This window comes from Lacerta agilis, chromosome 14 (genome assembly GCF_009819535.1).
Source record: "Lacerta agilis isolate rLacAgi1 chromosome 14, rLacAgi1.pri, whole genome shotgun sequence".
NCBI lineage: Eukaryota > Metazoa > Chordata > Lepidosauria > Squamata > Lacertidae > Lacerta > Lacerta agilis.
Window position 1 is genome coordinate 10,624,807 of NC_046325.1, and position 144,179 is coordinate 10,768,985.

General features: G+C 41.5%; 9 protein-coding genes and 2 pseudogenes across 9 annotated transcripts; 2 read left to right on the top strand and 9 right to left on the bottom strand.

Moving 5' to 3' along the window:
• Positions 1–2,244: 2,244 nt before the first annotated feature.
• LOC117058209 (vomeronasal type-2 receptor 26-like) lies at positions 2,245–8,751 on the bottom strand. The gene is made up of 6 exons (XM_033169220.1): positions 8,600–8,751; positions 7,195–7,372; positions 5,965–6,819; positions 4,841–5,068; positions 4,004–4,130; positions 2,245–3,146 (listed from the first exon to the last, which is right to left on the bottom strand). Exons 1-6 carry the CDS (start codon positions 8,719–8,721, stop codon positions 2,245–2,247), a joined length of 2,412 nt encoding a protein of 803 aa, XP_033025111.1. The 5' UTR covers positions 8,722–8,751.
• Positions 8,752–12,268: 3,517 nt separating this feature from the next.
• LOC117057397 (vomeronasal type-2 receptor 26-like) lies at positions 12,269–21,464 on the bottom strand. Its single transcript, XM_033168240.1, has 7 exons — positions 21,368–21,464; positions 19,599–19,794; positions 17,431–17,608; positions 16,207–17,061; positions 15,204–15,431; positions 14,393–14,519; positions 12,269–13,170 (listed from the first exon to the last, which is right to left on the bottom strand). The coding sequence occupies exons 1-7, from the start codon at positions 21,462–21,464 to the stop codon at positions 12,269–12,271; spliced, it is 2,583 nt and encodes an 860-aa protein (XP_033024131.1).
• A 2,685-nt stretch (positions 21,465–24,149) lies between these two features.
• Positions 24,150–31,262, bottom strand: LOC117058317 (annotated as a pseudogene).
• A 3,763-nt stretch (positions 31,263–35,025) lies between these two features.
• LOC117057398 (vomeronasal type-2 receptor 26-like) lies at positions 35,026–42,420 on the bottom strand. The gene is made up of 7 exons (XM_033168241.1): positions 42,393–42,420; positions 41,450–41,639; positions 39,914–40,091; positions 38,469–39,323; positions 37,487–37,714; positions 36,929–37,055; positions 35,026–35,927 (listed from the first exon to the last, which is right to left on the bottom strand). Exons 1-7 carry the CDS (start codon positions 42,418–42,420, stop codon positions 35,026–35,028), a joined length of 2,508 nt encoding a protein of 835 aa, XP_033024132.1.
• Positions 42,421–42,474: 54 nt separating this feature from the next.
• On the top strand, positions 42,475–63,812 carry LOC117057399 (vomeronasal type-2 receptor 26-like). The gene is made up of 9 exons (XM_033168242.1): positions 42,475–42,703; positions 48,340–48,396; positions 48,637–48,731; positions 51,923–52,098; positions 53,055–53,346; positions 55,927–56,781; positions 57,878–58,105; positions 59,421–59,547; positions 62,911–63,812. Exons 1-9 carry the CDS (start codon positions 42,475–42,477, stop codon positions 63,810–63,812), a joined length of 2,961 nt encoding a protein of 986 aa, XP_033024133.1.
• Positions 63,813–65,188: 1,376 nt separating this feature from the next.
• On the top strand, positions 65,189–80,678 carry LOC117057400 (vomeronasal type-2 receptor 26-like). The gene is made up of 9 exons (XM_033168243.1): positions 65,189–65,312; positions 66,169–66,457; positions 68,495–68,630; positions 72,252–72,427; positions 73,729–74,020; positions 74,648–75,502; positions 76,670–76,927; positions 78,226–78,352; positions 79,777–80,678. The coding sequence occupies exons 1-9, from the start codon at positions 65,189–65,191 to the stop codon at positions 80,676–80,678; spliced, it is 3,159 nt and encodes a 1,052-aa protein (XP_033024134.1).
• Positions 80,679–84,610: 3,932 nt separating this feature from the next.
• LOC117057269 (vomeronasal type-2 receptor 26-like) lies at positions 84,611–96,103 on the bottom strand. The gene is made up of 6 exons (XM_033168111.1): positions 96,009–96,103; positions 93,279–93,570; positions 90,867–91,712; positions 88,019–88,246; positions 86,235–86,361; positions 84,611–85,512 (listed from the first exon to the last, which is right to left on the bottom strand). Exons 2-6 carry the CDS (start codon positions 93,312–93,314, stop codon positions 84,611–84,613), a joined length of 2,139 nt encoding a protein of 712 aa, XP_033024002.1. The 5' UTR covers positions 93,315–93,570; positions 96,009–96,103.
• Positions 96,104–99,000: 2,897 nt separating this feature from the next.
• Positions 99,001–99,906, bottom strand: LOC117059141 (vomeronasal type-2 receptor 26-like). Its single transcript, XM_033170685.1, has one exon. It carries the CDS (start codon positions 99,895–99,897, stop codon positions 99,001–99,003), a length of 897 nt encoding a protein of 298 aa, XP_033026576.1. The 5' UTR covers positions 99,898–99,906.
• Positions 99,907–111,854: 11,948 nt separating this feature from the next.
• On the bottom strand, positions 111,855–117,285 carry LOC117057401 (vomeronasal type-2 receptor 26-like). The gene is made up of 4 exons (XM_033168245.1): positions 117,088–117,285; positions 115,911–116,138; positions 114,661–114,787; positions 111,855–112,765 (listed from the first exon to the last, which is right to left on the bottom strand). Exons 1-4 carry the CDS (start codon positions 117,283–117,285, stop codon positions 111,855–111,857), a joined length of 1,464 nt encoding a protein of 487 aa, XP_033024136.1.
• A 6,749-nt stretch (positions 117,286–124,034) lies between these two features.
• Positions 124,035–129,026, bottom strand: LOC117057402 (vomeronasal type-2 receptor 26-like). Its single transcript, XM_033168246.1, has 4 exons — positions 128,892–129,026; positions 126,748–126,852; positions 125,662–125,788; positions 124,035–124,936 (listed from the first exon to the last, which is right to left on the bottom strand). The coding sequence occupies exons 1-4, from the start codon at positions 129,024–129,026 to the stop codon at positions 124,035–124,037; spliced, it is 1,269 nt and encodes a 422-aa protein (XP_033024137.1).
• A 4,515-nt stretch (positions 129,027–133,541) lies between these two features.
• On the bottom strand, positions 133,542–142,959 carry LOC117057403 (annotated as a pseudogene).
• Between the last annotated feature and the right edge of the window lie 1,220 nt (positions 142,960–144,179).

Here is a 144,179-nt window from a genome sequence, read left to right on the forward strand (position 1 = left end):
ACACTCACCAAACCCTGGGGTTCAAACAGATTCCTTGAAGGGACAACAAAACAAAACAACAAATACAAGAGGATTGTCGTTGTGCAACCACATATCAACAGACTTCCCAGACTTCATTGGCAATGCAGCAAGAAATGAAACAATTTTGGGAACACAGAGTTTGGGAACACACAGATTAGGGCTGCTTTCTGCCCCACCTTTCCAGAATGAATGCAAGCCTCAAACAGGGACCAACACACACACACACACAGGCACTACAGATACAGACAAACTCACAAAAATCACACTGCACAATCACTGCAAACACAGATCTCATACAACACACACATAGTGAAGGAAAAATCATAAAATTATTACAAGTCATAAATTTTTACACAGCAACAAAAATTCCAATTCCCCATCTCAGCAAGCTCAGGTTCAACCTGGGACAGTCCTTCCACCTAACCAGACTTTTTTCTCATGCACACACTCTCCGCTTCGCTAGGGACACTGAGTTCCTGCGTCTCATTCACCCAATACATCCACTGGAGCGTCCCCATACACCATTCCCATACACAGAGTAAAATCACAGAAAAATTCTTAACCCCCTTCTCTCTCCTCAGAGAGGGCACCCCCCTTCTTTTCCCCCTTCCTGGCGGCCCTCTACGGCTCACGGCCAGGCTCCGGTGGCAACTCTACTTGCACACTACCGGATTTTAGCGGCGGCCCACTACGGCTCACGGCCGCTGCAGGATCGATCGCATCCTGCGCTTCCCCTTCCCTGGGAAGCTGCTCCCCCTGTGGAGCTTACCTGTCCTCTGCAGATCTTACTTCCCTTCCCCCCTGCGGCCGCTTTCTCTTTCTCCCGTCGCCTGCAGTGCAGTTTGGCTCTCCAGCCAGGTGAGCAGGTCCCTTCACACAAACAGGCAGGAAGCGCGCTTGGGGCCAGCAAACGCCAGACCAGGAGAGCCTTTTCGCTGTGCGGCGACGCCTCGGACTCCCTGTTTTCTCAATCCCGGGGAACAGCGAAGGGTTCCCGGCCAATGCACCACGTTATGGAGCCTTATTTGCCCCTACGGGTTCCCATTGTTGCGCCCGGTGAGAAAACATGGAAGCAAAAAAAAAAACCTGAGGCTTCTGGCTTCAGAGAGAGAAAGATTTAATTTCTGCATGCAGAGGTACTTCGGTGTTTAGATAGCCAAGCAAGTACAAAACTAGCCAATTTTCAGACAGTTCTTATAGACAGTTCTCTGGCACTCTTCCCACCCCAGAAAACTTCCTCTTGTCCATATAAGGAACATTTCCTGTTGTACATTTCCTGTTATACATATAAGGCAAAGGACATATAAGGCAAAAGAACATTTAGCCCAGTGTTGGTTCTTGCGCACTTCCAGCAAGGCCATCCTATCTCTTGACCTAGACAACAGTTCCTCTCAATGAAGGACAGCTACAGTACTCTCTGCGTAAGGTCTACTGTTATCTCCAGACACTTAGTAAGGCAAAGCTTGCCAGAGAGAAGTACAATGCAGATCAAAGTTCACAGCTTTACAGAGCAGTTTCATACAGAAAAGCTTAACAGGGGCACTTTTATACTTAATACATTCACTGGACTAACAATACATTCAGGTAAATATATAGGTTAGCTAATTAACCCCTTCCAATAATAGTACAAATCTTGCCTTTGAATTGCACACATAAATGAATGCATTGTCTAAACAAGTAGGATTTCAAAGAATACAAGCTGCTCATTACAATGGAACACATATCTTAATTAATTCAGCTAGATGTCATCAGACATTCTGCTCTGCAGCCAGCTACAGTGGTAGCTTGGTTTATGAACTCAATCTGTTCTGGAAATCCGTTCTTAAACCAAGGCGTGCATTCCCATAGAATGTAATGGAAAATGGATTAATTCGTTCCAGACGATGAAAAACAACCCCTAAAACAGCTATTTAACATGAATTTTACTATCCAACGAGACCATTGATACATGAAATGAAAGCAATAAACAATGTAAAGGTAAAGGGCAAATGGACCCCTGACCATTAGGTCCAGTCATGGACGATTCTGGGGTTGCATCGCTCATCTCGCTTTACTGGCCGAGGGAGCCGGTGTACAACGTCCAGGTCATGGGGCCAGCATGACTAAGCCACTTCTGGTGAACCAGAGCAGCGCAAAGAAACGGCGTTTACCTTCCCGCTGGAGCATTACCTATTCATCTACTTGCATTTTGAAAAAGTAAAAACTAAGAAAAATTAAGTTCCTTCAGTTTGGCCTCTTTATCAGCTGTTCTCTTTTGTTCAAGTCAGGCCTCAGCAGAATAATGTAGCATTTGGGGGAAAAGATGCAGATCAGTAAGCCAGCACCAGAAGTCAAAATGGAGAAGATCTCTACAGCCACCATGTATTTCCCTTTTGTGCTCAGGTAGGTTGGGATAAAGGTCAACCATACACTGCAGAAGACCAACATGCTGAAGGTGATGAACTTGGCTTCGTTGAACGTGTCAGGCAACCTCCTAGCCAGGAAAGCCACCATGAAGCAGATTATGGCCTGGAAGCCCATGAAGCCCAGGACACAGTAGAACATGGTGACTGAACCTTCATTGCACACAAGCACAATCTCTTCAGTCATTGTGTGCATGTCTAGATCTGGGAATGGGGGCGATGTTGCCAGCCACACACAACAAAGACTGGCCTGAATTAGGGAGCAGGAAAGAACAATGGTAATGGCCAATTTATTCCCCACCCATCTCCTGATACTGGACTCTGGCCTGGTAGCCATGAAAGCTAAAATCACAATGGTGGTTTTGGCCAATATGCAAGAAACCGCCGCTGAGAAGATGAGACCAAAAGTAATTTGTCGAAGGAGGCAGGTCACCTTATTAGGCTTGCCAATGAAGAGCAGAGCACAAAGGAATGAGAGCAGGAGGGATATTAGGAGTGCGAAGGTGAGGTCCCTGTTGTTGGCTTTGACTATGGGAGTATGCCAGTACTTAATGAAGACTCTGAGTACCAAAAACGTGATAACAGATAAAAAATGAGCAGAAACAGCAAAACATGTTCCCAAAGGTTCATCATAAGATAAGTAACTTATATGTTTTGGAATGCAGGAATCATGTTGGTCATTTGGATACTGGTCTTCTGGACATTGAAAACACTCATCCATATCTGGAAAGGAAAACATGGTTTTCTTTAAAATAAAACAGCAATATATAGTGTACTGCAGTGTTTAAGCAATAATAGTATAAAGTCTTGAATCAAGGAAGCTCACATAAATCTAAAAGTCATTATTTTTTCTACAATGTAAGTGTTTTCTACAATGTAAGTGTTACATTGAAGGGACTTCCCCCTTGGAGGAAGCTGTTTCATTTGGTGGAAGAAGCATCTTCCTTATACTAAGGAAGTGTCTTTATATTGGGGAACACAGGAAGCTGCCTTATACCAGATTAGACTATTCATCTCTCTGTCTCATAAATCGGGTCCTCCCTTAAAGAGGGCACGTATTGTGATGAGACCTGGAAAACTGACACCCTGTGTTGTGGGTGGGTACAATTGGTAAGCCACAACACCTGATTGGAAGGTCCCTCAATGTTGGTTCAATCTGCCCAATGGGGTGCAGTCTAAATGTACCGAGAGACCTATATATACCCATGCCTGTGTACCAGAGATTCCTCTTTCGGTACATGCATTTGGAACACCAGCCCACCTCTCCCTAATTTTAGGCCTTTTTTGCTTGACCTTGCTATGCCGTCATGTGTCGCCTGTCATTGGGAAAGGGGCATGTCAGGAATTTCCCCCACTTGGCTGATTGGTTGTTGTCATTTGAGTTTTGCATGCTATGTTGCAAATTGTCACAACTTGTAAGGTTGTGGATAGGCACTGGTTCAGGTGATAGGGATGGGGGAATGGTCTCACCAACCCTATGTGAAGGGTATTCCATTGAAGGAATCCAAGGACTTGATAGGGGGGAGTAGTTGGATACTGCCCATTATATTTGAACAAATGCTCTACGTTGCATTTCTTACCACACTGATTTGAAATTTTCCCTTCAGGACATGGGAGGCAACGATAGCAGCAAAATGGCTTCCCTTCCAACTTTATCTTACTATTCCCTGGATGGCAATTGTCATTACACACAGAAAGGGGTTGTGCCTGTCAATAAATAAAAGCAGAAATGTTCTATAACGGCCTGAATTTCCTTTTGGGGAGTTTTATATTTCAGCAGTTTCTTCACAGTTACAAATGGTTTGATCAAATATTTTATTACCGATTTACTTTATTAAAGAAGTTCTGCATTCTGTTTCTCACCATTGCTTATCCCAGGGCAGATAACACTTCTTAATATGAGCCAGAACAGATAAAGACACAATAAATTATTGTTATTATTACTATTAGTTATTTCTTAAATTATGAATTGCTTCTCATGAGGCTTCCTGAAATTATGGAAAGAGATCAAGAACAACTGGATGTATAGCTAATAAAAGTGAGAGTTGTAAAAATAAAATATCAAATTACCAATTCAAATAAATTCAAATCCAATGCTCTCATAACACTATAACTCATGGATACCCAATGGAGTTAAATGTTGAAACACTCAGAACAGATAGAAGAAAGAATTTCTACCTGCATTGCTTAGTTAAACAATGGCACTCATTCGCAGAAGACACAATGATGACTTTAAAAGAAAATTAGAAAAATTAAGGGAGGATAAGACTAGCAGTCATTATTGGCCATGATAGCAGTGCTTTGTCTTCACTGTTAAAGCCAAAGTTAGACCCATGTATTTGTAAACAATTGATTCTGGGGTTTTCCCCGCTGGTTGGAGAAATGATTCTGAGTACAGAAATTTGCACAACACCTACCTTGTTAAATATACTGGGCCATATAATTTTGTCTACAGAAATGGTGAACCCTTTGTCCTTGGCAGCCAAGGGGTCTACTTCTGCAACTTTGACCCTGAGAAAAGACTGGTTTGGGAATGTGACCCAGTTTACAATATCAAACCCAGCAACAACTTGCCCACTTTGATCAAAAGTAATTTGTTCCCCAGCACTGTTGTTAAACGAGGCACTTCTCAGATAGCGGTGGATCTAAGTGCAAGCAAAGAGACACAATCAAGAATGCACAATAATAGGCAAATATAGCAACGGCAGATGACCTTTGGGAAACTATGGTTAGTCATCTTGCATACAGAAATTAAATCTAAGCAGAAAGCAAAATGAATTGGAAGAATGGAAAATACAGCTCTCTTTCACACATCCCTGGCAAATAAGATTATAACTCTGACGATGGTGAGTCGTTTCATAGTTTTCACTGGGAACTGAATGCAGGGGAGCAGTATCAAATTGGCTCAGAAGGGAAACTTTGGCAAAAAAAAAAATAGCATTTAGATATCAACACTCCAGCCTTAAGATGTAGATAGACATTTAATGGCTCTCGGTTGAACATGCATTTCTGATGGATTCCTTTGTAGTAATGCACTCAGGACATTAGTTGCCATGGCTGTAGAGTCAGAAGCATCCACTTCTTCCCATCTATTACTGTTCTTTTGAATTTACATAAATAAAGGTGTGGCTTGCAAATAATGTGTTTGTCATTTCAAACAGTATGCCGAATCTCTTGCTTCTCTTTCCCGCTGCTAACTTCCTTCTCCCCACCCCCATAAATTGTTGAGTTAAGGAACAACAATGAAATGCTATTCCAAACAGATAAAGCTTTTATGAGGTAAGGTTTCTATAACGATGCTGGCTTAGACTGAGTCAGACTACTGTACCATCTTTTTCTGTGTGCTATCGACACAAACCTGCAGCTTCTTCCCAGAATTTCATAAAGGTGATCCTACCATTCTAATCGAGGTTGTCAAAAATTGACCTTGAAATCTCCTATGTGCAAAGCAGATGCTCCATCACTGACCTATGGCACTATCCTGGCTTATTGTGAGATAGATATAATGTCCTATTCTGCATTAAGGCACTCAGAATATTACCTGCCACTGCTGCGGATTCAGAAAATTCTTTCTCCCATCATATGATATTGCTCTGTGCCGAAATTTAGATGAATGCATGGCTTGCAAAGCATGTGCCACAGCATAGACAGCATTGTAGACACTGTAGCTGTGGCCAGTCATGCTCCTTTCAAATACAGAGGTAGGAAGAGTCTCCAACTTCTCTTCTCCAGTACACATTTCCTCATCTGTGTTGTCATTCATGGGGAAAGAACATTCAAATGCCTTTTCCCAAAATACTTTGATAAAACCATCTTCCTTTTCCAAGGTAGGCTTGTTCATCTGAAGATATTCCAAGAATCCTAATACCTCCTTGGAAGGAACTGCAAAGGATAAAGCTCCATGGAAGGCCTCTAAACCCATCGTTCTTTGAAAGGGAACTGATGTGAACTCCATCTGGGCTGTCATAATCCAGACTTTACCTTTACTGTTCATTTTTATGCCCTCATATTCAGCAAACATTGGACTGGCTCTAAGAATTACTGTGAGCTGAATGTCACCATGTGTGATCACAGTGCTGGCACTGCTCCTCAGAATTATTCTGTTTACTCGAGAAAAGCCATTCATTATTTCATCAAATTTACTGGAAAAGGATTCTTTTGGCAGTTGTTCTACAAAATCAAGGCATATACCTCTTTGTGAAAATATGGGGAGCACACTCTGTATGAATTTCTCTCCACTGTCATTACTTATAAAAAGCACCCCAATCCATGTCCACTTAAAATGCAGCAGCAACTGAAGAATCCCCCAGATTTGATGGTCCTCATTTGGGAACATCCGGTTAAAGAAAACAGCTTCAGGGTTGCCAATGGTCATTGGAGCAGAGCCATATACAAGCTAAGAAAGAAAAAGAAAATTGGGAGAGAATAGAGAGGTTTGTGTCTAATATACAATTTCAGTATCACAACTGCACCTGAACACTAAACTAAGATCTAGAAAATGAATCATATCCAACAGCATCTGAAGCCTGGTGGGAACTACCCACTCAAGAAGAATACATATTCATCCATTATAATATCACCACACAAATGAAAAACAAAAAGAGTAGAATTATTTTTCTTGATTACATTCGTTTTGACCTATGAACAGCTGGCAAGGTTATGTCTTTAATCTTCAGTCCTGGTGCTTTCTATCTGCAATCACAAACATTCACGTACAAGAGCATTAAGGAGTAAATTATTTGTAAATCCAAATTTGATAAGCACATCCTACCTGCGGCATCTTGTAGATGCTAAGAATGTGTGCCATGAAATGACAGATGTGAGAATTTGGTCCTGTGATAACAGCTATTGCATTGTCTTGGGCATCACACTTGAAGTTAGGGATAAATCTTCCCTGTGTGGAGAGAAGGTCCATTGAAGCAAGGTAGGTCCAGCTTGCTCTGAAATAGCTATTATAGATGTGCGTGCCCAGGGTAATATTAGGCAACATTTGTGGATTTTCATTGATCTCCTTTACAGCATACACCAAGGCCACGATATGCTGATAGTTTTGGAGAAAGGGCCTGCAATGAGATTGGCATGCTGTGTCAAAGTGCGTCTGCTTCTGAATATGAAATGTGTAGCATTCAATTTCAACATATGCTTGCTAATAACATTGCTTGCATGTGCAGACACAAAGAAACACAAACAAAGATAATATATTTCCAGTGCAGACCATTCATAATCATTCCTGGATTGGAGATTTCATCTTGCTGTAATTTTAGAAAGTGTTATTCATATATACATAATTATTTTTATATACTTGCCTACCTACCTACAAATTTACATATGCTGTATATCACACAATTCATTAAATATAAGGAATGCAGTACACTCTTTAGGCCTCTGTGAAAAAGATTGGGTGAAATGCAAACAAGCGTGAAAATTGCAGTTTTCTGGAACAGGTAATGTTTTAATAATTTTAATTCGCTAGAACCTGTACTTTCTTTGACTTTAAATATTTAATTTTGGTACAAGTGTAGCTTATTGCATCCAGATTTTTCTAAAAGTTTGAGAAGTATTTATAGTGTATTGTGTAACAAAGGACAGCACTCCCGCAGAAAGCAAGAAAACTGTAATTGGTAATGGAATGATGAGCCGTTAGAGTTCCTGTGCTGGGAAGAGGCTTGGGGTAAGGGTAGATGGCTAGCAAGAATTTTTGCTTTTGCTTTTGCTATTGAATTGACTAATATATCAGCTGCTGCTGCTGCTGAACTACTGCTATTCCTACTACTACTACTACTACTACTACTACTACTACTACTACGTCTGGATATAGGGCAGTGTATAAATTGATATAACAACAACAACAACAACAACAACAGAATTCCATTGTTAAATTAAGTACTTCAAACAGCAATAAAACCTGATCAAAGTTTTGCCTTTCTACACCTCACTAATGTATCATTCCAGCCAACCTCCATCAATTATAACATGTGGCATTGAGATCCTGAGCACTACAATAAAATTTCCTGGAAAGAGCTAACAGTAAAAATTGAGATGTAGGCGCATTCAAGAACTCTTTAAAAGGAGATCAACTGTCTTTTTGGCAATCATTTCCCACCCACATAAACCCATGACATCAGATCAGCATGCCTTTGGATATTACGATATGATTGAAAACAGCTACTTCGTACATTAAATCATCAATCAGTTTCTGAGATGGATGTCCTCTGAAATCCATTGGATCAAATGTCATGTAGATCTGAGAAATAATTCCAGCAATGATGAGATCTCCTGAATGATAATACTTGTGCATAATAGAAAGAGGAGTACCAACAGTGCATGTGGCAATAGGAGTGTCACATACCAAATCAGGCAGGAACACAAATACTGAGAGCACAAATAGTACCATATTGAATGAAAATCTACCTTCCACCCACCAATTTGATTCTTCTAACATGATTTCTGAAGTGGCAGGAACAATCACACCATAGTTTGACTTGGAAGCCCTGACAATGAAAAAAAGTCAGGTGGGTGGAAGGCTATAAATCTGTCTCTAGACCCAGCACCAAATGGAGCGAGGAATATTAGCAACATTATTCAGATATCATTGTTTTTCTGTGCTCACAGGATATCTATAGGGACTTAAGAAGAAGTAGAATTAACCATGGCAATTTTGATGATTATGGGCCACATGAGCCAATACAATTCAATTGTCATAGTAGGGGGACACAGCTGACACCAACAACATCCATCCTAGTTTTCATCCTGTTTTTCAAGTATCAATAATACTTTGAGAAACTTTTTATGATGTTGTTTGTACACCAAGTTTGGGCTGGAGAAGAATGAAATAGACCTTTGTGATGGCTGCTCACTCTTCAGCACTGAAGTTCTCTATTGCAGGAAACTTAATCCTCCCCTGAATATCTCTTGTATTTCAACTCAGTGTTTCCTTTCCATTTCTTGCAATCAGGATTCAGAAAATGTGTAGAAAGACTGTGACTATCTGGCACCTTAGGGTTTTTATTTTTTGTTAACTAAAAACCCAAGTGCCATCAAGAAGCATCAGTCTCAGAGGTTAATTTCAAATTTTGTGCTTTACTTTAAAATTCACTAGAAATGCTTGCATTTTCTTGTCATTAAAACTTGCATTTAAGACTAATAACGCACATTATTTCTCCATTATTATTCTTTATTCTTTATTCTTTATTCATTTATTATTATTATTATTATTATTATTATTATTATTATTATTATTATTATTATTAAATTTATTATTTATTATTTATTATTATTATTTTATTATTGGGAAATTCACTTAGAATGTGTACATTACCTTGCCTTTAAAACCTGTCTTCAAGACCAAAAGTGCAGATTATTTCTCCACATTCCCACAATTAGTCTCCTCCAGAATTAACCTGCTTGGTGGGGTGAAGCTTCTGTACTAGCTTCCTGGAAGATGATTTACTAATGCTTGCTAAAAGTGTGGAGGAGGTGGGGCATTCAAAGTAGTGGAAATGAACCAGGAACAAAGGGGGGAAATTCCCAACAAAATGAAGCCAAAAGGAATAGAAATAGACAGTTTTAAAATGCAATTAATGCATTTGAAATATGATATCCTCTTCAAAACAACCAATGTATATCTACATATTTCCAAAGCAAAATTCCTTTCTGATGGCTGCTCACTCTTCAACACAGAAGTTGTCTATTTCAGAAACATAATCCTCCCCTGAATATATCTCTTATTTCCATTCTATGCTTCTTTTCCATGTCTTGGAGTCAGCATTCAGAAAATGGAAGAAGTGGAAGAAGACTGTGACTATCTGGCACCTTAGAGTTTTTTGTTTTGTTTTGTTTTTTGCTTTTTGTTAACTAAAGACCCAAGTGTGATTAAGTTCTGTGCTTTATTTTAAAATTCACTAGAAATGCTTGCATTTTCTTGTCATTAAAACTTGCATTTAAGACTAATAACACACATTTTTTTCTCCACATTCCCACAACTAGTCTCCACCAGAATTAACCTTCTTGGTGGGATGAAGCTTCTATACTAGCGTCAATCATTACCATTAATAAATTTGACATATGGTATTCTGTCCAAAACAAATAATGTATATCTACATATTTTCAAAGCAAAATTCAAACACAGAATGTATCCTGACATATCACAGTACAAAAATGTGTTTCAACCTTGATCTTTCTCTAATATCCACATAAGAACAATATGGTGTTTACAATGAAGAATACAGGAGGAAACCAAGCGTAGCACCACAATAATACAAATCTAGCCTTTGAATTACACACAAAATTGTATGAATGCATTGTCTAATCAAGTGGGATTTCAAATAATACAAGCTGCTCATTACAATGGAACAAGTTTGCTCTGCATCCACATAAAAGTCCAAGGATAGACAGGAATGTTTGAGAGGCAAAGAAAGACAAAAGGGTTGTTGCTTGAGAGTAAAATTTTTCTGAGAGTCTGTTAAGGTGGGGGACTGGTTAAGTCCAGGGAAAGTGAGTAGTGATTTAATCTATATGCAGGTCCCAACTTTTGAACACAGTAAGTTCCCAGGTCATCATTTGTTAGGAGATTGTTTACATAATAAGCCAATGATACCCATTATTCCATATGAGAACATTTCTAATACATGATTTTCCCCTTCCCCACCATGGTTTCTTCTAAAAATGGCAGCAGCCAATTAGTAAATGAGAGACAAAGAAACAACTGGTTTGTCTGTTGTTTTCTGCTCCTGATCTGCCTGATATCCAGCTCTCCCCTCCCCTCCCTCTCTTCATGGTTTCTGCCACCAACCAGCAAAAGACAAACAAGAATGGAAGTGGGCAAAATCTCCTTTGTGGATATCTGAAACTGCAGTGTGTATACCAAGGATTAGGCATAATTATCTCTGTTCAGATAACTGAATTTTCACAAATGGAGCAGGCCAATAATAGGACATTTGTGCACTTTATTTTGCTGCTTTTATCCAGAAGTAATATACTGGTTTTCTGTAACTTTTGCACCGCATATCTTTTTCTTATAATGCCATAGATTTTCCGCCATTACTATGTACTTCCTTCATTTATCTTTGTGGTCTCATCTCATTTCTAACACTCTCATATCTAGAAGGAACTAATTTCACGAGTTGCAGTAAATTCATAAGCAGGGTAGAGGGGGTTGGGATGAGGGGTTCGCTCTGTTTGACCAGATCTTCTCCCTGTTTAGCACAAGACAAAGGGTGGGAAAGTCTTCTCCTGCCAACCCACTTTTCTGATCCTGTTGGTTCTTGCAAGTCACTTGATGTGAATCAGTTATTTCATCCTCTTGGGGTGTGTCAAGCATGCACTCAATTACAGTTTGGGTATGGTATTCTCTGAAGAGCAATGTGCTGCTGCATATTTTTATAAAATGTTCTTGCAGATTGAAAACAGCCCATCCTCTGGAAGAACAGAACCAGAACCATGATTGGAATAGGTCCCTTGAGTTCAGATGTTACCAGTCAATCAACCATTCATTAATTTAACAAAATGTATATACTACATAATCAACTAAAATCTCTATGCTGTTTGTAGAGAATGTAAAATTTGCATTAAAAACTCCACCAAAAAAACAACATTAAAAACCAATTGACATGAAATTTTTCAAGATACGAACAAAAACAGCATTTTAAAAATAAGCATACAACATTAAAATTCCATGTCTTGGTAAGCTTCTGGAAACAAAACATTGTTTACCAGTCACCAAACTAAAGACAGTGAAGACGCCCAAGATGGGTTCATCATCTAAACATGACTTAGTATTTTGCAGATGTTTATGGAGGCAAAGTTTTGAAATGAGCAAAGTAAAGAATAAGAAAAATTAAGTTCCTTCAGTTTGGCCTCTTTATCAGCTGTTCTCTTTTGTTCAAGTCAGGCCTCAGCAGAATAATGTAGCATTTGGGGAAAAAGATGCAGACCAGTAAGCCAGCACCAGAAGTCAAAATGGAGAAGATCTCCACAGCCACCATGTATTTCCCTTTTGTGCTCAGGTAGGTTGGGATAAAGGTCAACCATACACTGCAGAAGACCAACATGCTGAAGGTGATGAACTTGGCTTCATTGAACGTGTCAGGCAACCTCCTAGCCAGGAAAGCCACCATGAAGCAGATTATGGCCTGGAAGCCCATGAAGCCCAGGACACAGTAGAACATGGTGACTGAACCTTCATTGCACACAAGCACAATCTCTTCAGTCATTGTGTGCATGTCTAGATCTGGGAATGGGGGTGATGTTGCCAGCCACACAAAACAAAGACTGGCCTGAATTAGGGAGCAGGAAAGAACAACGGTAATGGCCAATTTATTCCCCACCCATCTCCTGATACTGGACTCTGGCCTGGTAGCCATGAAAGCTAAAATCACAATGGTGGTTTTGGCCAATATGCAAGAAACCGCAACTGAGAATATGAAGCCAAAAGTAATCTGTCGAAGGAGGCAGGTCACTTTATTAGGCTTGCCAATGAAGAGCAGAGCACAAAGGTAAGAGAGCAGGAGGGATATTAGGAGTGCGAAGGTGAGGTCCCTGTTGTTGGCTTTGACTATGGGAGTATGCCAGTACTTAATGAAGACTCTGAGTACCAAAAACGTGATAACAGATAAAGAAGAAGCAGAAACAGCAAAACATAATCCCAAAGGTTCTTCATAAGATAAGTAACTTATATATTTTGGAATGCAGGAATCATGTTGGTCATTTGGATACTGGTCTTCTGGACATTGAAAACACTCATCCATATCTGGAAAGGAAAACATGGTTTTCTTTAAAATAAAAACACTAATACATAGTGCACTGCAGTTTTTAAGCATTGATAGTATAAAGTCATTTTGTGGAAGAAGCATCTTCCTTATTCTAAATTAGTGTCTTTCTATTGGGGGAATCTTCTCATAGGAACAGAGGAAGCTGCCTTATACGAGGTTAGACTATTGATCTCTCTGGCTCATAATTCTCTTTGCAGACTGTCCATGGCTCTCCAGCATTTCAGACAGATTGAATCTAGGACCTTTTGCATGCAGATCAGATGCCCTAACATTGAGTTATGGATGATCTCTTTGCAAAAAACGCAAATCAGCACTGATCCAGGAATGCCCTTCAGTCACCAGTTTGGATATAATTAAATACACCATACTCCTTTGAAATCATATACTATATCATATTATTGTTGTAATAATTATTATGATTTATTTCACTTAAATTTATTGCCAACCCTTCTCCATAATGTTACATATGGCTTACAAAAAATTAAAATATTACATTTTTAAAAGTTTTGAAAGCTTAACAACAACAAAAAACAACTATTAAAAACCCTTACAAAAAGGTACAGTGCCGTCATTTGTTAAATCAACAATCATTATATCCTATGTGTTTTTTATTTAAAAAATTGTTTACGGGTCCTCTCCTTTTGACTCAAGAAAATCACCATTTTATAGTTCTGGAAAAATAAATACAGTAAATGGACAAAAGTCCACCATCTGGAGTAGCAACAGAATTGATGATTCACCGTGGTAGAGAAGAAACTAATTTTCTTCTTTTAAAAATCGTTTCTTCTCCTGTTGGATTCACAAACTGTTTAGGGGTATGCATACCCTTGCATCCCCCCACCCCACCCCAAAAGCACTGGTTACATCATCTTTGAAAGAGTAAAAAAAAAAAAGTGTGGTAACAACTACCGATGTAACCTGACATATACATCAATATTTTGGAACAATTTGAATGGGCAGTATGCAACAAAATAGATACGCCCGTGCAAGGATTTCTCTTCTCTTTGTGTGTTCTTTCCACACCCACCTAAGGTCTGCTTTGGAGGGCAGAGAGAAAAACCAGAGCAGATTTAGAAGCTTACAGGGCTGTTCATGGAGCGACGATGGAGGGGGAAGGTTAAACGTTATTGTCCGAGCACATCTAAGTAGTTGGATACTGTCCATTATATTTGAACAAATGCTTTACATTGCATTTCTTACCACTCTGATTTGAAATCTTCCCTTCAGGACATGGGAGGCAACCATAGCAGCAAAATGGCTTCCCTTCCAACTTTATCTTACTATACCCTGGATGGCAATTGTCATTACACACAGAAAGAGGTTGTGCCTGTCAATAAATAAAAGCAGAAATGTTCCATAACGGCCTGAATTTCCATTTGGGGAGTTTTATATTTCATCAGTTTCTTCACAGTTACAAATGGTTTGACCAAATATTTTATTGCTGATTTACTTTGTTAAAGAAGTTCTGCATCCTGTTTCTCTTAATAAGACCTCTTAATATGCAGCAGAGCAGATAAAAACATGATAAATTATCATTATTTGTTATCTTTTTGATTATGAATTGCTAATCATGAGGCTTCCTGAAACAATCTGCTATACTATAAAAACAATTCAAGAACAACCGGATCTATAATAACAATGAAAAGACTTTTATGAATAAAACAACAAATTCCCAAATAAAATCATTTCAAATCCAATGCTCTCATAACACTGTAACTCAGGGATATTCAATGGAGTTGAACATTTAAACACTCGGGACAGGTAGAAGAAAGAATTTCTACCTGCATTGCTTAGTTAAACAGTGGCACTCGTTCACACAGGACACAATGGTGGTTTAAAAGAGGATTAGACAAATTAATCAAGTATAATGCTTATAGTGACTATGATGGCTGTGCTTTGACTCCACTGTTAAAGCCCATGTATTTCCCCCCCTCCCAAAAAAAGTGATTCTGGTTCTTTCCCCCCTGGTTGAGGAAATGCTACTTAGTACTGAAATGTGCACAAGACCCACCTGGTTAAACATGTTTGGCCAAACAATGACATCTGCAGAAATGGTGAACCCATTGTCCTTGGGAGCCAAGGGGTCTACTTTTCCAACTTTGACCCTGAGAAAGGACTGGTTTGGGAATGTGACCCAGTTTACAATGTCAAACCCAGCGACAACTTGCCCACTTCGATCAAAAGTAACTTGTTCCCCAGCACTGTTGTTAAACGAGGCACTTTTCAGATAATGGTGGATCTAAATGGAAGCAAAGGAACACAATCAAGAATACACAATAATAGGCAGATATACCGACAGCAGATGACCTTGTGGAAATTATGCTTAGTGGTCTCGCCTCCAGAAATCAAATCTAAGGAAAAATTGAAAATAGCATGTAGATGTCTGCATTCTAGCCTTAAGACAAAAAAACAACACAAAAAAACTTTGGTTTTGTAACAGACTTCTGGATCGGATTAAGTTTGAGAACCAAGGTAACACTGTACTGACATTGTGGCTTTGGCCATTCATGCTCATTTCAACAGAGTGCCAATTCTCCAGCTTAACCTTCCCAGTGCTGACTTCGCTATTTTTTACAACAATTGTGGTGTTGGGGAACAACACAGAAATGCTATTCCAAGAAATGAAAGTTTTTGTGAGGAAGCGTTTCTACAATGATACTGCCTTAGACTGAGTCACTGTACCATCTTTCTCTGTGTACTATCAACATGGACTTGCAGCTTGTTGCATGAATTTTATACCAGAGATACTACCATTCTAATTGAAGTTGCCAAGAATTGACCCTATATGCCAGTGATATATGCAAAGCAGATGCTCCATCACTGACCTGGCCTCTTGGTAGATAGATATGTTGTCCGATTCTGCATTAAGACACTCTGAATATTACCAGCCACAGCTGTGGAGTTGGGGAACAACATTGAAAGGCAGATGCTCTATCATTGTGCTATGGCACTTTCCTGGCCCTTGTTAGATAGATATGTTGTCCTATTCTGCATTAAGACACTCAGAATATTACCTGCCACAGCTGCTGATTCAGAGGAAGCCCTCTCCCATCGTATGCCATTTCTCTGTGTCTGACTTTGGATGAATGCATGGCTTGCAAAGCTTGTGCCACAGCATAGACAGCATTGTAGACACTGTAGCTGTGGCCAGTCATGCTCATTTCAAAAACAGAGGAAGGAAGGGTCTCCAACTTCTCTTCTCCAGTACACATTTCCTCATCTGTGGTGTCATCCATGAGGAAAGAACATTCAAATGCCTTTTCCCAAAAGACCTTGATAAAACCATCATCCTTTTCCAAGGTAGGCTTTTTCATCTGAAGATATTCCAGGAATCCTAATACCTCCTTGGAAGGAACTGCAAAGGATAAAGCACCATGGAAGGCCTCTAAGCCCGTCATTCTTTGAAAGGGAACTGATGTGAACTCCATCTGGGCTGTCATAATCCAGACTTTACCTTTACTGTTCATTTTTATGCCGTCATATTCAGCAAGCATTGGACTGGCTCTAAGAATTACCGTGAGCTGAACGTCACCATGTATGATCACAGTGCTGGCACTGCTCCTCAGAATTATTCTGTTTACTCGAGAAAAGCCATTTAGGATTTCATCTAAGTTACTGGAAAAAGATTCTTTTGGCAGTTGTTCTATGAAATCGAAGCATATACCTCTTTGTGAAAACAAGGGAAGAACACTCTGTATAAATTTCTCTCCACTGTCACTACTTATAAAAAGCACCCCAATCCATGTCCACTTAAAATGCAGAAGCAGCTGAAGAATCCCCCAGGTTTGATGGTCCTCATTTGGGAACATCCGGTTGAAGAAAACAGCTTCAGGGTTTCCATTGGTCATTGGAGCAGAGCCATATACAAGCTAAGAACAATAAAGAAAATTGGGAGATAGGACTGTTTTGTTTGAAATACTATTTCAGTTTCACAACTGCACCTGAGCCCTAAATGAATATCTACAAAATTAACCTTATCCAAAAGTGCCTGGAGCATGTTGGGAATTACCCAGTCAAGCGGAAAGAATATTCATCAATTATAATATCCACCCCCCTTCAAATGAAATAATGAAAAAAATATTTACCTTGATTACATTTGATTTGACCTATGAACCGCTTGTAAGGGTGTGTCTTTATTGCCTTCAGTCCTGGTTTTTCTATCTCCAAATAGCATCTTCATAGACAAGAGCATTGGGGATAAATTATTTGTAAAACCATGTTTGATAAGCACATCCTACCTGTGGCATCTTGTAGATGCTAAGAATGTGTGCCATGAAATGACAGATGTGAGAATTTGGTCCTGTGATAACAGCTATTGCATTGTCTTGGGCATCACACTTGAAGTTAGGGATAAATCTTCCCTGTGTGGAGAGAAGGTCCATTGAAGCAAGGTAGGTCCAGCTTGCTTGGAAATAACTATTATACATGTGTGTCCCCAGGGTAATATTAGGCAACACTTGTGGATTTTCATTGATCTCCTTTATAGCATATACCAATGCCAAGATATGCTGATAGTTTTGGAGAAAGGGTCTGCAATGAGATTGGCATGCTGTGTCAAAGTGCATCTGCTTCTGAATATAAAATCTGTAATTTCAATATATGCTTGCTAATAATATTGCTTGTGGCCCTCCACGCAAACAGACAGAGATAATATGTTTGCAGCACAGAGAATTGTGAAGAAGCATTGGTCCTCATTCCTGTATTCGAGATTTCAACTTGTTTGGATTTAGAAACTTCTATGCATATGTACCTATATATTTATATAGTTGCATATCTACATATATAGTTTACATATGCAGTATATCACAGAATTGATTCAATATAAGGAATGCAGTGCACCCAATAGGCCCCTTTTAATAGATTGGGTCAGACGCAAACAAGCCTGAAAATTCCCGTTTACTCTAACAGGTATTGTGGAGGTGACTGCAAGCACAGTCTGTCATCTGAAATGGTCACCGGTTCATGCTGGACATATGGTAAAGGAAATCCACAGAAACTCCAATCATCTGTGGTAAAGGTACTAGATAAACAACTAAATCATACTCAGTAATACATTGACTTTATCGAGGGAGGAGAAGGAACTTGGCGAATGAAGTTAGCAGGTTTAGAATTAATGAATGATAATATCTAGTGCAATAATGAAAGCATAAAATTATACACATAGAGATGGGGTACTAAGTCACTTCTGTAACATCCAGGTAGACTCCCTGCTACTCCTAAAACCACATCAAGGTCCTGGATCTGGTCTTCCCTCCTACTTTGCTTCATATATTATAAGTGTTTAATGTTCATGTGGTGTGACAGGATGTGCAAGACATTTATTACCTTTCTGACATTTTAATGTCTCTGTGTTGATTGTGAACAACTGATTCAGATGGCTTTCTAGCAGAACGATACATATAAATATTTGGATGAGCTTGCTCACAACCTGAATGCCATATAACGTTTCAACCATGAATTTTCAGCAACCAACAGTTTTAATTTCCTGGCTCCTGCATTTTTTCACTTTAACTATTTAAATTTGGCACAAGGCCCTATGGCACCCATATTTGTATAAAAGTTTGAGGTGGATTTATAATATCTTGTGTAACAGAGGTAAAAACGGACCCCTAAAAGTTAAGTCCAGTCAAAAGCGATTATATTGTAGCGGCACTCGTCTCACTTTCAGGCTGATGGAGCCAGTGTTTACTGTCCTGCTACATCAATACCTATTTATCCACTTGTAGTGACATGCTATCGAACTGCTAGGTTGGAAGGAGCTGGGACAGAGCAATGGGAGCTCACCCCATTGTGGGGATTCGAAGCACCCACCTTCTGATTGGGAAGCCCAAGAGGCTCAGTGTTTGAGACCACGGCGCCACCCGCATCCCTATGTAACAAAGGACATCACTCCAGGAAAAAAGCAGGAAAACTGTCATTGGTGAGGGAAAGATGAGCCGCCAGAGTTCCTGTGCCCTCCATATACTGGGAAGAGCCTTGCGGTGAGGGAAGGTGGATGGTAATAATTTCTGCTTTTGCTATCAAATTACCCGAAATGACTATTATATCAGCTGCTGCTGCTGCACTGAGGCTATTCCTACCACTACTACTAATAATTCCACTATTAAATTAAGCACCTCAAACAGCAACATAACCTGATCAAAGTTTTGTCTATCTACACCTCACTAATGTATCATTCCACCCAACCTCCATCAATTATAACATGTGGCATGGAAATCCTGAGCCCTTCAATAAAATTACCTGGAAAGAGCTAACAAAAAAAATTGAGATGCAGCCACATCCAAGAGTAGTCTAAAAGTAGATCGACTGCCATGTTGCCAGTTATTCCCCACCCATATAAAACGAAAGACATCACATCAGCATGCCTGTGGATATTATGATATGATTGAAAACAGCTACTTCGTACATGATATCATCAATCAGTTTCTCAGATGGATGTCCTGTGAAATCCATTTGATCAAATGTCATGTAGATCTGAGAAATAATTCCAGCAATGATGAGATCTCCTGAATGATAATACTTGTGCATAACAGAAAGAGGAATACCAACAGTGCATGTGGCAATAGGAGTGTCAGATCCCAAATAGGGGAGAAACACAAATACTGAAAGCACAAATAGTACCATGTTGAATGGAAATCTATCTTCCAGCCACCAATTTGACTCTTCTAACATGATTACCATAGATTGATTTGGAAGCCCTGACAATGAAAAAAATCAGTTGGGTGGAAGGCTATAAATCTGTCTCTAGACCCAGCTCCAAATGGAGCAACCGATATTAACCACATCATTGAAACTTGTTTTTCCGTGCTCACGGGAAATCTATAGGGACTTAAGAAGAAGTAGAATTAACCATGGCAATTTTGATGATTATGGGCCACATGAGCCAATACAATTCAATTGTCATGGTAGGGGGACACAGCTGATACCAACAACATCCATCCTAGTTTTCATCCTGTTTCTCAAGTATCTATCTATCTATCTATCTATATATATAAATGTTCCCATTGCGTGCGCGTCGGACACCACCTTGCTCTGTAACCGCCAGACTAAATCTCATCAAATTAGGACACAGCGTGCCATGACCATCAAGGAAGGATCTGCCATAATAAAAATTAAAACAAACCACACCTATCATGCCTAAAATATAGAATAAAGGCCAAAAAATGGTGCACACATTACGTGTCACCAGCAACAGAATGGAAGACTTGAACAACAACCAATAGAAAGACTCATCGCAGGGCAGTGTCACAGACTGTGCGCCAACCAAAAAACCTCCTTAACCTCAGTCTGCCATTTTCCCATGTGCAACCACCGGAGGAACCGACCGCAGGGACAGCCCCCTATTAAGCTCCCTAGCCCCAGCCTCTGCCAAAGGCCTTACAGCACTCAGAAAACATCTTTTAAAAAAAACAGTTAAGAGGAAGGCCTAAACTCTCGTTGCCCAGTCAGAAACGTTCTTAGTAGTTTCAGCTCCAGGCAGGAAAAGGTTTTTAGGCCCAGGCCATACCATTCCTTATGGCGGGGGGGGGGTGTAGGATGAGAAAGCTCAGCAACTACACTTCGCTCCCTATCCTGTCTCCACACACAATCCTTTCTGCACTGCTGTATCACTTTACAAATGAAACTCCAGTTATCAGAAGAGGAAAAAGCGCCGCACACAAATGTATAAGGACCCTACCAGTTCCCCATCACCCCTCCTTGCATCGTTATGGTCCCTTCTGACCCAAGGCTCAATGCCAGAGCGGACTGTACCATGTATCAGGTTTCAGGGGAGGAGGAGATAGTAAATCTAGGGGAAGGGTTTAATTCTATTAAAGGGCCATTTAAGAGAGAGACCAGTGTTCGAATCTTGCTACGAAGCTCACCAAGTGACCCTGGGCCAGCCTAAGCTACAACACAGGGTTGTTGTGGCTGGGACAAACCAGACGTCAGCCCAGGGTACAAATATAATAATAATAATAATAATAATAATAATAATAATAATAATAATAATAATAATTCGTATTATTAAACTAGTGGTTTCAGCCCGTTAAAATAACGGGCACTAGAACATATGTCCACCACCCCCCGACTTCCCGCTAAAGCAGGCTTTGGCAGGGGGCGGGGGGCGGGGCAGGCAAGCAGCGGCTTCTCCGCAAAAGTGGAGAAACCGCTTCTTGCCTCTCCACCCCCCACCTCCCGCTAAAGCAGTTCCCTGGAGGCCAAGTGGGCGGCGGGAAGCCCGGCTGGTGGTGGAGCCGAGGGCAGGAAGGTGCAGCGGCGAGAGCGGCATCGTGGCCTCCCTTCTTGGCCTCCCCTGGCCTCTGGAGCGCCGACGCTCCACTTCAACCGCCCCGCTTCAACTGCCCCCGGCCGATGTCTCTCCATCCAATCCCTGTGTCCCTGCGGCACATGCGCAGTAGTGCAAACCCAGAGACACACGGACTGGACGCAGAGCCACTTGCGTTTTATATATATAGATGAGGTGGAGGGAACCATTTATACCCACTTGAACTCCTTGGAGAAAAAGGGGGCCTACAAATGCTATGAGCAGCCTCACGCTACAAACCTCCTGAGGAGCCGGCTTTCACACACCTTAAAACAAGTAAAAAACAACAACAACACCTTCCAAAGTAACTAATAAACTAATAATCCTCAATTAGACAATCAGTTAAACAAAAAACAAAAAATAACCCGCTCCAACATTTGCTGCCTCCAGCCCGAGCCCACAACTGACCCACCATCTTTCACACACCTTAAAACAAGTAAACAAACACACACACACACACACACACCTTCCTCAGTACCTAACAATCCTCAATTAGACCATCAGATAACAAAATAAAAAATAACCACACCCAAAAGTGAGACCCAACCCTACAAACATACCCTACAGTCCCTAATACATTAAAAAAACTACATAATTATACAATCAAGATAAAAAAACACTAACAAATTGACAACAAAAAATAAAATATTTACTTTAAAAAAAACCACACACAAACCACACACAACCAAAAAAAATCATCAACATTTATATCCTCCAACAAAAACAAACCAACCAACATACAAATCACAAAAAAACCAACAAAAAACCCCAAAACAACGCCCACATCATACGCACTAATTCCTCAAATAACAATAATACCATCAGATATACCATTCCAATTTAGAAGACTACAATTTCCAATAAGATTACCATATGAAATGACTATCAACAAATCCCAATGACAAACTTTGAACTCCTGCGGTATACATCCAGAAACTGATTGCTTCTCTCATGGACAATTTTATGTTCCATGCTCTAGAGTTAGAATCCACAAAACTTACATATCTACACAAACAATGGCAAAACAGAAAACGTAGTCTACCATCAAGCCTTATGATACAAACAACAAAACCTAACCTAACCTAAACTCAACATTACACCTAAGCATTACAAAAACATTTCAAAAACCACAGCAACGCGTGGCCGGGTCAGCTAGTTAATAATACTTTGAGAAACTTTTTTACGATGTTGTTTGTACACCAAGCTTGGGCTGGAGAAGAATGAAATAGACCTTTGTGATGGCTGCTCACTCACTGAAGTTCTCTATTGCAGAAAACTTAATCCTCGCCTGAATATCTCTTGTATTTCAACTCTATGTTTCCTTTCACTTTCTAGCAATCAGAATTCAGAAAATGTGGAGAATGACTGTGACTGTCTGGCACCTTAGGTGTCGTCCAAGTGTGATCAAGAAGCACCAGTCTCAGATGTTCATTTCAAGTTCTCTGCTTTATTGGGAAATTCACTTACAATGTGTGCATTACCTTGCCTTTAAAACTTGTCTTCAAGACCAAAAATGCAGATTATTTCTCCACATTCCCATAAAATAATAATAATAATAATAATAATACCTTTATTGTCATTGTACAACCTGTGTACAATGAAATGAAACAAGCCTCCCCCCCCACTAGTCTCCTCCAGAATTAACTTGCTGGGTGGGATGAAGCTTCTGTACTACCTTCCTGGAAGATGGGTTACTGATGCTTACTAAAAGCGATGAGGAGGTGAGGAGTTCAAATTAGTGGAAATGCACCAGCAATAAAGGAAATAAATTGCAACAAAATGAAGCCATGGAAAGAGGAATAGAAATAGACACTTTTAAAATACAATTAATAAATTTGAAATATGACATTCTGTTCAAAACAAGCAATGTATATCTCCAAATTTTCAAAGCAAAATTCAAACACAGAATGTACCCTGACATATCACAGTACAAAAATGTGTTCCAACGTTGAACTTTCTCTAATATCTACCTAAAAACTATAAGGTGTTTACAATGAAGAATATAGGAACAAACCAAGAGTAACACCACCAACTGGGTGTACTAATAATAGTACAAATCTTGCCTTTGAATTGCACACATAAATGAATGCATTGTCTAAACAAGTAGGATTTCAAAGAATACAAGCTGCTCATTACAATGGAACACACGTCTTAATTAATTCAGCTAGATGTCATCAGACATTCTGCTCTGCAGCCAGCTACAGTGGTAGCTTGGTTTATGAACTTAATCTGTTCTGGAAATCCGTCGTTAAACCAAGGCGTGCTTTCCCATAGAAAGTAATGGAAAATGGATTAATTCGTTCCAGATGATGAAAGACAACCCCTAAAACAGCTATTTAACATGAATTTTACTATCCAACGAGACCACTGATACATGAAATGAAAGCAATAAAAAATGTAAAGGTAAGGGGCAAATGGACCCCTGACCATTAGGTCCAGTCATGGACGATTTTGGGGTTGCATCGCTCATCTCGCTTTACTGGCCGAGGGAGCCAGCGTACAACGTCCAGGTCATGTGGCCAGCATGACAAAGCCACTTCTGGTGAACCAGAGCAGCGCACAGAAACGCCGTTTACCTTCCCGCTGGAGCATTACCTATTCACCTACTTGCATTTTGAAAAAGGAAAAACTAAGAAAAATTAAGTTCCTTCAGTTTGGCCTCTTTATCAGCTGTTGTCTTTTGTTCAAGTCAGGCCTCAGCAGAATAATGTAGCATTTGGGGGGAAAGATGCAGATCAGTAAGCCAGCACCAGAAGTCAAAATGGAGAAGATCTCCACAGCCACCATGTATTTCCCTTTTGTGCTCAGGTAGGTTGGGATAAAGGTCAACCATACACTGCAGAAGACCAACATGCTGAAGGTGATGAACTTGGCTTCGTTGAACGTGTCAGGCAACCTCCTAGCCAGGAAAGCCACCATGAAGCAGATTATGGCCTGGAAGCCCATGAAGCCCAGGACACAGTAGAACATGGTGACTGAACCTTCATTGCACACAAGCACAATCTCTTCAGTCATTGTGTGCATGTCTAGATCTGGGAATGGGGGCGATGTTGCCAGCCACACACCACAAAGACTGGCCTGAATTAGGGAGCAGGAAAGAACAATGGTAATGGCCAATTTATTCCCCACCCATCTCCTGATACTGGACTCTGGCCTGGTAGCCATGAAAGCTAAAATCACGATGGTGGTTTTGGCCAATATGCAAGAAACCGCCGCTGAGAAGATGAGACCAAAAGTAATTTGTCGAAGGAGGCAGGTCACCTTATTAGGCTTGCCAATGAAGAGCAGAGCACAAAGGAATGAGAGCAGGAGGGATATTAGGAGTGCGAAGGTGAGGTCCCTGTTGTTGGCTTTGACTATGGGAGTATGCCAGTACTTAATGAAGACTCTGAGTACCAAAAATGTGATAACAGATAAGAAATGAGCAGAAATAGCTAAACATGTTCCCAAAGGTTCTTCATAAGATAAGTAACATATATTTTGGAATGCAGGAATCATGTTGGTCATTTGGATACTGGTCTTCTGGACATTGAAAACACTCATCCATGTCTGGAAAGGAAAACATGGTTTTCTTTAAAATAAAACAGCAATATATAGTGCACTGCAGTATTTAAGCAATAATAGTATAAAGTCTTGAATCAAGGAAGCTCACATAAATCTAAAAACCATTATTTTTTCTACAAAAAAAGTGTTACATTGAAGGGAGTTCTCCCTTGGAGGAAGCTGTTTCATTTGGTGGAAGGAGCATCTTCCTTATACTAACTAAGTTTCTTTATATTGGGGAACACAGGAAGCTGCCTTATACCAGATTAGACTATTCATCTCTCTGTCTCATAAATCGGGTCCTCCCTTAAAGAGGGCACGTATTGCGATGAGACCTGGAAAACCGACACCCTGTGTTGTGGTTGGGTACAATTGGTAAGCCACAACACCTGATTGGAAGGTCCCTCAATGTTGGTTCAATCTGGCCAATGGGGTGCAGTCTAAATGTACCGAGAGACCTGTATATACCCATGCCCGTGTACCAGAGATTACTCTTTCGGTGCATGCATTTGGAACACCAGCCCACCTCTCCCTAATTTTAGGCCTTTTTTGCTTGACCTTGCTATGCCGTCATATGTCGCCTGTCATTGGGAAAGGGGCATGGCAGTAATTTCCCTCACTTGGCTGATTGGCTGTTGTCATTTGAGTTTTGCATGCTATGTAGCAAATCGTCACAACTTGTAAGGTTGCGGATAGGCACTGGTTCAGATGATAGGGACGGGGGAATGGTCTCACCATCCCTATGTGAAGGGTATTCCATTAAAGGAATCCAAGGACTTGATAGGGGGGAGTAGTTGGATACTGCCCATTATATTTGAACAAATGCTCTACATTGCATTTCTTACCATACTGATTTGCAATCTTCCCTTCAGGACATGGGAGGCAATGATAGCAGCAAAATGGCTTCCCTTCCAACTTTATCTTACTATACCCTGGAAGGCAATTGTCATTACACACCGAAAGGGGTTGTGCCTGTTAATAAATAAAAGCAGAAATGTTCTTACATCCAGAAATTCTATACTATACTGAGAGCTTTATATTTCAGTGATTTCTTCACATTTACAAATGGTTTGACCAAATATTTTATTACCGATTTACTTTATTAAAGAAGTTCTGCATTCTGTTTCTCACCATTGCTTATCCCAGGGCAGATAACACTTCTTAATATGAGCCAGAGCAGATAAAGACACAATAAATTATTGTTATTATTACTATTAGTTATTTCTTAAATTATGAATTGCTTCTCATGAGGCTTCCTGAAACTATGGAAAGAGATCAAGAACAACTGGATGTATAGCTAATAAAAGTGAGAGTTGTATAAATAAAATATGAAATTACCAACTCAAATAAATTCAAATCCAATGCTCTCATAACACTATAACTCATGGATACCCAATGGAGTTAAATGTTGAAACACTCAGAACAGATAGAAGAAAGAATTTCTACCTGCATTGCTTAGTTAAACAATGGCACTCATTCGCAGAAGACACAATGATGACTTTAAAAGAAAATTAGAAAAGTTAAGGAAGGATAAGACTAGCAGTCATCATTGGCCATGATGGCAGTGCTTTGTCTTCACTGTTAAAGCCAAAGTTAGATCCATGTATTTGTAAACGATTGATTCTGGGTTTTTCCCCGCTGGTTGGAGAAATGATTCTGAGTACATAAATTTGCACAAGACCTACCTTGTTAAATATACTGGGCCATATAATTTTGTCTACAGAAATTGTGAACCCTTTGTCCTTGGCAGCCAAGGGGTCTACTTTTCCAACTTTGACCCTGAGAAAGGACTGGTTTGGGAATGTGACCCAGTTTACAATGTCAAACCCAGCGACAACTTGCCCACTTCGATCAAAAGTAACTTGTTCCCCAGCACTGTTGTTAAACGAGGCACTTCTCAGATAGCGGTGGATCTAAGTGCAAGCAAAGAGACACAATCAAGAATGCACAATAATAGGCAAATATAGCAACGGCAGATGACCTTTTGGAAACTATGGTTAGTGGTCTTGCATACAGAAATTAAATCTAAGCAGAAAGCAAAATGAATTGGAAGAATGGAAAACACAGCTCTCTTTTACACATCACTGGCAAATAAGATTATAACTCTGACGATGGTGAGTTGTTTCATAGTTTTCACTGGGAACTGAATGCAGGGGAGCAGTATCAAATTGGCTCAGAAGGGAAACTTTGGCCAAAAAAAAAATAGCATTTAGATGTCAACACTCCAGCCTTAAGATGCAGATAGACATTTAATGGCTCTCGGTTGAACATGAATTTCTGATGGATTCCTCTGTAGTAATGCACTCAGGACATTAGCTGCCATGGCTGTAGAGTCAGAAGCATCCACCTCTCTCCATCCATTACTGTTCTTTTGAATTTAGATAAATAAAGGTGTGGCTTGCAAATCATGTGCCAGGGTACAGGCAGCATTACTGACATTGTGGCTTTGGCCAGTCATACTCATTTCAAACAGTATGCCGATTCTCTAGCTTCTACCTTCCGCTGCTGACTTCCTTTTCCCCACCCCCATAAATTGTTGAGTTAAGGAACAACAATGAAATGCTATTCCAAACAGATAAAGCTGTTATGAGGTAAGGTTTCTATAACAATGCTGGCTTAGACTGAGTCAGACTACTGTACCATCTTTTTCTGTGTGCTATCGACACAAACCTGCAGCTTCTTCCCAGAATTTCATAAAGGTGATCCTACCATTCTAATCGAGGTTGTCAAAAATTGACCTTGAAATCTCCTATGTGCAAAGCAGATGCTCCGTCACTGACCTATGGCACTATCCTGGCTTATTGTGAGATGGATATAATGTCCTATTCTGCATTAAGGCACTCAGAATATTACCTGCCACTGCTGCGGATTCAGAAAATTCTTTCTCCCATCGTATGCCATTTCTCTGTGTCGAAATTTGGATGAATGCATGGCTTGCAAAGCGTGTGCCACAGCATAGACAGCATTGTAGACACTGTAGCTGTGGCCAGTCATGCTCCTTTCAAATACAGAGGTAGGAAGGGTCTCCAACTTCTCTTCTCCAGTACACATTTCCTCATCTGTGTTGTCATTCATGGGGAAAGAACATTCAAATGCCTTTTCCCAAAATACCTTGATAAAACCATCTTCCTTTTCCAAGGTAAGCTTGTTCATCTGAAGATATTCCAGGAATCCTAATACCTTCTTAGAAGGAACCGCAAAGGATAAAGCTCCATGGAAGGCCTCTAAGCCCACCATTCTTTGAAAGGGAACTGATGTGAATTCCATCTGGGCTGTCATAATCCAGACTTTACCTTTACTATTCATTTGTATACCCTCAGATTCAGCAAACATTGGACTCACTCTAAGAATTACCGTGAACTGAACATCACCATGTATGACCACAGTGCTGGCACTACTCCTCAGAACAATACTGATCATGTGAGAAAAGCCATTCATTATTTCATCAAAGTTACTGGAAAAGGATTCTTTTGGCAGTTGTTCTACAAAATCAAGGCATATACCTCTTTGTGAAAATATGGGGAGCACACTCTGTATGAATTTCTCTCCACTGTCATTACTTATAAAAAGCACCCCAATCCATGTCCACTTAAAATGCAGCAGCAACTGAAGAATCCCCCAGGTTTGATGGTCCTCATTTGGAAACATCCGGTTAAAGAAAACAGCTTCAGGGTTGCCAATGGTCATTGGAGCAGAGCCATATACAAGCTAAGAAAGAAAAAGAAAATTGGGAGAGAATAGAGAGGTTTGTTGTGTAATATACAATTTCAGTATCACAACTGCACCTGAACCCTAAACTAAGATCTAGAAAATGAATCATATCCAACAGCATCTGAAGCCTGTTGGGAACTACCCACTCAAGAAGAATACATATTCATCCATTATAATATCACCACACGAATGAAAAACAAAAAGAGTAGAATTATTTTTCTTGATTACATTCGTTTTGACCTATGAACAGCTGGCAAGGTTATGTCTTTAATCTTCAGTCCTGGTGCTTTCTATCTGCAATCACAAACATTCACGTACAAGAGCATTGAGGAGTAAATTATTTGTAAATCCAAATTTGATAAGCACATCCTACCTGCGGCATCTTGTAGATGCTAAGAATGTGTGCCATGAAATGACAGATGTGAGAATTTGGTCCTGTGATAACAGCTATTGCATTGTCTTGGGCATCACACTTGAAGTTAGGGGTAAATCTTCCCTGTGTGGAGAGAAGGTCCATTGAAGCAAGGTAGGTCCAGCTTGCTCTGAAATAGCTATTATAGATGTGCGTGCCCAGGGTAATATTAGGCAACATTTGTGGATTTTCATTGATCTCCTTTACAGCATACACCAAGGCCATGATATGCTGGTAGTTTTGGAGAAAGGGTCTGCAATGAGATTGGCATGCTGTGTCAAAGTGCGTCTGCTTCTGAATATGAAATGTGTAGCATTCAATTTCAACATATGCTTGCTAATAACATTGCTTGCATGTGCAGACACAAAGAAACACAAACAAAGATAATATATTTCCAGTGCAGACCATTCATAATCATTCCTGGATTGGAGATTTCATCTTGCTGTAATTTTAGAAAGTGTTATTTATATATACATAAATATTTTTATATAGTTGCCTACCTACCTACAAATTTACATATGCTGTATATCACACAATTCATTAAATATAAGGAATACAGTACACTCTTTAGGCCTCTGTGACAAAGATTGGGTGAAATGCAAGCAAGCCTGAAAATTGCAGTTTTCTGGAACTGGTAATATTTTAATAATTTTAATTCGCTAGAACCTGTACTTTCTTTTACTTTAAATATTTAATTTTGGTACAAGTGTAGCTTATTGCATCCAGATTTTTCTAAAAGTCTGAGGAGCATTTATAGTGTATTGTGTAACAAAGGACAGCACTCCCGCAGAAAGCAAGAAAACTGTAATTGGTACTGGAATGATGAGCCGTTAGAGTTCCTGTGCTGGGAAGAGCTTTGGGGTAAGGGTAGATGGCCAGCAAGAATTTTTGGTTTTGCTTTGTTGTTGTTGTTCAGTCGTGTCCGACTCTTCGTGACCCCATGGACCAGAGCACGCCAGGCACGCCTATCCTTCACTGCCTCTCGCAGTTTGGCCAAACTCATGTTAGTAGCTTCGAGAACACTGTCCAACCATCTCATCCTCTGTCGTCCCCTTCTCCTTGTGCCCTCCATCTTTCCCAACATCAGGGTCTTTTCTAGGGAGTCTTCTCTTTTCATGAGGTGGCCAAAGTACTGGAGCCTCAACTTCAGGATCTGTCCTTCTAGTGAGCACTCAGGGCTGATTTCATAGTGAATGGATAGGTTTGATCTTCTTGCAGTCCATGGGACTCTCAAGGGTCTCCTCCAGCACCCTTCATGGATCACTGCCTTGTCGTGGCGAAGGGGCTTGAATTACTCAGGGAAGCTATGGACAGGTCAAGATGGACAGGTCATAGTGGAGAGTTTGGACCAAACGTGATCCACCTGGAGTAGGAACTGGCAAGCCACTCCAGTATCCCTGCCAAGAAAACTCCATGGGCAAAGACAACAGGTTTTGCTTTAGCTATTGAATTGACTATTATATCAGCTGCTGCTTCTGCTGAACAACTGCTATTCCTACTACTACTACGAATACGTCTGGATATAGGGCGGTGTATAAATTGATATAACAACAACAACAACAACAGAATTCCATTTTTAAATTAAGTACTTCAAACAGCAATAAAACCTGATCAAAGTTTTGCCTTTCTACACCTCACTAATGTATCATTCCAGCCAACCTCCATCAATTATAACATGTGGCATTGAGATCCTGAGCACTACAATAAAATTTCCTGGAAAGAGCTAACAGAAAAAATTGAGATGTAGGCGCATTCAAGAACTCTCTAAAAGCAGATCAACTGTCTTTTTGGCAATCATTTCCCACCCATATAAACCCAAGACATCAGATCAGCATGCCTTTGGATATTACGATATGATTGAAAACAGCTACTTCGTACATTAAATCATCAATCAGTTTCTCAGATGGATGTCCTCTGAAATCCATTGGATCAAATGTCATGTAGATCTGAGAAATAATTCCAGCAATGATGAGATCTCCTGAATGATAATACTTGTGCATAATAGAAAGAGGAGTACCAACAGTGCATGTGGCAATAGGAGTGCCACATACAAAATCAGGCAGGAACACAAATACTAAGAGCACAAATAGTACCATATTGAATGAAAATCTACCTTCCAACCACCAATTTGATTCTTCTAACATGATTTCTGAAGTGGCAGGAACAATCACACCATAGTTTGACTTGGAAGCCCTGACAATGAAAAAAAGTCAGGTGGATGGAAGGCTATAAATCTGTCTCTAGACCCAGCACCAAATGGAGCAAGGAATATTAGCAACATTATTCAGATATCATTGTTTTTCCGTGCTCACAGGATATCTATAGGGACTTAAGTAGAAGTAGAATTAACCATGGCAATTTTGATGATTATGGGCCACATGAGCCAATACAATTCAATTGTCATAGTAGGGGGACACAGCTGATAGCAACAACATCCATCCTAGTTTTCATCCTGTTTCTCAACTATCAATAATACTTTGAGAAACTTTTTATGATGTTGTTTGTACACCAAGTTTGGGCTGGAGAAGAATGAAATAGACCTTTGTGATGGCTGCTCACTCTTCAACACTGAAGTTCTCTATTGCAGGAAACTTAATCCTCGCCTGAATATCTCTTGTATTTCAACTCAGTGTTTCCTTTCCATTTCTAGCAATCAGGATTCAGAAAATATGTAGAAAGACTGTGACTATCTGGCACCTTAGGTTTTTTTTTTTGTTAACTAAAAACCCAAGTGCCATCAAGAAGCATCAGTCTCAGGTGTTAATTTCAAATTTTGTGCTTTATTTTAAAATTCACTAGAAATGCTTGCATTTTCTTGTCATTAAAACTTGCATTTAAGACTAATAACGCACATTATTTCTCCATTATTATTCTTTATTTATTATTCTTTATTATTATTATTATTATTATTATTATTAAATTTATTATTTATTATTATTTTTTATTATTGGGAAATTCACTTACAATGTGTGCATTACCTTGCCTTTAAAACTTGTCTTCAAGACCAAAAATGCAGATTATTTCTCCACATTCCCACAATTAGTCTCCTCCAGAATTAACCTGCTTGGTGGGGTGAAGCTTCTGTACTAGCTTCCTGGAAGATGAGTTACTAATGCTTGCTAAAAGTGTGGAGGGGGTGGAGCATTCAAAGTAGTGGAAATGCACCAGGAACAAAGGGGGGGAATTCCCAACAAAATGAAGCCATGAAAAAAGGAATAGAAATAGACGGTTTTAAAATGCAATTAATGCATTTGAAATATGATGTTCTCTTCAAAACAACCAATGTATATCTACATATTTCCAAAGCAAAATTCCTTTCTGATGGCTGCTCACTCTTCAACACAGATGCTCTCTATTTCAGAAACATAATCCTCCCCTGAATATATCTTCTATTTCCATTCTATGCTTCTTTTCCATCTCTTGGGGTCAGCATTCAGAAAATGTGGAAGAAGACTGTGACTATCTGGCACCTTAGAGTTTTTTGTTTTGTTTTTTGCTTTTTGTTAACTAAAGACCCAAGTGTGATTAAGAAGCACCAGTCTCAGATGTTCATTACAAGTTCTGTGCTTTATTTTAAAACTCACTAGAAATACTTGCATTTTCTTGTCATTAAAACTTGCATTTAAGAGTAATAACGCAGGTTATTTCTCCACATTCCCACAACTTGTCTCCACGAGAATTAACCTGCTTGGTGGAATGAAGCGTCTATACTAGCGTCCATTATTACCATTAATAAATTTGACATATGATATTCTGTCCAAAACAAATAATGTATATCTACATATTTTCAAAGCAAAATCAAACACAGAAAGTATCCTGACATATCACAGTACAAAAATGTGTTTCAACCATGATCTTTCTCTAACACCCACCTAAAAACTATATGGCATTTACAATGAGGAATATAGGAGCAAACCAAGAGTAACACCACCAACAGGGTGTACTAATAATAATACAAATCTAGCCTTTGAATTACACGCAAAATTGTATGAATGCATTGTCTAATCAAGTGGGATTTCAAAGAATGCAAGCTGCTCATTCTAATGGAACAAGTTTGCTCTGCATCCACATAAAAGTCCAAGGATAGACAGGAATGTTTGAGAGGCAAAGAAAGACAAAAGGGTTGTTGCTTGAGAGTAAAATTCTTCTGAGAGTCTGTTGAGATGAGGGACTGTATAAATCCAGGGAAAGTGAGTAGTGATTTAATCTATATGCAGGTCCCAACTTTTGAACACAGTAAGTTCCCAGGTAATCATTTGTTAGGAGATTGTTTACATAATAAGCCAATGATACCCATTATTCCACATGAGAACATTTCTAATACATGATTTTCCCCTTCCCCACCATGGTTTCTGTTGTCTTTGTCCATTGAGTTTTCTTGGCAGGGATACTGGAGTGGCTTGCCAGTTCCTTCTCCAGTACTTTGGCCACCTCATGAGAAGAAAAGACTCCCTGGAAAAGACCCTGATGTTGGGAAAGATGGAGGGCACAAGGAGAAGGGGACGACAGAGGATGAGATGGTTGGACAGTGTTCTCGAAGCGACTGGCATGAGTTTGGCCAAACTGCGGGAGGCAGTGGAGGATAGGGGTGCCTGGCATACTCTGGTCCATGGGGTCACGAAGAGTCGGACACAACTGAACGACTGAACAACAACAACCATGGTTTTTTTCTTAAAATGGCAGCAGCCAATTAGTAAATGAGAGACAAAGAAACAACTGGTTTGTCTGTTGTCTTCTGCTCCTTGATTTGCCTGATATCCAGCTCTCCCCTTCCCTCCCTCTCTTCATGGTTTCTGCCACCAACCAGCAAAAGACAAACAAGAATGGAAGTGGGCAAAATCCACTTTGTGGATATCTGAAACTGCAGTGTGTATACCAAGGTTTAGGCATAATTATCTCTGTTCAGATAACTGAATTTTCACACATGGAGTAGGCCAATAATAGGACATTTGTGCACTTTATTTTGCTGCTTTGCTCCAAATGGAATATACTGATTTTCTGTAACTTTTGCACTGCATATCTTTTTTCTTATAATGCCATAGATTTTCTGCCATTACTATGCACTTCCTTCATTTATCTTTGTGGTCTCATCTCATTTCTAACACTCTCATATCTAGAAGGAACTAATTTCACGGGTTGCAGTAAATTCATAAACAGGGTAGAGGGGGTTGTGATGAGGGGTTCTCGCTGTTTGACCAGATCTTCTCCCTGTTTGGCACAAGACAAAGCATGGGAAAGTCTTCTCCTGCCAACCCGCTTTTCTGATCCTGTTGGTTCTTGCAAGTCACTTGATGTGAATCAGTTATTTCATCCTCTTGGGGTGTGTCAAGCATGCACTCAGTTACAGTTTGGGTATGGCATTCTCTGAAGAGCAATGTGCTGCTGCGTATTTTTATAAAATGTTCTTGCAGAATGAAAACAGCCCATCCTCTGGAAGAACAGAACCAGAACCATGATTGGAATAGGTCCCTTGAGTTCAGATGTTACCAGTCAATCAACCATTCATTAATTTAACAAAATGTATATACTACATAATCAACTAAAATCTCTATGCTGTTTGTAGAGAATGTAAAATTTGCATTAAAAACTCCACCAAAAAAACAACATTAAAAACCAATTGACCTGAAATTTATCAAGATACGAAGAAAAACAGCATTCTAAAAATAAGCATACAACATTAAAATTCCATGTCTTGGTAAGCTTCTGGAAACAAAACATTGTTTACCAGTCACCAAACTAAAGACAGTGAAGACGCCCAAGATGGGCTCATCATCTAAACATGACTTAGTATTTTGCAGATGTTTATGGAGGCAAAGTTTTGAAATGAGCAAAGTAAAGAATAAGAAAAATTAAGTTCCTTCAGTTTGGCCTCTTTATCAGCTGTTCTCTTTTGTTCAAGTCAGGCCTCAGCAGAATAATGTAGCATTTGGGGAAAAAGATGCAGATCAGTAAGCCAGCACCAGAAGTCAAAATGGAGAAGATCTCCACAGCCACCATGTATTTCCCTTTTGTGCTCAGGTAGGTTGGGATAAAGGTCAACCATACACTGCAGAAGACCAACATGCTGAAGGTGATGAACTTGGCTTCGTTGAACGTGTCAGGCAACCTCCTAGCCAGGAAAGCCACCATGAAGCAGATTATGGCCTGGAAGCCCATGAAGCCCAGGACACAGTAGAACATGGTGACTGAACCTTCATTGCACACAAGCACAATCTCTTCAGTCATTGTGTGCATGTCTAGATCTGGGAATGGGGGCGATGTTGCCAGCCACACACAACAAAGACTGGCCTGAATTAGGGAGCAGGAAAGAACAACGGTAATGGCCAATTTATTCCCCACCCATCTCCTGATACTGGACTCTGGCCTGGTAGCCATGAAAGCTAAAATCACAATGGTGGTTTTGGCCAATATGCAAGAAACCGCCGCTGAGAAGATGAGACCAAAAGTAATTTGGCGAAGGAGGCAGGTCACTTTATTAGGCTTGCCAATGAAGAGCAGAGCACAAAGGTAAGAGAGCAGGAGGGATATTAGGAGTGCGAAGGTGAGGTCCCTGTTGTTGGCTTTGACTATGGGAGTATGCCAGTACTTAATGAAGACTCTGAGTACCAAAAACGTGATAACAGATAAAGAAGAAGCAGAAACAGCAAAACATGTTCCCAAAGGTTCTTCATAAGATAAGTAACTTATATATTTTGGAATGCAGGAATCATGTTGGTCATTTGGATACTGGTCTTCTGGACATTGAAAACACTCATCCATATCTGGAAAGGAAAACATGGTTTTCTTTAAAATAAAAACACTAATACACAGTGCACTGCAGTTTTTAAGCATTGATAGTATAAAGTCATTTTGTGGAAGAAGCATCTTCCTTATACTAAATTAGTGTCTTTATATTGGGGAAATCTTCTCATAGGAACACAGGAAGCTGCTTTATACGAGGTTAGACTATTGATCTCTCTGGCTCATAATTCTCTCTGCAGACTGTCCATGGCTCTCCAGCATTTCAGAGAGATGATGCTGGGATTGAATCTGGCATCTTTTGCATGCAGATCAGGTGCCCTAATACTGAGTTATGAATGATATCTTTACCCAGTATTATATCTGCCAAAAAACCCAAATTAGCAGTGATCCAGCAATGCCCTTCAGTCAACAGATTGGATATAATTAAATACACCACACTTCTCTGAAATCATATACTCTATTATATTGTTGTTATCTTTATAATAATTGATTTATTTCACTTAAATTTAATGCCAGCCCTTCACAGTAAGGGATAGCAACGGAACTAATGATTCAACATGCTTAAAAAATTAGTTTCTTCTCCCATCCAATTCACAAAAGCATTGGTTATATCACCTTTGTTATTGCACTCTCTCTCTCTCTCTCTCTCTCTCTCTCTCTCTCACTCTCTCTCTCTCTCTATATATATTCTATTATAATCACTTGCTACAGATCCTGAGATATAAATCAATATTTTGGATCAATTCCAATGGGCAGTATCAAACAAAGCAGATTCACTCGTGCAAGGATTTCTGCTTGTGCAATGGATTGCAAGGATATCTTTTTTCTGTGTATTTTCTCTACACCCACCTCAGATCTGCTCTGGAGGGTAGAGGGGAAAGTCAGAGCAGATTTAAAACATTCCAATGCTGTTCACTGAGAGACGAGGGAGGGAAAGGTTAAAAGTCATTGTCCGAGCCCATCTAAGTAGCTGGATACTGCCTATTATATTTGAAGAAGTGCTCTACATTGAATTTCTTACCACACTGATTTGAAATCTTCCCTTCAGGACATGGGAGGCAACGATAGCAGCAAAATGGCTTCCCTTCCAACTTTATCTTACTATTCCCTGGATGGCAATTGTCATTACACACAGAAAGGGGTCGTGCCTGTCAATTAACAAAAGCAGAAATGTTCTAAGGTGCAGAAATTCGATTTTGGCAGTTTTATATTTCAGTGGTTTCTTCACAGTTGCAAATGGTGTGAGCAAATATTTTACTACTGATTTACAACATTTAAATAGTTCTGCATCCTGTTTCTCACCATTGCTCATCCCAGGACAGGTAACAACTCTTAACACAAAACACGCCAGAGCAGATAATGACACAATTTGTTATTATAATTAGCTATTTATTTAATTATGAATTGTTTCTCATAATGGATGATAAGGCTAACAGTGACTACTAGCCATGATGGCTGTGCTTTGACTCAACTGTTGAAGCCACAGTTAGGCCCATGTGTTTTTTTAAAAAATGATTCTGGTTCTTCTCCCCCAGGTTGTGGAAATGATTCTGAATACGGAAATGTGCACAAGACTTACCTGGTTAAACATGCTTGGCCAAACAATGTCATCCATAGAAATGGTGAACCCTTTGTCCTTGGGAGCTAAGGGGTCTACTTTTCCAACTTTGACTCTGAGAAAGGATTGGTTTGGGAATGTGACCCAGTTTACAATATCAAACCCAGTGACAGCTTGCCCACTTTGATCAAAAGTAATTTGTTCCCCAGCACTGTTGTTAAACGAGGCACTTCTCAGATAGTGGTGAATCTAAATGGAAGCAAAGGAACACAATCAAGAATACACAATAATAGGCAGATATAGCAATGGCAGATGACCTTTTGGAAACTATGGTTAGCGGTCTTGCATACAGAAATTTAATCAAAGGAACAAGCAAAATGAATTGGACGAATGGAAAATACAGCTCTCTTTTACACAACACTGGCAAATAAGAGTATAAGTTGTACAATTGTGAGTTGTTTCATAGTCTTCACTGGGAACTGAATACAGGGGAGCAGTATCAAATTGGCTCAAAAGGAAAACTATGGCAAAAATAGCATTTAGATATCAACACTCCAGCCTTAAGATGTAGATAGACATTTAATGGCTCTCGGTTGAACATGCATTTCTGATGGATTCCTCTGTAGTAATGCACTCAGGACATTAGCTGCCATGGCTGTAGAGTCAGAAGCATCCACCTCTCTCCATCCATTGCTGTTCATTTGAATTTACATAATAAAGGTGTGGCTGGCATCATAAACATATTAGCTTTGGCCAGTCATGCTCATTTCAAACAGTATGCTGAGTCTCTAGCTTAACCTTCCAAATGCTGACTTCCCTATTTATTATTATTATTATTATTATTATTATTATTATTATTATTATTATTATTATTTTACAAAGATTGTGGAGTTGGGAAACAACATTGAAAGGCAGATGCTCTATCATTGTGCTATGGCACTTTCTTGGCCCTTGTTAGAAAGATATGTTGTCCTATCCTGCATTAAGACACTCAGAATATTACCTGCCACAGCTGCTGATTCAGAAGAATCTCTCTCCCATTGTACGCCATTTTTCTGCGTCCAAATTTGGATGAATGCATGGCTTGCAAAGCATGTGCTGCAGCAAGGACAGCATTGTAGACATTGTAGCTGTGGCCAGTCATGCTCATTTCAAAAACAGAGGAAGGAAGGGTCTCCAACTTCTCTTCTCCAGTACACATTTCCTCATCTGTGGCGTCATTCATGGGGAAAGAACATTCAAATGCCTTTTCCCAAAATACCTTGATAAAACCATCTTCCTTTTCCAAGGTAGGCTTGTTCATCTGAAGATATTCCTGGAATCCTAATACCTTCTTAGAAGGAACTGCAAAGGATAAAGCTCCATGGAAGGCCTCTAAGCCCACCGTTCTTTGAAAGGGAACTGATGTGAATTCCATCTGGGCTGTCATAATCCAGACTTTACCTTTACTATTCATTTGTATACCCTCAGATTCAGCAAACATTGGACTCACTCTAAGAATTACCGTGAACTGAACATCACCATGTATGACCACAGTGCTGGCACTACTCCTCAGAACAATACTGATTATGTGAGAAAAGCCATTCATTATTTCATCAAAGTTACTGGAAAAGGATTCTTTTGGCAGTTGTTCTATAAAATCAAAGCATATACCTCGTTGTGAAAACACGGGGAGCACACTCTGTATAAATTTCTCTCCACTGTCAGTACTTATATAAGCCACCCCAATCCATGTCCACTTAAAATACAACAGCAACTGAAGAATCCCCCAGATTTGATGGTCCTCATTTGGGAACATCTGGTTGAAGAAAACAGCTTCAGGGTTGCCATTGGTCATTGGAGCAGAGCCATATACAAGCTAAGAACAATAAAGAAAATTGAGAGATGGGAAGGTTTGTGTCTAATTTACAATTTCAGTATCACAACTGCACCTGAACCCTAAACTAAGATCTAGAAGATTAATCATAGCCACAAATGTCGGAAGTTGGTTGGGAACTACTCACTCAATAGGAAGAAATATTCATCAATATCCCCAACCAAATGAAATGAAGAGAAGAATTATTTTCCTTGATTACATTAGTTTTACCTATGACCTATGAACAGCTTCAATCCTGGTGCTTTCTATCTCCAAACACAAAAAATTACATAAAATAGCATTGAGGTTTAAATTATTTGTAAATCCAAGTTTGATACAGTGGTACCTCTGGTTCCGTACTTAATTCGTTCCGGAGGTCCGTTCTTAACCTGAAACTGTTCTTAACCTGAAGCACCACTTTAGCTAATGGGGCCTCCTGCTGCCGCCGCGCCACCACAGCACGATTTCTGTTCTTATCCTGAAGCAAAGTTCTTAACCTGAAGTGTTATTTCTGGGTTAGCGGAGTATGTAACCTGAAGCATATGTAACCTGAAGTGTATGTAACCCGAGGTACCACTGTATGCATATCCTACCTGCGGCATCTTGTAGATGTTAAGAATGTGTGCCATGAAATGACAGATGTGAGAATTTGGTCCTGTGATAACAGCTATTGCATTGTCTTGGGCATCACACTTGAAGTTAGGGATAAATCTTCCCTGTGTGGAGAGAAGGTCCATTGAAGCAAGGTAGGTCCAGCTGGCTTGGAAATAGCTATTATAGATGTGTGTGCCCAGGGTAATATTAGGCAACATTTGTGGATTTTCATTGATCTCCTTTACAGCAAATACCATGGCCATGATATGCTGATAGTTTTGGAAAAAGGGTCTGCAATGAGATTGGCATGCTGTGTCAAAGTGTGTCTGATTCTGAATATAAAATGCATAATATTCAATTTCAATATATGCTTGCTAATAACATTGCTTGTGGGTGAGTGGGTAAACACACACACACACACACACACACACACACACACACACACACACACATGATTGCAGTGCAGAGAATTGTGAAGAAGCATTGGTACTCGTTCATGCATTGGAGATTTCAACTTGTTGGAATTTTAGAAAGTGCTATGCATATATACCTATATATTTATATAGTTGCATATCTACATATATAGTTTGCATATGCTGTATATCACACAATTGATTAAATATAAGGATTATATAGATTAAATACAAGCCTGAAAATTCTAGTTTACTGGAACGGGTATTGTGGGAGTTACTGCAAGCACTGCCTGTGGTTTGAAATGTCTAGCTGGACACATGGAAAGGAAACCCACAGAAACAACAGCCATCTGGAGCAAATGTACAACTAAATAAACAACTGAATCCTTGTCAATAATGCATTGAATTTACGGAGGGAGGAGAAGTAGCTTGGCGAACGAAGAATCAATGAATAATATTATCTAGTGAAATAATGAGAGAATAAAGGTATACACATAGAGATGGGGCCCTCAGTCAGTTCTGTAACATCCAGGCAGACTCCCTACTACTCCTAAAACCACATCAAGGTCCTGGGTCTGGTCTTCCCTCCATTACTTTTCTGACATTTAACTGTTTCTGTGTTGATTGTGTGTAACTCTGGTTCAGATGGCTTGCCAGAAGGAGGATACATATACATATTTGGATGAACTTCCTCACAGCTTGGATGCCACATCCTGTTCCAACAATGAATTTCCACCAACCAATAGTTTTAATTTGCTAGCACCAGCATTTATTTATTTTTTGCATCAAATATTTAAATTTGGCACAAGGGTAACATAAGGCATCCTGATTTTTCTAAATGTTTGAGAGGGATTTATAGTGTATTGTGTAACAAAGGACAGCATTCCGGCAAGAAGCAGAAAAACTGTCATTGGTAATAGAATGATGAGCCGTTAGAGTTCCTGTGCCCCATATACTGGGAAGAGCTAACATAAAAAAATTGAGATGCAGTCGCATCCAAGAAGAGTCTAGAAGCAGATCGACTGCCATTTTGCCAATCACTCCCCACCCATATAAACCAAAAGACATCAGATCAGCACACCTGTGGATATTATGATATGATTGAAAACAGCTACTTCGTACATTAAATCATCAATCAGTTTCTCAGATGGATGTCCTCTGAAATCCATTGGATCAAATGTCATGTAGATCTGAGAAATAATTCCAGCAATGATGAGATCTCCTGAATGATAATACTTGTGCATGATAGAAAGAGGAGTACCAACAGTGCATGTGGCAATAGGAGCCTTGCATATCATATAAGGCAGGAACACTAATGTTGAGACCACAAATAGCACCATACTGAGTGAAAATCTACCTTCCAGCCACCAGTTTGACTCTTCTAACATGATTACTGAAGTAGCAAAAACAATCACACCATAGGCTGATTTGGAAGCCCTGATAATGAAAATAATCTGGTGGATGGAAGGCTGTAAATCTGTCTCTAGACTCATCTCCAAATGGAGCAAGGAATATTAACTACATCATTCAGACTTCATTGTTTTGCCGTGCTCACTGGAAATCTATAGGGACTTGAAAAGAAGTAGAATTAACCATGGCAATTTTGATGATTATGGGCTGCATGAGTCAATACTGTTGTAGTTTCTGTGCTAGTACAGAGGAATATATGGTTATTACAGTTCAGTAGAAGCCACCTGTGGTCATTTATGGGATTGCAAGAGGCAGGTGAACGAAGAAAAAGCAAGATGAGGCCAACAGAAAAATAAGGCAAAAAGGAAGGAAGGAAGGAAGGAGGTTGGGATGGATTTAAAAAATTTAAACAACTTGGGCTGGATATAAAAAATGAGAAAGAATCAAAATTCAAATGGGAACTTCAATTGTCATGGAGCAGAGGCAGCTATCCCTTTGTATGCAGGGTCAGGCAGGGTCATTTTGCCACTTGAGACAAAACTTGTGGCAGTGCCCCCCCAACCCCTGATCCTGCTGCCACGTCTTCTTCCTTGCCTCCACCAGACACCTGCTTCTGAGCATCCAACACCCACCACTACTGGGCGTTTGCCTCTACCTAGTGCTTTTTTCTGCTCTTCGGCCATTGTGGACACCCACACCCACTGCTTCTAGGTCCTATCACTCCTGCAGGCTGCACCATGGCCTGCCTGCTGTCGCCAGTGTGCTACAGGCAACAGGCAAGCTGCAATGGAAGACATGGCAAGGCCATGGTAGGGGGGCACCGCTGCACTAGCAGAGGAACAAAGGAAGATGATGAGCACCTGACATATTTGGGAGCCTGCCACCCTGAGGCAACCACTTCACAGTGCCTCATAGACGAGCTGGTCCTGGGAGGTCATAATATGGGAGAAGAGGGTGATGAACAGAGTAGCTTACAAACATGCCCCTTTCTTCCTGATCTTTATTTCTTTGTTGGCTCAGTACCTGCCTACTGAGTGTTTTAATCCCCCCCCCTTTCCAAGACCCCACCATTTTGACACCAGCTTAAATAAGACAACCCTGGGATGCACACAGCTTTTAAATCTGTTGGGGGTTCAGCTTCTCCCTCTCCAGTCATCTGGTCAGTCATTTGATGTATGGAGAGGGATAAATAATCTTCAACTGATCTGCATGAATTAAAGAAGAGGGACCTCTGTCATAGAGTTTTTGTTTGGTCAAGGAACTCTCCTCCAGGTGGATCTGAATAAGTTTTGGATTTAATAAAATAAAATAAAAGTATATCCATTGACTGGTTTAGGTCACAGTCTGATGGTACTTATTTCAGGGCATAGTGAGGTACAGGATTGCAGGGCATACTTCCAGACCAGGGGTGTACAACCTGTGGCCATGGAGTCAGAAAATCTAAGTAACTACCAGCCAGTTGCCAATCTCCATTTCTTGGGCAAGGTTCTTGAGTCGGTGGTCATGGACCAGATCCAGGTGACTTGGAGGAAACTGGTTTTCTAGATCAATCTCTGATTTTGTCACAGAAACAGCTTTGGTAGCTGTTATGTACTGAGTTGAATAGGATCCAAACTGCAGCAGTCTGATTGGTCCTAGAACAATAGGATTGAGATTGCAGCAGTCTGACTGGTCTCAGAACAATAGGATTGAGATTGCAGCAGTTTGACTGGTCCCAGAACAATAGGATTGAGATTGCAGGAGTCTGATTGGTCTGCAGGAGCCACCCAATCCAGCTCCAGGTGGAAGTGAATCCGCACTCTGATTGGCATACAGGAGTATCCCGGAATTAGCCAATCACGTGGGGCCCATTGTGTAAATAGTGTATATAAAGCAAACGTTTTGGGGAAACTACATTCCTCACTACTATGAGCTGAATAAAGAGCATGAAAATCACACTGGACTCCGAGTATCTTTCACTGGCGACGAGGATGGGATCCCGCTGAGCTGACTGCCACACACAGCACCGCAGCAACGCCACCTGCCGCACAGCTGCCTCGCACCGTGTATCCAGGCTTCAGCTCCGGGTCCCAAGGAACTCAAGATGGCAACGGACAGCAGCTTCTCGCCATTCAACCCAGCATCAGGAGACTGGGAAGGATACGCCACCCGTTTCACCTTTCTTCTAGAAGCTAAAGGGGTCACCAACGATGCCAAGAAGAAGGCGATATTCTTCAGCGTCTGCGGAGAGGAGACATTCGAAATCGCCCGGGCTCTCCTTGCGCCTGATGATGTCGCTACCGTTCCTTACAAAACAATAGTGGAACGGCTGAAGGGGCACTTCTCGCCACAGCCCTCGGTGGTGGCTCGTCGAAATGCCTTCTATGCAAAGCGGCAAGCCCCTGGGGAAACCATAACGGGGTTTGTGACCTCCCTCCGCCAAGCCGCTCGGTTCTGCAACTTCTCAGAGTTGGAGAACATGCTGCGTGACCGCCTCGTCGGTGGCCTGAGGGATGAGAAGCTGCAACGATGCCTCTATGCCAAGAAGGACCTAACATTCCAGGTCGCTCTGGAGGAGGCCCTGGCAACAGAAGCCGCCGAGAGGTCGATGCAAGAGGCACGGCCGAGCGTGCCGTCCCAACCAAGGGTCCACCACGAGGACCTCATCGACGATTCAGGATCAGACAGGGAGGAGGTGCACAGAGTACAGCGGCGCACTCAAGCCGTGCACACACCACAGCTGCCTCGACCAGAAGGAGGGAACTGCGCAAGCTGCGGGGAGAATCACGAGAGGAGGACCTGCCGTTTCCGCAATGCCGAGTGCAGGCAGTGCAGAAAATCAGGCCACATCGCCCGGGTGTGCCGGGCTCGGCCCATCCGACGCCAGGCATCAGATGACCACCCCAAGAGCCCCAGGTCCCGGGGCCCAACGCACCAAGGCAACTCGACGGAGACCACGGACTACCAGGTATACCAGTTGCCCCACCCCAACATAGAGAAAATTTATGTAGAGGTACAGATAGAGGGGGCCCCGTGCCGCATGGAGCTGGACACAGGTTCAACCCTATCCATAATCTCGGCACGGACTTTAAGGAAACTGTGCCCTAGTGGGGGTCCCAAACTCAGGCCGGCCCCATTCACCCTCCGGGACTTCCAGAAACGTAAGGTCCCCACAATGGGGATGGGGACCTTCAGGGTGCAATATCGAGGGCGGACGCGGCAACTGGACTTGCTCGTGGTCAAGGGCTCCTACGTTAGCTTACTGGGATTGGCATGGTTTGGACCACTGGGGCTAGCCGTCACCAGGGTGAACCGCACTAGTTTACAAGTGGATGTGGATGCCATATGCAAGGAGTTTCCGGGGGTTTTCGATGGGAAATTCGATGGGAATACAGGCCCCCCCATTGCCCTACAGCTGGACCCCACAGTACGACCTGTGAGGCTCAAGGCCCGCCGGGTCCCGTTTGCCCTGAAACCCCGCATAGACGAGGAATTGGACTGGCTCGTGGAGCAAGGAGTGCTGGAGCCTGTGCCTAATGCCACCTGGGAAACCCCGATCGTCACACCCGTCAAGCCTAATGGTTCGATCCGCATCTGCGCAGACTACAAATGTACCATAAACAAGGCCCTCACGGCCCACGCATACCCAGTGCCAGTGGTCAGCCATGTCCTCGCCACCCTGGCTGGGTCAAATTTTTTTGGCAAGCTGGACTTGGCCCAAGCCTATCAACAGCTGCCAGTAGATGAAGCCACAGCAGAGGCACAGACGATTGTGACACACAGGGGAGCGTTCAAGGTAAAGCGGCTGCAATTCGGTGTCAGTGTGGCACCAGGCATATTCCAGAATCTAATGGACTCTCTCCTTAAAGGGATTCCTGGCGTCACCCCCTTCTTCGATGATGTGTTGATTGCCGGGCCCATGGCAGAGGAGTTTGAGGATCGCCTTTGCACCGTTCTGCACCGTTTCCAGACAGCGGGTCTCAAGGTGAAGCGGGAAAAGTGTCTACTGGGAGTGCCTCAGGTGGACTTTCTGGGATTTATGGTGGATGCAGAAGGGGTCCACCCGACTGGGGACAAGGTACGGGCCATTTGTGATGCCCCAGCGCCCAAGGGCAAGACTGAACTTCAGGCCTTCTTGGGGCTATTGAACTTTTACCATGCCTTCCTTCCCCATAAGGCAGCAGTAGCAGAGCCCCTACACAGACTCCTGGACAAGCGGGCCCCTTGGGTGTGGGGCCAGCGCCAGGAGGCCGCATTCCAGGCAGTCAAGGACTTGCTCGTCTCAAACTCGGTCTTGGCACACTTCGACGAGAGGCTGCCGGTGGTGTTAGCATGTGACGCCTCACCCTACGGCATCGGTGCTGTCCTTGGACACCAACTCCCAGATGAAAGAGAGGTGCCAGTGGCATACTTTTCCCAGACACTCACCACAGCTGAGCGCAACTACTCGCAAATCGACAAGGAAGGTCTGGCAATCGTGAAGGGAGTAAAAAAATTCCACGATTTCTTGTACGGGCGCCCCTTTACCGTGGTGACTGATCACAAGCCGTTGCTTGGTTTGTTTGCCCCCGAAAAGCAGACCCCCCAAGTGCTGTCTCCTCGCGTCCTCAGGTGGTCAATTTTCCTTGCCGGCTACCAGTATGCACTGATTCACCGCCCTGGGAAAGCGATGGGCCACGCAGACGCCCTCAGCAGGCTACCACTACCAGAAACAGGCCCCGACCCAGCACCCGCACAAGAGGTTATGAGCCTGGAGCTGCTTCCCGACCGCCCTATTCAGGCACAAGAAGTTGCACACCATTCCAAGAAAGATAGGGTCATCTCCCGGGTCCTGGACTGGGTGTGGAGGGGATGGCCCAGCAGCAGCCCCGGGCCAGAATTCGCTGGCTACACAACCCGCAAACATGAACTGTCGGCCCACAAGGGGTGCCTGTTATGGGGAAGCAGGGTCGTCGTTCCTGAGCCCCTTCGCAAAAGGGTCCTTGCAGCCCTACACGAGACACACCCAGGGGTAGTGAGAATGAAGGCCCTCGCCAGGAGTTATGTATGGTGGCCAGGGATTGACGGAGAGATAGAGACCTGGGTCAAACACTGCCAGGCCTGCCAAGAATCCCGCCCAGATCCCCCAAGGTCCCCAGTGCAGTCCTGGGAGTCCGCCCGAGCACCATGGTCACGCCTGCACATGGACTTTGCGGGCCCCTTCCAGGGGAAAACATTCTTCATAGTGGTGGACTCCTACACCAAATGGCTGGAAGTCGCACTGGTACCATCCACTTCTACGTCCGCAGCCATCCGGGTACTACGCAGGCTGTTTGCAACCCATGGACTCCCTGACACTCTCGTCTCAGACAACGGAACCGCATTTACGTCAGAAGAATTCCAGACCTTCACAGCGCAGAATGCCATCCGCCACATCCGCTCAGCACCATTCCACCCTGCCACCAATGGCCAAGCAGAGCGCATGGTGCGGACCACCAAGGACACCCTACGCCGCATGACGCAAGGGGACTGGGAGTACCGCCTTGCCACATTCCTTCTAGCACAGCACAGCACCCCCAGCTCAACGACTGGCCGGAGCCCCGCTGAACTACTAATGGGCCGGCGCCTCGCAATCAGACTGGACCGCCTCCACCCTGACAGAGCTCAGGATGAGGTAGTGGTGGGGGAAGGCAGGAACCCCCGGACCTTTGTGGCCCAGGATCCAGTGTACGCAAAGAATTTTGGGGCAGGCCCAGCATGGGTACCCGCCACAGTCACCAGGGTGACGGGCCCCGTCTCATACGAGGTGCTAACAGAGGGGGGGCAATGCTGGCGCCGCCACTGCGACCAGCTACGGCGACGATTCCCAGGAGAAAACCAGGAGGAGGACAGGTCAGAGGAGTCCCAAGGGAACAGTGGGGCATTGAGACCCGTAGAGCAGGAGGGGCCGGCAGGGGAGGCAGAATCAGTAAATACTGAGAGGACCCGTGAGGCCAAAAGGGCACCGGAACCAGAGCCACGACAGAGCGAGCTGGTTGCGCCAGACCAAACAGCCCCATCACAACCAGCAGCCTTGGAACACGAGCCTGAACCAGAACCCCTGACCATGGAACAGCCCAGGCCGCAACGCACTATGGATTGAGGACTATGGATGCAACCTCCCAGGCAGGACTGGAACTTAGAGGGGAGGGGTGTTATGTACTGAGTTGAATAGGATCCAAACTGCAGCAGTCTGATTGGTCCTAGAACAATAGGATTGAGATTGCAGCAGTCTGACTGGTCTCAGAACAATAGGATTGAGATTGCAGCAGTTTGACTGGTCCCAGAACAATAGGATTGAGATTGCAGGAGTCTGATTGGTCTGCAGGAGCCACCCAATCCAGCTCCAGGTGGAAGTGAATCCGCACTCTGATTGGCATACAGGAGTATCCCGGAATTAGCCAATCACGTGGGGCCCATTGTGTAAATAGTGTATATAAAGCAAACGTTTTGGGGGAACTACATTCCTCACTACTATGAGCTGAATAAAGAGCATGAAAATCACACTGGACTCCGAGTATCTTTCAGTAGCCCTGCATGATGACCTCTGTCCAGAGAGAGACAGAGATAATGTGTCCCTGTTAATACCCCTTGACCTTTTGCAGTTTCTGATAACATTGACCTTGGTATCCTTCTGAAGCAGCTGTCCGAGTTAGGAGCAGGTGGTACCACTTTGCAGTTGTTCTGTGCCTACTTGGAGGGTCATTTCCATAGATTGATGCTTGAGGAGTACTCTTCAGCCTTGTGGAGCCTTCCATGTGGAGTTCCTCGGGGTTCAATTTTATCCCCCAAACTGTTTAACATCTACATGAAACCACCGAGCAGGGCCATCCAGAGTTTTGGAGTACATTGTCAGCAATATGCTGATGACCCACAGCTCTACTTTTCCTTTACATCTGCAGGTGAGGCAGTGGAAGTGCTGGGCCAATGTCTTGTTTCAGAAATGGATTGGATGAGATCCAATAAACGCAAACCAGATAAAACTGAGGGACTGCTAGTGAGTGTGTCCCTAGACTAGATGTATGGGAGGTTACATGCTCTTGACTCCATAAGAAGAAGAGAATATGTAGTTTGGGGATACTTCTGGATCCTTTGCTGTCACTTGGTTGGTGGGCAGCTGCTCCTCTTTCTGGATGGAGATAGCCTAACTACGGTTGCTATGCTCTGGCAACCTATATGTTAGATTACTGTAATGCTGTAATGGCTTGGGTCTCTCCCACACATGCGAGACAACTCTGTCAGTTAATTATTTAAGATTTATTAGCCAAATAACAAACCCCGGTCAGAGCTCAGCTAATCTTCATCATTCTCAGATAGCACAGTTGCCAGAACTAAGCTCTGTCCCCTTTTCCCCCAACAGAAAAACCTCCACCTTCTCTTCCTTTCCTTTTCACGCTTCTCATAAAGTCTCGTGATCCTTTATTATATATTTTTTTTGAAGAGAAAGGATTATGATTGAATGATGTATGTATAATCTATCTGATTTTGTTTTGATTGTTTGGTTGTATGTTGGTGGATGTTGTTATAAACCCAATAAAAAGATTTAAAAAAAAAAAAAAAAGTCTCGTGATCCTATGAGATTTTGGAGAGGGCACTGCTTGTATTTCTGGGTCTGAGTCACTGTCTGGGCTGACAAGCTGCATTCTGTCACTCTGGCTCACACTTCCATTATCCCTCTGCCCAGAGATCAAGTCACGACTCCTCCTTGCTGCTTCTCCCTCCCCTCTGCATTCCATTCTAATCTGCTCTCTCTCTATGCCAGCATTCTCATTCCCTGTTAGTGAATGAACAAATGCATTATACATATGGTTGCCTCTGAATTCGGTTCTGAAGTTGATGCAGAATTCAGTGCCTAGGTTGCTCACTAGGCCAAGATTATTGGAGCATATTGCACTGATACTGGCCTGACTGCACTGGCTGCCAATTTTTTTCTGGACACAGTTGAAAGTGCTGGTCTTGACCTATATTGCCTTAAACAGCTCAGGACCACAATACATCAAGGACTGCCTCTCTCTAATGTATATGAAGTGACCCGGATCTGACAATCATAATCTGAGACTCTTCCTTGTGTGCTTCCTCCATGAGAGGTCCACGAGAATGGGCCACTTCTGTGGTGCTACCCATTTGTGGAGGCCCACCTGACACCTTCATTATATATATTTAGGCTGTTCTCCAGGTGTCATGGACTTGAAGACACTCGAACTTAGAACGTAAGGGAGAAACGTGCTAAGAGGATGGCACGCGTGGCAAATCCACACCGTGAACAACTCCTACTAGGGAACCAATGTCCCCACTGTGGAAGGGTACAAAATTGGCCTCCACAATCACTTACGGACTCATTGTTAAAACCGTCTTTATGTAAGACAATATTACTCAGTTATGTGTGATCACCAATGAAACATTATTCAAAAGTTTCAATTGTTTCTGGTGGATGGCACTTTAGTTGGTATTTTGTTGGGTATAAAGAAATAACTTAAAATGTGACTATATATGGAACCACAAACTCCTTGATGGATATCACCAGTGGAAGCATATAGTATTAAAAAATTAAATACGAAGGCCAATTGGCCAACATATAGACAATTATTAGAAGAGGAACAAGGAAAACTCAGATTAAAAACCTATGAAAAAATAAAGGAATATGAAGTGGACAGATGGCCTTATATACAGCTTAGAAGCATATTCAATTGAGATCAAAAGAAAGGCTTTTCAAAAGAAGATTCGAAATTTAACAATATAGTGATAAAGAATAACAAGAAACTGTTATCTAAAACATATAATCTGTTTCTAGACTGGGAATTAATGGAGGAAGAAGTAAAGGAAACAATGATTTAATGGTCGCAAGATCTTGGGCAAACCTAGAGCAGTGGGGGAAATTCTGGAAGGAAGATATAAGATTTACCGCCTCATATACAATCAAATAAAACTTTGTTAAAATGTTCCATAGGTGGTACTTAATGCCAATTAAGCTGTCCAAGATTTACAAAATGAAATCCAACCTCTACTGGAGATGCGGCGGAGAAATAGGAACAACAATACATATGTGGTAGAGGTGTGAGGAGATTAAGTAATTTTGGATAGTAGTACATGAAGAAATGAAGAAGATGTTGAAAATATCATTAACAAAGAAGCCAGAGGCATATCTCCTTGGACTGTTAGATGAATAGCTACCGGGGGGGGGGGGGGTTCTATGTGCAAGCACAGCTGCTAGAGTAGTGATAGCTACAAAATGGAAATCACAGAATATACCTACAAAGGAGGAATGGATTTGTAAGCTAAATGAATATCTAAACTTGGCAAAATTAACTGCTATAATAAGAAATCAATCAAACCAAAAATTTGAAAAAATAGTGGAAATGCTATGAGGACTATATGGCAAAACAATGTTAAAAATATATATGCTAGTATGCCTAGACTAAAATGTGAAATATGTGACAGAAGAGAATTCAGTAAAGAAAGAATATAGAAATAATAATTAAAAAAACTGGGGAAGATCACAGAATGCAAAGAATATTGTAATATATGTACTGGAAGGAAATCGAGCGGGGGTGGAGGGAAGTAAGGGGAGAGAGAAAAGAACAAACAAGAGAGATTGAGGATATAGAAAGAGGGGGGGAGGGAAAATAGAGGTGGAATTGACAGATTTCTAATGTAATGTATTATAATACAAGAGAAAACTAATAAATAAAATGCAAAAAAAAATGTGATTCTTCTTTTGTCTTATTCTTAAGGCCTCATTTTTTTGAAAGCCGTTTGGCACTTTGTACATGCCTGTTGAGGGTGGCCAAATAAGATTTCTCCTGAGAAAGGGGAAAACATGCTGTTTTTCATCCTTCCTGAAATGTCTCAGGGAACTTTTATCTCTGAGTAGGTGATTATCTCCCCTCTAATTACCAAATGAAATAGGATTGTTTCTGTCTCTTCATACAGTCCATAGGGAATTCCAGTGACTACCAAAACAATGAACCAAGCCTGAAGCATAGAGTTTATATTCTATGTGCCGTTTAGAAGTAGAGAGCAACAGCATTCAGAGTGCTGTTTCTTTACAATGTACACTCCTAGCTTTGAATATGTCTGATGAGTCCTCATTTAATTCAAATCTTTATTTTGGAAGAAATGAGCTAGTTGCTGGTAGAAAGATCTCCATGGAATATGGTTCTCATTATGGTGCTCTTACTGCCCCTTCAGATGGGGTGCAATGTTCCTTTGCCTCAGTGCACTTCCAGGGAACGTGTTCATGAACTTCACAGGTACTATCAGTCAGGAGACCTCATCACTGCCGTCATCCTTCCTCAGATCTACATCCTTTCAAGTTGCTTATCCTTTGAGAAACCACCATCTGATGAAGACGTTGATGGCCTCCTGTAAATAGATTTTGTTTTTGTTTTTTTAATGTATTAAAAAAACTTGTTTGCTTTAACTGTATTAAAAAACTTAATGTTATCAAGTAGGTTACTGGTGGTAAAAAATTCTCTTTCTTTACTGTTTTCTAATATGAAGATAATCAGTGCTTTTTTTCTGTGGGGACACAGGGAGACGCATACCCCTAAACATTTTGTGAATCTAAGTTTGGCCTCATTGAGGGGCAGTATTTCAATATGAGTAGGAAAATGAGAGCACCCCTAAACATTTGGGGGGGAACACTGAAGATAAAAGATTTTCTGCTTCTTATTCCTCATTTTCTAATACAGAAATGCATTACAAGTTACATGTCCCTAACCATCAAGCCAATGTAAATACATCAATGTAGGCTTCATTCTGGATGCCATGCATGTGTGTGTGAGAGAGGGCTAGTTATGATTACCTATTGAGCCTTGATAGGTGCTTAAGAGTTTCTGAGACGGGAGTTGTACGGTCTATTTCTCAAACATTTCTTGAAGTGAGATATCTAAACCTAATTCATAAAGATCCGGCTGAACATCTGAAGAGGGGTCTGGTGAATATTAAATTTGTTTGTGAATATCATATTCAGTTGGAAGAGGTGAAGGTGAAAACTCTTTTGGGGACCAGGGACTGTATGCTCCCACCCCAGCAACTCTGTGTGTACAGAGTGAAGAGGGTTAACTTCTACATGTGTTTGGTGATTAGGAAGAATTCCGGACTCCAAAGAGGGGTCTAAGCATGTTCTGCCACATGCATTTAGAAACATCACTCAGACCATTATAGTACAGCCACGAAAACTAGGAGCGGAGGAGTCATGGGTGGTTCTTGTGGGTGTTGGAGATGCCACTCTCCCCAGTCGCACACTGAATTGCTTTATTTTGCGAATAAAATATTCTGAACTAATGCACTGTGACACTGCACGATGATTTCACTACAGGGTACTGACTCAGGGCTACCAACACATCCTGGCCTTGGTATTTGCTGTAAAGGAGATCAATGCAAATCCCTGGATATTGCCCAATGTCAGCCTGGGCTTTGATGTCTATAATAGTGAGTTCAGGGCACGATGGACTTACCTTGCTTCAATGGAGCTTCTCTCCACACAAGGCATATTCACCCCTAACTATAAATGTGGCATCAAGAACAACCCAGTAGCAGTCATTGGGGGTCCAGACTCTGAAACTTGTTTCCATATGGCAACTACTCTGTCCACCTACAAGATTCCGCAGGTAAGAGTTGCATCTGTAACATTAAGAAGCTATTCAAAAGTTTCTTTCCTATAAGATGTGCTTTGCTCTTTTGGCAGGATTGTACCAAAGAATCACAATGCATACATCTGAAGGAAAGTTTTTAGTTTGTGATGTATTGTGTTTTTAATATTTTTTGTTGGGAGCCGTCCAGAGGGGCTGGGGCAACCCAGTCAGATGGGCAGCATATAAATTATTATTATTATTATTATTATTATTATTATTATTATTATTATTATGCTTAAATTCTGGCCATAAAAAGTCCTGATCTCATACAGACTGTGTGTGAAAAACAAGCACAGAAACCTTAATAATATTTGATAAATTCATTTATGATTGTTCAGGGAACCAATATAACAATGAGGACATTCCTATACTATGTAACCTCCATTATTGTCAATCAAGGCTTCAGTTTTAGGGCCACTTGATGCATTCACAAATATATTTCCCCACTGTTCTTAAGATTGGAGGAAAAACTTCATGCAACTGGATGCATTCACAAATATATTTCCCCACTGTTCTTAAGATTGGAGGAAAAACTTCATGCAACTGGATGCTTTACCATTCTGACAAACAAACCATTGACTAGCCAATATGAGCAGGATAGGGGAACTGTTAAACTTCAGCCAGCATCATCACATGCCAGAATTTCTTTTGCAATGAAATTCATCCCTGAATCTCCGCACAGGGAAATCATTACAATGGGGAAAACTGCCTCCCCACGGTTTCTAATCTTTGGCTGGTCTATTCTTTGGCTGCTATCAAATAGTTCCTCGGGAGCAAGGGTCCCGCTCTGAGCAAGTTCAAGGTATAGGTAACTGTTGGGAAGAGCAGAGTGTGCACCCTAAGTGGGTCAACAATGATGCTTGGTAGGGAGGACAATGTGTTAGACAAAGGAACAGAGTGAAAATATTTTAGAATAAGTTTCAGAATGTCAATAGGCAGAGAATTCTGGTGCAATTGGGAGTATTACTGTTTAGTTTATATTTTTGTTGTGGTTAACTGTTCACACACTTGAAGTTTCAAGCAGTACAGGCATTACAATTTTCCACCACTGTACATTGTAATACTTATTAGCTACAACTTACAGTACATGGTCATTTTAAGATATCACAGCACTACAGCCCCTGTGTTTTTTAAATTTGAGAAGAATATGGGATATGAATTTCTTTGCAGTGGAAAGCAATATCCAAATTTCAGTGTTTTTAAATTGGGCTTTTATAAAACTTCCCACTTCTGTCCTAATGCTGATCTTCATGGGAAGTGGGCATGAAGGACTGATATTTTTGAGGAAGTCACACTGCGCGTGCTCTGTAAACATGACTCTGAATATAGATGAGACTTATAATAATTCTGTTGTTGCTGCTGGCAGGACAGGAGATTGTTGTTGTTGTTGTTCAGTCGTTCAGTCATGTCCGACTCTTCGTGACCCCATGGACCAGAGCTCGCCAGGCACGCCTATCCTTCACTGCCTCTCGCAGTTTGGCCAAACTCTTGTTAGTAGCTTCGAGAACACTGTCCATCCATCTCACATCTCTGTCATCCCCTTCTCCTTGTGCCCTCCATCTTTCCCAACATCAGGGTCTTTTCTAGGGAGTCTTCTCTTCTCATGAGGTGGCCAAAGTACTGGAGCCTCAACTTCAGGAACTGTCCTTCTAGTGAGCACTCAGGGCTGATTTCTTTGAGAATGGATAGGTTTGATCTTCTTGCAGTCCATGGGACTCTCAAGAGTCTCCTCCAGCACCATAATTCAAAAGCATCAATTCTATGGCGATCAGCCTTCTTTATGGTCCATCTCTCACTTCCATACATTACTACTGGGAAAACCATAGCTTTAACTATACGGACCTTTGTCGGCAAGGTGATGTCTTTGCTTTTTAAGATGCTGTCTAGGTTTGTCATTGCTTTTCTCCCAAGAAGCAGGCGCCTTCTAATTTCGTGACTGCTGTCACCATCTGCAGTGATCATGGAACCCAAGAAAGTGAAATCTCTCACTGCCTCCATTTCTTCCCCTTCTATTTGCCAGGAGGTGATGGGACCAGTGGCCATGATCTTAGTTTTTTTTTTATGTTGAGCTTCAGACCATATTTAGCACTCTCTTCTTTCACCCTCATTAAAAGGTTCTTTAATTCTTCCTCACTTTCTGCCATCAAGGTAGTATCATCAGCATATCTGAGGTTGTTGATGTTTTTTCTGGCAATCTTAATTCCGGTTTGGGATTCATCCAGTGCAGCCTTTCACATGATGAATTCTGCATATAAGTTAAATAAGCAGGGAGACAATATACAGCCTTGTCGTACTCCTTTCCCAATTTTGAACCAATCAGTTGTTCCATATCCAGTTCTAACTGTGGCTTCTTGTCCCACATAGAGATTTCTCAGGAGACAAATGAGGGGATCCGGCACTCCCATTTCTTTAAGAACTTGCCATAGTTTGCTGTGGTCGACACAGTCAAATACTATGAACAAATTATTCAAACAGTGTTACAGTGTAACAAGGAAAACACTTTCTGGAGATTTATCATGGAAATGTCATGTTTTCCTTTTCATTTATTTTCTATAGCTCAGATATGGTTCTCATTCAATTATGAAACATGGCAACCAAGGTGTTTTCTTCCACCAATTGTTCCCACATAGCAATCATCAGTATATGGGCATCCTCAGGTTGTTGTTGCATTTCAGTTGGATTTGGATTGGGGTCATTTCCCTAGAAGATGAAAATGGAGAGTTGTTTGTACAGAATGTGCTTCCCAAGTATTCCCAGAATGGTATCTGCTTTGAGTTCATAGAAAGATGCTCCAAAAAAGCTTTTTCTACTGATACCGCTGAAATAATCTCAGACTGGATTCCACTGTCTCATCGCATTATGGGAAGCAGCGTAACTGCTGTGGTCGTATATGGTGAAGTCCACACAATGATGAGTTTGAGAGCCTTGATCCAGCTACCGCAATTTGAAGATATACCAGTCAAAACAAAAGTCTGGATTATGACAGCCCAAATGGATTTCTCATCTCTTCCCTTTCAAAGAGGCTGGGGAATAGATTTCATCCATGGCTCTTTATCCTTTGCCATTCATTCAAAGGACATATTGGAATTCCAGAAATTTCTCCAGATCAGAAACCACCTCTCAGAAAAAGGAGATGGCTTTGTCAGGCATTTCTGGGGACATGCATTTGAATGCTTCTTCCCCACATCTGATACAGAAATAATGGATGGGCAAATCTGCACTGGGGAGGAGAAACTGGAGGCTCTTCCGGCTTCTGTTTTTGAAATGAGCATGACTGGCCACAGCTACAACATCTACACTTCAGTATATGTTGTGGCACATGCTTTGCATAACATGCACACATCCAAATGCAAACATGGAGCAAGGGCAGATAAAACGAAGTGTATGCTTCTGAATCAAAAGCCATGGAAGGTAATGTCTTGAACATACTAATACAGACTAAGGCTCACCAACAGTCCAAATACCATCTTAAAACTTCTGTTATACCAGGGGTAGGCAACCTAAGGCCCGGGGTCCAGATCTGGTCCAGTCGCCTTCTAAATCCACCCTGAGGTTGGTCCGTGAATCAGTGTGTTTTTACATGAGTAGAATGTGTCCTATTATTTAAAATGCATCTCTGGGTTACTTGTGGGGCATAGGAATTCGTTCACCCCCCCCCCAAAGAAAAATGCAGTCCGGCCCACCACATGGTCTGAGAAATGGTGGACTGGCCCACAGATGAGAAAGGTTGCTGACCCCTGGTTTATACCATGCTTGGGATCTGGGTTTCTCATAAGAACAGGAGGGCTCTCCCTTCAGCATCCTGTTCCCACTGGTATTAAGAGGCAGAGGGTGGATCTACACTTGTTGTTTATAATGTTAATAATGTGTTATTAATATGCGACAACAGATGCCGCTGCAGAGCAGCAATAGGGAAACTGCATGTTAAACATTATAGAACGATATCTATATATATAAAACACAAGTGTCTCTGCGTCCAGTCCCTGTGTCTCTGGTTTTGCGCTACTGCGCATGTGCCCCACTGACACAGGGATTGGATGGAGAGAGATCGGGCGTGAGCAGCATCGGCAGTTTAAGCAGGCGGTTGAATCCGAACACCGAGGCTGCAGAGGAGGAGGGGATGCCGAGAAGGGAGGCCACGCTGCCGCTCTCGCTGCTGAAATCCGAGCCTCAAAGACTAGCGGCCCGGGAGTGGCCCAGAGCAGCCCGCCCCCTCCCCTCTCTTCTCCACCTCACCACACACCACCCCCTTGCGACGGACGCCCTCCGACGGCACCCAGCCGTGGCGCCTCACGCTCTTTTCCCTTTCTCTCTCTCTGGTCCTCATAGGTAGGGATGATGGGGGTTGTAGTCCAGAAACAGCTGGAGAGCCAAGTTTGGCCACCATTGGTCTAGACAGATAAGCCTGTCAACAGCTTGTAGCAAAGCTGTTAACTGCATTCCTGCAGTGAAAAGTATCACCATCCTGTCGTATAGTTGCATCCTTATCATTCTCTGCCTCTTTCAGCTCCATTCCTTTCTGAGATCTGTCTCTTTTAACAACGGTGCGGGAGAAAAGGTTTCTTTTGACCAAGATGGGAATTTAGAAGCTGGATTCGATATTATCAACTGGATCACATTCCCAAACCAGTCCTTCCACAGAGTCAAGGTTGGAAAGATAGAGCCACAGACTCTCCCAGATAAAGTATTCACCATCCATGAAGATGTGATTGTGTGGCCCAGAACATTCAATCAGGTAGGTTCTTGGGCATACAGATGGTGGTATAAACACTAGCTGTGAAAGGGTTCAGTGCCCAGAGGCCAAAACAGTCTTTATCTCTGGTAAAAGCAATTCAGACCACAATTTTCAGTATCAACTTCTCAGATCTCAGAATACTAGAATCCTATAAATGTTGCATGCCCTTTCTTTCATTTGAACTAACCTTGGATTTGCATGGGAATTTAATGTAAGTAATCAGCTGCAGTTAAGTTTCATATAATAAGCAATAAATAAATAAATAAATAAATAACATTTCAATAGACCAAAAAAAAAAAAGAAATAAATGTCCCATGGATCCAAGGAAGCAAATATGTCAATCACAGAATAATTGGTTCATCTTTGAAACATTTTTTCTTAACATTTCAATTTCAGCTTTATGAAATGTTATTCCAGCCTTCATAATATGCCTTAATACTGGCAGATAATTCTTTATCTTCAAAATCTAATGAAGTGCATAAAGTTAATGGCCCTCAGGTCCCATAGATTTCAAAGGGAACAAAATCCCAATGATTCCACGCAGGACACCACCTAATGCAGTTTTAAAAGTCAATATGTGATTACAGTGGTGCCCCGCAAGACAAAAATAATTCGTTCTACGAATTTTTTCGTATTGCGGTTTTTTCGTCTTGTGAAACGGCAATGACAGCCGCGCTTTCGCTAAACGAAAAAAAAAGACGAAAATTTTACGTCTTGCGAGGCAGCCCCATAGACTTTTTCGTCTAGCGGGGAAGCCTTCCGCAAGACGAATGCTTTCATCTAGCGAGTTTTTCGTCTAGCGAGGCATTCGTCTTGCGAGGCACCACTATACTTGAGGCTTAATTACGTGTTAGAAATGCTATAAAAAGCTGTCTTTAAAATAGTGTTGTCTTGGAACTCATATTTTTATTCCTGAGGTTCAACTCACCCACCCCCTTCAGAGAAGCCCCACTTTTTGCTACTTCTGCAATTGTTGGCCTTTTCCTAAACCTGCTGATACATACAATAATAGAAGGGTTCCTGAGGGACATCCAGTCCAACCTCCTGCAATGCATGACTCTCCTTGTGGTGTAGGAGTTGTTCCAAAAGTCCACTGAAAGAAAGTGCTCTCTAGAATAGTATCATTTAACCTTGGGTCCCCAGATATCATTCACAGCCAACTGAGCCAATGGTCAGTGACGAGGGGAAGTGCAGCTCAACAACATCTGGAGACCCAGGGTTGAAGAATACTGCTCTAGAACCATTAGTAATATAGGTCATTAGTAATATACGAAGTCCAAAGACTTAATGTTCTACCTCTTCTATTTACGGACAGGCACATCCCATTTCTCTGTGTAATGACAAATGTCATTTGGGTTATAGCAAAGCAATGAAGAAAGGGGAGCCATTTTGCTGCTATGATTGCTTTCCCTGTCCAGCTGGGGAAATTTCAAACCAGTCAGGTAAGAGATGCAGGACATAGCATTTAGCCCTGTTCCATGCCCAATAAGGACGGGATGCTTTTTCCTGGCGGCGCTGTGGCCCATAGATTTCAGCAAAATAGAGGGCAAGGTTTTGCCCAGTATCTTCCCTGTGTGATGGGATCATGGGGGAAAAGCTGTCCCATGAGCCCTTGCTGAAGAGGGGAGGGGAAAACCTATATATGCTTTTCTCGGAGCTCACAGCCATTTTGCTTTGAGAGCTTCCCATCCACCCACCTTTTGGTTAGAGCATTCACTGAGCAATTTTCGGTCGTTGGTAGACAGGGCTGGAAAGGATCCCCCCCACCCAACCTGATTGGCACTTGGTTGGGTTTTTTATTTGTTTTTGCCTTTCCCTCAGTGAAATTATGGCTTTCCTTGTTAGGCAGAAGAACATTGTTTGTATGAGGACAGAAATGGCATTGGTCAGGATCAACATAGTATGGGAGGCATAAAGGGCAGGAGGGGAGGATTGACCATGGGAAACCCAAGTGTGGGTTCGGCACCTGCCTGGTCGGAACCTGCACCCTGGTCCCCCAGGGAGACTTTGCTTGCTTGGCATACACCACAGCAAGGTCCAACACTTGCCGACTCCTGTCGTACAGGTTTGGAGCAATCGAAACCTGATGGATGTATTGCATCAACCTGGGGCTTGTGGAATGATGAAGTGATCCTGGGACCCAATACCATGCCAGCCCATGCCCAGCCTGTCAATAAAGAATTGGTCTGGTTTTATCCTATCCCCATTTTACAATTTGGTTATTTTGCTGCTCTCATGGGTAACATAATGCACCTGCCAGGGTCTCATCAGTACTTTGTTTTTGTATGATTTTAAATCCTTGGAGAGAAACAACTCCAATGAGCAAAACAAAATCGAAAATTCTTTCTAGTAGCACCTTAGAGACCAACTGAGTTTGTTCCTGGTATGAGCTTTCGTGTGCATGCACACTTCTTCAGATACACTGAAACAGAAGTCACCAGATCCTTAGATATAGTGGGGGAGTGGGGAGGGGTATTACTCAGAAGGGTGGTGGGAATGGGTGATAGGCTGATAAGTGTGGAAAACCTGTTGACGACTCTAAACGGCTGCAATTAGTCTAGCAGGGAAGGGGTGAGATGGCTAAAGATGGCTTTGTTATGTATAATGAGATAAGAATCCAATGTCTTTGTTCAAACCAGGTTTCTCCATGGTTTTAAGTTTGGTGATGAGTTGCAATTCAGCCACTTCTCTTTCCAGTCTATTTCTGAAATTTCTTTGTATTAAGACAGCTACTTTGAGATCTTTTATAGAATGTCCTGGGAGATTGAAGTGTTCTCCTACTGGTTTCTCTGTCTTGTGATTCCTGATATCAGATTTATGTCCATTTATCCTTTGGCGTAGGGTTTGGCCTGTTTGTCCAATATAGAGAGCTGAAGGGCACTGTTGGCATTTGATTGCATACACAATGTTGGAAGATGAGCAATTAAATAGTCCTGAGATGGTGTGTTTGATGTTGTTGGGACCAGTTCAAAACAAAATCGAAAATTCTTTCTAGTAGCACCTTAGAGACCAACTGAGTTTGTTCCTGGTATGAGCTTTCGTGTGCATGCACACTTCTTCAGATACACTGAAACAGAAGTCACCAGATCCTTAGATATAGTGGGGGAGTGGGGAGGGGTATTACTCAGAAGGGTGGTGGGAATGGGTGATAGGCTGATAAGTGTGGAAAACCTGTTGACGACTCTAAACGGCTGCAATTAGTCTAGCAGGGAAGGGGTGAGATGGCTAAAGATGGCTTTGTTATGTATAATGAGATAAGAATCCAATGTCTTTGTTCAAACCAGGTTTCTCCATGGTTTTAAGTTTGGTGATGAGTTGCAATTCAGCCACTTCTCTTTCCAGTCTATTTCTGAAATTTCTTTGTATTAAGACAGCTACTTTGAGATCTTTTATAGAATGTCCTGGGAGATTGAAGTGTTCTCCTACTGGTTTCTCTGTCTTGTGATTCCTGATATCAGATTTATGTCCATTTATCCTTTGGCGTAGGGTTTGGCCTGTTTGTCCAATATAGAGAGCTGAAGGGCACTGTTGGCATTTGATTGCATACACAATGTTGGAAGATGAGCAATTAAATAGTCCTGAGATGGTGTGTTTGATGTTGTTGGGACCAGAAAACAAAATCGAAAATTCTTTCTAGTAGCACCTTAGAGACCAACTGAGTTTGTTCCTGGTATGAGCTTTCGTGTGCATGCACACTTCTTCAGATACACTGAAACAGAAGTCACCAGATCCTTAGATATAGTGGGGGAGTGGGGAGGGGTATTACTCAGAAGGGTGGTGGGAATGGGTGATAGGCTGATAAGTGTGGAAAACCTGTTGACGACTCTAAACGGCTGCAATTAGTCTAGCAGGGAAGGGGTGAGATGGCTAAAGATGGCTTTGTTATGTATAATGAGATAAGAATCCAATGTCTTTGTTCAAACCAGGTTTCTCCATGGTTTTAAGTTTGGTGATGAGTTGCAACAAAGCCATCTTTAGCCATCTCACCCCTTCCCTGCTAGACTAATTGCAGCCGTTTAGAGTCGTCAACAGGTTTTCCACACTTATCAGCCTATCACCCATTCCCACCACCCTTCTGAGTAATACCCCTCCCCACTCCCCCACTATATCTAAGGATCTGGTGACTTCTGTTTCAGTGTATCTGAAGAAGTGTGCATGCACACGAAAGCTCATACCAGGAACAAACTCAGTTGGTCTCTAAGGTGCTACTAGAAAGAATTTTCGATTTTGTTTTGACTATGGCAGACCAACACGGCTACCCACCTGTAACTCCAATGAGGTTGTTGTGAAGGAAATGGTTTTCTAGGAGATGAATTGCTTCCTCCACATGGTTTTCTGCAAGTGTGTGCATATTATCCATTCTGTTCCTGAGCCATTCTCTGCTCTCTTCAATTTGATCTGTGATTTGAATTCTGAGCTGCTTTGCTTAAAAAGCATCTCCGTGGTTTCCCATTCACGGTGATGAAGGATATAAAAATAGCTATACCTTCCCCCTATTTTGCCAAAGTGGATACAGGCACAGCAGCCCCTTCAGAGAGCATTTAGCCTGTCAGTTTGCAGACAAATAGGATGAGGAGGATTTTGCTGTTTTAGTTTTCTAGCAAAACCCATGGATCGATTGAAATATAGGCACATAGGAAAACAAAAAGGTGATAAGGGCCAGGGTGCATTTGGGGGTGGGGTATTGACATTACACTTGATTTAAAAGGGGGGACCACAACCTTTCTTCATTGGCCCCCACGTACAGCCAATTTACACCCTTGTTATTAAAAATGAAAGACATTTGAAATATGTTTCTTTTACAGATATGAATGATTGTTTACAATGCCCAGAAGACCAGTATCCAAATAATCTCCAGGATTCATGCATTCTGAAATACATAAGTTATTTGTCTTATGAAGAACCATTGGGGATCAGTTTGACAATTGCTGCACTCTCTTTTTCTTTCATCACAGTTTGGGTACTTCAGATTTTCATTAAGCACCAGGACACTCCCATAGTCAAAGCCAACAACCGGAGCCTCACTTACACTCTCCTTTTCTCCCTCTTGCTCTCTTTCCTTTGTACTTTGTTATTCATAGGTCGACCTGAAAAAGTAGTATGTCTCCTTCGACAATCTGTTTTTGGTGTCATTTTCTCCACTGCAGTTTCTTGTGTGTTGTCCAAAACAACAATAGTGGTCTTAGCTTTCATGGCTACCAAACCAGGGTCCAGAATAAGAAGCTGGATGGGGAAACAACTGGCCACCTCCATTGTTCTTTCCTGCTCCATGATTCAAACCACCATTTGCATTGTGTGGCTCTCAACCTTTCCCCCATTCCCAGATTTGGACATGCACTCCATGACTAAAGAAATTGTACTGGAATGTAATCAAGGATCAGTCAGTATGTTTTATTGTGTCCTGAGCTATATGGGTTTCCTGGCCATTGTCAGCTTCACTGTGGCCTTCTTAGCCAGGAAGTTGCCTGACAGTTTTAATGAAGCCAAGTTCATCACCTTCAGCATGCTGGTCTTTTGCAGTGTGTGGTTGTCCTTTGTTCCAACTTACTTGAGTACCAAGGGCAAATACATGGTGGCTGTGGAGATCTTCTCCATTTTAGGCTCCACTGCTGGTTTATTAGGCTGCATCTTTTCCCCAAAATGCTATATTATTTTACTGAGGCCTGAACTGAACAGCAGAGAACAGCTAATGGGGAAAAAGAGATAAAGAAATTAAACATGGATGGTAAAGTAAATCTGAGTTTAGCACTGTGCATATCTGAGTGAAAACAATTGGAAGTGAACATCTATCTGCTAACATGCTCCATATGTTTTAATGAGATGTTGTGGTTTCAAACATTGCCTGCTTACGAAACTCTGTGCCTTTGCTATTGTAAATATAGTCTCATTAACAGAAAGTTTGGAGGAAACTCAATGAACTGTAGGTGTGAGTTTGAATTACTGCTTAAAATATATATGTTCATTTTATTGTATGGAATTAGAGATGTTGCATGTTTTTTATTGCTATTTGAATAAATGCTGTAATAAATATTTTCACAAGCTTGATTATTATTCCTATATTTTTGTGTGTGCCATGTTCACAAAGTTTTGTTTTGTTTTGTTTTGTTTTTGTTTGTTTCAAAGCAAAATTTGGTTGTTTTTAGTTCTGGAAATATACACCATACCTGCTCTGGTTTGCCAGAAGCGGCTTAGTCATGCTGGCCACATGACCCGGAAAAACTGTCTGTGAACAAACACTGGCTCCCTCGGCCAGTAAAGTGAGATGAGCCCCGCAACCCCAGAGTTGTCCGTGACTGGACTTAACGGTCAGGAGTCCCCTTACCTTATACTTAAACTGCATGTGTGCTTATGGCAATAAAGGTAAAACAAACAAACTAAACCACTCCTTGTGTGGATAAAAAGGGTCAGGGATCATGAGAGATCTATAAAATACCCTGAGGTGGATTCAGAGTTTAGTATCAAGACAAGGCTAAGGGGGTTTCTTCTTAATACTCTCAGGAAACAGGAAATTAAATGTGAATTGAATCAGTTTTCTACCTCATCCCTACCAGATGTGAATAAGGACCCAGTGAAGAAGCAGATATATTCGGAACTAAAATGATACCATAGCACATGATGATTGGCCCAATGTTTGTGCATGGAACCATTCTAGAACTGTACAAAGTCCAACCATACATCTAAACTATCACAGACTATCTTCCAGGCTCCTTCCACTGTCCACTTCCAACTTTTTTAAAAGTCTGCAAAAATATTTTTACTCAGTTTCCCAAAGTAATATGAATAGTTGAAACCCTGATCTTGGTTCATATCATCCATTTATTTCAGGCCATTTTATAACCATGCTCTGCCTAAAGTTGCATAGTATGCAACACATTAAGCAAACTAAGGCAACCAGTGTGCTAATTTAAAACAGAATAGGAACAAATGTATCTGTAGCACTATGGATAAGTCAATACACAACAACAGTGTCAACAAAATTCCAGTATATAAGTATATGAAACTATAACACAAATCAAACATAATATTCTAATCCATCTGTTCAAAACCATCGGCAACAAGAACAGGGCCAAATAGCAAAAAAAAATGTTAACTGACCTAGGAGTTGGATTACAAGGACGGACAGAGCAAGAACTCTCAAGTTCTGAAGAATTACAGCAAGACCAACAGGGAGAGCTGAGTGAAGAATCTCCGGTGCAGAGACAAGAGAGTAAAAGAAGACGACAGTCGGGAGATGAAGGAAACAGCAAGAAATAATAAATACTAGAGACATTTAAAATGGGCTTTTGTAAATATATTTAAGGACATAAACTTTCCAGGAGTGAAGGGAGAGGAGTGCAGTTCTCTAAGATACCATGAGACAGGGATCATGGAGATCCCTATCTGAGTCTCAGGGGGGAAGGGAGAGGGGGATTGAATGGGACAGAATTGGAAATACAAAATATGTACACAGAGGGGTTCAAAAAATAAATGGTAGTCGGGACAATGGATAGATCCTTAAAGGTTTTATCTCTTAATGTTAACGGGTTGGCCTCAAATATTAAAAGATATAGGGTACTGACATTGGCAAAGAAAATGAAAGTGGATATATTATGCCTTCAGGAGACACATAGAGCTAAAGCAAATAGTAGACCTTTGTTATGCTCTCAGCAATGGGGCTTAATAGAAGAATCAAAAGCAACGAACAAGGCTAGAGGGGTCGCTATACTATGTAATGCAAATCTCAGGCCAGAGGTTCTGAGCCGGAAAAAAGATAATGATGGTAGATTTATATTTTTAAAAATCAAAGTGTCACAAAAAAATCTTTAAAATAGCTAATATATATAGTCCTAACACAAGACAGAAAAAAATTATAAAGAAAATCTTGAATAAACTGCAGCTTTACGCTGAAGGGGAAGTTATCGTTACAGCAGATTTTAACTGGAATATAAAAAACGATAACACATTTAGATAATCTAAATGGGGATTAAAGGATGTTTTTGAGATGGGAAACCCCAGCACTAAACCTACTTTTTTCTCCAACAGACACAAGAGTTTTTCTTATATCGATTATGTGTTAATTAAAGACGGGAATGAAATTAGTGTTAAAACGGCAAAGACTATGGGAATATGGATATCAGACCATGCTCCACTATTTGTGGAGTTGGGGCTGGAAGAAGATGGGAAAAGTAGGAGATGGTGTTATAATAACCTAATAATGGCAAAAGAGATTGATAGGGAATATATTAGAAATCAGATTGACTGGTACTTTAAAGAGAATAATGGCTCGGCCGAGATCCCGGTAGTGTGGGACGCTTTCAAAGCTGTTATAAGAGGACATTGTATATTGAAAGAGAATGCTATTAAGAAGGAGTGGTACTCGGGGAGACAGGAAAAAATTAAAGAGATTTTGCAACAACAGCAACAGGTTAAATATCTAAGGAGTAGGAAGGAGCAGTTAAGAAAGTTAAAACAGGAATTGGACAAGTTGGATATAGTTGCGGTGTGGAAGAGAGATAATATGATCAAAAACGATTTTCAGAGAACCTCAATAGGATCATATAAGAGACTTGCAAACTATTTAAAGAAAAGAAGGGACAAACAGAGAGTGAAGGCCATTAAGACCAGAAGGAAAACATTCACACAAAGCTCTAAAGAAATAAGGAAATAATTTGCAGAATTCTATCAATCTTTATATACAGAAGAAAATAAAAATATCAGCAGGGGAAGCTTAGGGTTTAAAATTGAAGAAAGTGACAGATTGAGACTGAATGAGGAAATCTCTCTGGAAGAAATAGAGAATGTAGTTAAATCATTTAAGAGCAAGAAATCGCCAGGATTGGATGGAATTACTGCAGACTTTTATAAAGAAACAATTCATATCCTGGGCGCAGAACTAAAAAAAGTATTTAATAATATCCTAGAAGGGGGGAAAGCCCCAGATACTTGGAAACTAGTGGAAATAGTAGTGATTGAAAAACCACAAAAGGACCCTACAGAGGTGGGGTCATACAGACCAATCAGTCTATTAAATCAAGACTATAAGATATTTACAAAGATCCTGGCAAGACGATTGGAAAAGGTACTACCTAAAATAATTAAGGAAGATCAATATGGATTTGTTAAGGGAAGATACATAGGCCATCCTATAAGAAACGTATTAAACGTACTAACAAGCAGGGTAAAAGGTAAACTGGTAGTCTTAAAATTGGGTGTGTTTAAGGCCTTTGACACGATTAGACATAAGTTCTTATGGAATATCATGCGGGAGGTAGGATTAGGAGAAAACTTTGTGGAAGCAATCCAAGAAGTGTATAGAGAAGGGAAGGCTGTGGTCAGAGTGAACGAGTGGGTTTCAGATCAATTTAATATACAAAGAGGAGTTAAACAAGGATGCTCACTCTCACCACTACTATTTGTGTTGGGTATGGAGTACTTGGCAGACAGGATACGAAATTCAGTAAGGATAGAAGGATATAAGAAAGGAAAGGAGGAAATCAAGTTGAATATGTATGCAGATGATATCCTATTATTATTTACAAACCCCCTTGAGGGCATAAGAGAATTTAGGATAATCCTGAAGGACTTTAAAGAGGAGTCGGGATTGGGAGTAAATTTGGAAAAGTCTGAAATTCTGTTCTGGGACGTAAATAAAGAGGAGAAGAAGGAAATAGCAAAAATGACAAGGATGGATATTAATAAGAAAAAAATTAAATATTTGGGGGTAAATATCATTAAAAATATTGCTAGGATTCCAGATGTAAATTACAAAGAAGCAGGGAGGAAGATCAAGAAGGATATAAAATCATGGAAAAATAAGAATTTATCTATTCTAGGTAGGATTAGAGCAGTTAAAATGTTTCTGGTACCGAAATTATTATATTTATTTCAAGTAATTGCACTACCCATTAGGAAAATATGGTTCAAAACATGGAATAAGGTATTTAAAAATTGGATTTTTGGAAGCAAAAGAGTTAGAACCCCAGACATAGTAAATTACTTACTGCAAGAAGAGATGGGATGGGGAATACCAAACTTAGAATTTTATTACGAAACATTTCAACTGAAAAATTTAATAGACATTGGATATAAGCATAGGACTAAATGGATTAGGCTGGAAAATGAAATAAATGAAGGAATAGGAAGAGAGGGGATATTTATTAGAGATATTAACTTGGCTTGTAAGAAGACAATAGGACCAAGAAAATCTGCGCTAGGAATCTGGAAGAAATGGAATACGAAATGGATGCCAACTCTCTCAAGATGGATGCCGTTAAAATACTTGCTGGAGAGTCAGGGGGAACCGGGCTGGTGGAGGAGATTGGAGGATCGGGGATTTGTTATATTGGGGAATATGTATGATGAAGAAGGGAGTTTAATTTAAGAAAATGTTTTTTTTTGGAAAAAAAATAGGAAAACAATATTGGTTGAAAGTGGAAGGACAGAAAGAGCGGAGGAGATGAGGAGGACGGAGATGAAAGTGGATATGGTGTTGAACAGAAGACAAACGACAGAGAAGGGGATAGCGGGGATGTTGTATGGATTGATGGTGAGGGATAAAGAAAGAATGATAAGAATAATCCAGTAAATGGGAGCAGGAGGGTGTTATTCATCAAAGTGTAGTCCAAGAATTGATGAAGAATATAAATAATATTAAAATAGAAAAGTTTAAAGAATTAAGTAGAAAATTTTTATTAAAATGGTATAGAACTCCGGCACAAATGGCGTATATAGTGAAAGGGTTTAGTCCCAAATGTTGGCATTGCGGTCAGGAAAAAGGATTTTATTCCCACATGTGGTGGGAATGCAGTCTGGTTAAGGAATATTGGCAAAAGATTACAAAGGTAATTTCTGGATTATTTCAAATAAATATAGAAGTGAATAGGGATTTACTATTTTTGGGAATACTGGGAAATAACAAAGTAAAAAGTAATATGCAAGAGCTGTATAAGATTATGATTCTAGCCGGAATGGCAGTTATTGCACTGGGATGGAAAGAAAAGGCTAAATGGGAAATGGGAAAATGGAATGATTATGTTTTTGAATACGTACAATCTGAAATGTTTGCACAGATAGCGGCAGAGGATAGTTGGGAAAATAAATGCCAAAGAATTACAAATAAATGGGCAATTTACAGGAATTGGATAGAAAGGGGTGAAGCCAACCCAAACATACAAGCTCGAATGAACAGACTGTGTACATGGATAAAGATCTGAAGAACGAAGGTCTGTCCAGAGGGGAGGGTGGGAGGGGAGGGGGAGGGGGGGAAAGGTCTATTGGAGATGTTTGAGAGTGCTACCTTGTTTAGTGGCTGTTTCAAATGACGCATTCAAAATGTATTAATTGTATTCTGAACTTTGTGCATATCTTATTGTACGATGATTCCTTTTTCTGTAAATCAAAAAAAAAAAAAAAAAAGAACAGGGCCAAATACATAAATTAATTAGATTACATGTAAGGTCTATTATAGTTGGTTTGTTAATTCTATGCTGCCATTCATTTTAACTGTAAACAGGGCAGTTTACAATATAAAAGCACAAAATAAGTACCATAATAACAAACAAAAAACAATAACTTGCCGCCACATCTGATGGCAGTCCTGTTTAGGAAAGTTTTTAATCTTTGATGTTTTATTCTGTTTTTATATTCTGTTGGGAGCTGCCCAGAGTGGCTGTGGAAACCCAGCCAGATGGGCGGGGTATTAACAACAACAACAACAACAACAACAACAACAACAACAACAACAACAACAACAGTTGTTGTTGTTGTTGTTGTTGTTGTTGTTGTTGTTGTTAAAAAGGTCACATATTGTTTAATTAACCAAAGGCCTGGGAGAAGAGGAAATTTTGCCTGGCGCCTCAAGATATGTTTGCTTTCAACCAGACTTTCCGCCAGTTAACATTCTATGACTTTTAAATGTGTATGTTGGAGGGGTGGTTATTGGTTTGTTTTTGTTTTTGCTTTATCATGTATTTTTTTTAATTATTTTTATTAAAGATTTTCAAAGGTAGTACAATGTCTCTCTCAAGTTTTTCCATATAACATTTTTATAAGTCAGTGTTGGTGAGACATTAGGAAAGAAAGGGGGAAGGGGGGAAGAGGTGGGTGGGACGGGGAGGTAGGTGGGGTGGGGTGACTGTGTTTCTTTTTTACTTGATATGAGTAGGGTTTGGTGTCAGCATTGTTTATGTAGGTTCTCTGTTGTTTGCTTGTGCTCGTTTGGCGGTGAGAGAGGTCGGAGTTGGCTTGGGATGTGGTTGTTCGTTTGTGGTTGGCTTTGGTGATCTTTAGGCTTTATCATGTATTTTGTATTCTAATTTTGTACTTTTCTTTTGTGAACTGCCCTGGGATCTTTGGCTGAAGGGTGGTAAACAAATTTAATAAATAATAATAGGAATAATAAAGATATTGGAAAACATTATTCAAAAGTTTCAATTGTGTCTGGTGGATGGCACTGTAGTTGGTATTTTGTTGGGTATAAAGAAATAACTTAAAATGTGACTATATATGGAACCACAAACACCTTGATGGATATCACCAGTGGAAGCATATAGTATTAAAAAATTACATACGAAGGCCAATTGGCCAAAATATAGACAATTATTAGAAGAGGAACAAGGAAAACTCAGTTTAAAAACCTATGAAGAAATAAGGGAATATGAAGTGGACAGATGGCCTTATATACAGCTTAGAAGCATATTCAATTCAGATCAAAAGAAAGGCTTTTCAAAAGAAGATTCGAAATTTAACAATATAGTGATAAAGAATAACAAGAAACTATTATCTAAAACATATAATCTGTTACTAGACTGGGAATTAATGGAGGAAGAAGTAAAGGTAACAATTATTAAATAGTCGCAAGATCTTGGGCAAACCTAGAGCAGCCTCATATACAATCAAATAAAACTTTGTTAAAATGTTCCATAGGTGGTACTTAATACCAGTTTAGCTGTCCAAGATTTACAAAATGAAATCCAACCTCTGCTGGAGATGCGGCGGAGAAATAGGAACAACAATACATATGTGGTGGAGGTGTGAGGAAATTAAGTAATTTTGGATAGTAGTACATGAAGAAATGAAGAAGATGTTGAAAATATCATTAACACAGAAGCCAGAGACATATCTCCTTGGACTGTTAGATGAAGAGATACTGCAGGGAAGGGGGGGCGGTTTCTATATGCAAGCACAGCTTCTAGAGTAGTGACAACTACAAAATGGAAATCACAGAATATACCTACAAAGGAGGAATGGATTTGTAAGCTAAATGAATATCTAATCTTGGCAAAATTAACTGCTATAATAAGAAATCAATTGATCCAAAAATTTAAAAAGAGTGGAAATGCTATGAGGACTATATGGCAAAGCAATGTTCAAAAAAAAAAAAAGATATGCTAGTATGCCTAGACTAAAATGTGAAGTATGTGACAGAAGAGAATTCAGTAAAGAAAGAAAATAGAAATAATAATAAAAAAACAGAATGCAAAGAATATTGTAATATATGTACTGGAAGGAAATCAAGCGGGGATGGAGGGAAGTAAGGGGAGAGAGAAAAGAACAAACAAGAGAGATTGAGGATATAGAAAGAGGAGGACGAGAGGGAAAATATAGGTGGAATTGACAGATTTCTAATGTAATGTATTGTAATACAACAGAAAACTAATAAATAAATAAAATGCAAAAAATGTGATTCTTCTTTTGTCTTATTCATAAGGCCTCATTTTTTTTTTAAAGCCGTTTGGCACTGTGTACATGCCTGTTGAGGGTGGCCAAATAAGATTTCTGCTGATACAGGGGAAAACATGCTGTTTTTCATCCTTCCTGAAATGTCTCAGGGAACTTTTATCTCTGAGTATGTGATTATCTCCCCTCTAATTACCAAATGAAATAGGATTATTTCTGTCTCTTCATACAGTCTATAGGGAATTCCAGTGACTACCAAAACAATGAACCAAGCCTGAAGCATAGAGTTTATATTCTATGTGCCGTTTAGAAGTAGAGAGCAACAGCATTCAGAGTGCTGTTTCTTTACAATGTACACTCCTAGCTTTGAATATGTCTGATGTGTCTCCATTGAATTCAAATCTTTATTTTGGAAGAAATGAGCTGGTTGCTGGTAGAAAGATCTCCATGGAATATGGTTCTCATTATGGTGCTCTTACTGCCCCTTCAGATGGGGTGCAATGTTCCTTTTCCTCAGTGCACTTCCAGGGAACGTGTTCATGAACTTCACAGGTACTATCAGTCAGGAGACCTCATCACTGCCGTCATCCTTCCTCAGATCTACATCCTTTCAAGTTGTTTATCCTTTGAGAAACCACCATCTGATGAAGACGTTGATGATCTCCTGTAAATAGATTTTGTTTTTGTTTTTTAAAAAATGTATCTCACTACAGATAATGTTATCAAGCAGGTTACTGGTAGTAAATAATTCTCTTTATTTACTGTTTTCTAATATGAAGATATGTGGGTGGTGCTGTGGTCTAAGCTACTGAGCCTAGGGCTTGCCGATCAGAAGGTCGGTGGTTTGAATCCCTGTGACAGGGTGAGCTCCTGTTGTTCAGTCCCAGCTCCTGCCCACCTAGCAGTTTGAAAGCATGCCAAAGTGCAAGTAGATAAATAGGTACCGCTCCGGTGAGAAGGTAAACGGCGTTTCTGTGCGCTGCTTTGGTTCGCCAGAAGTGGCTTAGTCATCCTGGCCACATGACCCAGAAAAACTGTCTGCGGACAAACGCTGGCTCCCTTGGCCAGTAAAGCAGCATGAGCGCCGCAACCCCAGAGTCGTCCGTGACTGGCCCTAATGGTCAGTGGTACCTTTACCTTTTAAATATGAAGATAACCAGTACTTTTTTCTGGGGGGGATGCAGGGAGACACATACCCCTAAACATTTTGTGAATCTAAGTTTGGCCTCATTGAGGGGCAGTATTTCAATATGAGTAGGAAAATGAGAACACCCCTTAACATTTTTTTTAGAAAAAAAGCACTGAAGATAACATATTTTCTGCTTCTTATTCCTCATTTTGTAATACATAAATGCATTACAAATTACATGTCCCTAACCATCAAGCCAATGTAAATACATCTATATACGCTTCATTCTGAACGCCGTACATTTGTGTGTGAGAGAGGGCTAGTTATGATTACCTATTGACCCTTGATAGGTGCTTAAGAGTTTCTGAGACGGGAGTTGTACGGTCAATTTCTCAAACATGTCTTGAAGTGACATATCTAAACCTAATTCCTAATTCATCTGAAGAGGGGTCTGCTGAAGATTAAGTTTGTTTGTGAATTTCATATTCAGTCAGAAGAGGTGAAGGTGAAAACTCTTTAGGGGACCGGGGACTGTATGCTCCCACCCCAGCAACTGTGTGTGTACAGAGTGAAGAGGGTTAACTTCTAAGTGTGTTTGGTGATTAGGAAGAATTCCGGACTCCAAAGAGGGGTCTAAGCATGTTCTGCCACATGCATTTAGAAACAACACTCAGACCATTATAGTACAGCCACGAAAACTAGGAGCGGAGGAGTCATGGGTGGTTCTTGTGGGTGTTGGAGATGCCACTCTCCCCAGTCGCACACTGAATGTCTTTATTTTGCGAATAAAATATTCTGAACTAATGCACTGTGACACTGCACGATGATTTCACTACAGGGTACTGACTCAGGGCTACCAACACATCCTGGCCTTGGTATTTGCTGTAAAGGAGATCAATGCAAATCCCTGGATATTGCCCAATGTCAGCCTGGGCTTTGATATCTATAATAGTGAGTTCAGGGCACGATGGACTTACCTTGCTTCAATGGAGCTTCTCTCCACACAAGGCATATTCACCCCTAACTATAAATGTGGCATCAAGAACAACCCAGTAGCAGTCATTGGGGGTCCAGATTCTGAAACTTGTTTCCATATGGCAACTACTCTGTCCACCTACAAGATTCCGCAGGTAAGAGTTGCATCTGCAACATTAAGAAGCTATTCAAAAGTTTCTTTCCTATAAGATGTGCTTTGCTCTTTTGGCATGAATGTACCAATGAATTACAATGCATACATCTGAAGGAACATTTTTAGTTTGTGATGTATTGTGTTTTTAATATTTTTTGTTGGGAGCCGAACAGAGGGGCTGGGCTGGGGTAACCCAGTCTGATGGGCAGCATATAAAAGAATAATAATAATAATAATAATAATAATAATAATAATAATAATAATAATAATAATTTAATTTCAGTGTTTTTAAATTGGGCTATTATAAAACTTCCCAGTCCTGTCCCAATGGTGATCTTTTTGGGATGGGAAGTGGGCATGAAGGACTGATATTTTTTAGGAAGTCACACTGCGTGTGCTCTGTAAACATGACTTTGAATATAGATGAGACTTATAATAATTCTGTTGTTGCTGCTGGCAAGACAGGAGACTACTAGACCTTATTTGCCAATAACTTGATGAATTTCTAAAATATTCAAAGAATGTTATGAACAAATTATTCAAACAGTGTTACAGTGTTACAAGGAATACACTTTCTGGAGGTTTATCATGGAAATGTCATGTCTTCCTTTTCATTTATTTTCTATAGCTCAGATATGGTTCTCATTCAATGATGAAAGATGGCAACCAAGGTGTTTTCTTCCATCAATTGTTCCCACATAGCAATCATCAGTATATGGGCATCCTCAGATTGCTGTTGCATTTCAGTTGGATCTGGATTGGGGTCATTTCCCTAGAAGATGAAAATGGAGAGTTGTTTGTACAGAATGTGCTTCCCAAGTATTCCCAGAATGGTATCTGCTTTGAGTTCATAGAAAGATGCTCCAAAAAAGCTTTTTCTACTGATGCCGCTAAAGTACTCTCAGACTGGATTCCAGTGTCTCATCGCATTATGGGAAGCAGCGTAACTGCTGTGGTCGTATATGGTGAAGTCCATACAATGATCAGTTTGAGAATCTTGATCCAGCTACCGCAATTTGAAGATATACCAGTCAAAACAAAAGTCTGGATTATGACAGCCCAAATGGATTTCTCATCTCTTCCCTTTCAAAGAGGCTGGGGAATAGATTTCATCCATGGCTCTTTATCCTTTGCCATTCATTCAAAGGACATATTGGAATTCCAGAAATTTCTCCAGATCAGAAACCACCTCTCAGAAAAAGGAGATGGCTTTGTCAGGCATTTCTGGGGACATGCATTTGGCTGCTTCTTCCCCACATCTGATACAGAAATAATGGATGGGCAAATCTGCACTGGGGAGGAGAAACTGGAGGCTCTTCCTGCTTCTGTTTTTGAAATGAGCATGACTGGCCACAGCTACAACATCTACACTTCAGTATATGTTGTGGCACATGCTTTGCATAACATGCACACATCCAAATGCAAACATGGAGCAAGGGCAGATAAAACGAAGTGTATGCTTCTGAATCAAAAGCCATGGAAGGTAATGTCTTGAACATACTAATACAGACTAAGGCTCACCAACAGTCCAAATACCATCTCAAAACTTCTGTTATACCAGGGGTAGGCAACTTAAGGCCCGGGGTCCAGATCTGGTCCAGTCGCCTTCTAAATCCACCCTGAGGATGGTCCGGGAATCAGTGTGTTTTTACATGAGTAGAATGTGTCCTTTTATTTAAAATGCATCTCTGGATTATTTGTGGGGCATAGGAATTTGTTCATCCCCCCAAAAAAAATTAATAATCCGGTCCACCACATGGTCTGAGGGACGGTCGACCGGCCCACGGCTGAAAAAGGTTGCTGACCCCTGGTTTATACCATGCCTGGGATCTGGGTGTCTCATAAGAACAGAAGGGCTCTCCCTTCAGCATCCTGTTCTGACTGGTATTAAGAGACAGAGGGCAGATCTACAGTTGTTGTTTATAACGTTATTAATGTGTTATTAAAATGTGACAACAGAGGGCGCTGCAGAGCACCAAGCCACCAGCAATAGGGAAACTTCATGTTAAACATTATAGAATGATATATCTAATGTAGTTCTAATAACATTTAAAAGGCTGCCTCTGACAGTGGTAGAACATCCATCTTGTTTAGTAGCCACTGACAGCCTTCTCTTCCATAGATTTGTCTAATGCTCTATTAAACCCAACCAATCCATCTAAGTTCTAGTTCTTTTTACAACTTCCATTTTGGGAACTATTACCTCTTGCATTGGCCAGTTGCATTTAGAACTCATTTAACCAGAACTCATATAACTCATTTCTGGACCTGGTTTAAAGTGTCCATGTTAGTGTTTAGACCTCTAAATGATGAAATCCTCAACTATTTGAAAGACTGTCACCTTCCCTACATATTACATTAGCAGTTAAGAACAGCAGAGGAACCCCAGACTCAGTCTTTTCATTTCCCTCATAGACTTCGTATAATCTTCAGGTGCTTCATTATCACATCTAGCTGTTTTGGGACTACAATTCCCATCATCCCTGACCACTGGTCCTCATAGGTAGGGATGATGGGGGTTGTAGTCCAGAAACAGCTGGAGAGCCAAGTTTGGCCACCATTGGTCTAGACAGATAAGCCTGCCAACAGCTTCTAGCAAAGCGGTTAACTGCATTCCTGTAGTGAAAAGTATCACCATCCTGTCGTATAGTTGCATCCTTCTCATTCTCTGCCTCTTCAGCTCCATTCCTTTCTGAGATCTGTCTCTTTTAACAACGGTGCGGGAGAAATGGTTTCTTTTGACCAAGATGGGAATTTAGAGGCTGGATTCGATATTATCAACTGGGTCACATTCCCAAACCAGTCCTTCCACAGAGTCAAGGTTGGAAAGATAGAGCCACAGACTCTCCCAGATAAAGTATTCACCATCCATGAAGATGTGATTGTGTGGCCCAGCACATTCAATCAGGTAGGTTCTCGGGCACACAGATGGTGGTATAAACACTAGCTGTGAAAGGGTTCAGTGCCCAGAGGCCAAAACAGTCATTATCTCTGGTAAAAGCAATTCAGACCACAATTTTCAGTATCAAGTTCTCAGATCTCAGAAGACAAGAATCCTATAAACGTTGCATGCCTTTCTTTCAGTTGAACAAACCTTGGATTTGCATGGGAATTTAATGTAAGTAATCAGCTGCAGTTAAGATTTCGTATAAGAAACAATAAATAAATAAATAACATTTCAATAGACCAAAAAAGAAAAAGAAATAAATGTCCCATGGATCCAAGGAAACATTATGTAAATCACAGAATAATTGGTTCAACTTCTGAAACATTTTTGATTGATATTTCAATTACAGCTTAATGAAAAGTTATTCCAGGCTTCATAATTTGCCTTAATACTGGCAGATAATTCTTTATCTTCAAAATCTAATGAAGTGCATAAAGTTAATGGCCCTCAGGTCCCATAGATTTCAAAGGGAACAAAATCCCAAATGATTCCACGCAGGACACCTGCTAATGCAGTTTAAAAAGTCAGTTTGTGATTACTTCAGGTTTAACAACATGTTAGAAATGCTATAAAAGGGTATCTTTAAAATCGTGTTGTCTTGGAACTCATAATTTTATTCCTGAGGTTCAACTCCCCCACCCCCTTCAGAGAAGCCCCACTTCACTTCACTTCACAGGTCAGGGAAATAAACAACTACCTGACATTCAGAAAAAACCTGAAGGCAGCCCTTTTTAGGGAAGTTTTTAATGTTTGATATTTTTGTATTTGATTTCTGTTGGAAGCCGCCCAGAGTGGCTGGGGAAATCCAGCCAGATGGGCGGGGTACAAATAATAATAATAATAATAATAATTATTATTATTATTATTTGGTACTTCTGCAATTGTTGGCGTTTTCCCAAACCTGCTGATACATAGAATAATAGAAGGGTTCCTGAGGGACATCCAGTCCAACCTCCTGCAATGCATGACTCTTCTTGTGGTGTGGGAGCTGTTCCAAAAGTCCATTGAAGGAAAGTGCTCACTAGAATAGTATCATTTAATCTTGGGTCCCCAGATATCATCCAAAGCCAACTGAGCCAATGGTCAGTGATGAGGGGAAGTGCAGCTCAACAACATCTGGAGACCCAGGGTTGAAGAATACTGCTCTAGAACCAATTATCTTTTATGCTATGATACCAACAACCCATATTATTTTTTAGTTGACTAGTAATATACAAAGTCCAAAGACTTAATGTTCTACCTCTTCTATTTACGGACAGGCACATCCCATTTCTCTGTGTAATGACAAATGTCATTTGGGTTATAGCAAAGCAATGAAGGAAGGGGAGCCATTTTGCTGCTATGATTGCTTTCCCTGTCCAGCTGGGGAAATTTCAAACCAGTCAGGTAAGAGATGCAGGACATAGCATTTAGCCCTGTTCCATGCCCAATAAGGACGGGATGCTTTTTCCTGGCGGCGCTGTGGCCCATAGATTTCAGCAAAATAGAGGGCAAGGTTTTGCCCAGTATCTTCCCTGTGTGATGGGATCATGGGGGAAAAGCTGTCCCATGAGCCCTTGCTGAAGAGGGGAGGGGAAAACCTATATATGCTTCTCTTGGAGCTCACAGCCATTTTGCTTTGAGAGCGTCCCATCCACCCACCTTCTGGTTAGAGCATTCACTGAGCAATTTTGGCTCATTGGTTGACAGGGCTGGAAAGAACCCCCCCCCCACCCTGATTGGCACTTGGTTTGTTTTCTTGTTTTTTGTTTTTGCCTTTCGCTCAGTGAAATTATAGCTTTCCTTTGTTAGGCAGAAGAACATTGTTTGTATGAGTTCAGGATTAACATAGTATGAGGGGCATAAAGTGCAGGAGAGGAGGATTGACCATGGCAAACCCAAGTGTGGGTTCGGCACCTGCCTGGTGGGAACCTACACCCTGGTCCTCCAGGGAGAATGTGCTTGCTTGGCATACACCACAGCAAGGTCCAACACTTGCCAACTCCTGTCGTACAGGTTTGGAGCAATTGAAACCTGGCAGATCTATTGCATCAACCTGGGGCTTGTGAAATCATGGGACCCAATACCATGCCAGCCCATGCCCAGCCTGTCAATAAAGATTTGGCCTGGTTTTATCCTTTCACCATTGTACAATTTGGTTATTTTGCTGCTCTCATGGGTCACTTAATGCACCTGCCAGGGCAATCAAATATTTCGGACACCTCTCAAGAAAAAGCTTAGGAGGGTCTCATCAGTAGTTTGTTTGCGTATGATTTTAAATCCTTGGAGAGAAGACAACTCCAATGATGTTGTGAGTGAAATGGTTATCTAGGTGATGAATTGCTTCCTCCGCATGGTTTTCTGCAAGTGTGTGCATATTATCCATTCTGTTCCGGAGCCATTCTCTGCTCCCTTCAATTTGATCTGTGATTTGAATTCTGAGCTGCTTTGTTTAAAAAGCATCTCTGTGGTTTCCCATTCACGGTGATGGAGGATGTAAAAATAGCTATGCCTTCCCCTTATTTTGCCAAAGTGGATACAGGCACAGCAGCCCCCTCAGAGTGCATTTAGCCTGTCAGTTTGCAGACAAATAGGACGAAGAGGATTTTCTTGTTTTAATTTTCTAGCAAAACCCATGGATCAATTGAAATATAGGCACATAGGAAAACCAAAAGGTGATAAGGGCCAGGGTGCCTTTGGGGGTGGGGTATTGACATTACACTTGATTTGAAGGGGGGGACCACAACCTTTCTTCATTGGCCCCTACATACAGCCAATTTACACCCTTGTTATTAAATATGAAAGACATTTGAAATATCTTTCTTTTACAGATATGGATGATTGTCTACAATGCCCTGAAGACCAGTATCCAAATAACTTTCAGGATTCATGCAATCTGAAATACATAAGTTATTTGTCTTATGAAGAACCATTGGGGATCAGTTTGACAATTGCTGGTCTCTCTTTTTCTTCCATCACAGTTTGGGTACTTCAGATTTTCATTAAGCACCAGGACACTCCCATAGTCAAAGCCAACAACCGGAGCCTCACTTACACTCTCCTTTTCTCCCTCTTGCTCTCTTTCCTTTGTAGTTTGTTATTCATAGGTCAACCTGAAAAAGTAGTATGTCTCCTTCGACAATCTGTTTTTGGTGTCATTTTCTCCATTGCAGTTTCTTGTGTGTTGTCCAAAACAACAATAGTGGTCTTAGCTTTCATGGCTACCAAACCAGGGTCCAGAATAAGAAGCTGGATGGGGAAACAACTGGCCACCTCCATTGTTCTTTCCTGCTCCATGATTCAAACCACCATTTGCATTGTGTGGCTCTCAACCTTTCCCCCATTCCCAGATTTGGACATGCACTCCATGACTAAAGAAATTGTACTAGAATGTAATCAAGGGTCAGTCACTATGTTTTATTGTGTCCTGAGCTATATGGGTTTCCTGGCCATTGTCAGCTTCACTGTGGCCTTCTTAGCCAGGAAGTTGCCTGACAGTTTTAATGAAGCTAAGTTCATCACCTTCAGCATGCTGGTCTTCTGCAGTGTGTGGTTGTCCTTTGTTCCAACTTACTTGAGTACCAAGGGCAAATACATGGTTGCTGTGGAGATCTTCTCCATTTTAGGCTCCACTGCTGGTTTATTAGGCTGCATCTTTTCTCCCAAATGCTATGTTATTTTACTGAGGCCTGAACTGAACAGCAGAGAACAGCTAATGGGGAAAAAGAGATAAAGAAATTAAAAATGGGTGGTAAAGTAAATCTGAGTTTAGCACTGTGCATATCTGAGTGAAAACAATTGGAAGTGAACATCTAACTGCTAACATGCTCCATATGTTTTATTGAGATGTTGTGGTTTCAAACATTGCCTGCTTACGAAACTCTGTGCCATTGCTATTGTAAATATGGTCTCATTAACAGAAAGTTTAGTGCAAAGTTTAGTACCCATTTGAGTAATGTTTTATGCAAATCTTCCAATTGTTCTTAAAACAAGAATGGTGTGTATTTCACCATTTACAACCACTGCGTCAGCAGTGCTTTTCATAATAACATTGATTGTGTGAATCCCCTCCAGCACCAAATCATGAATTCCAGTAGAAAATATTGCTTGTGGAAATCTTTCGACAAAATCAAAGCAGATGCCTTCCTGGGAGAAAGTGTGAAGCATGCTTGCTTTCAATCTCTCTCCACTGTCATCATTTATGAAAAGCACCCCAATCCATGTCCACTGAAAATGCAGCAGTAGCTGGACAATCCCCATATACTGTTTGTCTCCGTTTGGGAACATCTGGTGCAAAGAAACTCCATGGGTTTCATCATTTATGGAGCAGAGCCATACGTGAGCTAAAGAAAATAACAGTGAAAGTTAGAGAGACAATAATGATAGCTCCAAATTAAAATGTGTTGCTGCAATTCCTAAATTGCAAGGCTTGTCCTCCAAAACTGACCAATCCAGCATTCAATGTGCATTAGGATCCAATGAGATTCATGTAAAGTACAGCTTCTTATTTCAGTCACAATATCCAAGATTCCCGGCAAAACTATATATAACAGGCATATATATAACTCTAAGGTACATTATACCTGGGGAATCTTATAAATGCACAGGATGGTTGCATTGGGTCCCCCAATGACTGCAACTGGACTGTTCTGAATGTCACACTTGTAGTTTGGGATAAACCTGCCTGGTGTAGACAGAAGTTCCATTGAGGCAAGATAGGTCCATCTTGCATGGAAATTGCTGTTGTAGATGTGGAAACCCATGGTGACACTGGGTAATATCTGAGGATTTTCCTTTATCTCTTTCACAGCAAATTGCAAGGCCAGGATTTGCTGGTAGCTCTGAGTTAGTACCCTACAATGAGAAATAAATGATGCACCATAGTTTATCTTCTTTGAAATTTGGTATTTGCTACATTTCAGTCCTATCTATACACTAAAAACTTTGCTCTAAGATAGATCATTTGGCCATATTCTAGGAAGTGGGGAAAAACTTTTCAGCACATAGCCTGATGGCAAATAAAAGCTTGTATCCTAACCACTCCCATCCCCCAAATATATCACTCTAAAGGATGAGGTTAATATCCAAAGCAGGATGAGAAGTGGCATTAGGAAGAGGCTGCAGGAAGAAATGGATTTACTAATAACATCCTGCTTCTGCCAGGAGTTTTAGACTCCACTCACAATTTGGTATCATCTTACATTAAGTGAAAACTATTATTCTAGGTAAAGAGGTGTCAGAACTCACCATGAACATGTTGTACCCCACTCAATATTAGTTGTAAGATTTCTTACAAATATTCACATGCAAAATGTATAGTCTTCTTGAAAGTAAATCTCACTGGAATCAGCAGGCCTTCCTCCCAGTGTAGTGCGATTTGGATTACAGCCTGAGAGCTAAACAAGACGTGGCTCTATTCATGCAGTTAGTAACAGTTTCTCACCTTGTTTGACCTTTTGGTAGTTTACCTGGTCCATTATTATTCCTATTCAGTACAATGAAGAAAGCTGCCACTCTATAGCAGAATTCCCAACCCTGCGTCAAACAGATGCTTTGAACTAGAACACCCATAGTTCCTGGTCATTGGTTGGTGGGGTAGAAGGATAGGGAAGTTTGCTCTTGAAAAAAAATCCTTAAATATATTTTACAGAAAGAGGATTAGGAGATGGACACTCTCTCTGAATTTGCACTGCTGAAAATCACTGTCCACATAGAAACAAGGTAGGGTAGTATTATACAAATCTATTCAATGATGTAGAGACAATCAACCATTTGTAATGCACTGAAAATAAAGTTGATTGCATTGGCTTGCCTGAGAATTACATTTTTCAACAGAACAGAACAAAAACAACACAACAATAATATGGTTCCTTACATGATATTCTCAAATGCTTTGTGAGAAGGATGTTCTTCAAATTTGATTGGGTTAGGCAATATGTATATCTGAGAAATAATGCCAGCAATGATGAAATCTCCTACATGATAACACTTGTGATGAGTAAGAATAGGGTGAGGGATGGTGTGTTTAACCACTGGAGAACTAGGCATCATTTGGGTTAGCAACACTAACACCAGTATCACAAACATCACCATCTTGCATGAAAAGAGGGCCACTGATAAACAAGAGAGAGGTATCATGCTCAAAGCCACCCTAGGGTTTGTAAAAGTATACAATCAATGTTTTAAATATTTGGCCTAAGGAGGCCAAAGCCCCCCCCCCCCTCAAAAACACACAAAGCACACCTTGAATTTAGGTTTTCTTCAGTTACTGGCAGAGATTAATACCCAAATAATATTTGCAATACAGAAGACAATTGACTCTTTTGTTAGTGTTGATTTATAGTTATTGTTGTTGTAAGTTATTGTTGTAAGTTATATTTGAGTGGTGCAGCAATTTACTTGTATTACTGTATGATTTCATGCCTAAGTAATAAAGATTTGAGATGTGCAAATCAGCTGAGTAATGGAACTGATAAGTTTGCTTTGGGAAATGGCCACAGAAGCCTTGTTCCATAGATTTTATTTCGGTGAGAAGACATGAATGTAACTCTGCTGTGTTAAGTTGGGTTCTCTTCTAGGTTCAGTCCACTGTTTCATGGCATTTGAGAACATAAATCCAAACCTTAAAGCAAACTTCTGTTAGGCACAAGTCGGGCATGGCTCAATTCACTTAAAACCAATGGAACAAGTTATGCTTAATAATGAACTCCTAACATTTACAATGGAATGTCCCACTCTATCTCTAGTTTTCTCCTGGTGTTTATTGTGTGCGCTCTCTCTCTCTCTCTCTCTCTCTCTCTCTCTCTCACACACACACACACACACACACACACACACACACACCAGCAAAATGAAGACATGAGACAATGAATGGGTTGAACTATCAGCCATAATATTTATTAATTTACATCTGTAACATGCTTAACTAGTTGAAGTCAATCACCCAAGCTCATGCTAATATCTCCTGCTACTAATGTGTTGGTGACCTCACCTGTGACTTCATGCATCAGATCAGTGACATCAGTGGTGCTGGCAGGCCCCCACTCAGCCCAAATAAGCAGAACAGCCTTCAAATACAGTCGGTATTTGAAATGGGTAAAGTAGTATAGATTAACATCTAAAGGAGTGTGTGTGTGTTTAAGTTCAATACATCAAGTGCCTAAAAGTAACTATGTGCACCATGTTTGCTCTCATGAACAGTGTACAGAGGGGCCCTGTCAGTGCCATAAACTCTTCAGCTGTTAAACTTAACAGCCATTGAGACTTATTAAGGCTAAAGGAGTGGGAGACTCTCTGTTCTGCTTCATCTTGGATGAATAAGTCATTGAGACTTTGCTTTGGCTAATTCTGCATTAACCACTATGATGCTTCAGAATATGTGAACAATCTCCCTTCCAGTGGCAAATTTAGGAATGACGACGACAACAACAACAACAACCATATTTGCACAGCTAGGAGGAAAATGGATGGGCAGAGTTTTGCAATCTTGAAATGCCAGATTCAGAGGAGGTGTGGCTGCATCATGCCAATTCTCTACCAAGAAATGTAACTAATATAACAATTACCAAATGCACCATTATTCATAGGGGTTAGGGGACCCCCTCCCCAACAATATGGGGAACAACATAGTCACAGATAACTTTATCTAGATGAGGATCACAGACCTTAATGCTTTATTCTAATGAGCTGTGCCCTGCTGTTCAGATCAGGCCTCACGACTATGATGTAGCATTTGGGGAAAAAGATGCAACCTAGTAATCCAGCACTGGAGGCCAATATGGAGAAGATCTCCACAGCCACCATGTATTTTCCTTTTGTGCTCAAGTAAGTTGGAACAAAGGACAACCAAACACTGCAGAAGACCAACATACTAAAGGTGATAAATTTGGCTTCATTAAAACTGTCGGGTAACTTCTTGGCTAGGAAAGCCACTGTGAAGCTGACGAAGGCAAGTAAACCCATAAAACCAAGAACATAGTAAAACATGGTGGCTGAGCCTTCATTACATTCCAGTATAATTTCTTTAGCCATTGAGTGCATGTCTGAATCTGGAAATGGAGGAGAGGTTGCCAGCCACACAGTGCAGATAGTGGCTTGAATCATGAAGCAGCACAGAACAATGGAGGTGGCCAATCCTTTCCCCACCCATTTTCTCATACTGGATCCCGGCTTTGTGGCCATGAAAGCCAGCACCACAGTGATGGTTTTGGCCAAAATACAAGAAACAGCCATGGAGAAGATTATACCAAAAGCAGGTTGTCGAAGGAGACACGTCAACTTCTCTGGCTGGCCAATGAATAGGAATACACAAAGGAAGGAGAATAGGAGAGAGATGAGGAGGGTGTAGGTGAGGTCTATGTTGTTGGCTTTGACTATAGGAGTGTCTTTGTGCTTTATGAAAATTCCAAGCACCGAGACTGTGATGGAAGAAAAGATAAGAGCAAACATGGAGGTGCTCATCCCTAACGGTTCTTCGTAAGACAAGAAGCTTATTTCTTTTGGAAGGCATAGATCCCGGTCATTATTTGGGTATTGTCCACCATGGCACAGTATGCAGTCATCCATATCTGAAAAAACATTCCTCTACAGCCTTGTATAATGTACAATTCTTAAACAAGCATAATCAAGGATTCTTATTTGAATGCCCTGAATTATTGTTCCCCGGTTAAAATCTGAAATATGTTATTGAGTCATACACATTCAGTTGTATTTCAAAGAAGCCATATTGATGGCCCAGGAGAAAACTGACATTTTAGACCACAGTGACTATAGGAAACAGAATCCCATAACTGAAGGAATAAGTTTTCTGGTTACTATCACTAATTGGGAATTCTAACATGGGCCATCTGGTTGGAATGTGTAGTTTCTCTTCCCCATCTTGTTGATTAGGTATGGGTGTGTAGGTGGCTATGCATCTAGCCTGACAAAGAACAGGAAAGTACGAGGGCAATATGAGTTGAGGGGTGTCCAGTTTGCCATCTGTTCGACCCCCTGGGAACCCTGCCAATCTAAACTTACTGTAATTTGAAAGAGGGTGTGTGCAGAGAAGCTGAATAGGATTCAGATGTGGCCGTTCTGAGGAGGCTCCATTAACCTCATTGCCTGTCACTGTGAAACTCTGGGGATTATATATGAGTTTGTTTGGGCCCTGGGTGAAAGCCAGGGTCAATGGGATGTGTCCTGGGTGAGAGCTGGGAGACTAAGAGGTCACTGAAAGAAGTTGCAGTACAAAATCTCTTGAGGACACCTTTCAATAAAGTTCAAAAGCTTTAAACACAACTAATCTTACCCTTCTTGTCTGAGATCTTCCCTTCCGGGCATGGAATGCAATCATAGCAGCAAAATGGTTTCCCTTCCTTCTTTTTTCTTCTGTAACCTGAACGACAGTTCTCATTACACAAAGAAAGCGGCCATGTCTGTCCATAAAAGAGGAGAGAAGAATTTATAATCCAATACTTCTATGGGGTTTGCATTGCAATATCTAAACCACTCCTCAAGATATCATCGAAATCATCTTTGGATTCAGAAAATATAAGTACTGTATTGGCCCAAATATAAGCTGCACCCACAAATCACATATACCAATATGGTAACTACAGGCCAGTTGCTGATCTCCCCTTCTTGGGCATGATTCTTGAGCAGGTGTTTGCAGACCAGAATCAGGCACTCGTAGGAAACTAATTTTCTAGATCCATTTCAATCGGGGTTGATTCCATTAAAGGAATCTGGGGGTGTGGATCTTGTCCGAAGCCCAGGGAGGGGCCAGGGCCATGCCACGACCCCAGCGGGAACCCAGGGGAGCTCGAGTCGATCCACATCGGCGTGGCTCCCCCTACTGGTGGTTTACCCTTACCAGACTTCCTGCAGACCAGAATCAGGCACTCATAGGAAACTAATTTTCTGGATTTTCTAGGTGGGCAGGAGTCAGATATAGTCTGTTGATGCCAATGCCTAAGCCAATACCGCTCACATTCTGTAACCAATAAAGCTGTGGCCTAAATGTTGCCCAGTAACATTTAACCTAGAATTCTGTGTCTTTGTGTCTATTTTTCTGGGGTGGCTGGGGGGCCTTGACATGCAAAGTGCTCTGAGCATATTACACTGATCCTGGCCTGACTGTATTGACTGCCAATTAGTTTCCAGCCCCCATTTGTGCTGGTTTTGACCTATAAAGCCTTAAACATCTTAGGGCTACAATACATCTCCCCATATAAACCAACCTGGACCCTGCAATCATCACCTAAGGCCCTTATTTGTGTGCCTCTTCCACAAGAGGTCCAGAGAATAGCAACAGAGGAACAGGACATTTCTACGGTGGCTCCCCATTTGTGGAATGCTCTGCCCAGGGATATTCACCTGGTGCCTTCATTACATATCTTTAGACCCCAGTTGAGAACGTTCCTCTTCAACCAGGCCTTTGGCTGATTATCATTCAATGGACTTTTAAATGTTAGTGGTTAGTTGGGTTAATAGCTTGTTTTGCTTGTGCTTTGTTTTATTATGTATTTTGACTTTTCATTTTGTACTTTTCATGTTGTGAACCTCCCAATGATCTTTGGATGAAGTTCACAAAATTAATTGATTGATTGATTGATTAAAAAAGAGGTGGGTGCTGTGGATTGGGAACCTATCAGTGTCCAGGTGTTTCTGAACTTCAATTATCAACACCCCAGGAATTTGGAGGTTTATAGGTTCCTCATTCCTGTACAGTCGTACCTTGGGCTACTTATGCTCCGGGTTGCGTACATTTTGGGATATGAACTCCACTAACCCGGAAGCGCAACCCAACGCGCACACGATTTGCGCATGCGCAGAGCGGTTTTCGCGGTTTTTCGGGGTTTTCGGTCTGCAGAACGAACTGTTTGGGTTACGTCCTTTTTGGGTTACGTACTGTAACCCAGAACGGATTAAGTACATAACCTGGATTAAGTACATAACCACTGTACATAACCGGAACGGATTAAATACATAACCACTGTAATGGTATAATGCTTGAAAGCATTTAGCAGGCAATTGGCAGTTTGGCTCTATTACTGGAAGCATATTTCAAGTTGAAATACGCACAGTCATTACCTGATTAAAACTACTGGGCCATACAATGTCATCATCTTGAAGAACGAGAACTTTGGCAGGGGGAGCCTTCGGGTCTATTCTACCCACTTTCACTCTAAGGAAAGACTCATTTACGAAAGTGATCCAATTTATAACATCAAATCCCGCTACTAATTCCCCTTTTTGGTTGAAGGACACAGTTTCCTCTGCGCTGTTGTTAAATGAGACACCTTTCAGAAAGTGGTGGAGCTAAAAAAGAAAAAGAGCATTACACAATTCTCAACTTCATGACGTTCTATGATAAAAATAAATAAATACATAAAATATACTTCACTATACGATTGTGCTATTGCACCACATATTTTAGTCCTATCTGCTCCTTAGATAGCATGTCAAATAAGCACCTATGATCACCTGATAGCCTACCAATTGGTAGTGGATAAACTTCAGTTCTGTTCAAATCTACTTAACCTGGAATTGACTTGTCAGCTGGAACAGAGCTGCTACCTGCTTCCTGGGAGGTGAAGACACTGTTGCTCAGCAGGAGGTGGGGAGAGAAGGCAGCAGAGAGGTCATTATGGTACAAACTGCTCCTACTGGTGTGTTTGAACCACACCAACCTCCCCACCCTCCCACATGGTAAGCAGCAGTGAGCTATTTGCTGGGAACCTAGAGTAGCAGCTCCACCCCACCCAACAAGCCACTTCTGTCCCTGGCACTGGTGATACAACAATATTTTGAAAAGGTTATTCTGGAAATACTTAAGGAAAGTTTCCGTAAGTTCTAATTTAGATAGTAAGGTAAAGGTAAAGGTTGCAGACAACTCTGGGGTTGCGGTGCTCATCTCACTCTATGGGCAGAGGGAGCTGGCGTTTGTCTGCAGACAGCTTCCAGGTCATGTGGCCAGCATGACTAAGCCACTTCTGGTGAACCAGAGCAGTGCACGAAAACGCCGTTTACCTTCCCGCTGGAGTGGTACCTATTTATCTACTTCCACTTTGACGTGCTTTCAAACTGCTAGATGGGCAGGAGCTGGGACTGAACAACAGGAGCTCACCCTGTCGTGGGGATTCAAACCGCTGACCTTCTGATCAGCAACCCCTAGGCTCAGTGGTTTAGACCACAGCGCCACCTGCGTCCCAATTTAGCTAGTAACTAACACTTTTTAAAATGAATCTATGTGTGTGTGTTGCCAAAACCTTCCAACACATATCTTTTTGAAGAATATATGGAAGAGTTGGAGTTAGCATCAGCTCCTTTTCAGCTACTATTGTTACCGAAAATAAATTATTGAATATATTCCAATGGTATAATACAGAGGTCGTGTTGATGACTACTACTCCCATTATTCATGAACACTGTCATACTGACAGGGGCCGACAGAAATTGAAGTTCAACAGTATCTGCAGGGCACAACATTGGGTACCCTTAGCATAGCAGAATGAGGGAAATAACGTTTCTGACTAAGCTCGGTTCTTAAAGAACAAAAGTAGAAAAGTCAGAATACAAAATGGGTTTGTTGAAAGGAGAAGCCTGTTTTTGTTTTTGTAAACCATTGCCATAACAAGATAATGCTCACTTACACTTTTAGGTTTGCTTATGCAATATATTAGGTTTTTTAAAGGGTGCTTAACTCAACTCAGCAACTTTTCTCAACCAACTTTTTTTGGACTAGCACACATTTCTAATTTTGAGGAAGAACTATGAGTGGCAGTCACAAGTGGCTGCCATGGGAGCAGGACACAAATCAGAGAGAATACATTTATTTCTGATTTCTTTAAAAGTTATATGTAGGCTACTGCTGGTAATAATAGTTACATGCTCAGTTCCAATATACAACAATGGCTTCAAAGGATAAAACATGGCACAGCTATCCTAAAAAATCTGGCTTCTATACTTAAACACACAGAGAGAGTTCTTTAAAAAAATCAATAAATCCAGAGTAATAGTAAAGATGCACAGTATTCTTTCTTTTATCAAAAAGAAGCAATGTAGAAATGAATGGAGGCTCAGGAGCTGAGCATATAAGAACACAGGAAGCTGCCTGTGTGAGAGCATTGCTCCATCTAGTTCAGCATTTTTTTACACTGACTGGCAATGGCTTTCCAATGTTTCAGATTTGGGTGTCTCCCAACCCTACCTGGAGACGCTGGGCATTGAACCTTAAATCTTCACCAGCAGATGTTCTACCAGTGAGACCATTCTTAGTGAGCTGTAAGAACAGTGTGATTCCCTTCATGCAATACATATCCATTAATAAATCACATGGTGTTATATCTCTTACCGATATATAATGGCCAGGATTCAACTAATGAGTCTCCTCATCAGAAACTGACACAAGGACCTTTGCCAGCATAACAGGGCTTTCCTCCTCCATGTCCCCAAATTAGCTCTAGAGGACAGGAGAACCCTCAGAGCAGTGCAAGGGGAGGAGAGATGGATGATCGTCCCATTTGGCAAGCCAAAATGATTGCCCTGACAGAACAATCAACATAGCACAATGTTGAAATCTTCCCAAAATCGTGAGTTTTATAATATTGGCATATACTGATTAGGGATGATAACCAAAACAGCCACGATCATCACTGTCGTCTTAACTGTGAAGGGGAATGCCGATAAACTGATGAGAAAGGGATCTCACGACAAAAGTACATTTTGGTAGACAAGATTACAAGACAAAGGTAGCCAATGTTGTGCCCCTCCAGATGTTGTTGGACTCTAACAAATCATCCCTGACTATTGGACATGCTGGCTGGGGCTGGTGGAAGCTAGAGTTCAACCACACTGTCAGGGCACTATTTTGGTTTTGACTGTCCACGAACCCACAAACATTATGAGCTCTTTTGCATTCATCAGCCCATTATGTTACCTGCCACAGCTGTTGATTCAGAAGCTTTGGCTTTCCTTGTCCTCTGTGTTTAAATTCGGATAACTGCATGGCATACAAAGCATGAGCCAGAGCATAGGCAGCATTGTAGATACCATAGCTGTGGACAGTCATGCCCATTTCAAAAACAGATGCGGGAAGAGTTTCCAGCTCCTCCTCTCCACTGCAATTTTTCTCAAACTGCTTATCTGTCCTTGAGTCAGGGAACCAACAGCTAAATGTCTGCTCCCAGAAAATTTGGATAAATCCATCTTGCTTTCTTGAGTTAGGGCTCTGGTTTTGAATAAATTTCTGGAAGCCCAACACCTCATTTGAGTGAACTGCAAAGGACATAGCACCATGGAGGAAGTCTATATTCCACAGTCTTTGTATGCTGACTGATGTGAAATCCATCGGGGCTGTCATGATCCAGACTTTGGTCTTTGTTGGCAGCTCCTCATATTCTGAAAACTGGAGCAACATCCTCAAGGTCATCATGCCCTGGATTTCACCGTGTAAGACCAATACATTGGCTGTTGCTCCCATGATGACCTTAAGTATTGCAACACTTTCCTCTACCAATTGAGAAAATTCACAGTAAAAAGGCAGTGCTGGGAATCTTTCTATAAAGTCAAAGCATATACCACTCTGAGAAAACACAGGAAGCACATTCTGTACAAACTTATTTCCATTGTCATCATCCTGAAAAAGCACTCCAACCCATGTCCATTGGAAATGCTGCAGTAACTGGAGAATGCCCCGATATTGATAGGACCCATCTGGAAACATCCAGTGAAAGAAAGTTCCTTGATTCTGGTAATTTATTGCAGGAGCAGAACCATATGTGAACTATAGAAAATAACAGAGGGTGGGAAAGATGACAGGCCTATTTCCAAACTAAAGTTTCTCTGTGAATATTAACCAATTAATATTAATGCATATTAACCAATAAAATTGCCAAACAGTAATGCAACGTTTGTCCCCTCACGTCAACAAAGCTCCAATCCACATTTCAATGAACACAGCAGAGAAAAAAAATATAAGGTACAAGCACACAAATTGTGCCTTTTAAAATGGGATTATAACAAAATCCATGAACAATCATAGTTAAGAAGTGCATACTATTTTGATTCAGCACTCATATTGCCTTTACTAATTGTTTCCTTGTTTTGATGGCCATAGCAAGGAACGTGGCTATATTTTCTTTGGGTTAATAGCAATTTATTTAACGAGGAAAATTCAAATGTTTCTTCATCTCTCTTATTGTGATGAGATCCCAAAACTACAGTTTTGGCAACTATTTCCTTTACTCCATAGAACAGTCATCCCCAAATCGGTGCTCACCAGGTGTTGATGGACTATTTTATTTCTCTTAAAACATTTCTGTGCTGCCTTTCATAAAATCTCCGTGTGGTTCTTACAAGTTTACAGTAGGAGATTCTGAGAATACTTGCATTCAAGGTCTGCTTGATGAGATGGCGCAGACCCAAGGGGATTGAATCCTATGTCATCATGGAACTTCCTCAGCCAGCTCTCCACAGAAACAAAGTCAAAATAATTTCCTAACACCACTGAGGGCTCATCCATACTGTTGTTTATTGTGGATAGCAAACTTCCTGTACCTCCAATAAACCTCTGCTGTCGATATGACTTTCTCCTTGCAACACATATCTAGTCCATATTTTCTCACACAAGGGATACTCCAAAAGGAGAGGGCATGAGAAAATATAAATGTAGGGAAGGGAAACTGTGGGAAGGCAGTGATTTGGAGGAGAACATGATATGGACAACAGAAGGTACAGCAAGCCAGAGCCAGTGTGGTGTAGTGGTTAAGAGTGGTAGACTCGTTATCTGGGGAACCGGGTTCGCGTCTCCACTCCTCCACATGCAGCTGCTGGGTGACCTTGGGCTAGTCACACTTCTCTGAATCTCTCAGCCCCACTCACCTCACAGAGTGTTTGTTGTGGGGGAGGAAGGGAAAGGAGAATGTTAGCCGCTTTGAGACTCCTTCGGGTAGTGAAAAGCGGGATATCAAATCCAAACTCCTCCTCCTCCTCCTTACTATCCACATTAAAGACAGTATAGATAAAACCAGAGCTGCTTTCTTAGAATTAATTTACAACTCAGTGCCCAATAATTTAACACAGTATTGTCTACACCGAGTGGCAGCAGCTCTCCAGGGTTTCAGGAATAAGTCCTTTTCCATCCTGGATATGGCTGAAACCTTCTGCCTGAAAACAGATACTGAGCTAGCATCCTTCCCCTAAGATTCAGTTGGCTCCTAATGGGATTGAACATGTGACATCACACTCTAACCAGCAAAGCTAACCATCTCAGTGTTACAGAGCCACAGCTAAAAGGCAAGAGAAGAGTCAATGGCTTGTTCAGCTCCCACATTACATCCACAAATCTTACCTGGGGGATCTTGTAGTTGCTCAGGATGGTTGCCATGTGGAAACCTATCTCAGCCTCAGGTCCACCAATGACTGCTATCGTATTGTCCTGACCATCGCATTTATAGTTTGGGACTGACCTGTCTCGTGTGGAGAGCAGCTCCAATGAGGCAAGATAGGTCCAGCTTGCACTGAAATGGCTATTGAAGATGTTCAAGCCTAATGTGACATTTGGTAAAATCAAGAGGTTTTCATTGATCTCGTTTATGGCAAATAACAAGGCCAAGATGTGCTGGTAGTTCTGCGTCAAGATCCTAGAATTAAGAGTTGCAGGCTGCATCACTTTTAGGATATGCTACTTGCTGCATTTTCAGTTCAATATATAAATAAATATTATTATCCAAGGATGAGAGAGAGAGAGAGGAGAGTTTGGCATGTTTTGATGAGATAGTTAGAACTCAGTATATACCAAAGAATAGCAAGGAGAGACAAGAGGGCCTTTCTAAACGAGCAATGCAAAGAAATAGAGGAAAATAACAGAATGGGAAAAACCAGAGATTTGTTCAAGAAAATTGGAGATATGAAAGGAACATTTCGTACAAAGATTACCACAATTAAGGACAAAAGTGGAAAGGACCTAACAGAAGCAGAAGACATCAAGAAGAGGTGGCAAGAATACACAGAAGAATTATACCAGAAAGATATGGAGATCTCATACACCCCAGGTAATGTGGTTGCTGACCTTGAGCCAGACATCCTGGAGAGTGAAGTCAAATGGGCCTTAGAAAGCCTCGCTAACAACAAGGCCAGTGGAAGTGATGATATTCCAGCTGAACTATTTAAAATTTTAAAAGATGATGCTGTTAAGGTGCTACACTCAATATGCCAACAAGTTTGGAAAACTCAGCAGTGGCCAGAGGATTGGAGAAGATCAGTCTACATCCCAATCCCAAAGAAGGGCAGTGCCAAAGAATGCTCCAACTACCGCACAATTGCACTCATTTCACATGCTAGCAAGGTTATGCTTAAAATTCTACAAGGCAGGCTTAAGCAGTATGTGGACCGAGAACTCCCAGAAGTGCAAGCTGGATTTCGAAGGGGCAGAGGAACCAGAGACCAAATTGCAAACATGCGCTGGATTATGGAGAAAGCTAGAGAGTTCCAGAAAAACATCTACTTCTGCTTCATTGACTACGCAAAAGCATTTGACTGTGTCGACCACAGCAAACTATGGCAAGTTCTTAAAGAAATGGGAGTGCCGGATCACCTCATTTGTCTCCTGAGAAATCTCTATGGGGGACAAGAAGCTACAGTTAGAACTGGATATGGAACAACTGATTGGTTCAAAATTGGGAAAGGAGTACGACAAGGCTGTATATTGTCTCCCTGCTTATTTAACTTATATGCAGAATTCATCATGCGAAAGGCTGGACTGGATGAATCCCAAACCGGAATTAAGATTGCCGGAAAAAATATCAACAACCTCAGATATGCTGATGATACTACCTTGATGGCAGAAAGTGAGGAGGAATTAAAGAACCTTTTAATGAGGGTGAAAGAGGAAAGCGCAAGATATGGTCTGAAGCTCAACATCAAAAAAACTAAGATCATGGCCACTGGTCCCATCACCTCCTGGCAAATAGAAGGGGAAGAAATGGAGGCAGTGAGAGATTTCACTTTCTTGGGTTCCATGATCACTGCAGATGGTGACAGCAGTCACGAAATTAGAAGACGCCTGCTTCTTGGGAGAAAAGCAATGACAAACCTAGACAGCATCTTAAAAAGCAAAGACATCACCTTGCCGACAAAGGTCCGTATAGTTAAAGCTATGGTCTTCCCAGTAGTACTGTACGGAAGTGAGAGCTGGACCATCAAGAAGGCTGATCGCCGAAGAATTGATGCTTTTGAATTATGGTGCTGGAGGAGACTCTTGAGAGTCCCATGGACTGCAAGAAGATCAAACCTATCCATTCTCAAAGAAATCAGCCCTGAGTGCTCACTAGAAGGACAGATCCTGAAGTTGAGGCTCCAGTACTTTGGCCACCTCATGAGAAGAGAAGACTCCCTAGAAAAGACCCTGATGTTGGGAAAGATGGAGGGCACAAGGAGAAGGGGACGACAGAGGATGAGATGGTTGGACAGTGTTCTCGAAGCTACTAACATGAGTTTGGCCAAACTGCGAGAGGCAGTGAAGGATAGGCGTGCCTGGCGTGCTCTGGTCCATGGGGTCACGAAGAGTCGGACACGACTGAACGACTGAACAACAACAACAATATATCATTCATTATAGGAAACCTCATACCTGCACTGAGCAAGAAAACTACCATGGAATGGAATTATGGGCTGCAGGGTTTCAAGGGAATCAATGGGGTAAATTGATCTATGATTGCAGGATGCTAGCTAAATCTTACACTACTACTTACTACTACCACTTCTACTGGTAGCAGTAGTACTCCTGCTACTAACAGCAATTGTAACATAACAATAACAGTGATATAGCTTCAGGGTGGATGGAATAGGTAATATCCAACACTGGTCATAATCAGAGGAGACTTCACTCTATTGGTTTCAGATGCTCTGCTCTATGACTTAGTTGGCTATAATGCACTGTTTTTCTGGCAAGAGGGGACAATGAGCTGTAGCATTGCATTTAAAGTGATTTTTTTTATCACATTGAAAGTAAAGCCAGTATTCACTTGCTAGATAATAGTATCTGGAAGGATGACATGGTGAAAGAATCAAAAGTGCTTACACAGGCTGATCAAGCAGTTCCTCAGAGGGATGCTTACTGAATTCTATTGGATTGGAGAAAATGTAGATCTGAGAAAGGATGCTGGCAATGAGGAACTCTCCTGGCAGATAATACTTGTGAAGTATAGGAAGGCTGCTGATGGTACAGTGAGCAAGATGAATATTGCACGATACCTGAGGCATCAGCACTAACGCAACCATCACAAGCCCCACCATCTTGCATGGAAATCTTGCCTCTAGGCATCAGTTCATTACTTATAGTTTGCTAGTTGCTAGTGGAATTATCTAAGGAGAAGATTAGGCACAATCCTAGTTGATTGAATAATTACAGGGATGATAATCGCCTCTTGGCTATAGCATGCTGTGTAAGACATTGCAGACAACACAGAACTCTCATATCTCGACAGGATGCTGATCTCATCCCTGAGGTGGCAGAGTGTGGTTGAGTTGGAAGGTTCCTTGGCAAACAGCCCTCTGGCAGGGCCTACTGTTGGGCACCCTCCTACATTGTTACAACCCATCTCATGGGACACCATTTTAGTCTACAAGGCCTCAGAGAAACACTTCTTCATAAGAGGATTGCAGGAAATGAAAAGGACAGCTAAACCCACCCAGACATTGCCAAAGAAAACATGTTTTTCATTAAAATTCTCCTCTGATATCCACCTAGAGGAACAGAAACAGTATGGAGAGAGACCAAAATAGGAAACAGTGTGCAAGAGCAACATTTCTGGGGGTGGCGTAAAACATTTATTTATTAATTTACAAAATTTCTAAGCTGCCCTTGACCTTAAGTTCACAGAGCAAGTCACAACTATATACTCACGTGACATAAAAATCTAAAAAAACATAGCAAATGAATGTACATTTTAAAAACAACAACACAGCAGTGGTCCCATATTCCAGATTGTCATCCAGCTTTTCAAATCTAGAATGCTTCTGCATTCAGTCATCAATTTTAATTGTCATGAGATATCTGGGATAGCTCAGGTGGTACAGCATCTCAGGGTTGTGGGTTCAAGCTCCAGGTAGGAAAAAAATAATCCATTGCAGCGGGGTTGGAACAGATGGTCCATTGTGGGGGAACACAAAACACTCACTGTGACTTGAAGGGGTGTGGGCGGACGGTACCCCAGGTCCAGGTGGACTGAGTAAGGCAAGCACAGCTAATGCTTTTACAGTGCTGTGGTGAGTCCTAAGCCCAAAGCCACTGGATTTGCTCTGGCTTGTGCTTGAGGCTCTAGGTGGAGGTGCCCAATGTCACCCCTTGAAGATGGCACCTTTGTGCCCCGTGAGAGGGCAGTGCTCTGGTGAAATGTGACAGGCTGCTGGGTGGAGCCCTGGCTGGGCAGAGCTGTGCTTCTGTGGCTCTTCCCAGCAGGAAGGAAAAAGCAAAGTGTGTGCTGTGTAAGCCAGCTGCTGCACTGAGCAACTTATGAGTTGGGGGTGGGCATGCTGAGAGTCACCCCCCTCCCCTGGAACACGGGGCAGAACGCCCCTCCACCCCCAAGTGATGCCCCTGCCCCTTTATAAGTTTAGGCAGCAATCAGCTTGTTGCTGACTCGTCTGAGTTCTACTAATAAAGATGCCTTCCTGGTTAAAAATCCCGTTGAATCCCTCTTAAAGAATCCACACACAAATCTGATTCATGTTAAAATAAAAACTATTTTACCTTCCCACAATAGATACCCCACCCTGGGACCCAAATGCATGCTTAGTTTGCCTTTCTGGTTAGCCCATATGTGCACAAGCTAATACAACAGACTGAGAAGCAAGCTTTCAAACACATCAAACTATCTTATTTTATTTTAATGAAGCCAGTGTAGTGTGGAGTTGGAACAGAACCTAGGAGAGATCGGGGTTCAAATCCCCACTCAGCCATGAAGCTCACTGGGTGACTTTGGGGAGCCACTTCCTATCAACCTAACCTACCTCATGGGGTTGTGTTACATCAGTATGCTGATGACCAGAGCCCATGAGGCAGGGTGAAGCACTTGCCTCAGGTGGGGAAGCACAAGAGGTGTCACTCTGTCCACTCCACCACAGTGAAAAATTGCTCCCGGGTGTGCATAAAGGCATGGACCTCTGTGCACTAACTGCTTCAGGCTATGAATGTCTAGTTGACCTATTCTGGTATAACCCACCCCCCCCCCCCAAGAAAAAAAACCAAGAAAAAATATGTCAGGGACTTTCCCATTCTGACAAACAGTGAGGCCTCTGAAGAGGAGGGAGGACAAACTGAGGGGAGCAGAAACTTGAGCCTTTCACACAGTGAGAGCTAAATAAGCCTCTTTCGCTCTGAAATGTTGCCAGTCAGTTCTCAAACCAACAGAGAGATGACAGAGATAACATGAGTGGCTGCAGAAGAACGGGCGGGGGTAGACTCCGCTCCAGATGGGGAGGGACTGGCCATACCAGAGTCTTCTAAGACCAGGAGGCGGAGGCGGCTTTAGAAACAGCATAAGACCGGAAGAAGTTGGAGTGGAAAGTGGAAAGTACCCAGCCTTAGCAGGAAACAGAAGGTATATGATAATGATATAATATATAGAATACCTTTATTGTCAGTGCACAACCTGTGTACAATGAAATTAACCGAGCCTCACTCCCCCCCAAACAAACACTCAATCTCTGACTCCAACAGTAACTGATGAGTTAAGGAAGCTCTAACTGCTGAACCCTGTAGTTGCTGAATAAATCTGTAGGTCATAAAGCTGCCAGAGTGCTGTGTCTTGTGTGGGAGAGACGTACTAAACCTGACAAAACACTACCAGGCAGAGGCAGTGTGGCAGTCCACAGATATCTCATAAATGGATCCACAGGACTCTGATTTCTGAAGTGGACTCAGGATCCAATTGAATCAGATGAATCCACTGAAGAATCCACCTTCTGTGGAATCCTCTTCCACCTCTCAGCTTCTGGGAAACTTACAAAAGAAATTGGGCATGTTTTAATATCATAGGCAAAGTCAACTACTAGAATTTGCTTAGCGTATGCTACTTTCTTCTTATTAGCATATCTTTGTTGTTCAGCTCAGGCCTCAGGATAATGATATAGCATTTTGGGGAAAAGATGCAGCCCAGTAAGCCAGCACTGGAGGTCAAGATGGAGAAGATCTCAACTGCCACCATGTATTTTCCCTTTGTGCTCAAGTAGGTTGGAATGAAGGACAGCCAAACACTGCAGAAGACCAACATGCTGAAGGTGATGAACTTGGCTTCATTGAAACTGTCCGGCAATTTCCTGGCTAGGAAAGCTACAGTGAAGCTGACAAAGGCAAGTACACCCATGAAACCCAGGATGGAGTAAAACATGGTGACAGACCCTTCATTGCATTCCAGTATAATTTCTTCAGGCATGGAGTTCATGTCAGATTCTGGGAATGGAGGATTGGTTGCAAGCCATACACTGCACATTGTGGCCTGATTAAGAGTGCAGGAAAGAACAATGGAAAAAGCCAGTCTATTGCCCACCCACTTCCTCATCCTGGACCCAGGCTTGGTGGCCATGAAAGCCAGAAACACTATGATGGTTTTGGCCAAAACAGAAGAGACAGCAACTGAGAAGATGACACCAAACATGGTTTGTCGAAGGAGACACATCACCATCTGAGGTTGCCCAATGAAAAACAGAGGGCAAAGGAAACAGAGCAGGAGGGAGATGAGGAGAGTGTAGGTGAGGTCCCGGTTGTTGGCTTTGACTATGGGAGTGTCCTTATGCTGAATGAAGACCCAAAGCACCAAAGCTGTGATGCAAGAAAAGGAAAGTGCCAGAATGGCCAAAGTGGTCCCCAAAGGTTCTTCATAAGACAAGAAGCTTACACTTTTGGGAATGCAGGAATCTTTGTTGATATTTGGATGTTGTCCCTCTGGACATTGAAAGCAGTCGTCCATGTCTGAGAAAGAAAGCAAACATTTTTGTACATAGAATCCCAAATGTAGCTAATCAACCTGGTTGGTCAAAATCTGCAAGAGACGGTTTGCCATTGAAATAGAGCTCTGCAAGCATGTGTGTTCCAAAAGCAACCAATGGTGTAGATCACCTGTAACCAAAGGAAATTCAACCATTCACTGAAGCTACCTCTTTTAGTGGAGAGCAAATGCACTATAGACATGTTAAACTAGTGGTGTTTAGAACAGTGACTATCCTAAAAGAAATGTCATATCAGCCTTGAAGCTCACTGAGCTCATATCATACACTGAGTTATCATACACCACCAACTACGTTTCAGGCTAAACCACCTCAAACACTGTACAGATGTTGGACTGGAAGTGTGACGCTAGAACATCTGATGCAGCTTCTTTGTTGGATTCCAGTGCTTCTGAGGTTTGATCGTCCTTTCCCCAGCACTGCCCCTTGAGTGTGGCAGTCTCTGCCCCATAGATATCCTTGGTAACAGAAGCTCCATAGGAACCATTCTTACTTTCTTTCTAATGTCTTTTAAAACTGTATTGTTCAGACAGACCTTTCAAATGTGATTTTTTTAAACCCAACCTATTCTCATTTATATGTTTCTGGTGTTTATATCAATGTAGTGTGTTTTATTAAGAGTGTATTTATGTATTATGTTGCATACTGACTTCTTATATTTTCTTTGAATGTGCAGTTATACATAAGCAGATAAAATGAAACAAATTAAATTAACCCCTAAAATCTATGCATTGTTGTACATTAGTTGGCAACCTGGGGTCAGATCATTTCATATAGGCATTTGAAGAGATAAATTTCCACTTAGTTAGGCATATTTTTTCAGGCAGAACTCTGGAACTGCATTCCTGCACCTGTCTGGTGGGCGTCATTGCCTTTCTAAGAGAACAAGGGAGGTATTCATGGTGAGTTCCGGCACCTGTGTATAATATTTTTCATTATTTCCATCAAGCTGTTGAATTGACCACTAATTGTTAAACATGAACATATTACTAGGGACTCATCTACACTGGTCAGTTAAAATGTTAAAAATGTGACACCAGAGGGTGCTGTAGAGCACCGATCCATCCTCAATGGAAAATTGCATTCAGAGCTATATTATGGTGGTTTTTTTGTTTGTTTTTTAACTTTTTTACAAATCAGTGTAGATCCAGCCTAGGTGTATCGAACTATAACCTTTTATCAGTAAACACTACCCCTATAGAATTCTAAACCACTTTTATGACAAAAGGGAGAAGAGGAGGAGGAGGAGGAGGAGGAGTTTGGATTTGCTATCCCGCTTTATCACTACCCGAAGGAGTCTCAAAGTGGCTAACATTCTCCTTTCCCTTCCTCCCCCACAACAAACACTCTGTGAGGTGAGTGAGGCTGAGAAACTTCAGAGAAGTGTGACTAGCCCAAGGTCACCCAGTAGCTGCATGTGGAGGAGCGGAGACACGAACCCGGTTCCCCAGATTACGAGTCTACCACTGTTAACCACTACACCACACTGGCTCTCTGGGAAATGAATATAAGCTGATAATCTTAGTAAAGACATCCCTTACCCTTTTTATTTGAGATCTTTCCTTCTGGACACGGGAGGCAATCATAGCAGCAAAATTGTTCACCTTCTTTCTTGGTCTTACGATAGCCCAAATGGCAATTGTCATTACATGTAGAAAGTGGTACTGCCTGGCCATAGAGGAAAGAGATAAATATTTAAGGATTCAGAAAATATGTATTAGGAATTGGCATCTAACAGTCATTTCAAAAATGTTTGATCCTCACATGGAACTACAGTGCTGCTAGTGTCAAGGGTACCTGTAGGTATGCAATGGGCTATTGGCCCTCCCCTATTGGTGAACTTTGTTGAGAATGTGACAAATGTCTTGTGTACTTTCTGATGGATTAGCCCACTGTATTATCTACTGGATCTCAGGAAAAAATGAGTTTGGCATAATCTTTATTTCTAGTTGCTGTTTCACTAATTTTGCTTAGTTTTTGGTAGTGTTATTGTGTTTTGCAACACCTATACATGAAAACTAGAAAGTATGTTCTTCTGTTAGCTATGTGACTCAGTTTTAGGTGATTATACACGGAAGTACAGTGGTATCTCGGGTTAAGTACTTAATTCGTTCTGGAGGTCCGTTCTTAACCTGAAACTGTTCTTAACCTGAAGCACCACTTTAGCTAATGGGGCCTCCCGCTGCCACTGCACCGCCAGAGCACGATTTCTGTTCTTATCCTGAAGCAAAGTTCTTAACCTGAAGCGTTATTTCTGGGTTAGCGGAGTTTGTAACCTGAAGTGTATGTAACATGAAGCGTATGTAACCTGAGGTACCACTGTACAGCCTTAGCTTATTATGCCAAGTAAACTGATTCAGTGTTTTGGGAGATGTAGATTTGAGTTGAAAACATTGTTTTGAATGGGCTGGACCTAACCAACACAATACAGATTCCCTATTCAGGTACCAAAGCTCCTCTTCCAGCTGAGAATGAATAAACAGATATTAGGGCATGGTAGGCTCTGCCTCCAGTTGTGTTTGAAGAGAAACACCTAATGGCAACATGCTTCTGTGAATGCATATGGAAGACAGGAAACTTCTTTCTCAGGGTTCATGATTGTGTGGTACCGTAACAATATGTGGGTATTTGTATAGATGAATGGGATGTTGCAGACATGCATTTCAATGAATTGATGATGGGGACAGGGAAGCCTGCTACTGCTCTCCATTTTCAAGTGTGCTCTATGCATAGAGAGGAAAGTCAGTGCCTGAATAAGACTCGACAAAGAGCTATTTCTGGGTCTCAAGAATGTCTTCATATATCTGAGTTGCAATCAACTCAGAAATTTAACAGCCTCATTTGTTACCACCACTACCCATCTAGTGATGCTCCATGTGTTGGGCAGAGTGTCTCTCATTGTATCATTCGGTGGAAGGACATGTGTAGTAGCATTTTCTCAGCCAGTGCAATGACACAGCTTCCCTTTCCATGCTGTAAAAAGTTAAAGGGACCCATGACCATTAGGTCCAGTCATGTCCGACTCTGGGTTGCGGCACTCATCTCACGTTACTGGCCGAGGGAGCCGGCGTACAGCTTCCGGGTCATGTGGCCAGCATGACTAAGCCGCTTCTGGCGAACCAGAGCAGCGCACGGAAACAGCGTTACCTTCCCGCCAGAGCGGTACCTATTTATCTACTTGCACTTGACATGCTTACGAACTGCTAGGTGGGCAGGAGTTGGGACTGAGTACGGGAGCTCACCCATCGCGGGGATTCGAACCACCGACCTTCTGATCAGCAAGCCTAGGTTCCGTGGTTTAAACCCACAGCGCCACCCGCCTTCCATGCTGTACTTAATCTTAAAAGAGGGAGAACACACAGCCACATTTTGTTGAAGCATTTGCAAATCACAAACATATCCAAAAAAGTAGGCTTGATCAAGTTTCCAGAATGACATAGCGTTCTGTTGCATAGCCACAAGGTAATGAACATGCTAAGACGCGGTGACGCTGTGGTCTAAACCACAGAGCCTAGGGCTTGCCGATCAGCAAGTCGGCGGTTCGAATCCCTGCAATGGGGTGAGCTCCCGTTTTCGGTCCCTGCTCCTGCCAACCCAACAGTTTGAAAGCACGTCAAAGTGCAAGTAGATAAATAGGTACAGTTCTAGTGGGAAGGTAAACGGTGTTTCCGTACGCTGCTCTAGTTCACCAGAAGCAGCTTAGTCATGCTGGCCACATGACCCAGAAGCTGTCTGAGGACAAATGCCAGCTCCCTTGGCCTGTAGAGTGAGATGAGCACCGCAACCCCAGAGTCATCTGCGGACTGGACCTAAAGGGGGTCCCTTTACCTTTACCTTTACCTTTACCTTTACCTTTAATAAATGTGCAAGGACTGAAGGCAGAATAGATATCTGAGGCTGGAAACAATCGTGTGTCTCTCCTTTTCTTTGGGTGTATTTACAGGGAAAGAGAATCTTACATAAACTATTCACCAATTTTGCATGATTGCTTTTGTGGGCAATATTTTGGTAGCAGAGACCTTTTTTTTAATATTCAATGGTTCAATGCACCCCAAAACACACATAGACCTACCTGGTTGAAACTCTTAGACCACACAATAGAATCCTCACAAATATTGAACACTTTATCAGGAGAAGCCTGTGGGTCTATCCTTCCAATTTTGACTTTAAGAAAGGACTGGTTGGGAATACAATCCAGTTTATAATATCAAATCCAGCTCCTATTTCCCCATTTTGGTCAAAATAAACTTCTTCATTCACACTGTTGTTAAATGAAACTTTCCTGAGATACTGATGGACCTTTAAAAAAAATCAAAAAGGGGAAAAAATCATGCATAATTAGGTCCCAAGTGGGGTGGAGTATACACTTTGACTAGTAACAGTGCTGTCATTTTTTGTAATCAACTTCCTTGAGAATCTTGGACAACAGAAAAAGTTATAATAAAATTTTAAAATTACACAGATGTGAAACAATTAGAGATACTTTTTTCCCTTTCTCTCTAATATCATTAAAAACCTGTGTCAACTAATGAAGTTGAATGTTGTTCTATTCAGGACAGATAAGCAGAAGTATTTCCTCCTCAATACAAAGGAATTCATAATCATATGTTTTGGGAATTGACACAACTGAAAAGCTTGAAAAGAGAACAAGACTACTTTGGGGTCCAGAGTCACAGTGCCTCAGCATATCATGGGCAGCATAGGAGTGAACTACTGATCTACTTGTGGATTTTTAGGTAGGCATCTGATTGGCTACTGTGGGATCTGGGATGCTGCTTTCCATAGGCCTTTGTTCTGATGCAGCAGGGATCTTTTTATGCACAAGAAGGCAGGGAATACTTAGGAACAAATTAAGGATTAAGCCCACTCCACACGCTGCAAATCCAACCTGATTCCCAATGTATTGATAACTTGCCAAAACAAGACAGCTAATTGTAAGTGTTTGAAATACATACAACTTTGTCATTAGTTATACCCTTCCGGAATGACGAGCTAATCAATCCACAATGATACTAGCTCGTAAAATGGATGATAAACCAAAGGCAACAGTTTTCCAATATACCGGTAACACGCAAGTTTGACAGAGAGAAACAGTAATATAAGACAGACAGAGTTATACCAATAGATAAAGTGAGTTCTCTTGTTTTCACCTGTTCAAAAGGTTACCTGCCATGGAATGGTGATTCAGAAGCTTCCAGTTACCTTCACCCGCCATTGGTCTTGGTTTAACTTGAGATGAATGCATGTCATGCAAAGCATGGGCCAAAGCATAGACAGCATTGTAGATGCTATAGCTGTTGCCACTTATGTTTGGGTCAAAAAGAGGCTCAGAAAGAGTCTCCTGCTTCTCGTTTCCAGTGCATTCTTCTTCCATATCTTGATCATCTATATCAGAGCCGGGGAGAATGCATTTGAATGCATATTGCCAGATATCCCTGATGAAGCATCTTCTGAGTCTATAACCGGATTTCTCATCTGAAGGAATTTCTGGAATCCTAACAACTCTCGGGAATGAACTGCAAAGGATAAAGAGCCATCAATGAAGTTACGTTCCATCGCTTTGATGCCCAACCGATGAGAAGTCCATCTGGGCTACCATAATCCAGACTTGACCACTTAACTTCACTGGTATATTCAATTCAAACATGTACAGTAGTGTTGTCAACATGATTATATTCTTAACATCACCATGCAAGACAAACACGTTGGCAGTGCTTTCTATTATGACTTTCTTAGCCTCATTCACCTTATCCCCTCATTTTTGGAATGCCACTGGAAAAAGACAGGTGGGGAATCTTACTATGAAGTCAAAGCAGATCCCGTTCAGGGAAAAGAGGGGAAGTATGCTGTTTACAAATCTTTCTCCCAGTCTCATCATCCTGAGAGCAAACCACTCCAATCCACGTCCCACCTAAAAAACAGCAGCAATTGGAGGATTCCCCTATATGATGGTCTTCATTTGGAAACATCCGATGGAAGAAACAGCTTCAGTTACATCATTTATTTCTGGAGTAGCACCATAGGTAAGCTAAGCCAAAAAAATTTTAAAAAATGTGTTGGTGGGGACAGAGAGTATGTGCATTTAATTCCACATTAAATTATACTGATATGTTTTCCTTGATAACTGGTGAAAGCAGACAAAATTGGCTGCATTTGTACCAGAATAACCATTACAATGATACCAGTTCATGCACTGAGCAAAAGCCATGCATACGATTTTACTTTAATGAAATAGATTCACACAAAACAAAAGTTCTAATATGGAGAACATGAAGATGGACCATTGCAGGACATGTAACCAACAGGAGAGGTTCCTCCAAATAAGTCCAATGAATGGGGAAGTTCATATGATGGTAAGATGACCTGTGGTTTGTTTAACTGTAGTCCATTGTTAAACAATAGCATATGTATACAGGATATTTTTTTACCTCCGGTATGCTAGTAAAACTGAATTACTGTGTCACAAAATGATGAAATTTCCAATGTGGAAAGTTTGGAAAGCTCTGCCTTTCTGTTTTGATAATGCAATTTTATATTCACAAACCACAAAAAGGAGATGTATGATCCATGGGCACATCTTACCTGGGGAATCTTGTAAATGCACAGGTTTGCTGCCATGTCAACACCAACATCAGAGCTAGGGCCCCCAATGACTGCTACTGATGTACTGGGTGTCACACTTGAAGTTAGGGGTGCATTTTCCATGTGCAGAAAGAAGTTGCATTGAGGCATGATAAGTCCAGCTTGCACTGAAATAGCTATTGTAGATGTGGAATCCCAGGGTTATATTAGATAAGAGCAGTGGATTGTCATTAATCTCTGTTATAGCGAATACCAAGGCTGCAATGTTCTGATAGCTCTGAGGGCAACATCCTGGAAAGAATTTGCAGGGTGCATCATAGCTCACGTTTCATCACATTTCGTATGTATTTAATTTAATAACGTACAGCACAAAATTATACTACCACATTCAGTGAAGTGTAAAGACACGGTTATAAGTGTGGGAAATAATTTCAATACACTTCTTATTTATAGGCCTGATCTTCCATTTCCAAAACAGTATATGGACTGAAACAGATAATTTGAATTTTGAATTTTCTGGGATTTTACAGCATACTCCTTCAGGAAAATAATGTACATAAAAATGCAAATACCAGCATAAACTGTGCATACAGGTGCATTAAAATTGGGGGAGCATCCTCTGAATCCAACATACTAATGTTTAATTGAGAGCATATGCAACTAATAAACCAAAGATAAAGATTATTTATAAAGATATATATCTGTTTTTTTCAAAAACGAAGAAAGAAAGAAAATGCAGTTCTTACAAATAATCATTAAAGAGCTCATCAAAAGGATGTTGTTCAAAGGTTATTTCAGAAGAAAACATGTAGAACTGAGAAATGATGCCAGTAATGAAGAAATCTCCAGACTGATAATACTTGTGACGAACAGAGAGAGGGTAGTTGATGTTGCATTTATTAACAGGAGCATTGCGTGACATCTGAGGCAGCAACACTGATAGCCACACAAAGACCAGTATCTTCACCCATGAAAATGTCCTAATGAATGTCTTTCTCTATTTCTATACCAACATTCACATGTCCTTGAGCAGCACGGTCTGATTTGAATGGAGATCCATTGGACTTGTTGCAGTGAAGGCTTATTCAGTGAAAATTATCCGGAGTAGTCAGTCTTACCAAATGCTGATTCTCACTAGCCCCGGTTCTTCATGAAAAGTCAATATTAGCAGCTATGTTATGTCCTGCTAGTTGTTTTCCTGTGGTTATCAAGGTCCTCTGAGATTTGAAGATGAAGTAGAGATAATTGTGACGAAATTGATAATTACAGGCACATAATGATCAGAGATTTGCAGGTTCTCTGAGACATTGCAGAGGAAAACACCCAGGTGCAGGTTGCCTCAAGTTCTCTTCTTGGGCATACAGAACCATGTGTGGCTAACCCCGCCCACCCCCAGATTGCACCAGAACCAGAACATTGTTTGCAATGTGTTTTGGGAAAGTTAAGGTTTTGGAGGCAAAAATCCCATTCAGCAGGAGGCTCAGGCAATTGTCTCCCTCTCGCCACCGCATGCATCTCAGGTAGCACACCCCAGCATTCCATGTGATTGTGCCAGGCCTACTGTTTGCATATTGTAGAATACAGCTATCAAAATGTTGAATGCGATCATCTCATTCCCGTAATTTCTATCAGTGCCCATGCAGACATAGGGTGGATTTACACATGAGGCTTGTCACATTAGTTTACTAACTAATGGTAGTACTGATTTATATCATCCCTTTAACATGCAGTACCTGGGTTTTCACCATTATACAGGTGAAACTCGAAAAATTTGAATATCGTGGAAAGGTTCATTTCTTTCAGTAATTCAACTTAAAAGGTGAAACTAATATATGAGATAGACTCGTGACATGCAAAGCGAGATATGTCAAGCCTTTATTTGATATAATTGTGATGATTATGGCGTACAGCTGATAAGAACCTCAAATTAACAATTTCAACTTTGGGGTTTTCATCAGCTGTGCGCCATAATCATCACAATTATAACAAACAAAGGCTTGACATATCTCGCTTTGCTTGTCATGAGTCTATCTCATATATTAAACTCCAGTAGCTAATGAAGACAATTGCTTACATAAATTGACTTTTCCACGATATTCTAATTTTTCGAGTTTCACCTGTAGCTCCATTTTTTCCTAAATGTCATTCACACCACAGACATCACATTTCAGAGTATCTGTTTTCTCTCTTTTCCTCAGTTTGACATTCAGGTTTTTCTCTTCCTCCCTGGAATTGCCTTCTCCTTAATGTTTCTAACTGCCCTGTTCTCCCCTTTTGCTGTGGCAGCACAGCTTGGTAGTCCCTCATTGTCCCTTTTGCTCTACACCCTTGATCTGCCCTCCTCCAAACACTCTCTCCCCACATCCTGTTTTCCTACTGCCTGGATGTCACTCACTTGCCTCTCTTCTTTTGCCTCTCTTCTTTTTTCTTTTTTAAAAAGCTGTTTCACCTTTCCTGCTTATCTTGCCTTTGCGTGGTCAGCGGAGTCCCCCAAACCCCAGGCAGCCCCTGAGCTGAATAACCACACAAGACAAAGTGCTATGGGATTAAAATTAGGCCACAACTTTTTTAAGATTCAGATGTAGGGAGACCTTGGCTCAGGCGTTGGGCGTTTATCCTTCCCAGCTCCCCAGCCAGGGACCTGGGTAACTTCAGGGTTATCCAGCATGTGAGGGGATTGGGCTAGCTCTGGAGAACATATGTTCATGCAGATAGCCCGCCCCCCTGTTCGCCGCCGCTGGAGGGGGAGGGCAATGACAACCTCTGGATGTATGGCCAATGCCTCCCTCCAAGACCCCTTTAATGGGAAGCCTGGTATTGAAGCCGCAATGGGGGCATGGGGTCACCGCCCCAGACCCCCCCTTCATGAAGATGACTAAAGGATTCCGCCCAAGGCCTGAAACCACCAAAGTTGTGACGTATTGCTACGGGAAAGGCGAAACCTGCCAATGCGGGAAATTCCTTTCCGGCCCTTCAACAGCGGCCTTGACATAGCAGCGCCTGTGTACCTGTGGAGAAGAGGTTAACCTGCAAAAATGATAAGGTTAATTGAGGGAGTGGAGGGTGGGAGAAGCTCTGGAGCCCGAGTGGTGCTTCCCAGGTATGTAACACCTTCTATTGTGTGGGTCTGTGTTCCCTCCCCTTACCTGGCCAATCCCCCTGGCAACACCTCCCCCAGGCGGGTTGGGCAGCTGACTGTGTAGGCGGAGACCCCAGGTATCCAGCCCGGGAAGGTGAAGCCAGCCCGAACTACCAGGAGCTGCTCTGGGATCCAGGCGGCTGTGCGCGACCATGCAAAATGCGCACCCCGTTTGATGCGGGGAACGGTCATTCCCTTCTTAGCCACCCAGGTCCACTGGGCTGTGTTATTGGTTGTACGTGTTGCACCTACACCTCAGCGGCTTTGGCTGGAGTCCTCAATGGTAGGGATGGTAGCCACTGAACACTCAGCCAATAGACTGTAAGGTTGCTCCAACTAGGAAACAAAAAAAAAAAGGCTGCAGGAACAAAGCATGGGGAAAGGATGTGCTGAAGGATCCTCCATTCAAAGGTTGCTTCAGAACACATATAACAGAAACTTGAAATGTAAAGCTCACAAAATTTTCCCGGTTTTTTAAAAAGGTTTGTTTGTTTTCTGGGAGCAAATAGCACAGAAATGGGCACCAAAGTTGTGCTTTATTCTGCTAGGTTTTGGGAAGTGGTTTTTACATTACACTGACCGTGTTGCCTGTGGCTGTTCCACACGTCCTCCATTCATGCTCTAAGCATAAAACAATATATATGTAATAATTATCAGGAACACAAGTGGAACCAGCAACACTTAAAAGCTACTTGGCTTGCTGAGTGGGGGGAGAGAAAAGAGAGATCTCAGCAGGAATCTAAAGCAGCATAGTGAGTATACCTGCCTTACGTTACTAATGAAATTGATAGAACTAACACATTGTGGCAGATAACATCTGGCAGGGAGGGGACTGCCAGCTGATCTCTGATGGTTCAGGACATCTGAAAGTGGCAGTGAGGCTGCTGCACAGGCACAACCCCCTCTTAGGGGTTGACCAAACCATTGAGTCCTTGGATTCCTTTAATGGAACACCCTTCACATAGGGATGGTGAGAGCGTTCTCCCATCCCTATCACCTGAACCAGAGCCTATCCACAACCTTACAAGTAGTGACAGTTTGCTATGTGGCAGGTGAAACCCAAATGGCAACAGCCAATCAGCCAAGTGGGGAAAATTCCTGACGTGCCCCTGTCCCAACGACAGATGACACACACGGCATAGCAAGGACAAGCACAACAACCAAAAAGTAGGGAGAGGTGGGCGGGTGTTCTGATGCACACACCAAAAGAGGAACAGGGTATTGGTTTCCAGGTCTCACTGCAATACGTGCCCTCTTTAAGGGAGGACCCAATTTAACAGCACAAGTCTTAGACTTCAACACTTGCACACTGACATCAGCAGAAGTCACATAAATCTTTTCCAAAGTACAGAACTTAAACTAACTGACAAATATGCAGCATTTCTCCACACAAACTATTACAGCAACAAGTAAGGATTATTTTCTGGAAGTGGCATAAGTAGTCTGCTGCTTCTGTCAATGAAATAAAGAGGTTTCGATCCAGATAGTTGCAGTAGTTTAACTGATTTCTATCAACATTAAGTGCTACTATGTGAGTCTGAATACAACCTAATATGAGTTTCTCATGTATACCGTATATTCCAGCATATAAGACGACTGGGCGTATAAGACGACCCCCAACTGTTCCAGTTAAAATATAGAATTTGAGATATACTCAGCCGCAGATTCTCCACCCGGTGTATAAGACGACCCCCGACTTTTGAGAAGATTTTCCTGGATTAAAAAGTAGTCTTATACGCCAGAATATACAGTATTTTCTTTTGACTATGAATTGTGAGGTCAATTAAACATAAACGTTGTACATCAATAGGACTAATCTATGTTTCATTTGTTTCAGTAGGTCTACTCTAAAAATGACTCATTCCAGATCCAAAATGCAGTTCATACAGTATTGCATTTTAGATAGAGCAAATAAACAAAGAATGCAACAGTAACATAGGACTCAGTCCTATAAATTTCAGCATGCGTATTATTTATTTAACATTATTTTTCTTTATTAAGTTCTATACTTCATCCAAAGATCACAGGGTGGTTTACAAAATAAAAACACAAAAATACATACCATAATAACAAGCGGAAACAATTACTCCCCCCCCACACACACACACAGTTTGAAAGGCCATAGGAATGAGATGCTTCTCACTGACTTAATTCCCTTAATTCTCATTGCTAATTTTAATTGGGCCAGGGCCAAATGATTTAGAATGTTTCATTGTTTCTTCTTCTTAACTGTTCCTTGTTGTTCAGCTCAGGTCTGAACACAATGATGTAGAGCTTTGGAGAAAAGACACAAACCAGTAAGCCCGCACTGGAGGCCAAGATGGAGAAAATCTCCACGGCAACCATATATTTACCCTTGGTGCTCAGGTAGGTTGGGACAAAGGTCAGCCAAACACTGCAAAAGACCAACATGCTGAAGGTGATGAACTTGGCTTCATTAAAACTATCAGGCAACTTACGGGCTAGGAAAGCCACAGTGAAGCTGACAGTGGCCAGGAAGCCCATGTAGCTCAAAACACAGTAGAACATGGTGACGGAGCCCTCATTACATTCGTGTACAATTTCTTTCATAACTGAGTGCATGTTGAAATCTGGGAACGGGGGAGATGTTGAGAGCCACACAGTACAAATAGTGGCTTGAATCAGGGAGCAGGAAAGGACAATGGAAGCAGCCAGTCTGTTCCCCAACCATTTCCTTATTCTGGATCCAGGCATGGTAGCCATGAAAGCTAGAACTACAATGGTGGTTTTTGCCAGAACACAAGATATCGCTCCTGAGAAGATAATGCCAAAAGCAGTTTGTCGAAGATGACACGTCACCTTTTTGGGTTGGCCAATGAACAGCAAGGCACAAAGGAAGGAAAGCAGGAGGAAAATGAGAAGAGTGTAGGTGAGATTCCGGTTGTTGGCCTTGACAATGGGAGTGTCCTTAAGCTTAACAAAGATGCCAAGTACTGAAGCTGTAATAAATGAAAAGGAAAGAGCCAATACTGCCAAAGAGATCCCCAAAGGTTCACCAAAAGTGAGGAAGATTATGAATTTTGGAGTGCATGAATTACGGGCATTGTTTGGATACTGATCTTCTGGACATTGCAAACAGTCATCCATGTCTGAAAAAGAAAACATGAGGAAACCCTATTTATAGTGTAATATGGAAACCCTATTTGCAGCAGAATAATCAAGGCAAAAGGAGAGATAAAAAACCCCAATGAATGGACACTTGGGTAACCAGATTAATTTTACAAAACCTAGGAGAGATGGATGCTAGATAGATAATTGAAAAACTTATATCCATCTTTCTTATGCAATTATATTTTGAGGATACTGTACTCAGAGATGGTAGTTGTGGAACCTCAAGTTTTCAGCCTATAATTTCAAATGTGCCAGGACACGTACACAAAAAACCACCTCACCTGCCTGTGAATTTCACTCATCTGTCTGGAAGTGGGGGGGGGGGGTTATTATAGTTCATTTGTACTTTCCACATAATAATAGAGGAGGTACAAAGCTTCTTTTCTGAATCAGAATTCAGTCCTAGACTCTGAGCTAAATCAGATAGTGTAATGGCTTGGTTCTCTCCCACAAACGCGAGACAACTCCGGCAGTCAATTATTTCAGATTTATTGTTCAACAAACAAACAAACCAGGTCAGAGCTCAGCTAATCTCAGTCATCCTCAGATATCGCAGTTGCCGGAACTAAGCTCTGTCCCCTTTTCCCACAACAGGGAAAACCTCCACCTTCTCTTCCTTTCCTTTTTGTGCTTCTCATAAAGTCTCGTGATCCTACGAGATTTTGGAGAGGGCACTGCTGGTCTTCCTGGGTCTGAGTCACTCTCTGGGCTGACAAGCTGCATTCTTTCACTCTGGCTCTCCCTTCCATTATCCCTGTGCCCAGAGATCAAGTCACGGCTGCTCCCTGCCACTTCTCCCTCCCCTCTGCAGTCCATTCTAATCTGCTCTCTCTCTATGCCAGCGTTCTCATTCCCTATCAGTGAAGGAACGTAGCTGAGAGACAGGCTCTTCAGTACTAACTTTTTTACTACTTCTGCATAGCGTGGTTTACAATATAATAATGTTCATTACTTCTACCAAGCTCTTGGCACTGATTGCTTAATACATACATATCAGTAGTTATACCGGAATGTAATCTGTATCTAACTATATTCTCTTATCTAGAATATTCCTGATAACCTGTAATCCTATTTCTTAACAAACCAAAAACCACTTTGCTGAAACTAAGCAGTTCTAGGCAGGGGGCGGAGAAAGGATGCGGTGGGGGCAGGCCACCCTGTGTGTCACCACTGAAGGGGGGTAACAAAATGGCGAGTGGCACTCACCTTGGGGCCTGCAGCATGTCCAAGCCACAGGTCTCTCCTGGGAGTGACGCAGTGGCTTGGGCGCCCGCAGGCTCCACACTGCCCCAAACGGTCCACCCTCTGCCTCCCCCTCAGCTGCAGGGCATCTGAGTGGGAAGAGGCAGCCAGACTCCTTGGAAGCCTCACAGAGCATCCTGCCCTGGCTGGCCGTGCCCCACAGGTGGCTGCCCCCGCCCCTGGGCACAGGGTACACACACCGCCCCAGGCGCCTGATCGGCTTGCTCCGTCGCTGGTTCTGGGTCTGAACATAGCATGGATGGGGGTGCCTAAGAACCACATACACACTGTCTTGGCCTTCTTGATAGAAATAGGGAGGGATATGAATCACACACAAACACAAAAATAGCTGTTTTGTATTTGCAAGTCCATATTGACAGATTGAGCTGTTGGTTGGATGAGATGGGGAGGTTTATGAAATATGCAAGGTAGTTTGTATACAAAAGATGCAAAGATGTTTTTGTTAAGAACATTGATTGATTGCACCTCAGTTCACCCATGCAGCCATGTCCTGGTAGCTGGCATTGATCGCTACCCATGCAAAGTAAATAAATAAATAAGCATGTGCAAGGAGATGACCAAACATCCCAAGATTAAGCCATTTGTGAAAGATTACCACGGCACATCTTACCCTTCTGGTTTGAGAACTTCCCTTCTGGACAGGGAAGGCAATCATAGCAGCAAAATGGCTTCCCTTCCTTCTTGGTTCTACTGTAACCCAAATGGCAATGGTCATTACAAAGAGAAATGGGTAGTGCCTGTACATAAAAGATAGAGGAAAACAATTCCTGGTTTCAAATTGGGAGAACTGCCTTGGGTTTGGCATAAATAGAGGGGATGACTGGTATTTTGCTATAATTTTCTGCCTTTCTTCAATGAATCTTTTTTGTGTTGCTTGGGACTTCTTTACTCGTACATTGGATTACAAGTAAAACTATTTAAATTAACATAATTTCAAAAAATTGCCTGGTGAAGATTTGAGACATAAACATAAATTAGAAGTGGATACACCAAACATGTAGAGTGTGATAAAGCAAGACTTGGTGACTCCAACATCTGAATTACTTAGGGTAGGTGTGGGGGACCGTCAGGTATTGGCTAAGCTTGCTGTGGATATGGGTGTTGCAGTTCAGAAACATCTGGAGGGCTGAAGGTTCCCCATCCCTGCCTTTGGAGAAGGGCCATAGATCAACGGTACGGAATCTGCGTTGCATGCAGTTCAATCCCAGGTATCTCCAGCTAGGGTTCAGAAAGACCTTGGTCTTCAACCCCAGAGACCAGCTGCCAGTCAGTGTCAGCATTGAGCTAGATGGGTCAATTGATTGACTTCGTCTAAGAGAGCTACCTTTATTCCTATTTATGTTGCAAGGAATGCAAGAAAAGCAGTGTCCTGGAACATCTGATCATATTATGATTATAGTAATTTATTTCTTTAATCACCCTGATACATAGCAGTCTGAAGACATCTGACAATAAATGAAAATAAATACAAAGAATTACACAGGAGGCTAAAATAAACAACAGAGCACTAAATGCCATCATGCACTAGTTCTCATAGAGTTGTATGCATGTGTGATCCCTGCAATAAGAGCTGTATGAGCAGGATCTTCATTGCATTGAGTCCCTATAAATAGATGGCTATATGCATAAGTAAATAAACATTTTCAAATGTGCCATCCAACATGCAGACATGGCAGGCATGATTAGCAATAGCACAGTTAGGTTGGGGGGCATGCTGAAGAGGCTGTGAGCCTACCTGACAGTGAATAAACAGAGATGCACAGGGAAAGGACTGGAGACAAAAGTATTTCCACGACACCTCTTGAAGACTGGCAAAATGACATTTAGATAAAGCCCGCAAAAATATGTCTGGAGTCAAACCTGGTTAAACCTGCTGGGCCATACAATGGCATCCTCACGAATGGTGAACTCTTTGCCCAGGGGGTCCCGTGGGTCTACTCCTCCAACTCTCACTCTAAGAATGGACCGGTTTGGGAATGTCACCCAGTTTATTATATCAAATGCAGCCTCTAGTTCTCCATGTTGGTTGAAATAAACTTTTTCGCCAGAAGTATTATTAAAGAAGCTATTTCTCACCAAGCGGCTGAGCTGAATTGGGCAGGGGGAAAGATGGGGAAAGAAGAGTATTTCATAAGTAAATATAACAGGTTGATGATGAACTTTCCTTCTTGAAGGATGTGAGCAATGGGCCTTTCAAAGATTCATTCATAAAGACCAGCAATGGATGTGATAGAGGTCACTGAGCACTACATCATCATCATCTTCTCGTGACGAAAGAGGATGCTGGACTAGAATAAGAAGAAGAAGAGTTTGGATTTGCTATCCCGCTTTATCACTACCCGAAGAAGTCTCAAAGCGGCTAACATTCTCCTTTCCCTTCCTCTCCTCCCCCACAACAAACACTCTGTGAGGTGAGTGGGGCTGAGAGACTTCAAAGAAGTGTGACTAGCCCAAGGTCACCCAGCAGCTGCATGTGGAAGAGCGGAGACACGAACCTGGTTCCCCAGATTACGAGTCCCCCACTCTTAACCACTACAACACACTGGCCAATGTCCTGGTCCAGCAAGATCTTCTTATGGCCTTAAGTAAGTGAATGCAGAATAATTACTTCCTGTATTCTCTCTTTCTCTACATACATATGGGCATTTGTTTCCAGTAAGGTTTTTTTAAAAAAAATAAGATATTTTCATGAAGAGCAGAGGGGGGAGGGAGAGAGAGATCCTTCTGATGCAGCTGCCATTTGGCATTAAATGGAAACTCCTGCTGTAATCTCCTATTAGTGAGATGAAAGGCCTAAACCCATTCAGTATGAGTCAGTCACAGTCCTGAGTGAGGTCCCTAGCAGCTTCTCTTGGCAGTTGTAGAACGGATTCACACAACAGTGAGCTATGTTTTCAATGTCACATGTAATTTGGTCTTTAGATGCTAAACACCCTTGGTAGAAACAGAAACTTTCCAAACACTCTGGATTCTTTATTTCTATTATAATCCCAGGGTTATGGTGAGCATTCCTGCATTATTGTACTCATGATATTACCTTCCACATCTGTTGATTCCAAAGCTTCAGCCGCCCTTCATCCACTCTGCGCTTGAATTTAGATGAATGCATGGCATGCATGGAGTGTGCCACAGCATAGACTGCATTGTAGATGCTATAGCTGTGGCCAATCATGCTCGTTTCAAAATAGAGCCAGGAAGAGCCTCCAGCTTCTCCTCCCCAGTGCAATGTCGCCATCCTGCATATTTCCTTTAGAGTCAGGGAAATGACACTGAAATGCCTTTTCCCAGTATATCCTCACGAAGCCATCTTCTTTTTCCAAGATGGGATTTCTCATCTGAACAAATTCCTGGAATCCCAAGACCTCATTTGAGTGAATTGTGAAGGACAGAGTACCATGGAGGAAGTCTATGTCCTGATCTCTCTGAAAGGGAAGTGATGTGAAATCCATCTGAACCGTCATGACCCAAACTTTACCTTTAGCCTTTATTGGTATATCTTCATATTCTGACATAGCAGGAAACATTCTCAAAAGTGTCATGGAATCAATTTCCCCATGAATGATCACACATTAACAGTACTTCTCATGGCAACATTAAATGTCTTGAGCCCATCTGCAACTAAGTCCATAAGACCACTAGAATAGAAATTGATGGAAATCTCCCTATGAAATCAAAGCAGATTCCTCTCAGAATAAATTTTGGAACCACGCTCTGTAGAAACCTCTCTCCAGTCTCATTATCGGCAATCAACACGCCAGTCCATAACCATCTGAAGTGTAGCAGTAATTTGAGAATCCCTTCATATTGATGGTCTATATTTGGGAACATTTGGTTATAGAAAGCAACTTCAGTTTTAATATTTCTCATTGGAGCAGGACCATAGATGAGCTAAATCAAAGATAGGAAATGAGGAGATGAGAAATTTTGTTTAAGTGTGCTGTGGTTTTCTTTTTTAGCTTGTATTGGCTACAGTTAAAAATGCAATCTAGATTTCAGATTTTGTTTGAGGGAGTGCTGCTGACATGGGAGCTTGTTGGTATTTCCTCAACTTAATAGAACTGGAAAGAATTCAAAGGTACAGATACACCAAGCAATCCTCTAAACATAGAAAAATGTTCTCACCAGTGAAATTGTAGTGGCACAAAGTATATGCTGGTCAAGGGTTGTGGCAATCTACTCAATCAATTATGCGCAGTTACCTTTCATAGTAGTGTTATGTCTTACATTACACTGGCATAACAGGGCTTCCACCATCTTCCATGTAGGATGAGAACTCCCATAATCTATGGGCACATTGCCCTTGCTGGGCATTACACCTTACTGTAGCCCCTCAACCAGCTTATTTCTTTATTTGTATTAAGATATCTATCCAGATCCTCACCATTTAATTCCAAGGCAGTTAATAATGTTCCATATTAAGCAACAAGGAAGGAAAGCAAATGAAAAACAACTGACAAAGGAGCAACACAGTAACAGTTGTGAAGGGGCAACTGATCATCAGCGCTTGCAAAGTGCTATGTTTTTGCCTGAAAAGAAGACCTAATGGTCGGGGTAGTTTTCTATCAGGAGAGGTGCTCTGAGAGGATGTTACCTGTGGAATCTTGTAGTTGCTCAGTATATTTGCCATATGAAGACAAACCTCAGAGTTCGGACTCCAATGACAGCTGCTAGATAATTCTGGGTGTCACACTTGTAGTTGGGGATGAATCTGCAGTACGTAGAGAGGAGTTCCAAGGAGGCACGATAGGTCCAGCTTTGACTAAAATGGCTATTGTAGATGTGGAAGCCAGGGTAAGGTGGGGTAAGATTTGGTGGTTTGCATTGATCTCCTTTACAGCAAATTACTAATGCCAGGATATGTTGGTAAAGCTGTGTCATAACCCTGAAAGGATAGTTACATGATGTAACACAGGTGTGTTCCTTTGGGTAGGATAATTGCTACACCACACTGCCACCAATACTATCCTACTGATCATCTCCATTCAGGTAAATCTGGAAGAATATTAATATGTGCAGGATCCAGCTCTTAACTATTGTGTTTAAATCTAGTTGTTGGTTGGTGGTGGTGGTGGTGTTTTTTGAATTAAATTTCTATGCAGGTGTTCACCCAAGGATCATTGGGCAGTTTAAAACATAAAAATACACCTAAAGGCACCTAAAGAAATTTATCAAAGGCACCAGGTGAGCCTCCCTTAGCAGAGTATTCTACAAACAGAGAGCCACTGCAGAAAAGGCCCTGAACTTCTGTGAAGGGGGCACACAAAGAAAGGCCTCAGATGCTGATTGCCCGGTCTCAGTTAGTTCATATGGGGCATGGCAATTTTGAGGTTTTGCAGTCCCTGAAACTCCTTAAGCCGATATTAGATTCATGCCTGCCACAACTAAAAATATGATGATTGATATGGTTTAGCTACAGGGATGATGCAACTATTTGGCAAAGAAATATGTCCTTCTCTCATTCACTGGATCTAACACTGATCTATGGGCCTGACACTCCTACGGAAAATTAATATAACAAATATATGGTACAGGGTTTTTTACAAACAAATCTTACACAATGTCATCAAAGGAGGTCATTAGAAGGACATTTATCGAAGTCTATTGGGTTGAATAATATGGAGATCTGAGACATAATACCAGCAACAATGAGGTCTCCTGGCTGGTAATACTTGTGAAGAAATGGAAGGGGACTGCAGATGCTGAACTTAGTGTTAGGAATCTTGCACATCACCTGAAGTAGAAGCACTGGTAGCAATAGTACAAATCCAACTATCTTGCATGAAATAATTCCTCTTCTACCTAAATTCTCCTGTCCCACATTATCTTTCAGTAAGTCCTTTGCTGTGCTGGGCAGCCTGACTTAAGTCAACACTACGTTGATTTTTGAGTCAGATTGTGCAGTGTAAAGCATCTGTTATCAGCCGACCAAGCCCTGGCTATCTCTTGGAATTGTACCGGTGATATTCACAGCACCCTCCTATCTTCATTGATAATAATGCAACTCCTATTGGCAGCTCCCTTGATATGTGGAAACGAAGCTTCCATGCTTAATTTCATAATTACAGAGAGGATAATAATATCATTGAGATTTACAGGCACTTAGATGTGACGGCTGCAATCATCCAGCTCATGTGATCATCTAATTGTGTTATGGGAATTAATGGTCCCAGATAGTGCAATTTGTAGTAGGAAACTAGGTGGATGTAAACTATAGTAGAGTTAGGAGCAGATGATATTTATATTCTCAACTTTGTACAAGCAGGGACCATTGAGCAAATACCATGCTAGATGCATACACTTGAAAGTGAAGTTACTCAGCTTGTTCTGTGCAGGTTCTCACTGGTATTCACAAACGGACAGATCAATATGATGATGCCAGAAATCCCCTTGAGAAAATGATGTGCATGGAGTGAGTTAAATGTCGTGGAAAACCAGTCCTAAGTTTGTATTCTCTGCACTCCTGACTTCTGTTCATCTGCTTTTATTGTGGTTTTTTAATATAATGTCTGCCAGAGACTATTCATTTTATAATGTCTGCCAGAGACTATTCATTCCCTACCCAGTGCTGTACTGCAGAAGCTTCCAAGTTCACTTAAGATGAGTTTGGCTTCCATGGACCTTAAGGCCCATAGATATTATAGACTGGTTAGGTTAACATCTGTCCTGGGAAGACTGAAAGTACAGGTCAATCATTCATTCATATTTTATTTGTACACTGCACTTCCATGAAAGAATCTTACTCCAAGTAGCTAACATAAGAATACGGGAACATAATAATAATATAATATTTATTATTTGTACCCGCCCATCTGGCTGGATTTCCCCAGCCACTCTGGGCGGCTTCCAACAGAAACCAAATACAACAATATCACACATTAAAAATTCCCTAAAAAGGGCTGCCTTCAGGTTTTTTCTGAATGTCAGGTAGTTGTTTATTTCCCTGACCTGTGATGGGGAGGGCGTTCCACAGGGCGGCGCCACTAACAGAGAAGGCCCTCTGCCTGGTTCCCTGTAGTTTTGCTTCTCGCAGTGAGGGAACAGACAGAAGGCCCTCGGCCTGGATCTCAGTGTCCGGGCTGAATGATGGGGGTGGAGACGCTCCTTCAGGTATACAGGACCGAGGCCGTTTAGGGCTTTAAAGGTCAGCACTAACACTTGAATTGTGCTCGGAAACGTACTGGGAGCCCAATGCAGATCTCTCAGGACCGGTGTTATGTGGTCTCGGCGGCCACTCCCAGTCACCAGTCTAGCTGCCGCATTTTGGATTAATTGCAGTTTCCGGGTCACCTTCAAAGGCAGCCCCACATAGAGCGCATTGCAGTAGTCCAAGCGGGAGATAACCAGAGCAGCACCACTTTGGTGAGACAGTCCGCGGGCAGGTAGGGTCTCAGCCTGCGTACCAGGTGGAGCTGGTAGACAGCTGCCCTGGATACAGAATTAACCTGCGCTTCCATGGACAGCTGTGAGTCCAAAATGACTCCCAGGCTGCGCACCTGGTCCTTCAGGGGCACAGTTACCCCATTCAGGACCAGGGAATCCTCCACACCTGCCCTCCTCCTGTCCCCCAAGAACAGTACTTCTGTCTTGTCAGGATATCTCAAAATCAATAGCGTCAAGAACAATTTCATAATAAAAATCAACAACAGAATAGCAAATATAACAGCATAGAAAAAGCAATATTTTAGCGTAATAAATATAGCAAGATGACATTAATAGCATCACACCTCTTGGAAACAGAAAAAATTGCGGGGATTCTTTGCTGGAGCCTCCCGTGTTCAGGACAAGGTCAACTGCACACGGGATACCATTTGCTTGGGATCTGCGGCCAGCGTCTCACGTGCGTCCTTGCATGGGCACCGGCCAAGCCTGCGAATGGGACGGCCGGTAATTCCGGAGCTTAACTCACACCGCGCCGTTGTCCGCCAGGCTGAATCTGAAGGGTGCGTGAGTAGTTCGGATGAAAAAGTGCCTCGTAGATGTACCTGCAAGCACTTGCGACCTCCTAAATTGTTCCCTTAAGTAACGTACCCAAATAAAAGGTGGCCAAAACTATGGCCAAGCAAGAGAGATAGTAAGCTACGAAAAATTTAATTAAGACGAAATAAAGACAGACAACCATTGTTTCTTTTGATGGCTTTGGCTAACCCGCATGGGCTTCTACTTCTCTCTATGCCTCGACTATTCTAAGCCTACCTAAACTAGCCGACCCTGTACCGCCAATTCTTCCGCAATCTCTAGGCTAACTAAACCTTTACCGCCATTCTTCCGCAAGCTAACCTCTCTACCTCCTGCATGCGTTCCAACCCAACCAACCCAACCAACCCGTTCCCAAAACCCCGACTACCTGAACGACTGATCAATCCTGACTATCTGCCCAAAACGGGGGAGCCACAGCCTTTTATTGACAACGAACAAGCAACGTCATGATCATACTTTTACCAATCAGAACACTGTTGCTGCCCTTGAAAAGGGCGGGAAGCAGATTAACTGACCATTAACAAGTTTAAACCTTTGGAGCCAAAAAAGTCTAAGCGGAGGGATCTCAGTGGCAAGATGCCTACTGAGTCCTGCTTTCACTTTCGCTTTTACTCGGAAGTATACGTTAAATAGTGCACATTATTGACATTAACCAGATACAATAATTGCGGGTGCAAAGACACCCACGGAGTGTATTCCCACAAAAAATAACCACTGATCTAACCACAACACCCCGCTGGACTATATGGTGGCTGTAATAGATGCTGTAGAGACAGCAGCATACAACCGGAGCATTAAACCCAAGCTATGCCACAAACAGGATGTTTTGGGGGAATAACACAAGATGGAATGCTTTGCTAGATGAAATGCACTCATCAGCAGAGCTAGACAGGTTGTGAGTGAAGACCTTTTCTGGCCTTCATGCATGCGAAACAGATCTGGGAAATGAATATGATGCTGATATTTGGAATTCTTCCCTAGGTGAAACCCCTTACTAGCAGCTCCACACCAGAGATCTTTTGCCTCACTGGAATATGTCCTTGATTTCTGATAATCTCCTTACTTGACTTGTGAGTGTGTGCAGTACTAGTGTACTATGCAAACGCAAAACTAACATTTGTTGCTGCTCACTCTTTTGCCTCTGGCCCACGTGGACCAGCAAGTGGCCTCTGGAAGGCTGATCCAGAACTTTTTTCCCCCTCATTTGCCTTTTGTGAAAGGTGTTGATTCCCCCTCGCCCATGTGAACCTAAATCTGTTCTAGGTTCCCCTCCCCAATACTCTGGAGCAGATATTGGGGAGAGTATGAGGCCCACACAGGGTGAGAGAGAGGGAAGAAAATCCATTGTACAAGCAGAAAGCTAGCACTCATGGGATGAAGCAATCGGATACAACTGAAGTGTTGGGGGCAGGAGTTTTCTGGAATTGGGAGCTTTGAGACTCCACAGAACAACTAGTGAAACAATATGGCCCCATTTGCATGTAGGCAGACAAAATAAACTTCCCACAAATCCTGGGCTCTGTATAACTTGGATTTATTGTTTGAACTGTTGCATTCAGGAAATAAATGGCAATGCTGTGGCATTCAAAATGGAAGGGCAAAGCTTACATTCTTATGTTTGTGATATGTTGTTTGGCTGTCGGATGTGTGTGGGGGGGGGGGGATAATGAATTAATATAGGATAGCTCCTGGGGGTGGGAGTATCTTCATATCCACTCAAGGTGGCAGATAATTATGCCACTGCCATTGTCAAACCTAAGGAAGAAAGCTTTTGGCTCCCATATCCTGTTTGGTTGGTAGACTTGGAGTAGTGAGTTTATATTAACATAGGATGGTACCTATATTCAATCCATATGTTGTAATATATATGTAGTGCTTAATGAGGGAATAAAGAGAGAATCTGTAATCTAAACTGCAATCCAGTTGAACTAATCAGTTGTGGCTGGCTTAAATTCCTTTGCGTAGATTCCATTTAAGATGGACCAGGGCCATCGAATTTTAGATGCTTCAGTGATTTCTTCTTCTTAACTGCTCCTTGTTGTTCAGCTCAGGCTTCACCACAATAATATAACATTTTGGGGAAAATATACAGCCCAGTAACCCAGCACTGGAGGCCAAGATGGAGAAGATCTCCACAGCCACCATATATTTCCCTTTTGTGCTTAAATAAGTTGGAACAAAGGACAGCCATACACTGCAAAATACCAGCATGCTGAAGGTGATAAACTTGGCTTCATTAAAGCTGTCAGGTAACTTCCTGGCTAGAAAGGCTACAGAGAAGCTGACAATGGCCAGTAGGCCCATAAAGCCCAAGACACAGTAGAACATGGTGACTGACCCTTCATTACATTCTAGAACAATTTCTTTACTCATTGAGTGCATGTCTAAAGCTGGGAATGGGGGAAAAGTTGCCAGCCACACAGTGCAAAGAGCAGCTTGAATCAAGGAACAGAAAAGAACAATGGAGGTGGCCTGTTGTCTCCTCACCCATTTCCTCATGCTGGAGCCTGGTTTGGTGACCGTGAAAGCAAGGAGCACAATGACTGTCTTGGCCAACACACAAGAAACAGCCACTGAAAAGATGATGCCAAAAGCTGTTTGTCGAAGGAGACATGTCACTTTCTCAGGTCGACTGATGAATAACAAAGCACAAAGGAAGGAGAACAAGAGGGAGATGAGGAGAGTGTAGGATAGGTTGTGGTTGTTGGCTTTGACTATGGGAGTGTCCCAGTGCTTAATGAAGACCCAAAGCACCAAAGCTGCAAGGAAGGACAAGGAAAGAGCAAAGCAAGTCAAAGAGATCCCCAGCGGTTCTCCATAAGACAAGAAATGTATGTCCTTTGGCACGCATGAATCCTTTTCCACGTTTGGATAATGATCCGGTGGGCACTGAAAGCATTCATCCATGTCTGAAAAAGAGAAGCCATAGGAGCACAGCTACATGTATAATACTAAAATGATCAAAATGAAAGTAACAAAACCTTAAATAAGGGTTGCCAAGTTGATATCTGAAAAACAATTTGCCACACTTCTCATGTAATTATATTATTAGCAACGTGCCATATTCAGGAATGGTTAATGTCCCACCCCCACGCCCCAAATCTTAAGACCTAACTCGGCTTTTGAAGCTCAAAGTTATCACTTACAGAAAGGATTCTAGCAGATTTTACTTGTTCACATTTTTAGCATCCCAACATGATTTGAACTTCCCAGACTGATATGTCGAATGGAGCACAGTTGTATTTCAGTTTTAGCTTTTCTCTCCATTGTGAAACATGTTTTTGGATCTTGTTTTTAAGAGAGAGAGGCTGTTGCACTGTTAGCTTTCCCCTGAAGTTCTTTCATATTTCTGAAGGTTTCTGTTTTTTCAGCTTATGATACAACCTTCATCTGAGTGGTGATTCATTTCATTTCATTTATATTTTATTTGGTGTACATAGTTACCAGCTGTCAATGGTTTGGACTGATATTATTGAATATATCAGGCTGTATCCTCATATCAGGAACCACAACCTTCACTGAATTCTATACAACTTTCCTGAATTTTCTGAACAACTGAACACCACAAGGGAAGTATGTGTCTGATTACCTTAGTGTCAGTATATTTTAAAGGCTCCATACACGATTCTCTTACCTGTGTGGTTGGAAATCTTTCCTTCTGGACATATTATGCAATCATAACAGCAAAATGGTTTCCCTTCCTTCTTTGTTTTTTGATAACCCAAAGGACAATTGGCATTACAAAGAGAAAGGGGCTGTGCCTGTCCAAAAATGTAAGAGGATAATGTTTTCCATTTCCCCCCAATGTATCCACAATGTATACTTGCTGAATTATCTCCTTGAACTGCTACATTAGCAGCACCAAACCTGAGCAGTGTGTACGGAGGTCCTGGGTTGCCCAGGCAAAATAAGAATAGGAATAATTTTATTGGCCAAGTATCAATCATACTTGGAATTTTGCTTCGACTACATTGCAATGTAAAGAAAACTTACCTCATACAAACACTATTTGCCTCACGCTACAACAGCACACCAAAGGAACCCCATTCCACCAACTGACCTCCCTTCTGCACACAACTACAAATTCAACAGTTTGATGGCACAAGGGGAAAAAAACTATTGGAGTGCCTAAACGTTTTTGTGTATAGAGTCCTGTAACAACGTGCGGATGGAAGTAAATCAAACAGGTAATGACCAGGATGCAAAGGGTCTGTGACAATTCTCTCTGCTCTATTCCTGGCTAGAGTAGCATAAAGTGTCTCTATTGGAGGGAAACTAACACCAATTACCCTCCCTGCAATTCTTACTGCTCGTTGGAGCCTCTTCTTATCCAGCTTAGAGGCTGTGCCAAAAGACATCCCTCTCAACCTCACTGATGTGGTCCCAAGGAAAGCAGAGCAATATGTCACAGATTTGGGAAAGGGAAATGAGCAAGCCCCATTATGATAAAAGATATCCTTATGCTGCCTTCCCCTACTTGAATATGGCCCTCTGTAAATTTATCAAGTTTTATTTTTTCCAGGTGGTAAATTTGGTGGTAGTAGTGCAATAGTGGATTTAAGGGTGTGACTTAATTGGCAAAACATGGAAGATCTCTAAAGCCATGCCCTCACTCCTACACTTAGCACATGGATGAACATAGCACAGAGCTAGGTCAGTATCTGAACTGCGAATCATTGTAGAAGTGAAGGACAGGCTACAAAATATGAATTTATCTCACCTGGTTAAAGCTGCTGGGCCACACAATGGCTTCTTCACAAATGCTGAACGCTTCTTCTTGGGGAGCCATGGGGTCGATCTTTCCAACTTTCACTCTCCGAAAGGACTGGTTTGGAAATGTGACCCATTTATAATATCAAATCCAGACTCTAACTCTCCATTTTGGTTGAAGGAAACTTTTCCCCCACCGCTATTATTAAATGAGATGCTTTTAACAAAGTGGTTGAGCTGTTTTGTTTTTTAAAAAAATGAATTGAAAAAGAGAGAAAATAAAAGAAATCCAATTCATAAGTATATACAAAAGGCTGGTGATCATTCACACTTTATTACTGAACTGTTTAAAAACTTTATACCAAGGAAGAATGGATATGGAGAGAGGAAGAGCCCTATAGGCCACCTTGAGCTTATTGCAGGAACGTTGAGAGATACGTACAGCAATAAACAGATACAGTAATAAACTACAATAATAAAATGTAATAGTGGTACTAATGAAGGAAGTGACTGGGCAGCAGTGGAGCAGGTCAGAATGGTATACCCACTACTACATTTATAACCATGACGTGGTGGAAGGCAGAAGCAGGGGGGGGGATCCTACTCCATGCTTATCATTATCACCTTTTGGACTTTCCAGAGAATCTAGATTCTCTGTTTATTCCTTTGCATCTGGTGACCAGTGGAGATTAGACAAAGTCATGGAAGAAATTGGATATCTATGGCTATTAGCCACAATGACTATATACTTGCTGCAGAAAAAGGGGCATGGTGCCTCTGAACACCAGACTGTTGGGAGTGGCCTATTGCCATAAAATCCTGTTTGAGCACTTCCCCACAGGTATCAAGTTGGCTGCCTTGGGAAACCTTTGGACTGATCCCTTGCCATTTCTACTCCACTGTTAGCATGCTCAGGACATTACTGTTCACAACTGCTCATTCTGAAATGTCATTCCTTCATCCACTGTCATTCTGCCTTTGAGTCAAGATAGATGCATGGCATGCAAAGCATGTGCATTGTGCAACCACATAGAGTTCTGTGTAGACATTGGAGTTGTAGGTTGTGGGACCTACAGGTATTGGCTTTGCTTGCTGGGGATATGGGTGTTGCAGTTCAGAAATATCTGGAGGGCTGAAGGTTCACCATTCCTGCCTTAGGACCAGAGACAGAAGTATTTCCATGACACTTCTTGAAGATTGGCAAAATGGCCTGCAAAAATGTGTCGGGAGTCAAACCTGGTTAAACCTGCTGGGCCATACAATGGCATCCTCACGAATGGTAAACTCTTTGCCCAGGGGGTCCCTTAGGTCTACTCCTCCAACTTTCACTCTAAGAATGGACCGGTTTGGGAATGTCAACCAGTTTGTTACATCAAATGCAGCCTCTAGTTCTCCATGTTGGTTGAAATAAACTTCCCCCCCCCAGCACTTTTATTAAAGAAGCTATTTCTCACCAAGCGGATGAGCTAAATTGGGCAGAGGGAAAGATGGGGAAAGAAGGGTGTTTCATAAGTAAATACAACAGGTTGATGATGAACTTTCCTTCTTGAGGGATATTAGCAATGGGCCCTTCAAAAGATTCATAAAGACCAGCAATGGATGTGATAAAAGTCATTGAGCACGGCATCACCATCATCTTCTTTTGATGAAAGAGGATGCTGGACTAGATGGGCCAATGTCCTGGTCCAGCAGGATCGTCTCATGGCCTTAAGTGAATGCAGAACAATTACCTCCTGTATTCTCTCTTTCTCTACATAAATATGGGCATTTGATTTCAGTAAGGTTTTTTTTAAAATAAGATCTTTTCATTAAGAGCAGGGGGGGAGTGAGAAAGGTACGTCTGAAGCAGCTGCCATTTGGCATTAAATGGAAACTCCTGCTGCAATCTCCTATTAGTGAGATGAAAGGCCTAACCCCATTCAGTATGAGTCAGTCACAGTCCTGAGTGAGGTCCCTAGCAGCTTCTCTTGGCAGTTGTAGAACGGATTCACACAACAGTGAGCTATGTTTTCAATGTCACATGTAATTTGGTCTTTAGATGCTAAACACCCTTGGTAGAAACAGAAACTTTCCAAACACTCTGGATTCTTTATTTCTATTATTAATCCCAGGGTTATGGTGAGCATTCCTGCATTATTGTGCTCATGATATTACCTGCCACATCTGTTGATTCCAAAGCTTCAGCCGCCCTTCATCCACTCTGCGCTTGAATTTAGATGAATGCATGGCATGCATGGAGTGTGCCACAGCAAAGACTGCATTGTAGATGCTATAGCTGTGGCCAGTCATGCTCATTTCAAAAACAGAACCAGGAAGAGCCTCCAGCTTCTCCCCCCAGTGCAAATATCGCCATCCTGCATATTTTCTTCAGAGTCAGGGAAATGACACTGAAATGCCTTTTCCCAGTATATCCTCATGAAGCCATCTTCTTTTTCCAAGATGGGATTTCTCATCTGAACAAATTCCTGGAATCCCAAGACCTCCTTTGAGTGAATTGTGAAGGATAAAGTACCATGGAGGAAGTCTATGCCCTGATCTCTCTGAAAGGGAAGTGATGTGAAATCCATCTGAACCGTCATGACCCAAACTTTACCTTTAGAATTTATTGGTATATCTTCATATTCTGACATAGCAGGAAACATTCTCAAAAGTGTCATGGAATCAATTTCCCCATGAATGATCAACACATTAACAGTACTTCTCATGGCAACATTAAATGTCTTCAGCCCATCTGCAACTAAGTCCATAAGACCACTAGAATAAGAAATTGATGGAAATCTCCCTATGAAATCAAAGCATATACCTCTCAGAATAAATTTTGGAACCACGCTCTGTAGAAACCTCTCTCCAGTCTCATTATTAGTAATCAACATGCCAGTCCATAACCATCTGAAGTGTAGCAGTAACTTGAGAATCCCTTCATATTGATGGTCTATATTTGGGAACATTTGGTTATAGAAAGCAACTTCAGTTTTAATATTTCTCATTGGAGCAGGACCATAGATGAGCTAAATCAAAGATAGGAAACGAGGAGATGAGAAATTTTGTTTAAGTGTACAGTTGGTTTTTTTTTTAACTTGCATTGACTGCAGTTAAAATACAATCTAGATTTCAGATTTTGTTTTGAGGGAGTGCTGATGACATGGGAGCTTGTCCAGGTTTTTCCTCAAACTTCCTCAAACATAAGAGAACATGAAAGAATGAGCAATCCACTAAAGGTAGAAAAATCTTCTCACCAGTGAAATTTTAGTAGCACAAAGTATATGCTGGTCAGAGGTTGTGGCGATCTACTCAAGCAATTATGCTCAGTTACCTTTCAAAGTAGTGCCATGTCTTACATTACACTGGCGTAACAGGGTTTCCACCATCTTCCATTGTAGGATGAGAACTCCCATAATCTATGAGCACATTGCCTTGCTGGCTGGGGCTGATGAAAGTTGGATTTCAATAATATCTGCAGGACACCTTACTGTAGCCCCTTAGCCAGCTTATTTCTTTTATTTGTATTAAGATATCTATCCAGATCCTCACCATTTAATTCCAAGGCAGTTAATAATGTTCCATATTAAGCAACAAGGAAGGAAAGCAAATGAAAAAGAACTGACAAAGGAGCAACACTGTAACAGTTGCGAAGGGGCAACTGATCATCGGAACTTGCAAAGTGCTATGTTTTTGCCTGAAAAGAAGGCCTAATGGTTGGGGTAGTTTTCTATAAGGAGAGGTGCTCTGAGAGAATGTTACCTGTGGAATCTTGTAGTTGCTCAGTATATTTGCCATATGAAGACAAACCTCAGAGTTCGGGCCTCCAATGACTGCTGCTAGATAATTCTGGGTGTCACACTTGTAGTTGGGGATGAATCTGCTGTACGTAGAGGAGCTCCAAGGAGGCACGATAGGTCCAACTATGACTAAAATGGCTATTGTAGATGTGGAAGCCCAGGGTAAGGTTGGGTAAGATTTGGAGGTTTGCATTGATCTCTTTTACAGCAAATACTAATGCCAGGATATGTTGGTAGAGCTGTGTCATAACCCTGAAAGGATAGTTACATGATGTAATACAGTGTGTTTCCTTTGGGATAGGACAATTGCTACACCACAAGTGCACCAATACTATCTTACTGATCAATCTCCATTCAGTTAAATCTGGAGGAATATTAATATGCGCAGGTTCCAGCTCTAAACTATTGTGTTTAAATCTAGTTGTTTATTTATTTTGAATTCAGTTTCTATACAGGTGTTCACCCAAATATCATAGGGCAGTTTAAAACATAAAAAACATAAAAAATATATAAGGCACCTAAAGAAATTTATCAAAGGCACCAGGTCAGCCTCCCTTAGCAGAGTATTCTACAAATGGAGAGCTACTGCAGAAAAAGGCCCTGAACTTCTTGTGAAGGGGGCAAAAAGAAAGGCCTCAGATGTTGATTTCAAGGTCTCAGTTAGTTCAGATAACAGATGATGATTAATGTGGTTTAGCTACAGGGATGATGCAACTATTTGGCAAAGAAATATGTCCTTCTCTCATTCACTGGATCTAACACTGAACTATGGGCCTGGCACTCCTAGGGAAAATTAATATAACAAATATACGGTACCAGAGGTTTTTACAAAACAAATCTTACACAATATCACCAAAGAGGTCATTAGAAGGACATTTATCGAAGTCTATTGGGTTGAGTAATATGGAGATCTGAGACATAATACCAGCAACAATGAGGTCTCCTGGCTGGTAATACTTGTGAAGAAAAGGAAGGGGACTGCAGATGCTGAAATTAGTGTTAGGAATCTTGCACATCACCTGAAGTAGAAGCACTGGTGGCAATAGTACAAATCCAACTATCTTGAATGAAATAATTCCTCTTCTACCTAAATTCTCCTGTCCCCACATTATCTTTCAGTAAGTCCTTTGCTGTGCTGGGCAACCTGACTTAAGTCAACACTACGTTGATTTGTGAGTCAGATTGTGCGGTGTAAAGCATCTGCTATCAGCCTGACCAAGCCCTGGCTATCTCTTGTTACACCTTGGAATTGTACCGGTGATATTCACAGCACCCTCCTATCTTCATTGATAATAATGCAACTCATATTGGCAGCTCCCTTGATATGTGGAAACGAAGCTTCCATGCTTAATTTCATAATTACAGAGAGGATAATAATATCATTGAGATTTACAGGCACTTAGATATGACGGCTGCAATCATCCAGCTCATGTGATCATCTAAGTGTGTTATGGGAATTAATGGTCCCAGATAGTCAATTTGTAGTAGGAAACAAGGTGGATGTAACTATAGTAGTTAGGAGTAGATGATATTTGTATTCTCAACTTTGAACAAGCAGGGACCATTGAGCAAATACCATGCTAGATGCATTACACTTGAAAGTGAAGTTACTCAGCTTGTTCTGTGCAGGTCTCACTGGTATTCACAAACGGACAGACTAATATGATGATGCCAGAAATCCCCTTGAGAAAATGATGTGCATGGAGTGAGTTAAATGTCGTGGAAAACCAGCCCTAAGTTTGTATTCTCTGCAGTCCTGACTTCTGTTCATCTGCTTTTATTGTGGGTTTTTTTAAAAAATAAAATTTATTTATTTTCAAATCTACAAATCTACAAACAACCCTCAAGCAACCCAAAAAATAAAAATAAATAAAAAGCTATTCCATAAATTCCCATGGCCTTCCTGCCTCCCAACTGTGGGTCCTTTATTAACTTTTTTCTTCCCGCATCTTCTTTATTGGACTTCTGTTCATTTGTAATGAGATACCCAGAGACCAAGGAGCAACTCGTCATCCCAGCTGACCCTCCACCTCTTCCCATGCCAGATGTTGCCCATCTTATAATGTCTGCCAGAGACTATTCATTCCCTACCCAGTGCTGTACTGCAGAAGCTACCAAGTTCACTTAAGATGAGTTTGGCTTCCATGGACCTTAAGGCCATAGATATTATAGACTGGTTAGGTTAACATCTATCCTGGGAAGACTGAAAGTACAGGTCAATCATTCATTCATATTTTTATTTGTACACTGCACTTCCATGAAATAATCTTACTCCAAGTAGCTAACGATAAGAATACGGGAACATATCTCAAAATCAACAGCATCAAGAACAATTTCATAACAAAAATCAACAACAGAATAGCAAATATAACAGCATAGAAAAAGCAATATTTTAGCGTAATAAATATAGCAAGATGACATTAATAGCATCACACCTCTTGGAAACAGAAAAAATTGTGGGGATTCTTTGCTGGAGCCTCCCGTGTGCAGGACAAGGTCAACTGCACACGGGATACCAGTTGCTGGGGATCTGCGGCCTGCGTCTCACGGCCTGCGTCTTAATGTCATCTTGCTATGTGACATAGCAAGATGACATTAATAGCATCCCACATCTTGGAAACAGCAAAAATAACCACTGATCTAACCACAACACCCCGCTGACTATATGGTGGCTGTAATACATGATGTAGAGACAGCATCATACAAGCCGGAGCATTAAACCCAAGCTATGGCCACAAACAGGACGTTTGGGGGAATAACACAAGATGGAATGCTTTGCTAGATGAAATGCACTCGTCAGCAGAGCTACACAGGTTGTGAGTGCAGACCTTTCTGGCCTTCATGCAATGAGAACAGATCTGGGAGATGAATATGATGCTGATATTTGGAATTCTTCCCAGGTGAAACCCCTTACTAGCCAGCTCCACACCCAGAGATCCTTTGCCTCACTGGAATACATCCTTGATTTCTGATAATTCCCTTTACTTGACGTAAGACGGACCAGGGCCATAGAATTTTAGATGCTTCAGTGATTTCTTCTTCTTAACTGCTCCTTGTTGTTTAGCTGTGGCTTTACCACAATAATATAACATTTCGGGGAAAATATAAAACCCAATAACCCAGCACTAGAAGACAAAATGGAGAAGATCTCCACAGCAACCATGTATTTTCCTTTTGTGCTCAAGTAAGTTGGAACAAAGGACAACCAAACACTGCAAAACACCAACATGCTGAAGGTGATAAACTTGGCTTCATTAAAACTGTCGGGCAACTTCCTGGCTAGGAATGCCACAATGAAACTCACAATGGCCAAGAAGCCCAGGAAGCCCAGGACAGAGTAGAACATGGTACTGGAACCTTCATTACACTCTGATATAATTTGTTCAGTCAATGAGAGCATGTCAAATTCTGGGAATGGGGGTGAGATTGCCAGCCACATACCACAAAGAGTGGCTTGAATAAGGGAACAGGAAAGGACAATAGAAATGGCCAGTCTTTTCCCTGCCCATTTTCTCATCCTAGTTTCAGGCTGGGTGGCCATGAAGGCTACAACCACAATTATAGTTTTGGCTAGCACACAAGAAACAGCCACTGCAAAGATGATAAGAAAAGTGGTTTGTCGAAACAGGCATGCCAGCTTCTCAGGCTGGCCCATGAACAGCAAAGCACAAAGGAAGGAGAGCAGGAGGGAGACAAGGAGACTGTAAGTAAGGTCCCGATTGTTAGCTTTGACTATGGGAGTGTCTTGGTGCTTCACAAAAATCCAAAGCACCAAAGCAGTGAGGAAAGAAAACGAGAGGGCCAAAGTAGCCAAAGAGATTCCCAAAGGTTCTCCAAAAGTGAGGAAAGTTATGAATTTTGGAATGCATGAATTATGGGCATGGTTTGGATACTGATCTTCTGGACATCGAAAACAGTCATCCATGTCTGGAAAACAAAACATCTGGTTTAAAATATGGTAGTCCTTATGGAACCCTGAAATGATCATAACTATGAGAGTTGTCAGGCTGAAATCTGAAAAACAAATATTCAGTCTTATTGTGCCATTTTCTTAGAAGGTTGTCATATTCTGGATTATGTAGAGAAACAAACATCTGAATACCCTAAAATCTGTATATTTTATATGCTCTGTATAGTACATCCTTACCTGTCTGGTTTGAAATCTTCCCTTCAGGACATGGAAGGCAATCATAGCAGCAAGATGGCTGCCCTTCCTTCTTTGCCTTATGATATCCCAAATGGCAATGGTCATTACAAAGAGAAAGGGGCTGAGCCTGTCCACAAATGAGAGAGGAGAATGTTTTCTCTTTTGCATGCTTCCATATCTACAATGTACTATTATGGAAATCCACTAAGCTATCTCAAACAGGACAGCCAACAGAGGTCAGAAGCCAGATAACCGTGTTTAAGGCCACTATTTCCTTGTTACACTTAGCAGTGATAGCAGTCCATATTGGCTGGTCACATGTGATTTTTCCCTTGGCCAAGTTATATAGTTATCATAGCTGGCATCATGAAAGGTATGTCCTCTCAGCATAATTAGTTGCAGTTGCTTGTTTATACTTTGCTCACTCATCTTTTTGTTATGCCTTTGTGTTGATTACTTGGAAATAAGTTACACTGTACACCATAGAACATGTTCCATGAATACATAGGAATTCAGAATGGTGAGGTCAATACTATGCAAGTATGTTGGTGTTGCATGTCGAGGCTACCGGCCCAGCTCCCCACCCCAGTAACTCAGACGTCACACAGTAATTTTTGTTTAAGGTTTTTGGCATAGTTTTGGCCACAACTTTATTTAAATACAACCAATGTGAGTGGTTGCTTAGGCATTGGTTCCGACTACTGTCCCCCCAGCCATGGGACAGCTGACATTCGCTTTTGGGCGAAGTCAGAAAGGGTAAACACCTAAGGGAGAAAACGGAGTCGGGCCACGACCCACGGTTCTCCCCCAAATGCTCCCAAGGACTCTGCGTGGCCCTAGCCCCCCACCACTTGAGGTGGAGGTGGACAAAAGCAAGATGAGCCCCTGGATTCCTTTAACAGAATACCCTTTTTGCAGGGGTAGGCCCAGCCAATCCATACCCCTGCCCAGCGCATTCAGGGGTAGGCCCAGCCTATCCATACCCCTGAAGCAGCATTACTAGGGGCAGGCCCAGCCTATCCTGACCCCTAGTGCAAGCAATTTTAACCAATGCCTAACCGCCAACCTTACAAGTTGTGACGATTTGCTACGCAGTAGGCAAAACCAGTGACAAAAGCCAATCAGCCACTTGGACAAATTCCTACCAGGCTCCTGCTCCAAAGCAGACAACCCCATGACAGGCATAGCAAGGTCAAGTAGCAGAACACCATTCCCTAAAGTTAGGGAGGGCGAGCGGGAGATCCGTTGCACGCAGCAAAAGTGAAACTAAAGTTTCACAAACACAGGTTTTATAGGCAGCACCTGTCAATCATCAAAGTGGCAACATACCCAACTCCCCAGCAACACGCCCCAACCAATCCCTAGCTGTGGCCAAACCAAAAACTGCCCAGTAACTGGGAGCTGCTCCTTTAACCCTTCTGCAACCCGTCTCTTTTAAGGGAGAACCCGCTTTGTGAACCTCTGTGAAAGTGAGTAGTAGAGAGACCTCAATATATGAATGGACCTTACCTGATTAAACCTGCTGGGCCACACAATGGCTTCCTCAAAAATGGTGAAAACTTCTTTTTGCGGAGTCATGGGGTCGATCTTTCCAATTTTAACTCTACAAAAAGACTGGTTTGGAAATGTGACCCAGTTTAGAATATCATATCCAGCTGCTAACTCTCCATTTTCATTGATGGAAACTTTTTCTCCAGCACTATTATTAAATGAGATGCTCCTCACAAGATGGTTGAGCTAATAGGGGAAGTGGAAGTGGGGAGAAATTAATGAAAACAGACAATCATGATCTTTCCCACTTGAACAGAGGCTCCCCATTTGTAGAAAGTTCTTCTCAGGGAAACATGCCTGTCCCCATCTCAGTCAGCTTCCAGACACAAAGCTAAACATTCCGTTTCGCTTAGGCTTTTGGCTGTTAATTTGAATCATTTCTTCATATGCTTTTGACTTTTTTGCGGCGCTCATCTTTTATTTGGGTGTGGAGTATTTATACTTTTTATACTATTGTTGGATGAGCACTTCAGGAATGTTGTTTGATCTTGTTTTTCGTTTTCATATCTAGCCTTTTTAAATGTTTTATTTTGTTGGTGTTCCTAACTTGTTTTTAGTAAATTTGAGAGGTTGGTTTTTTTGTAGAAAGTGATGTACAAATGTGAATGTAAATCATTATCCGCAGAGCAAATAACATTTTTAAATGTGTGTGCTGCTAAATTGTTGCTTTCTGCTTTAAAGGCTATTATTTTGACTTGGAAGATCAAAAATCCATCCTTAGAAACTGACACCTAAAGGAGAATGAAACCTAAAAGTTATGGGTTGAGGAAAAAGAGGCCCAAAAAGTTGTGTGAAAGGTAAACAGTATTCCACTGCCCTTCAGATTCACCATGTGGCTAAGTGGGGAATTACTTAGAGTTTACTGATTTTTTTCTCCATAATGACAGCTACTTAGTGCTAGCTTACATTGTTAATTAACAATGTGTATATATCTGGGGAAAGTCAGTATAAACCGTTCGGTTATCTCCATTTTATTTTATTTTATTTTATTTTATTTTATTTAGTCGTGTGTGTCCCCCCAATTGTTGGTGTATGGTTATTGCACAGGTACACATAGCTAGACCACGCATGAGTTGTGACAGAATCTACCTTTGTCTTTGCTTGCAAAGGTTTTTTTTTTTTTTTTAATTGACTTTGACACAGCACTAGCCGAGGAAAAGCAAGATTCAAACAGCAAAACTGGTGAAGTTTTCAAAACTGGGTGGGAAAGTTGTTGGGAAGAGAGGAATATATCACAATCAGTGCTTCATCTTACTCAGCTACGAGTGATCACCAAAAAAAAGAGAAGAAGATGTGAGGAATGAGAGAACATTTCCCCCAGTGGAATATTATTATCTGTGTATTACTTATTAAATTTCTATACTGTCCATAATGATAGTTGCCTTGCAATTTGAATCAACTGGAATCTCCCATTGACAAGAATAAAGAGTTGACCCCACTTCCTGCAAGCCACAGTCCCAACCCTAAACTGCTATACAGAACTTTCAGTGATTCACATAATGCCATGTGATGTATCTGACATATCATGTAATGTGGCCCAAAACAACCTTAGTAAAAAGAAAATTTTCTACAGATTGCGGGTATTCTTTTTGCTCCTGAACTCCAGATTTAAAAGGGTATTAGCCAAGTTCATGGAGAAAAGGGCTATCAATAACTACAAGTCATGACAGCAGGCTCAGAGCCCCAATGCTCCCAAGAGTGGGAGGAGACAGTTACTATTGATGTAATCCAGCAAAGCTTATCTCCGGCTCTTTGTGTGTTCAGTATATTACCTTCCACAGTTCTTGGCTAAGAAGCTTCATTCTTCCGTCATGCACCATTCCTCTGTGTTTGAATCTAGATGAATACATAGCATGCAAAGCATGTCCCACAGCATAAACTGCATTGTAGATGCTGTAGCTGTGGCCAGTCATGCTTGTTTCAAAAACTGATGCAGGAAGAGACTCCAGCTTCTCCTCCCCACTGCAGATTTCCCCATCTTGGCTGTCTACCTGGGAGTTGGGGAAGTGACATTCAAATGCCTTTTCCCAGAAGACTCTGATAAAACCATCTTCTTTAGATGAAGTAGGAGTTATCATCTGAAGAAATTCCTGGAATCCTACAGCCTCACTGGAGTGAACAGCAAAGGATATAGCACCATGGAGGAAGTCTATGTCCCAACCTCTTTGAAAGGGAAGAGATGTGAAATCCATATGGACTGTCATAATCCAGACCTTGCCTTTTTCTTTTATTGGTACGCCTTGGTGTTGTGAATACTGAAAAAATATGCTCAGCATGATCATGGTATCTATTTCACCATGAATGACCAAGGCATTAGCATTACTTCTCATGAGAATATTGTGTATTTTATCCCCTCGTCGAACATGTCAGTAACAGCAGAGGAAAAAGCCATTGTTGGGAATTTTTCTATGAATTCAAAGCAAATGCCTCTATGGGCATACTTGGGAAGCATGTTCCGTACAAACCTCTCTCCATTGTCATCACTCACATACAACAGCCCAATCCATGTCCACCTGAAATGCAGCAGTAACTGGAGAATCCCATTATATTGATGGTTCAGTTTTGGGAATATCTGATTGTAGAGAACTGATTGGGTTTTCTGATCTATCACTGGAGCAGAGCCGTATATGAGCTAAATAAAATGGGGAAAATAAGGATACAGGAAATGATACTATGAATCTTTAAGGAAAATGTGTGCAGTGATATTATGTGTAAAGTCTATTCTCTAGATATCAATTCATATTGTATTCTGATTTCAAATACTGTAATCAAGGAGTTGATGAGTTAGGACAGTGTTCACCAACCTGGTGACCTCCCCCACATGATTTGGAGAGCAACTCCCAACAGGCTAAACCAGGATTATGATGGTGGATGGGAGTTGTAGTCAAAAACATGTGGAGGGCACTAGGCTGATGAAGGCTGAACTAGGAGATTTCAAAATTTATGAACTTCTTGTTAGTAGGTGAACTGCAAAGGCGCAACAGACAGGAGCTACTCTATACATCAGACTTCCTCAATTTGGTGCCCACCTGATGTTTTTTTTTTTACTTCAGTTTTCCCCAGCCTTTAGCTAGCAGCTTGATGTACAATAATGGCAATATAGCAGCTTCTTGCTTGCAGACTGATGTGAGTTGTAGTATGTTAAGGACCACTAAGGAGCACCCTGTGTTTCCTTCCTAAAGCCAACAGGGATTGCTGATAGATGCTAGAAAGGAGTAGAGCTGGCAGGCAGAGAAGACATGTAGTTTTCTCTTCCTGAGGGTCAGCCAGACTAATTAGATAACATACAGTCAAAACCACGCAAAGTTTCAGACATGGTGAGGTCTCTGGTCCTCTTCTAAAAGAAACACCAAAGGGAGGGACAGAGGCCAGGCAGAGACCAGAAATGGAAAAACTGACTGGAGTCGTTGTTGAACAAATAATGAGCAGAAAGAAAAATTCCTAGAAGGACCTTGAGCATCCGGCTTTGCCCATGGCAAGGTATATCGACTGGCCATGCTTAACAGACCCCCAGTCTGGCAAGTTATCTGTGGGTAGGCCAAAGAAGGAACTAGAGTGCCAAAAGAGGTGATCTCTCGGCATGGAGACTGTTCTGAGCCTGACAGGGAAGTAAAACTCATTCAGGGTTTATTTACCAGGAAAAGCTGCAAGGTCCTAAAAGGAAGTTTTTTTCCTTCTTCGTACACTCAACAGCAAGTGCTGAATTATAGATGGCGGAAAAGAACATCTTGGCTTGACCAAGTAGAAACTATTGATGGATGAATCTGTCAATTTTATTTTCTTTAAGTATTTCGTCTGTTCCAGTTCTCCACATCAGTTTACTTTTAAAAAAATATATTAAGAAATCCCCATTAAATTCCATAAGTATTTTAATGAGAATTTATCCTGATGCAGATGCAATTATGCACACATTACGTGGCTGGGGAATGTCGTTTCAAGATTCAGAGAAGAGTGAATTTCAAAGGGTGGCTGTGTTTCAGCTCACATATTGTTTTGGGAAATGCAGATTAGGTAGATTTAGCTTTTAACGTGAACTGGAACAAAATACACACACACACACACACACACACACACCAGTCCAAAGAACTTGGTACTTTTTATTTGCAGATGTGTATTAACCTGTATCACAGGGTGATCAAAGGAGGCTGTATTAATGCTCAGGGTAACTGATGCTGTCTGAGGGTAGCCGAGTATGCTGTAACAAATAATGTCTAGTAAAAGCTGTGAGTAATCAGGAAAAGACCCTGATGCTGGGAAAGATTAAGGGCACAAGAAGAAGGGGACGACAGAGAACGAGATGGTTGGACAGTGTTCTCCAAGCTACTAACATGAGTTAGACCAAACTGCGAGAGGCAGTGAAACATAGATGTGCCTGGCCTGCTCTGGTCCATGGGGTCATGAAGAGTTGGACACGACTGAACGACTGAACAACAAAACTGTTTTGTGACGTATAAAGTGGGGCTTTATGCTCTGGTCGCAAGAAAAGAGATAAGGGAGAGATAGACAATATTGCAACAAGATGTGCTGGAGATTCGGAGGTCTAACAGAAGTTTAGCTGGGGATGAGTTAGCAGATGATACTTTTGAACTCTGACTCCCTTGTGTTAAACCCTTGACATCTTGTGTTGTGTAATTGTTGAATGCTGCATGTTAGGATTTGCAGTTTGTCAAATTGTAAGGAAATTGTTATAGCTTTTGGTTAAAACTCTTTGATTGATTGATTGATTGATGATATGGGTTGTGATGCATGGGATGCCTGGTGTGCTCTGGTCCATGGGGTCACAAAGAGTCGGACACGACTAAACGACTAAACAACAACAATCTGTTTTAATTTTTGTTCAATATTCTGAAGGAAAAAATCCATTGATTTCCTTTGAAACCTGATGACTATTTTTCTTTTTAAGCATTTGACCTTAAGGACATATTAAGCCCGCCCCCTGCTCCATTTATACATCTTACCTGTGGAATCTTGTAAATGCACAAGATGTCTGCCATGTAGAGACAGACTTTAGAGTTAGGTCCTCCAATGACTGTTACTGGATTGTTCTGAGGATCACATTTGTAGTTAGGGACAAATCCGCCCTTTGTAGAGAAGAGTTCCAATGAGGCCTGATAGGTCCATCTTGGATTGAAATAGCTATTGTAGATATGGAAGCCCAGGGTGGCATTGGGTAGGATGTGTGGGTTTTCATTGATCTCCTTTACAGAAAATACCAAGACCAGGATGTGCTGGTAGATCTGAGTCATGACCCTGAAATGAGAGGAACATGTTATGTGCATTTGCATCAGACCAAAGTACTTGTACCATTATCCATATTGGCCAACTAATCCTTTACCACTGAGTGGAGAGACCCTCTGGAATTCAAGGATATTGGGGAAGCATGAGATAGAAATGCTGTAGCTTAGTCATAGAACATCTGTCTTGCAAGCAGAAGGTCACAGATTCAATCTCCAGCATCACCTAACAAGGCTACAATTCCCTGCTATCTGAAACCCTGGGAAGCCACTGTCAGACAGTTTGTAGACAATATATAGCTAGATGGACCGGCATCTTATGTTCCTAGTGGGCTTTTTCTCAATGGAGTTGCCCTCCCTCCTGAAATTCCCTTCGGCAGCTTCTTTCCCTGGTCGTTGTCGGAAGCAGTTTGAAGATGTTTGCATTTGTTCATGCTTTTCTAAGGAAATAGGTATTGTTGGGTGCTGTAGGGTTTTTATAAGAGGAAAAAATAGTGCATATGGGGGGGATTCATATAATGGGTATTCCATACAGTTCCAGAATTAACATTGTTTTATGCAAAATCATTTGATAAATCAGAATCCTATGTGAGATTGCATGTTCTCATTCTTTTTATAGTAGGGGCTGCCTGATATTGGACATTCCCTGACTTCCCCCTCCCCCATAGTTAGCAATTAGAATGCTTGCCACCATAAATTCACCCTGCTATTGTACTACTACCCGCCCCTTTAATCTCTCCAAAAATAGCAAGAACAGTCATAGGCTCCAGTTATTTTAATGCCAAAAGTCCTTAGACAGTGGATTTTTATGATCACATTTTCATTTTATTTGATTGTATGTTGCTAGCCAGCCTCGTCACCCTTTGAGGAAGAAGGGTAGGATATACATTTTAGGCTGCAACAGTTTATAATATGGGAAATAAAACTCATTGTTGAATAGTGAGAGAAGGAGAAGAGGTGCCCCCCTCCCTTTTGCATGTATATGACTTTAAATACCGGGTATATCATCACAAGCCCATAGGTGGGCATGAGATAAGGTTCCTACTGGTGCTACCTTCAACACTATAGCTTTTGCACCATTCCTTTGGCAACCAACCCAACTTTTAGGCATTCCAACCAAACAGTATATTATTATCCTACACCACATTTTGGCTGAGAGGGCCCTCTGTAGAAATTTCCCATTTATTTTTTTATCAGAGGAGATACTTTTCAACGTGCATGATAGGAACTCCTGAACAAGGATCTATCACATGCAATAGTAAAATCAGTTAAACTTTTATATATTTAAGGTCTTACAGAGTTTCTTCAAAGAGGTCAATAGAAGGACGGTTTTTGAAGGTTATCAGATTATAAATTATAGAGATGGGCGACATGATGCCTGCAATGATGGCGTCTCCTGGCTGGTAATGCTTGTGAAGAATAGGAAGAGGGTCACGGAGGCTGCATTTAATAATTGGAATCTTGCTTGACACCTGAGGTAGAAGCAATAATACCAATATCACAAATCCCATGATTTTGCATGAAACAGTTCCTTCTGTACACCAGTTCACCTTTCCCCACATTATCCTTCAGTTTGCTGAATTGCACAACCTGACTTCAATGGAGAACCAGTTCTCTGTTTAAAATGATCACTGATTAGACTGGCAGAGTCCTGACTATTCCTAGCCCCAGTTCTGAATGGTGCAGTGATTATTATAAGCATTTATATTTTTGCTGGTGGTTAATGCAATTCCCTTAGATCTTAAGAGAAAACTGCATTGAGCTGAAATTTTGAGCAGTAGTAATTAATGACCAACCATAGTTAATGTGATAATTAAAGGGGCACACACTTTTTTTAATTACAGTTATTACACGCACAAAACATATTTACCACATCTCAGCAAAACTTATCTCTTCACTTGCAATAGACACAAAGACTTGTAATAACCCAGAGCGAGAAAAGCTTCTCAGAAAAAAAGAAGACTTAAAACATATGTGGTGAACATCCAGGTAGGTAGGTAGGTTTATTTCGGCCATGTGGCCCATATCACATCGCAAAACACATTCATCATAATACACACAGAGTAGAACAATTTAACAAATTTAAACAATACAGTACGAAACCAATTTTAAAACAACCCATTTACACCCTTCCATCTAAGTCACACTGAGATCTGAGTAGTCCAACTGAACTAGTTTTTTTAATTAAAATAAAAATCTGTTAAAATTAATTTATCAGCTATTTTATCGCCCCAATAATAGGTCTTAATTATTTTCTGCATTGTCATAAATGGTCTGAAGGCCAAATTTCTGCATTGTCATAAATGGTCTGAAGGCCAAATGTGCTTCATTAAAGGAACAGCTTTTGACCATTTTCTCTAAATCATCCCCACCCATCCCACATTTGATGCCATATGTGGTGTGGTGTGTACATGGGAACTGATTTGGCTTACAATTGGGAGCTAAAGCAAACTCCTGATCATTCATTTGCTTGAGATGGACCATGTGAGTGTATCTTTCTCCCAGGTGGGAAGTCGTTTCCATTAAAACTGCTGTTGAAATGGAAGAAAACACATCTCTATGTGGCAGTGGTTTCAATGGAAACCGTTCCACCCCCCCCCACCACAAATTTGGCTCCTTGAAATGCTGAAAAGTATAGGTTCAAAGAGCAATGTTAGGCTATTTGGTAGCCCTTTTGAAAAGAGCTCCCCGTCACACTTTAAACCTCATAATTGAAACAAATCTTGACTGC

Coding starts and splice junctions, on each gene's coding strand:
- LOC117057400 (XM_033168243.1), top strand. CDS start 65,189: ATGTTAACTGACCTAGGAGTTGGATTACAAGGACGGACAGAGCAAGAA. Junction 74,021..74,647: donor CCACCTACAAGATTCCGCAG/GTAAGAGTTGCA, acceptor TATTTTCTATAG/CTCAGATATGGTTCTCATTC. Junction 75,503..76,669: donor TGAATCAAAAGCCATGGAAG/GTAATGTCTTGA, acceptor CCTGTCGTATAG/TTGCATCCTTCTCATTCTCT.
- LOC117057402 (XM_033168246.1), bottom strand. CDS start 129,026: ATGACTGGCCACAGCTATAGCATCTACAATGCAGTCTTTGCTGTGGCA. Junction 125,789..126,747: donor GGCCCAGCAGCTTTAACCAG/GTGAGATAAATT, acceptor ATTTTTGGACAG/GCACAGCCCCTTTCTCTTTG. Junction 124,937..125,661: donor AAAGATTTCCAACCACACAG/GTAAGAGAATCG, acceptor TCTCTTTTTCAG/ACATGGATGAATGCTTTCAG.
- LOC117058209 (XM_033169220.1), bottom strand. CDS start 8,721: ATGCACAAGTATTATCATTCAGGAGATCTCATCATTGCTGGAATTATT. Junction 7,373..8,599: donor AAACTGATTGATGATTTAAT/GTACGAAGTAGC, acceptor CATCTATAATAG/CTATTTCAGAGCAAGCTGGA. Junction 6,820..7,194: donor GCATCTACAAGATGCCGCAG/GTAGGATGTGCT, acceptor TTTCTTTCTTAG/CTTGTATATGGCTCTGCTCC.
- LOC117057398 (XM_033168241.1), bottom strand. CDS start 42,420: ATGGCCGAAGAGCAGAAAAAAGCACTAG. Junction 40,092..41,449: donor AAACTGATTGATGATTTAAT/GTACGAAGTAGC, acceptor CATCTATAATAG/CTATTTCCAAGCCAGCTGGA. Junction 37,715..38,468: donor TGAATCAGCAGCTGTGGCAG/GTAATATTCTGA, acceptor GCTTCCATTTAG/ATTCACCACTATCTGAGAAG.
- LOC117057401 (XM_033168245.1), bottom strand. CDS start 117,285: ATGGCGACATTGCACTGGGGAGGAGAAGCTGGAGGCTCTTCCTGGCTC. Junction 114,788..115,910: donor GGCCCAGCAGGTTTAACCAG/GTTTGACTCCAG, acceptor TTTTATGTACAG/GCACTACCCATTTCTCTTTG. Junction 112,766..114,660: donor GAAGTTCTCAAACCAGAAGG/GTAAGATGTGCC, acceptor TTTCTTTTTCAG/ACATGGATGACTGTTTGCAA.
- LOC117059141 (XM_033170685.1), bottom strand. CDS start 99,897: ATGGACGACTGCTTTCAATGTCCAGAGGGACAACATCCAAATATCAAC.
- LOC117057399 (XM_033168242.1), top strand. CDS start 42,475: ATGGCCTGCCTGCTGTCGCCAGTGTGCTACAGGCAACAGGCAAGCTGC. Junction 48,397..48,636: donor GCTGTCCGAGTTAGGAGCAG/GTGGTACCACTT, acceptor TTACATCTGCAG/GTGAGGCAGTGGAAGTGCTG. Junction 52,099..53,054: donor GAAGACGTTGATGGCCTCCT/GTAAATAGATTT, acceptor ATTTCACTACAG/GGTACTGACTCAGGGCTACC.
- LOC117057269 (XM_033168111.1), bottom strand. CDS start 93,314: ATGGCAACCATCCTGAGCAACTACAAGATCCCCCAG. Junction 88,247..90,866: donor TGAATCAACAGCTGTGGCAG/GTAACATAATGG, acceptor TTTCTTTTTTAG/CTCCACCACTTTCTGAAAGG. Junction 85,513..86,234: donor GAAGATCTCAGACAAGAAGG/GTAAGATTAGTT, acceptor ATGTTTTTTCAG/ATATGGATGACTGCATACTG.
- LOC117057397 (XM_033168240.1), bottom strand. CDS start 21,464: ATGCCGCTCTCGCCGCTGCACCTTCCTGCCCTCGGCTCCACCACCAGC. Junction 17,062..17,430: donor GCATCTACAAGATGCCACAG/GTAGGATGTGCT, acceptor TATTGTTCTTAG/CTTGTATATGGCTCTGCTCC. Junction 13,171..14,392: donor GAAGATTTCAAATCAGAGTG/GTAAGAAATGCA, acceptor TTTCCTTTCCAG/ATATGGATGAGTGTTTTCAA.